General features: G+C 47.6%; 10 protein-coding genes, 2 long non-coding RNA genes and 4 other non-coding genes across 27 annotated transcripts in view; 10 read left to right on the forward strand and 6 right to left on the reverse strand.

The window, feature by feature from the left end:
• Window positions 1-2,672: 2,672 nt before the first annotated feature.
• Window positions 2,673-7,770, reverse strand: LOC131702905 (uncharacterized). The gene is made up of 5 exons (XM_059005439.1): window positions 6,981-7,770; window positions 6,749-6,809; window positions 6,330-6,467; window positions 4,907-5,550; window positions 2,673-4,071 (listed from the first exon to the last, which is right to left on the reverse strand). Exons 1-5 carry the CDS (start codon window positions 7,696-7,698, stop codon window positions 3,836-3,838), a joined length of 1,797 nt encoding a protein of 598 aa, XP_058861422.1. The 5' UTR covers window positions 7,699-7,770; the 3' UTR covers window positions 2,673-3,835.
• A 1,025-nt stretch (window positions 7,771-8,795) lies between these two features.
• Window positions 8,796-12,958, forward strand: LOC117421904 (N-terminal Xaa-Pro-Lys N-methyltransferase 1-like). Its single transcript, XM_034036385.3, has 4 exons — window positions 8,796-8,933; window positions 10,772-10,940; window positions 11,424-11,676; window positions 12,193-12,958. The coding sequence occupies exons 2-4, from the start codon at window positions 10,779-10,781 to the stop codon at window positions 12,447-12,449; spliced, it is 672 nt and encodes a 223-aa protein (XP_033892276.3). The 5' UTR covers window positions 8,796-8,933; window positions 10,772-10,778; the 3' UTR covers window positions 12,450-12,958.
• A 14-nt stretch (window positions 12,959-12,972) lies between these two features.
• Window positions 12,973-17,339, reverse strand: LOC117421903 (ankyrin repeat and SOCS box protein 6-like). Its single transcript, XM_034036384.3, has 7 exons — window positions 17,231-17,339; window positions 16,784-16,923; window positions 16,270-16,469; window positions 15,778-15,884; window positions 15,180-15,288; window positions 14,672-14,758; window positions 12,973-14,329 (listed from the first exon to the last, which is right to left on the reverse strand). Exons 2-7 carry the CDS (start codon window positions 16,888-16,890, stop codon window positions 13,611-13,613), a joined length of 1,329 nt encoding a protein of 442 aa, XP_033892275.3. The 5' UTR covers window positions 16,891-16,923; window positions 17,231-17,339; the 3' UTR covers window positions 12,973-13,610.
• A 108-nt stretch (window positions 17,340-17,447) lies between these two features.
• LOC131702906 (NADPH-dependent diflavin oxidoreductase 1-like) lies at window positions 17,448-23,686 on the reverse strand. 2 transcript variants are annotated; one of them, XM_059005440.1, is made up of 15 exons: window positions 23,537-23,685; window positions 22,806-22,941; window positions 22,530-22,607; window positions 22,198-22,295; window positions 21,834-21,932; window positions 21,553-21,654; window positions 21,177-21,386; window positions 20,817-20,938; window positions 20,343-20,560; window positions 19,892-19,999; window positions 19,635-19,749; window positions 19,235-19,381; window positions 18,618-18,736; window positions 18,254-18,348; window positions 17,448-18,133 (listed from the first exon to the last, which is right to left on the reverse strand). In XM_059005440.1, the coding sequence occupies exons 2-15, from the start codon at window positions 22,938-22,940 to the stop codon at window positions 17,989-17,991; spliced, it is 1,791 nt and encodes a 596-aa protein (XP_058861423.1). In that variant the 5' UTR covers window position 22,941; window positions 23,537-23,685; the 3' UTR covers window positions 17,448-17,988. The 2 variants fall into 2 exon arrangements, with proteins under 2 accessions (XP_058861423.1, XP_058861424.1); XM_059005441.1 differs by lacking the exon at window positions 18,618-18,736 and having other exon boundaries at window positions 23,537-23,686.
• A 241-nt stretch (window positions 23,687-23,927) lies between these two features.
• Window positions 23,928-38,230, forward strand: LOC131702904 (FK506-binding protein 15-like). Of its 6 annotated transcripts, none has more exons than XM_059005433.1 (30): window positions 23,928-24,174; window positions 25,879-25,985; window positions 26,101-26,179; window positions 26,698-26,767; window positions 27,047-27,121; window positions 27,416-27,514; window positions 27,768-27,917; window positions 28,135-28,203; window positions 28,365-28,508; window positions 28,844-29,007; window positions 29,167-29,215; window positions 29,641-29,763; window positions 29,869-29,956; window positions 30,073-30,206; window positions 30,829-30,916; window positions 32,062-32,171; window positions 32,286-32,384; window positions 32,692-32,786; window positions 32,888-32,990; window positions 33,483-33,515; window positions 33,677-33,848; window positions 34,006-34,142; window positions 34,236-34,391; window positions 34,571-34,723; window positions 34,817-34,909; window positions 35,171-35,293; window positions 35,413-35,520; window positions 35,711-36,420; window positions 36,894-36,990; window positions 37,199-38,230. In XM_059005433.1, the coding sequence occupies exons 1-30, from the start codon at window positions 24,125-24,127 to the stop codon at window positions 37,274-37,276; spliced, it is 3,756 nt and encodes a 1,251-aa protein (XP_058861416.1). In that variant the 5' UTR covers window positions 23,928-24,124; the 3' UTR covers window positions 37,277-38,230. The 6 variants fall into 6 exon arrangements, with proteins under 6 accessions (XP_058861416.1, XP_058861419.1, XP_058861418.1 ...); XM_059005436.1 differs by having other exon boundaries at window positions 30,094-30,206; XM_059005435.1 differs by having other exon boundaries at window positions 28,844-28,989.
• Window positions 38,231-38,345: 115 nt separating this feature from the next.
• On the reverse strand, window positions 38,346-50,401 carry LOC117396823 (E3 ubiquitin-protein ligase LRSAM1). Of its 3 annotated transcripts, XM_033995039.3 has the most exons (25): window positions 50,123-50,401; window positions 49,337-49,462; window positions 48,795-48,851; window positions 48,190-48,234; window positions 47,938-48,015; window positions 47,283-47,351; window positions 47,032-47,116; window positions 46,794-46,915; window positions 46,402-46,492; window positions 46,097-46,227; window positions 45,865-45,894; window positions 45,418-45,540; window positions 45,175-45,314; window positions 44,979-45,023; window positions 44,671-44,741; window positions 44,183-44,282; window positions 43,933-44,020; window positions 43,655-43,729; window positions 42,438-42,518; window positions 41,459-41,554; window positions 41,207-41,305; window positions 40,898-41,029; window positions 40,311-40,386; window positions 40,033-40,163; window positions 38,346-39,917 (listed from the first exon to the last, which is right to left on the reverse strand). In XM_033995039.3, the coding sequence occupies exons 2-25, from the start codon at window positions 49,406-49,408 to the stop codon at window positions 39,795-39,797; spliced, it is 2,160 nt and encodes a 719-aa protein (XP_033850930.3). In that variant the 5' UTR covers window positions 49,409-49,462; window positions 50,123-50,401; the 3' UTR covers window positions 38,346-39,794. The 3 variants fall into 3 exon arrangements, with proteins under 3 accessions (XP_033850930.3, XP_033850932.3, XP_033850934.3); XM_033995041.3 differs by lacking the exon at window positions 47,938-48,015; XM_033995043.3 differs by lacking the exons at window positions 47,938-48,015; window positions 48,190-48,234.
• A 77-nt stretch (window positions 50,402-50,478) lies between these two features.
• On the forward strand, window positions 50,479-54,351 carry LOC117396858 (large ribosomal subunit protein uL11). Of its 2 annotated transcripts, none has more exons than XM_033995109.3 (7): window positions 50,479-50,633; window positions 51,790-51,863; window positions 52,587-52,685; window positions 53,170-53,251; window positions 53,422-53,508; window positions 53,977-54,089; window positions 54,300-54,351. In XM_033995109.3, the coding sequence occupies exons 1-7, from the start codon at window positions 50,597-50,599 to the stop codon at window positions 54,303-54,305; spliced, it is 498 nt and encodes a 165-aa protein (XP_033851000.1). In that variant the 5' UTR covers window positions 50,479-50,596; the 3' UTR covers window positions 54,306-54,351. The 2 variants fall into 2 exon arrangements, with proteins under 2 accessions (XP_033851000.1, XP_058861425.1); XM_059005442.1 differs by lacking the exon at window positions 50,479-50,633 and adding an exon at window positions 50,637-50,744.
• LOC117397034 (small nucleolar RNA SNORA65) lies at window positions 51,586-51,714 on the forward strand. Its single transcript, XR_004543773.1, has one exon. It is a non-coding gene; the product is annotated as a small nucleolar RNA SNORA65 (small nucleolar RNA).
• Window positions 52,127-52,253, forward strand: LOC117397033 (small nucleolar RNA SNORA65). Its single transcript, XR_004543772.1, has one exon. It is a non-coding gene; the product is annotated as a small nucleolar RNA SNORA65 (small nucleolar RNA).
• LOC117397036 (small nucleolar RNA SNORA65) lies at window positions 52,987-53,113 on the forward strand. Its single transcript, XR_004543775.1, has one exon. It is a non-coding gene; the product is annotated as a small nucleolar RNA SNORA65 (small nucleolar RNA).
• LOC117397035 (small nucleolar RNA SNORA65) lies at window positions 53,653-53,779 on the forward strand. The gene has a single exon (XR_004543774.1). It is a non-coding gene; the product is annotated as a small nucleolar RNA SNORA65 (small nucleolar RNA).
• Window positions 54,352-55,167: 816 nt separating the features above from the next.
• On the reverse strand, window positions 55,168-58,662 carry LOC131702930 (DNA polymerase epsilon subunit 3). The gene is made up of 5 exons (XM_059005631.1): window positions 58,378-58,662; window positions 57,515-57,593; window positions 57,045-57,130; window positions 56,461-56,579; window positions 55,168-56,105 (listed from the first exon to the last, which is right to left on the reverse strand). Exons 2-5 carry the CDS (start codon window positions 57,578-57,580, stop codon window positions 55,927-55,929), a joined length of 450 nt encoding a protein of 149 aa, XP_058861614.1. The 5' UTR covers window positions 57,581-57,593; window positions 58,378-58,662; the 3' UTR covers window positions 55,168-55,926.
• A 14,033-nt stretch (window positions 58,663-72,695) lies between these two features.
• LOC131702936 (CCN family member 1-like) lies at window positions 72,696-76,932 on the forward strand. Its single transcript, XM_059005681.1, has 5 exons — window positions 72,696-72,946; window positions 73,798-74,011; window positions 74,225-74,557; window positions 74,926-75,128; window positions 75,258-76,932. The coding sequence occupies exons 1-5, from the start codon at window positions 72,878-72,880 to the stop codon at window positions 75,561-75,563; spliced, it is 1,125 nt and encodes a 374-aa protein (XP_058861664.1). The 5' UTR covers window positions 72,696-72,877; the 3' UTR covers window positions 75,564-76,932.
• A 14,141-nt stretch (window positions 76,933-91,073) lies between these two features.
• On the forward strand, window positions 91,074-92,701 carry LOC117964698 (uncharacterized). Its single transcript, XR_004661169.2, has 4 exons — window positions 91,074-91,105; window positions 91,695-91,742; window positions 92,138-92,215; window positions 92,489-92,701. It is a non-coding gene; the product is annotated as an uncharacterized LOC117964698 (long non-coding RNA).
• A 6,742-nt stretch (window positions 92,702-99,443) lies between these two features.
• On the forward strand, window positions 99,444-107,966 carry LOC117396850 (LIM domain transcription factor LMO4.1-like). 3 transcript variants are annotated; one of them, XM_033995094.3, is made up of 6 exons: window positions 99,444-99,809; window positions 101,247-101,419; window positions 103,795-104,041; window positions 106,015-106,111; window positions 106,470-106,647; window positions 107,061-107,966. In XM_033995094.3, exons 2-6 carry the CDS (start codon window positions 101,392-101,394, stop codon window positions 107,189-107,191), a joined length of 681 nt encoding a protein of 226 aa, XP_033850985.3. In that variant the 5' UTR covers window positions 99,444-99,809; window positions 101,247-101,391; the 3' UTR covers window positions 107,192-107,966. The 3 variants fall into 3 exon arrangements, with proteins under 3 accessions (XP_033850985.3, XP_033850987.3, XP_033850986.3); XM_033995096.3 differs by having other exon boundaries at window positions 99,451-99,809; window positions 106,470-106,628; window positions 107,061-107,193; XM_033995095.3 differs by lacking the exon at window positions 101,247-101,419 and having other exon boundaries at window positions 99,451-99,809.
• A 26,383-nt stretch (window positions 107,967-134,349) lies between these two features.
• LOC131702937 (uncharacterized) overlaps window positions 134,350-136,721 on the reverse strand; it is a 6,062-nt gene continuing 3,690 nt past the window's right edge. The window contains exon 2 of the long non-coding RNA XR_009309611.1: window positions 134,350-136,721. This exon is cut by the window's right edge and continues 188 nt beyond it. This is a non-coding gene — a long non-coding RNA (uncharacterized LOC131702937).

The raw sequence follows: 136,721 nt of genomic DNA on the forward strand, positions 1-136,721 counted from the left end.
GGAGTTTGAAAGCCCTGACGAGTACAGTGCTTGATGATAGCCCGCCCTTTTCAACACTCGAGATTGGTAAGTAGAAGTGAGGCTCTCCCAGCCCAGACCCCCACGGCAGCAGTGAAACACTGTGACAGCACACAGCACAACTGCAGCGGAATCACAGCTAACTGACAGGAGGCTCTCAGCATGCCTCTGGGTTTTTTTTTACACTGTGGGCAGCTTTTACATTAGAAGAATGACTGTCTTTACAGAGCAGCAGGGAGCACGCTGTCAAAGAGGTGGAGGCATCGCACGCTGACTAGCAACTGCTTAGTTACTCGAAGGAGCTGTGTGCAGCTCCTCCTCGCTGGTTCGATAGCGTTGCTCTATTCCTCCCTGAATATGTGGCTTTGCTTCAGAGCAGCACAGTTATGTATTGCTCTGTAGCCTATTGCATTATTATGAGTTTTTGTGTGTTTTATTTTAGGCAATGTTGCATTGTTATTGCAAAGGGAAGCACATGGTTCAGTTATTTTTTTTTAGCAGTGGTATATTAGTTGTCTTGAAAAACACACGATAACCCACAATTTCATTTTCTTTCAATAACCTGCCGTGCATATATCCTTGCTTCACATTATTATTATTTTTTTTAAATGGAAGATTGCATTTTTTACCACCTTTTTCTCACAGTTTTAGCTAGTATTATCCTTATATCCCCACAGTATTTGTGCCGTTTCCCATGTTTACTTGTGCATTTACCACAGTTCACTCGGCTTTGCCATGTTTTTTTAATATATATATATATATATATATACTTTACCATACCTCACTATTCTTTACAGTGCTTGCCTATGCTTCACCATGCTTTCACTGTCACTTTATCCCAATTTTTTACTGGGAGACTTCCATAAGGGTAAGGTGAGTCTGAAAACGACGTTTCCCTGGGAGGGCACCCATCAGTCCCAGCCAGAGGGATATTTTCCTCTGCAGTGTTGTGCTGGGAGGCAGGCAGCCTGCTTGTTGTGGAACGCATCACTTAAACAAATCTCTTTTATTTAAAAAAGGGTTTTAGAGCCTACCGAACAACAACAGCATCAATAATAACATCAACTGTACTTATGTGTACTGTCACAGTAACCCCCTTAAAACAGCCTCCCTCACACAGCTGCTCAGAGTTTCTACAGAGACCTCTCCCTTTCAGCCAAACCAGCCAGCAATGATGTGAAGGGTGACCCCCTTTACTTGTGAGAGTGTCTCGAAGTGGGGTCGCTTTAATTCAGTTGAATTGCCTCTGTGATTCTATGGATCGCTATAATACCCAACGTGCGCTTTTATGCTGTAAGAATGATGTCTCTGCTCGCGGCATATCGCTAATCTAACCTGGTTGAATGGTGGTTTTACATTTTAAAATGCATTTTAATGTATAGCACGCTCCACTCTACGTTGTCTAATTGTCCAGGGTCACGTAAAACTGCGCAAATAAAATCAGCGCTTGCAATACCGCAGTAATCCACTAGATGGAGTATAAGAGTTTTTTTTTTTTTTTTTTTTTTGCTTCAGCCACTGAACCCAGATTTCAGTATCCGTGCTAACCTTATAACCAAGCCTACTGACTGACTAACTCGCTATACCGACTGGAGTCAAAGTGCTCTCGACACAGCCGCTGCAAGCGAAGTCTCCACGTTACCCAAAACAAAATGTGGAAAACTGCGCTGTTAAAAAAAACCAAAACAAAAAAAAGACCGTTTTCTCCTCGACCGATTCTGGATTAGCGAGGAATATTGTGGTTGCGTCAAGAGAGTTATTTTTAGCTACAGCGCGTGGATTTCAGATATTACTGTTAAACGAAAGTACATTTCAAAGAGTTTTAAGATACACTAACAAAATGAAAAAAAAAATGGTTATGTTTAATTGGGCTTTTTAGTTCCCTTTTTCGATTAAGAATGTGAATTCAAAACACATTGGTTACACTAATTTGTATAAGGGGTGACGTCGTCATAATGCAATGTTCCGCAGGGTGGTGAAATGCACACTTGCACTACAAACGGTAGTAGTGCACAGCGCACAAGCGCTTGTTGCGCGCTCTCTGGTTTAGTTTCATAGCACCTGCTGTGTAAATACACAAACGAAAAACAGACTCAAGGGCTTGTTCACAAGCGGCTCTGAATGGAAAGCAGCTGTGATGCTGCGCTTCTCCGAATAGCACCAGCAGCACAACATTGCCACCTTGTGGTAGACCGGCTACATTACAGTAACTTCAGAAATGGGTACTTTTTATTGTTTAGCGGCGATGGGAAAGTATTGCAGAAACGTATTCCCTTCAAAAGCGTTGTATCTGCGACGTCTCTCAATATTACCATTTAATGTGATTCTGCTAAATGAATGGTAATATCTATCTCCTCTCGTATATATATATATATATGGCACCATTCTCCCCCATCAACCCCATGGCCGGGTAATTCAATATCTCCTAGCCACAATGGGTAAAAACGGTCAACTTGGTTAAAGGAGGCTCTTTCATAGCTCTCCTGAGAGAGAGAGAGAGAGAGAGAGAGATGGGCATGTTCAGCAGCAGTACAGATCCATAGATGTTTAGTATGCAAGACTGCAAAAGCACAGGACCAGAGAGAGAGAGAGAGAGAGAGAGAGAGAGAGAGAGAGAGAGAGAGAGAGAGAGAGAGAGAGAGAGAGAGAGAGAGAGAGAGAGAGAGAGAGAGAGAGAGAGATGGGAAGACTATTCCACACTATTACACAAAGTTGCATCCTGACACACTTAGACAAGACGGTTCCTGAGCTAACCTTGTATTGCAGTCTGAATTCCTCAGGGTACAAAACGCGGTAAAGAACGAAACAGTGACACAGACTAGCAAGCGAGCGAAAGAAAGAAAGAAAGAAAGAAAGAAAGAAAGAAAGAAAGAAAGAAAGTGGAAATGCAGAGACAAAAGTCAGTTGTGACTGTGCCCCTGAACAGAATTACAATAAGAAATGAAGGAGGGCGTGTCCGAAGCGGTCCTGACCGTGAAGGGCTGTGTGCAGCAGGAGACTCTGAATCTGCTGCTGCTGGGAGGAGATCCAGGTGGAATCCAGCCAGGCCCTCTACCTTTCCCCTGACACTCTGCAAACTGAGATTCAAATTCTTCACGGCCGCTCAAGCACACCCGCGCGGAGAGACACGCGGTAGCCGTGCGAGGGTTGCCTGGCAACGGGGCTAGGAAGCGGAGGTTATAAGGATCCAGGAAGTGGGGTCCCATTCTGGGGTAGATCAAAGCTGCATCTCCCATCTCCGTTTCAGTCAAGGGTTCTCTGTAGGTCGATTCTGTAGCATGATAATTTGGAAAGCAGTTGCAGTTCTTTTATTGTCCAGCAGGTGTCTGGAGGTAACTACAGAATGCAGGTGTAATGTGTTTAGTGATCAGTAGGTTTAGTGGAAGTAGGTAGAGAGATGTCTTCAGTAGCTGAGATCAAGGAGGGTCAGTGTAGAGTACAGGGGGTGATTTCCTCACACACAGTCCTGTGCAGGAGTTGAAATGGAGTGGAATGGCTCCTTACCTCCGCGAGGGCAGGCTCAGCACGATCAGCCGGCTGGAGTCTGCGTTGGCCCTCAGGAGCCTCCGTGGCAGACTGGCTCTCTGCCCGCCCCGCTGCACCCTCTCCCTGCTGCAGCAACACAACACCATGGAAACGGCTGCTACTTGGTGTATCTCAGTACACAGAGGTCTGCAAGAAGTCTCGGTCAAGTCTTTCATCTGGGTTTTAAACTAAAATGAAACCTTCCCCCAGCATGGGCGGTGCAGAACAGAGAAAGGTGGTGTAGTGCCATAAGAGACACGGCACGGAAAGGGTTCGGGTTCCACACAACTACTCACTGAACAGCAGGGGGCGCTCCTTCGGTCACGGCGTACAGCCGCTCCTTCTTACTCTGTGCAGAGCGCTGATTGGAGCTGCTCTCCACGGCCCCGCCTCTCTGGGTGTGGTCAATGTTGTCGAAGGGCGGGGCCTCCTCGTTGCTATTCTTTGGCCCCTGCATTCGCTTCACCCGGGTTTTCAGAGTCCTCTTCACCCTGGCGTACAGCCTAAGGAGGTCTGGGGCTTCCCTCGCTGCCAAGCATGGGGGTGTGGGTTAATATGGGCTGGGGTTTAATAACAGGACTGCTACAGCCAGAGTGGTGTCGTTCAAGACCAGGCAAACAGGCGTCTGATCAACAGCGGCTAACTGACTTTACTTTAAATGGGATTTAAAAGCACACGTCTGAGAATATTTAAGGGACAAGTTTACGGACACACTGCGAATTGAGTTATTGTCAGTGATTTAATGTGAGTCTGGCGCATGCATAAAAGGTCTAAATCTTTAACATGAAGAATAACATGTCTGCCCCTCTCACCTGTCTGCCCCTTCTCACCTGTCTGCCCCTCTCACCTGTCTGCCCCTCACCTGTCTGCCCCTCACCTGTCTGCCCCTCTCACCTGTCTGCCCCTTCTCACCTGTCTGCCCCTCTCACCTGTCTACTCCTCTCACCTGTCTGCCCCTCACCTGTCTGCCCCTCACCTGTCTGCCCCTCTCACCTGTCTGCTCCTCTCACCTGTCTGCCCCTCACCTGTCTGCCCCTCACCTGTCTGCTCCTCTCACCTGTCTGCCCCTCACCTGTCTGCTCCTCTCACCTGTCTGCTCCTCTCACCTGTCTGCCCCTCTCACCTGTCTGCTCCTCTCACCTTGTCTGCTCCTCTCACCTGTCTGCTCCTCTCACCTGTCTGCTCCTCTCACCTGTCTGCCCCTCTCACCTGTCTGCTCCTCTCACCTGTCTGCTCCTCTCACCTGTCTGCCCCTCTCACCTGTCTGCCCCTCTCACCTGTCTGCTCCTCTCACCTTGTCTGCTCCTCTCACCTGTCTGCCCCTCTCACCTGTCTGCCCCTCTCACCTGTCTGCCCCTCTCACCTGTGCTGTTCTTGCTCCGCTGTGGTTTCTCCGGTGACGGCTGAGTGCAGCACTGGCAGGTGATGACTCCCTGCTGGTGGCAGTCGAGCGACCGGCACCCTGACAGCCTCCCGGTGCGCTGAAGACTGGGGTGATTCAACGTCCCGCCCAACCCCGGAGCCTCCCTCCCTCCCCCTCTCAGAGGGCTTCCGTCCCCTGCTGGTCCTGGGCTGGGGATCCCAGGCTGGGGAAGACGCCTGGAGACCTCTGCTTGCTCCTCTGCCCCTGCTCCTGCCTCTTCCCTGGCTACTAGGCTTTTAGGATCTCGCTCCCACCTGGGCTCCACGCTCTCTGGGACAGTGGTGGCTCCTGTAGGAGGTTTCTCCAGACTGGTGCTGCTGTTACCCGCTGGTGCTGCCCAGCCCTTCCCTCCCGCCCCCCTGCTCAGCAGCAGCCGTTCCTGGTAGCGGGACTCCACTTCCACTGGGGACTCGTCCTGGAAGCGTACTCGGGAGGGGGTGGAGTCTCGGAATGCAGAGGAGCCAGTAGAAGGGGTGGGGCCTCTGAAGGGGGCGGGGCCCCTACAGGGGGAGGGGCCTCTCTTCTGTAGTAGGCTGGGCAGCGCTGGGGGGGGCAGGCTTAGTCGTCTCTGCTCAGGCTCCAGTCTGGAATTACAGAACCCAGAACACTAAAAACACACACACGCACGCACGCACTCACGCACGCACGCAGGCACACACACACACACATACATGTAGCTATAACACCTGCATCTTTCCATTTCCATTTACCAGCCAGCATGGAAGGTAGTGGGTTTTAAATGAGCTCAGGGCTAGCACCACTGCATGCTGCAGTGCACAGACTGGAAACTGCTGTGTGTGCGGTAGGACAGGCAAGGCTATCTGCAGCTCTTTGGCACCATCTGTGGGACCAAAGTGCAAGTGCATGTTGTTTCAGCTCTTTCATCCTCTGAACATGAAGACATTCTGAATCTCCAGCAGGTTTCACTAGATTTCTGCAGTCGAAGCCTGTGCTGTGCTGGGGGTACTGTCCTGTGAAACTCCAGCCCTGAAGCCCTGTAACCCTTATAGTTTTTAAAACACTTTGACAGATTTAAAGGGGTTACCTTAAGACCCTGAGTTGAAAGAATTAGTTTTGTGCAGTAGATAGATATTTTCCAATTCTATTGTATTCTGTTCCATTCCATTCCATTCTATTCTATTCTATTCTATTCCATTCTATCCAATTCCATTCCATGTCATTCCATTCCATTCCATTGTATTCTATTCAGTTTGCCTCTCAGAGTGACACACATGTAGTGGGCAAGCAAGTTTCAACAGAGTCTCTGCCGCTGAAACATGAAAGCAAGAAAGAGAGTGTAACAAACTGGACAGTCAATACAGGCTGCTTTGTAAAGAACCCCCCTGGCATCCCCTGTACTTACAGGGTGCTGTTGCGGGACAGGATGGCGATGGTGTGGTCTGCTTTCAGCGGTCCCGATCTGGGCTCTCTCTGATTGGCTAATCTCCCACTGCGGGGGGACAGACAGGTCGGGGGGTTGAGGGTGAAGGGGTCTTTTGGCCTGTCATGCAAACGTAAAAAAGAATCAAGTTTAAACGGTTTATCTGAACAGAGAAAATCTCAATACAAGTTTACTGGTAACCCTAATCCTTCAATTGAATGGAGCACAGAATCTAACTGGCTAGACCGTACTGTGGGTGTGTGTGTGTGTGTGTGTGTGTGTGTGTGTGAAGAGGAGCCCTGACAGACACGCAGGCCGGATAAGAAAAGGTTATTGATTAATCCCTCATGTGAAAGGTCAGCTACGCTTAGGGAAATGTCAGCCGGTCACCCCGGAGTTACCTGAAAGCCGGGAAGCCCAGTGAAATTCCCGAATCCCCGTCGCTGTCTGACATGGAGAGTCCTGCAGGCAAGCACAAAGGAGAGTCCTCACTGACCGCTTTCTCAGGAAAGCTTACAGGCCCATACTGGGGTAAAAGCATGGCAAGGCACACAGGGAACATAACCGTTATATATATTTATAACTCCAAAAAAGTCTCAGCTTACACGCCCAGTGCATGCTGGGAAGACTTACTGCTCTTTGCAGCCCGAGTGCGGAGCTCCAGTTTGGGCTTGTTGGGGAGCAGCAGCTCAGCCAGCGCGGAGCTCAGCACCCTCGGGCGGGGGGAGAGAGTCGGTGGCTTGACCTCGCTGCCAGACCCCACGTCTTCCGAGCGCTCACTGAAGGAATTCCAGCCACTGGGGGCTGTTTGGGCATGCTCAATGCCGCCCCCTCCTGGACAGCTCTGGCTTTGCAGCGCAGGGCCCCCTCCGGAGCTCAGGGCTCTGGGAGGGACCCAGTTGTTGAGGTGGTTTCTGAGCGCGGCTCGGTTCTGCTCGATCCGATTGCTCAGGGACGGCAGACTCAGTTGCTTCCCCGGGTTCAGGGCTTGCTCTCTGGCCGCGGGCACCACGACTCGGTTTCCCTTGACGATACGAGGCCTGCCACTTGACGGCCTCTTCTCCGCACTGCTCCTCTGCTCGCTCCTCTCGTTCTCCACCTTGAGGAGGAAAGCGTGGCTGGCCCGCCTGCCCAGGAGCGCTGGATTGTGGGCTAGGTTGTCAGGAAAGGCCTCAGGCTTTAGGATCGGCCGAGGCCCCAAGCTGGGCAGCTTTTTCGGGGCAGCGAGCTTGTCGTTGCCGAGGTCTCCTGCCAGGGTGAAGGCGCTGGGGTATTTCTTTCGCAGCTCAGTGTAGAAACCGTTGAAACGGCTGCGCCCGTCCTGTCCCGCTGGAGATTTATCCAGCATCATGAGGGCTCACCCGGTCCTTGAGTGTCAACGGGAGGATTAGTTCCTTCTGCTGCTTATCTTGGGCTCCGGTGGACCTGAAACACATTGAGAGGATCGTGCAGCACGTGTTCGAGAGAGTCTGAACAGGGAGGTATTTGATTATCAGCGAGTATGATTGATATTCCATATATATACTAGAACATACTAGAACTAGAAGTTAAAATGATTGAGCAACATGACACAGCACCACTGAGTGCTTAAATTAACGGGAAACAGAGGCTATTCGATCATTTAAAATAGCATTTCCCCGTTCAGGGAACAAATTTAGCCAGGGCTAGTTTGTATTGATCACATATTCCTGAGTCCCAATCTATAAAACCTGGAACTAAGGAGAGAGAGAGAGAGAGAGAGAGAGAGAGAGAGAGAGAGAGAGAGAGAGAGAGAGAGAGAGAGAGAGAGAGAGAGATGGTGGGGGTGGAGTGCAGGCAGAGACTGATGCTGAGTCAGGTTATACACGGGATATATAATTTTCAAATTTTGCTGCCACCCATACACAAAACCAATCTCTTTAGATTTCGTAATAATCATGTTACCTTCTTTAGCATTTGTAATTCCATCTTGTGAAATGTCAAATCGTTTTGTTTGTTTGTTTGTTTGTTCTTGTTTTGTTTTTAAATCGAACCCCTGGTCTGTTTCAGGGTTACCTCCACATTCTCTTCAGCTTCATTTGGGTTCACAAGTTTCTCCCGCAGTGATTAAACTTTTGAGTGACAGCGGGGCGGGGTTGGATTGTTGTCGCTCGGTGCCATGGTAACTACGCGGCAGGTACAAGTTCTTAAAGGGGCAGGCTCCTTATATTCAGTCAGCACTGCAGGTAAACAGTGAGATTTCCTAATGCTTTAACTATGATAATGACTTCTTTGAAAATGGATATAACATCTTTCCCAGTTATTATTATTATTATTATTATTATTATTATTATTATAAACAGCGCTTTTGTAAAATCAGGTTAGTAAACCTTTAAGAGATGAAACCGTAAACCCTTTCTGCTGCCCCCAGGCGGACGCGACGGGCTATGGCAACCCCCGCCCCAACCTGTTGCGTTTCCAAACCGGGGCATGCGCAAAGAGTTTAGGAAATGACGTTTCCTGAGAAGCATTCTGCACAGAAATGTGTGTTTGGGATTGCGAGGAGCGGAGTGTGTCAGAGCAGAGCGTTCACCGACGGGTCTAGGAAGAAGAGCATTGGGAAACTCGGTGAGTTTTCAAGATTATTATTATTATTTTAAACAAAGGCGACAAAATGCATCACAGACTGCAGACATAAAACCGATACAACGAACCAGCACAACGAATTGCCGGTGCCTGTGTGTGTGCGTGTCATTAACCCTGGTGCAGCACAGACAGTTAAATTACATTTTAAACACGTGTCTGTGTGTATTATATACACCACACGATTGACTGCTTCAAACTCGTATGAATAGGTCATATTTTACTGAGCACTGTGTATACGTTATACACGATTTCTGTACACTGTACAGCTTGCGCTTTCCTTTTAAGAACTCCTTGTGAACGGACGTCCAAATTAACTTGATTATTCGTAGCTGCGCATCGTCGATTCTCATCGATTTAAAAAAAATGGTGACATTTAATTTACACTGCAGGATTTTTGTCACGATGAGAAAAGTCACATGGTTTAATTTTAACAATAGCCTCAGCGGTATGTAATTCCAGCTATTTAAAACCCCGCAGGTTTTGGAATTTGTCAAACTTGTCAACTGCAACCACACGTGTCGCCTCTACTGCGACACAGAGAGATTGCTATTTTTAAATGACATTATGCACGTGCCTTTCACCTTGCTTGCGCTGTCAGTTTTGCAAAATAGTTTAGCCAAGATAACAAACTCGAGCCAGTTTCTTTGATAACTATGTTGTATGTATGTGTGCGTGGCGTGTGTGTTATTCCACGTTGCAGTTGAATGTTCCATCTATTTCCTTTTCCTGTGTGTGTGTGTTACAGTATCCCATCTTAACTATCAGACTGTGTTAACAGCACAGTTTGTTTAATTTGTAAAGGACGTTTTAGCTGTAGGGTTTTAGCAGAAGCCCCTCCCCCAAAACAGAAACCTCAAAACCCTGTCTAAACTAAAAAAAAAAGTGTTTTTGGAGGTTAAGCACACATTTCCAGACGGTGTGTGCAGAAACTCATGTTCTTAATTAAGAAATATTTATCGGCAGGTATTCAATAAATCCAATTCATTCACGTGTGGCTTTCTAAATGAGAAAAGCTGTCCTCGCCTCACGTTTACAATCGGGCACCAATCAATGGCATTTAACTGGTGCTTTTTCAAAGGGCAGTGCGTACCTTTTTAAGTGCATGCTTTCTTGAAGTCCAGCGCTAGTTTGCTTTCTGTCAGTATCTGCTTACAACAAGCAGGTTGCTCCTGTCCTGTGCTGCACGCTGACCTGCTTGTGTTGGAGAGATTGCTTTTTTAATCAGATTTAGCAGCCGCTCTCTCCCATTGAGGAAGGGAATGAGGTCCAGGAGCACCATATGTGGTGCATCAGCTAGCTGGGGTATTTTTGGAGCACTAGATTTTGGAGGGGGTGTTTTCTAAGGGGAATACAAATATTTTAAAAAAAAGTATACCTTTCCCAACTCTAACAAGGAAAGATGGAGGATCAAAAAAAATAAAAAATAAATGAAATGCAAAATGTAACCCATTTTATTAATACACACGAGTGCAAGCTGAAGTAGATTTGCGTCCGGCTGCCTCTATATTTATCCTGGCTGTCACGAGGTCTGTCTGATCGGGGATCCACTTACACACACCTCCCTGCCTTGCTGTGATGAAGCCATGGCATGCATCACAGTGCAGCCATGACTTCTGAAATGCTGCATATCGCTTGCATGTTTTGTGTTAGGAGGATTAGCACTTATCTAGCTGTCTCTGGAGTTCTCGCTGGGGGTGGAGAGCTTTCATCACAATGAAATATCGGGGCCGCGGTGTGACTTCCTAAGCTTGTAGTAAACCCTGGAGCGCCTCACTCCCTGCCCGATTGTGAGCGGTCTCGCCTCGTTCCCCCCCTCGCAGGGTCGGCATGGCGACGGAGGTCATAGGGGACGAGGCTGTCTTCTACTCCAAGGCTGAGAAGTACTGGAAGGACGTCCCTCCCACCGTGGACGGCATGCTGGGAGGCTACGGCAGCATCTCCAACATCGACATCCACGGGTCCAGCAAGTTTCTGCAGAGGTTCCTGGGGGTAGGTTCTCCTGTCAGAACCGGAGCGGGGCTCAGTTGGTTCTCTTCCAGTCCAGGAGCCAGTTCCAGCCGGGTCACTTGTGACTCTTCTCAGTCCAATCCTGAATCTTCCAACCAGGTTCTGTATTATTTAGTTCTGTATAGAAACCCAAACGTGAACCAAAGTTCATTCCAAATACAGAATAGAGACCTAATTCAAATCTGCTATTCGCTATACCATCGCAGGCACAAAAACGAGATTTTAATGATCAAAGCAGGGCAGTAGAATGTCCAAACCTTCCGGAACCAAATAATTATTACATTTCATAATTAACAAAAGACAAAAGTTATTGGCTAGGCTTAATGTTTCTATTTCACTTGGAACATGAGAATGTTCCTGACAGCTATAAAAATGAAAAGTCCCCACCAAGTCCTTAAGCTCTCATTGTGCGCAACTATTCTCTAACCTCCCTCTCCCTCTCCCTCTCTGTTGCTGCCCCTGCAGGACGGCTCTGGTAAGACAGGGACTCAGTGTGCTCTGGACTGCGGTGCTGGGATTGGCCGGATCACTAAGAGGCTCCTGCTGCCCCTCTTCAAGACCGTGGACATGGTGGACGTGACCAACGAGTTCCTGGTCAAGGCCAAGAGCTACCTGGGGGAAGACGGCCGTCGCGTGGACAACTACTTCTGCTGCGGCCTGCAGGACTTCCAGCCCCAGCCGGGCCGCTACGACCTCATCTGGATCCAGTGGGTGATAGGTGAGCGCTGCAGAGGGGCTGGGCAGAGCAGCACACAGCGGAACGTGCTGAAACGGAAACCATCCCTACCTCGTGAAACTATTAGCAATGCTCAAAGAAACAATGGCAAACGCCTCGACTACAAGAGCCTTTATGAAGGTCTAAAAACAAATGTGGTTTGGAAAAGTTTTTCGCTACTGTTAAAATACTTTGGTTCCACCAGCTGTGCTCAAAGTCTTCTCTAACCTTGCTTTTACATGTAAAAGCATGAGTTTACACTTATTAACTGTGCAAGATCAACAAAGTAGCCCGTACTTAATACAGGGATGGTAATAAGACTCCTATTGCATAGCAGTTTTACCCGTTCCAGGTTTTACTACGAGCTTGATTAGCCCCGGTGTGTATCGGTAACAAGCTCAGGTCTGTCTGATTTAAACACAGTAAAAGGTACTAGCAGTAGGGGAGTCTCTGTTTCCATCCCTGTAACACGACCCGAAGCGTTTCTAAAGTAACCCCCCCGCCTGTGTTTGCGCGCAGGTCACCTGACGGACGAGGCGCTGGTGGGGTTCCTGCGGCGCTGCAGGGCGGGGCTGCGCCCTCACGGGATGGTCTGCATCAAGGACAACGTGGCTCACGAGGGCGTGGTCATGGACGAGGTGGACAGCAGCGTGTGCCGTGACCTGCCCGCGCTGCGCCACGTCATCAGGCAGGCCGGCTTCAGCGTGGTGGCCGAGGAGAGGCAGGAGAACTTCCCTGAGGAGATCTTCCAGGTGCAGATGCTCGCCCTCCGATAGGACAGGCAGGACTGGGGCTGTGTTTCACCTCAGAGCAGCGAAGGCGGGCCGCACAGCATGCATCCCTTCGATCAGTATGCGTTTGGGGTATTAGGGGTTGGACAGTAAGTTTGAAGTGCCTGCCATAACAGTGTCAATAGGGTGAAGCCAGGACGGCACTGATTCTGTGACCTGGACTCAACACTCTCCTCTTTTGAAATATATGCAAGTGACCTGCAACGTGTTCTGGGAAATGTAGTTCTCTACGGCTGCCGATGGGTGTGTGGCTGCAAGTCTCTGTGATTGGATAGCCCCAGGGAGCATGCTCAGAATGGTAAGAGTTCATGGCTTCAGTGAACAGGTTGAAGCAGTCAAGAACACACACACACAGACTTGCAATAATTTGTGCGTATACGTATGTAACGTTTCGATGAATAGGTATTGAGAAAAAAAATAAGGTTTTAAAAGCATTTTAAGATGCCAAAGTTTGCTTTTTTTTCTGAATGTCCATTAAATAATTACAAAAACAACTCAGGCTCTTGTGTGTTTTTATCCTTTAAGAATATCAGTAATTGCAGGAGTTTAGGCAGACCGTTCTGTGCCTGACTGTCTGTATGAAGTGCTTTCTTACGAGCACGACATCTGCAATTGCTTTTAAGAAAAAAATCCATTCCCCCTCTCATACGAAGCATCAGCGAATCAGTCTCGGCAACGAGTCCATTTTTATGGCGTTTGTAACAAAAGAAAAATCTAGCTAGACAACAGAAAGGTCAAAGCTTAGGTATTGTTAAGAACACTGCCAGTGCACAGCAGTGTGATTAGAGTATGCTCTAATAAAAGCCCCATATTAAACTCTGCCATGACTCATACTGCTATGTGCTGGCGTTTCCACTGCAGAACCCATTACATTGTCCTTCACATAAACGGTCAACGGCACACAACAAACAAACCAGAACGTCATTTGTTTCCTGTTTTGCAACATCTAACAGTTTTATGTAACTTACACAGAAAAAAATGACAATAAAAATCGAGCAAACTGCATTCTGCTGTAAAGACATTGGTACTGGACAAGGTTTTTTTGGTCCTTTTTTCTCTATGATGCAAAAGATGGGTTGCATCGGCTCCATTCCCTTGTGCTTTGCAGCTATGTCTCCAACTTCACCGGCTCTCCAAACGCTTTCTTTAAATCAAGGTAGAGGAGTTCCTCGGGGGTTTAAAACAAGCCCCAGCCTCGTTTCCGTGACGATGCTCAATCAGCAGGTACCCTCGGAGTCTGTCTGGGAGAGGCAGCGCCTGCACCTTGCCCTCCAGGGGCCCAGGCAGCAGCCTGTGGCGGATGTGCGCCCTGCAGAGCTGCTTCAGGGGGACAGGGTTCTGCTCCAGCTCCTGGAGGTGCCTGTAGAGATCAAGGACCTTCTCCGCGTGGGCCCCGCACCCCTCCGTGGAGACCTCGAAGCCTGGCTGCAGCCTGACCGCTGGAGAAGCGGCTGCAGCCAGCTCCAGGATGCTCTCTGCCTGCTGCAGCAGCTCGGAGGCGGCCGTGCCGTCATCCCTGCGGTCCCTGAGCCCGGAGCAGAGGCGCTGGAAGATGAGACTGTAGCCCCACCAGCAGGGGGGGCTGTGCTGGGAGCAGCGGAAGCCAGCCCCGGACTGCAGCAGCAGCACAGCCAGCGGGAAGTGCAGGTCGAAGAGCTCCAGGCAGGCGCAGGTGAGCGGGGGCTCCTCGTCCGAGCAGCGGCTGGGGTCGGCACCGTGGGCCAGCAGGAGCCGCGTCGCCCCCAGGCAGAAGCTCCCGATCTGGGCCGCGTCCTCCCGGCTGCAGTCCAGCGCCTCCTTCACAAGGAAGACCAGCGAGGAGAGAGCGGTCTCCCCGTCGCGGGTCACCGCCTCCACGTCCGCACCTGTAGGAGGAAGGAGAAGCTTAAACATTTCTTTCCAGCGCTTACCGGTCGCTTATTATTCATTTAGTTTAGTACCGAGAACTCGGTGAAAGTAAAAGGGGCAGACAGACCTCTACCAACACGCTCTAATGCTTTAACTCTTTAGTTATCTACCATCACAGACCCTTTCAAAGTGAACGTATTAGAAATGAGGAGCTGATGATTAGAGGTGAAAGGGGAAAAAAGAAGGGATTTTAAAATGATCCGTTACTACACCTTTGAACATTCAAACAGAGCAGCCACGCATGCTTTAGGTGCATATCTGTAACAATACTGGCGCTGGCAGCGCTCAGAACGGCTCACCTCCCCTCAGCAGCAGCTGTATGTTATCGGTGTTGTGGACTGTAACTCCGTCGCTGCTGGCCAGGGCATGAAGCAGTGCGGTCTTTCCTGAAAACAAACAGAAACAAGGATACGACGCTGAGTTCACAGGCAACACATCCGGTGGCTCTGGGCTTTAACCAGTCTGCCGTCTCGGAGTGGAGTTATCTTTCCAGAATCAGGTCCAATTCCAATTCCAGCAGAACTGTCTGATGACATTGCAATTGTGCTGCAGTAATTACAATTAAAGGTAACATAACTACACATTAACATGCTTACTCTAAACAAAACCAAGCAATAGATCAGAAACACACAAACAAAATACCAATTCAAAACAAAAGGGGTTGACAATAAAATACTGACTGAATGAAAAATGCGTAAATCGAACTGCAATCAATGCCATGGTGTATAATCACCACTACAATGAGGCAGGTGTGCCCAGGTGTGTACCCTGGCATCGCAGTTGCCCCCAGGTGTGCTCTCTCCTCACCGTTCTTGTCAGCGGCGTTGACGTCAGCCCCCAGGTCCAGGAGTGTGCGCAGGCAGGGCAGCCTCTCCCTCTCCTCGCTCGCCAGATCCAACGGGCTGCTCTCATGAATCTGCTCACAGACACCGGGCATTACAATACAGTACAACACCTCTCACAGAATACAACACAACCCGAGCACCCTGTTACACAGAACAGAACCAGGGATAAGACTCCTATTGCATAGCACTTTGATCCAACCCAGGTTTAACAAGACACACCTGAGCGTGTTACCTGTACACACCGCGGCTAATGAAGCTCATAGTAAAACCTGGAATGGGTGAGACTGCTGTGCAATAGGAGTCTTATTTCCACCCCTTCCACCGTTAGTTTGTGCTTCACTTCCATAGCGTTTAAGCTTCAGTGTTAAACACATTTAAAAAGGGAAGGAATGTAATTAAACATCCATCAGCCAGCCCTCTGTGACTTTTTATAACACGGATTCCTGTGTTAGACTACGTGTCGACCGTTTCATTGTAAAGAAGTTTTGCACATGAAATAAACGAGCCTAGGGAGGTGAAATTGAGAAGGTTTCGACTCTGTCGGCGCCCCTCTCACCTACCCGATCCCTCTTGTTGATGTCGGCCCCGTGTCTCACTAGCGCTTCCACCATGGCAGGCTGGTTCCGCAGCACCGCGATGTGCAGGGGGTTGTAGTAGGAGACGGGATCTGAAACACACAGCAGAAGGAGTGGGGCTCGACGCCTGGGCACAACAGAGCAAGACAAGCCCAGAGAGGAAAGCCGTCATGACCAGCAAGCAAATATTTACTGCGCAAGCCACTGATCTGAAAAGCCATGGGAACCAAGAATCGATTTCAATGTAACAGAACTAGCAAGAAACAACCAAGGGACACGTGCTGTAGATTTATCTGAAGCTTTTGATCATCGTTTTGCTTTCTTTTTAGAAAGGAGAGAGAGAGACAGGTGTCAACTTAGCACAGGGGTACCTGCTTTATTGATATGACCCTTAAAACTCCCCTACAACACCCTGTATAGTTCAAATCGCCTCCTGACTGCCCCTGCTGGACCAGTAATCCGTGTGAAATTACAAACCTTCGAAGTTGAGGTCAGCCTGGTATCGGAGCAGGGTCTCCGCGGCGCTGACCAGTCCGGTCTCGGCTACTTTGAACAGGGAGTAGCTGACCCCCTCCAGGAAGAAGCTGGACTGGGACTCCATCTCCAGCAGCTCTTCCAGCGAGCCCCAGGGGGCGCTGTCCACCGCGCCCCAGGGGGCGCTGTCCACCGCAGGGGCACTGCCAGGGAAACACGAGAACAGGAAGTTAGTTCCTGAGAGGAAACTTTCCTTACCAGAGCTCAAGACTTCCAGTGAAGTGTTTGCTGAAACATGCGCTTATTCCAAACTGTGCATCGCAGACCTGTGTTGTCAATGAACGTGCATCACGCACACCTGACCGAAAGGTAGCTGTTTTCATGCATCGGGATCAACGTTGGGAAAGCGATCCTGGAGGTAGCACCCAGTAATGGAAATATCATAAAACAGCTGGCGTGCGATATTAGCTACACGGTTTGCAGTTTTAAGCTAGAAAGATTTCAAGGCAGCACTCACCTGCCCTGAGCCCCGGCCCCTTCCTCGATCCCCAGCACCCTCAGGATCTCATCCACCAGAGGCTGGTACTCGTAGATTATCCTGCGGAACCCGTGCAGGAACGGCATGCTCACTCCCTGCTTCCTCCTGTCCTTACAGCACTGCGCAACCCACAGAAACACGAAGCACACGACTTCATTTAGAGTCAAATGGGGAGCTGTACATGTAAGCAGAGGGTAGACGGAACCCAAGATAGCCCCTTAATATGTATAGCTTGCTCGCTGCAGGCGTGGTAGCAAAACTGGCCAAATACGCGGCGACCGTTTGATGGATACATGGGGTACAAAGGTTCAAGGACTAGGGCTCGTTACACAACATTTACATACGATACAAGATATTATTATCTATGCATGCAAGTAGGGGCACGCCATGTCCTCATAATAATTAATACAATCCTGTGCTACTTACCAACACATCGAACCTGAAGTTAGATTGAAGCGGTTTGTTGTTCAATGATGTTCACGTCTATATGAGCTCCGCCCGGAGCTTCCGGTCTCCCGCCTTCAGGAGGCTTCAGCTACCGCCCCTTGTGGTGCACTGTATGTATTGCTGTCAGTTATTCTAATATTGTATTCAGCTTTTTTTTTTTTTTTTTTTTTTTTTTTACACACACACATATTCAGAGTTTAGTTGTATTGTTCTTTATTTGAGAGATGTTTTATGAAACTGCTAAGGAATAGACAAGGTAGTTGCAGGGAACATTATCTTGGAAACGTAGTCTTGTTAATGCAACAGGAGCTCCCAGATATCACTGAAACATGTCTCTCTCCCTTCCCCTGACACTCACACACAGGCTTCATCCATCCCTGCACTGGGTAACACACACTGTACAATACAGTACAAATGCAGGGGTCAAACAGTCACCATAGTAATCAAACATTACGGATATTCATTATAATACAAATCAAATCAATGTTTTTGGCATACTGGTTGGTACAGAGGAACCCACTGGTATATTTTCCACATCTAGGAATTAACACTACTTTCCCTTGAAAAAAACACACCTAAAAGTGTTTAAGAAATGAAGTCTTCAATGTTCACATGCTGCTCACTCGGTTGCACTGACCCAGTCTCTCCAGTTCAGGACCAGGTCTCAGACTGGAAGCGGCCCAGTCTCTCCAGTTCAGGACCAGGTCTCAGACTGGAAGCGGCCCAGTCTCTCCAGTTCAGGACCAGGTCTCAGACTGGAAGCGGCCCAGTCTCTCCAGTTCAGCCAGCAGCTCCTCGGACTCCGCGGCTGAGAGCCGGCCCTCCGACTCAAACACAGACTTCAGGGCGTCCGTGACGGCAGCTGGCATCTGCTTTGCGTTGCTGAAACACACCAGGTCATCTTTTAATTGAATTTGCATTGCAAAGGAACGGATCGTGCTTTGTGTTTCCACAGACAGACGGCGGTGTGCTCTGCAGCGTGCGGGTGGATAGCAGACTCACCCTGCGATGTAGAAATGAGCCTTCTCGTTCACAATGAGGTCCCACAGCAGGCGTCCGTGCTCCCTGACGTGGTGCTGCACGTACACCTTGTCCTCCTGCAGTCAGGAGAGAGTCAATTACACACATTTCAAAAAAAGAAAAGCTGTCCTCCCTCACCTTTACAACGGAGTGCCTGTCAACGGCAATTAGCGACTGGAAGAGAACAGCGAGTACAGGGACCCCGTTCCTGCACACCCCTGACGTTGACCACGCTTGCTCTTTTTCAGCAGGATAAATGTGCTTTGCTTTTGCGTCTCTGATTAGATGTCTGGTTTATCTTTCTCTGGTTAGCCATGCGATTAGCGTTTTTCAGCGTCACACTGACCTGGTCCCTCGAGAACGCTGTGAAGAGAGTCAGAGACCCCGCCCTCACTAGCTTCTCCCACTCCGAGCGGCAACAGAAATCCATGGACTCCTGACGACACCCGAAGAACAGGTAGTTCCCTGAGAGAGAGAGAGACCAGCTCGCTTTACCTAACCATTGTACTGAGCTGTCACATGCAATACATGCGGCTTACGATTAAGCTCACATCTCCTTGTACAGTCAGGGATGTTGCATAGCAGTTTGATCCATTCCTGGTTTTACGAGGAGTTTAATAAGACACGCCTGAGCTTGTTACCTGTACAATAATCAAGCTCATATGAAAACCTGGAATGGTTGAAACTGCTATGCAATAGGAGTCTTACTTCCCATCCCTGTTACAAGTAGTAAGATGAATATGTTTGTTCTTTACGTGTAAAAGCAATAATGAAATAAGAAATTAAAACGAATTATATGAATTATATAATGTGATGTGATGAAAGGCCATGGATGGTGGAATTCATGTTCAAACATTCATTTTTCCTGCCCCCTAGATTACTGTGTTAATAAGCTTCTTTGCACAAACATGGCCGGTTTCTGGCATGCAGTAACGCAGTCGCTCTCGTTCTCCGCTGTCTCACCTCTCCTGCCCTGCGAAACCCGCTCTTGAATAGCTGCCCTGAAGGGGGCCACTCCAGTGCCGGGTCCCACCATGATAACGGGGGTGTCTTGGTCGGTGGGGAACTTCAGCCCTCCCTTCTTCACCCACAGAGGGACCCTCACCACACCTGCGCGTGGAACAGTCCGCGGTCAGGGAGGAAATGCACTGCCTGGCTCACACACAGAGCTGATACAGGACTCCTATCGCATAGCAGTTTCACCCGTTCCAGACTTTACTCCGAGCCTGATCAGCCACAGTGCGTGTCGGTAACAAGCCCAGGTGTGTAAAACCAGGAATGGAGCAAACTGCTGTGCAACGGGAGTCTCGTTTCCATCCCTGTGCATGTTAAATGATTGCACGGTTCCCGTGCCAGCCCTTACCCTGCTCTGGATCCTGGGAGGCTAGCCACGTGGAGCAGAGGCCCCGCCTCGGTCTGTGAATTCGTGTTTTAAACATCACGATGGCCAGCAGGATCTGTATGCGCCCCGGGTGGACCTGAAAGAGAACAGCGTGGCTCTGCAGTGATCTCAAATCGCGACCGCAGGCTTGTTTCACTGATCTCTCTGATCATAGACTGGTGCAATCACACTGGCTCAAACTCAAGGAGGGTCAGTGTGTATTTTCCCCCGGGTCTTACCTGCAGCGAGGAAGCAATGGAGAAGGACCGAGGCTTGATTTCAGGGAAAAGGTCCAGGAGATACTCTATCGACAGAGCTGTCGTGGTGTGAGGGAAATCACTGAGGACCTGCAAGGAAACACACACACACAACACCGTCACTGCAGAAGAGATCTCAAAACCTGGACCCTCTCTCTCTGTCCGTGCTCGTACTGAGACACAGACCCCAAACTCAGATCGCAAAATCAGAACCGAGGTACCCTAGAACCTTTAGACGCACTGGTCACTAGAACGTGTAGACACTCTAGAACCCATAACCTTAAAGCAGATGGCATCCTCATATGAGGTCAGCATGCATTCCATATGAAGACTAGATGGGAGTTATCTTTTTATCCGTCCCCATGCATGACAGGCTGAAACGTTTAAACTCTATAAACTGTTCACATCCCCATCTGCAGAGCCGGAGGCTCACCTCCAGGGCCGTGCGCCTGGGCCGGGTGCAGTAGCTGTGCAGATCCTCCTGGCCCTGCGCGGAGCTCAGCTCCCTCAGCTTCTCCCTCTCCAGCTCGTTGGTGGCGAAGCCCCCGAGCAGCTCGAAGAAGGAGCGCTTCGGCACGCTGGAGATATCCAGGAAACGCTCCAGCAGGAAGCGCACCGAGCAGGGCTGGGGCAGCCGGGCTGGGACCGGGGCTGGAGCAGAGAAGAGACGAGATTCACTGACACACACTGCACTGCACCTCACTCAACACTCACTCCCAGTGACCTGCACTGCAAGTCAATGCGTCCTGTGCAGGGGGTCTAATAAGAGACATCACAGGATAAGATGCACGGCCATGCTGTCAAATCCTTTACAATTACTGGTGGATTTTCTCATATGCGATGCGCTCAACAAGGCCAGGCACACAGACACTCACACTCACACTCTCACAGCTGGGAGCTGCTGTACCGTTGTCTCTGGGTGTGAGGGTGAAGAATCGATCTGGGTCGAGGTGCAGGAGCTGGCAGAACTGATCCACGTCCTCTGGGGAATTCTGGGGCTGAATCATCACCACGTCCCCCGCTGAGAACCTGCAACCCCGGAACACAGAACACGCGATCGGAACAGAATCGGAATGAGATCGGAACAGAATCGGAACACCATTCTGCTCTGTACTATACAGCGCCCTGTAAAATGCTCATTAAGCACACAGGAAACCAAATGAAAACGTTATTCGACTTGCTCTTTCAGCTCCGAGTCTGATCCAGCGCACTGTAAAACGCGGAGCGGCTCCGAGCGCTATCCATGGGAGTCCCGGGTGGCACCTACTGGATCTGGGAGCCGGTGATGTCAAAGTCTATGAGCCGCACGTCCTGAAAGTGAGAGGAGTGCGTCACTCTCTGATTGGACACCATCCGCGCCAGAAAAGGGTGGAGCTGAGAGGGCGGGGCTGAGAGGGGCGTGTCCCGGTCAGGTGGTTCCAGCGACAGCCCGTTTGTGACATCATCCAGGAAGTGAAGCTCGTACCTGGAGGGCAGTCTGTGGAGCAAAAACAAAAAGATAGAGAGAGATTCAGAGCGATGCTGGGTGCAAACCAGTAACTGGATCACAATCGTTTTTTTTGTTTCGAAATGCAGACGAACATTCCTCGTTTTTTTCATTTTCTAAAAGGTCCGACAGCCACGAAACATCTCCCAGTACTCACAGGACGTCCTCACTGAGCACGCTCACTCCGGGGGGCAAGGGGTAGAGCTCCAGGGACCTCTCCCAGAATGCACTGAGCCAGGGGTCAATCACAGCATCCTGTCTGGAGACACAGTCCCACAGGAATATAACTGGCGAGGTGATTGGTGAGCACACAGATACTGAAGAGTCTAGATACTGTGTATATATATATATACACAGTATATATGTTCATCTTTATGACTCTTTCAGGTCATTACAGTATTACCCCGTGTCTGGTGCCCCTCTGCCCCAGCTCTTTACCCCAGGTCATGCTGCTCGTCCCCCAGTCCCACTGGCAGCAGGGGGTTTGCTCCCAGCTGGATCAGACGCTTGTGGAGCTTCTTGGCCACAAAGTTAAACCTGAAATCCAAAAATAAATATATAAATAAAACACACAAACAAACACTGCAAATACACAGACAGGTATTTCTTTACTGGGGGTTTTCTGTACCCCGCATCGGGTTAAATGATACCCTTTTCAATTCTATAGGTGTTGACCCTGATCTCCCGGGGAGGGGTGTGTAGGTTTAGAACTCTATATAACCCTATATGTGTTAGTCCCAGCCTCTATACCCCTCCCTGCTACTGCCCCTGCTTAATAGCCCCATTGAAACTCTGCCCCTACCTGGGGTAGGAGGAGTCCCCCAGCCCCAGCACAGCGCAGTCCAGGCGACAGAGTGACCCGGCCGGGAGAGACTTCCGGAACAGGAACCGCCAGAAACTCTGCAGGGAACGGAATACAGAGCTGGGGATGGGGCTGGATACAGCACTGGGCACGCTCAGACAACACAGTGAACAGAACTGGGAAAGAAGGGAATAAGAGACACACGCAGAAAGGGCCCGATAGTGACGAGCCCAAACCGTGACAGCAATGGAAGGGGCTGATTGAAAGAATTAAGAACTGCATCTGAAAAGCCGCAGCCCGACCGCACTGTGGGTTTGCCTTCCCTGACGTACCTTCATGTTATCAGGAGGGTCCCCCTGGCCTGTGGTCGAGCAGACAAACACCACCAGGGGCTCGGAGATCAGGCTGACCTGCAGAGAGAGAGAGAGAGAGAGGGGGGTGAGGGCTGGACCGCTGAGGGTAACACGCACGCACGCACACACGCACACCGTGTTTAAACCCACACTGCCATCAGAGCTCTTTTGTATATCCATCAGCAGTACTGTAATTCATGGAAGTTATGATGATGGCTGCTTACAGTACTAGCGTAGCCCCACCCCAACACTGACCACATTGTAGCTGTCAAGAGCCTCAACCCTGACATGGAACCGCCTCCTCTGTGCCTGTCGTCCAATCCGCTCGGCCGTGTCCTGAGCTGTCCCGGTCTGACTGCCGAAGAGGACCAATAGGGTCGGAGCGGCCATCCTGAACAACGAATGGAGAGAGAGAGAGAGAGAGAGAGAGAGAGAGAGAGAGAGAGAGAGAGAGAGAGAGAGAGAGAGAGAGAGAGAGAGAGAGAGAGAGAGAGAGAGAGAGAGAGATGTTTGGAGTGTTTGGATGAAATCCAATCAGATAGCAGTACAGTGTGGCACAGAATTCCAGAATACACAAATACTGTTCCATTCTGTTAATAGTAGCATTTTTTAAATTTTACTCTTAGAATAAATTAGGTAGCACGACATATGCAATAGTTTCTGGTACTTTCACTGTCGATGCATTAAAAGACAGTGTAGCCCGAATGTCATTGTCACGGCTGACGTTATAATAAAGACAGATGTTACTACCAGTAGGTTTTTTACTGGCACTAAGGCAGCTGATTCCGACGCTGACTGTAGCTGCACAAAACATATTCCTAATATAACCACCCATTTCACTTTCTATACTAAAGTCAATACAGTAAGTATCTCTCTTTCTTCAGCCCTGATGGTGTTGCACTACTGGCAGCAGTGTTTATACTGGTAATAGGAAACCTCAGAAAGGATGCTGCCAGTAGATTTAACTGGAGACGTTATAAACCGACCTTATTATTCAGCGTGGGAGTTCCCACTCGTGAAGATAGATTCCGCGTCTTGCTTTATGCTGAATGCAATAGCAACACTGTTTCAAACTGACGTTACGATGGAACGTTTCGGCTGTAGTTACGTATCGCACGCACAGCTTGACAGCACGTCGGGGTGCCCTACGCTGTACGGCAGCAGGTTGGGTCTGTTTGGTCTATCCCAGTAGTTTTACGGTACAATATCGAGCCGCAGACCGAGGCCGGCAGTTTAGGTCGTTATAGCCGGGTTTTATTTTACACGAAGAAGAAGACGCTGGTGTTATAAATCACCAGTCGGGAAAATATTAATGGGGTACTGCACCCCCCTTCTCGATTTCGAGGGTTTACGACAGAAGGTCGGATCGCATTGTAAAGCCGAAGCCGTCTCTCTGTGTTTGCGACAGCAGGTGCTGGGTCAGCTGACCGCACAGAAACAGGAAGTGAAGTGAAGCTTGTGCTAAAATCTGGATTGGCACTAAGTACTAAGTAGGGCCGATCCGATCCGGGTCGGAACCGGTAAGCAGTATTGTAAATTCACTGGTACCATCGGAACTCGAGCGGCGAGGGATCATGTTTGGGGCTGACGAGGACGATGGCGATTTTCTGTCTCCCGCGGGGGGGTGAGTGTATTTATCTGTATGTATGTTTGTTTGTGTGTGTGTATGTAGCCTATGCATGTGCACACGCGTGCTTGTCATGTGTTCTGTACAGTACAGTCAGCCCTGACCGACCCAAGACTGGAAGGAAACCCTTCTTATTAAGCAGACAGGGTCGGGATCAATTTCTGCATTTCCAATTCACTTTTAAAATAAATTCCCCAAATGTATATTTTAGGGACATAACAGTTGTTGAGATTAGTTCAGCAGCTTTCACTTGAAGCCAGTTTAATCGACTGACACGGTGGATGCATTTTGAAGTAATCTGTGCTGGCACGGGGAGAGGCTCTTTTTAACACAACACTGCTAATGGCAGTTCTGGTCAGTGATGTGCTGGGAATTGATTAAAGGTGAATGGGGATCGATTGTTAAAGTGATTAGAATGAGAACGGACCCCACCCTGTCTGCAGTTGATACAAACTGTCTTCCTCAATGCCTTTCACAGGGAGAAGCGGATCTGCACAGTGCACTTTGATTCTTGGTTACATTTAACGATTTGATTTGTGGGACGTCACCAGCAGGTGGCAGCGTTTTTTTCATCAGTTTCTTTTTCAACTTCTTAAAATTCCTTGCGTTTTTTAATGTACTTTAATGAAGTCAAAAAGTATAAAGCATCTTCAGACCCAGATAAATCCTTCAACATGGAACTCGCTAACGCGATTGCATCCCTAGCCAAAAAACGATTTCCTGTCCAGAGCTCCGCTCTGCAGAGTATTCAGTTCCCCTGCTTCACCCGAGTTTAAGTAGCTCGGACAGGAGCCTTTTGTGGCTGCTCAGATAAGTGAATTATCCGATGGATAGACTGCGTATTGTCTGGGAGAGGAGGAGAAGGAGGGAGTCCTGTTTTAATTCCTCTCACATGCTAGCTGTTGCAGAGCTGGGCTGCTGTTTAGTCCGTGTGGCGGTGTGACTCTGGGTCCCTGTAGTGCACAGCTGAGGACAGCACAGACCCCCTGGGCTAGATTGGGAGCTCCTTGGCCAGGGTTTTCTTTTGTTTTGGTGCTGAATCTGCCAGGGAGGTGTGAGCTGGGTGCGGAGAGAGAGAGAGAGAGAGAGAGAGAGAGAGAGAGAGAGAGAGAGAGAGAGAGAGAGAGAGAGAGAGAGAGAGAGCATGTGGGAGCATGCTGGATAGACAGTTTCTCTCCTTCTTTCATCCCGGACGCTGAGAGGAGATCGGGGTGCTGCTAAGCCCACCATGTCAGCGGTGTGGGACCACGACTATCTGTGGCATGAAATCCACGGGTTGGTTTGTGTGTGTGTGTGTGTGTGAGAGAGAGAGAGAGAGAGAGAGAGAAGGTATGTTCCTTCTTATTGTAGGCCTGCAAAAGGGTTTGGTGGAAGGGGAGAAGTTGCAGACTTGTTGAAATATTATCGTAGTTAACCAGTCTGTTTCTTTTTGGATTAAAACTGTATTAGTTTCTAGGGATGGAAATAAAGATCCCGATTGCACAGCAGATTCACCCATTCCAGGTTTGAATGCCAGCTTGATTAGCCACAGAGAACTGCTCGCTATTCCCAATCACCAGCAGTTTAAAATGGGAGATGATTGGGATGGTTGTTAGCCCTGACGTAGTCCTGTAGTAGTTCATCTCGAGCTCCCCTTTCCTCTCCATTCCCGTGCCGCGCTGAGGCTGCCTGCTGACGCTCTCTGCTGTCCTGTGTTCGCAGGGCGAAGCTGGCCTCTCTCTTCGGACTGGACAAAGCGACCGCTCAGGGGAATGAGTCCTTCCAGTACACCGCTCCGAAACAGCCCAAGAAAGGGTCCGGCAGCGCAGGTGAGGCCAGGCTGGAATAGCCTGAGATCAGAGAGCTGGGGAAAGTGTCTCGGAGCTCTGAGGGAACCTCATGGCCCCTGAATTTTTTGTTTCTTTGTTTTTTTTTTTATATTAGGCCCGCCCTCCCAGAAGCCAGCCCCGCCTCCAGGTGTTCCTGCTGTCCTATTGGCCACCGCGGTCCACGCCTACCGATAGTGAGTATCAGCTTCCCTGCAGCGCGGCTGGGCGGGTTTGCAGGTGGAAAGTACTGTGCAGGTTATGACCATACTGGATACAGACACCTACGGCAGAGCTGTCCAGCATTTTTAAGCCATAGGCATTACCAGGTGACCAGACTGTAGCAGCCATACACAGACACCACCGCGGTAGTTTTCTGCTCAGTAAACCTGTTGCATGTTCAAAGCACAACATCGCTGTGCTGCATCTTGTAAACCTCACATGAGATACTAAAGGAGCCATATGGAGGATCTTAATCCATTGGACAGCTCTTCTCCAGAGTGAGAAGAACTCCCATTCCAGGTTTTCCTATGAGCTGGATTAGCCATAGGTAACAAGCTGAGGTGGGTCTTATTAGACTCCTAGTAAAACCAGGAATGGATCAGCCTGCTTATGCAATGTCCACCCCTGCCTTGCTTTTAAATGGTGTGGGCTTTGAATGGCAGGATGGATTGCCGGTGTGCCCCTGTCTCAGGTGTGCCTGTCTCTCCTGCAGTGTGAACGGACAGTACACGAAGCAGGGGAAGCTGGGAGCTGCAGTCCTGGGGAGTCACACATCGAGGGAGGTAATGACGGGATCCACTGCTAGCATACGGGTCTGGGGAGCGATAACAGTCTTGCTTTGTTTTATTTTTCATTTGATTAATATTTGATCAACCAGCGCCATCCAATCTACATGCATACGGACACAGAGAGTGGATGGGGCTGTCGCGTGATCTGAATTGAAGTCTATTCTCTGCCCGGCGCCTAGGATTCTCCATGCAAGCTCAAAGCACTGCTAAGTAAAGGCATATTAGGACAGAAATATTGTACCTAAGGATGACAGCCCTATCTGTGTGTTTCAGTACAAGATCCTGCTGTACGCGAGTCAACAGAAGCAGGTGACGACAGCCAGGATCCACCCAGGATTCCTTTTCACGGTGAGTGAGCTGGTGGGCTCACAGCGCATTGCAATACTGAGCAGAGAAACGTGGGAGCAGATCCTGAGCGAAGGGTTAAATAGCAAGAGAACGGGGAAACTCTGCAACTAGTGAACTGCTCGCTGAACGAGGAGCGTGGTGGTCTGTGCACTGCTGCCCTTCAAGTACAGATATCTAAAGGGCGGCCACGGCAAATCCTAAAACGCTTGGCTGAGATCAGCAGCCGCTGGGTGGGTTTTGGGGGAAGCTGTGGTTGGGCAGTTCTGACCTTGCTTTCTCTGACCTCTGACCCAGGTCCAGCCCAGTAACTATGGCACCTTCTACGATGACCAGCGCCAGAACTGGTCAGTCATGTTCGAGTCGGAGAAGGCAGCGGTGGATTTCTGTAAAGAGGTAAGATATTCTGTGTAATATTATGTCTGTGTGTAGTTGTTCTTTGCTTTGTTGTTACCACCACTTTTGATTCAGCACTGCAGAGTCCAGTCATTAGTGTGACTGTGTTCAGCGTGTGTGATTGTCCCCCTGGCTTGTGTTCCCTTGTGATTCTGTCTGGAGTCGTCTTGCAGGACCTGTTCCTGGAGGGGGGTGGGGCAGGCGGTGCAGAGCTGTGATTTATACCCCCCGGGGTTTGTTATCCTGTGTGCAGGTGTGCGTGGCGAAGGGGAACAGCGCCCCCTCTCTGGAGTCAGTGGTAACGCAGGACCTGGTGCTGGGGGAGGGTCAGGCTGTGGAGAGTGGGGACTCGCTGGAGGTGTCCTACACTGGCTGGCTGCTGCAGAACCACACCATTGGACAGGTAAGGCTGGTCAGATAGAGCTCCACTGGAATGGGGGGGAACACTGATAACGGGCCAGTACCACAGACTGCCCACGTTATGCCCGGCGCAGGTAAATCCACCCATACAAACTGGCAGGTATAATGCTGGCAGGTATTCGCCTCTGGGGCTGTGCACTGCAGTTTGACCCCTGCTCACTGATCCCTCCCTGCGTTGTCCTTGTTTTGGTTCCGCCCAGATGTTTGACTCCAACGTGAACAAAGAGAAGCTCTTACGACTCAAGCTGGGAGCTGGGAAAGTGATCAAGGTGAGTCAGCGATGATCTCTCCCCTCTCCCCTTGTCCCTCTCTGTATGGTCTTTTATATTATCATTGTACTAAACAGATTACTTTACAAGTTAGTTTTAATATTCGAATAGCTGTTCTAGTGCACTGCTCTGACTCTGTGACTGTGTCTCTCTCTCTGCAGGGCTGGGAAGAGGGCATGGTTGGGATGAGGAAGGGGGGCCGACGGCTTCTGGTGGTGCCCCCCAGCCTGGCGTATGGAGCCCAGGGGATTTCAAACCGCATCCCTGGGGACAGCACCCTCATCTTCGAGGCAGAGATCCGCAGGGTAGGGGCCAGGGCTGGGGGAGGGTCTGCAGTCAGTCCACTGTACTGGACAGCAGGAATGTTAATGGCTTTGTGTTTGTAGTGCTAAGGTTATCTCTTCAGTATTTGTCAGGGATGGAAATAAGACTCCTGTTGCAGTGTATAGGTAACAAGCGCAAGTGTGTCTTATTAAAGTCATAGTAAAACCAGGAATGGATCAAACTGCTATGCAATTTTTATTTCCATCCCTGGTCATTCAAAGTCTTTCCCTTATACACCAAAGTGTTATGCGCCATTTTGACTAGGAGTCTTTTTCATTGTCTTTTCAGTTTGTTTTCTCATTGTGTGTGTTTGCAGGTGAAGTTCGTGAAGGACGCCGGACTGGACCGGCTCAGTTTGGGCTCTCGGGACTCTGCAGCCTCCTCCCCTGCTCCGAGCATCGAGAGCCTGGGTTATGAACTGCCAGGACAGCCCCCTGCCAGCGCTGCACCTCTCAAACCCGGGTACGAGACACAGGGAGGGTATGCATGTTAAATCACATTTCATTACTTCCACTGTTCTCTTCCAGTTCATTTTAACTGTGTATGTTTCTGTACCCCTCCCGCTCTCACTCCCTCCTCTCTCTCTCACTCCCTCCTCTCTCTCTCTCTCTCTCTTTCTCTCTCTTTCTCTCCCCACAGGGATCCTCCTACCCGTGCAAAATCAAACTCCCTGAATGAGCAGCAAGCGGTGAGTATCCACTCCCAGACACTTGCACACTTCACTGTGATGCACAGGGCCAGAGTCTCAAAGCTGTGAATCCAAATCTGCATTTTTTCTGAAAGGAAACTTTCCACTACTGGGATGAAAATCAGACTCCTACTGCACAGCAGTTTCAGCCACTCCAGGTTTTGATACAAGCTTGATTAGCCGCAGGGTATAGGTAACAAGCTCAGGTGTGTCTGATTTAAACCAGGAACAGAGCAAACTGCTATGCAACAGGAGTGCTATTTCCATCCCTGGACCACTCCGATTGCTGCCTCACTGTAATTGAATAGACTTTTGTCTGTCGCCTGATCGCTGTGGGTTCATTTCATTTGAGGATTGTTTCTGCATTGAAGACTTTTCTTCTCCTTCCCTCTCTCCCTCTCTCTCGCTCTCGGACCCCTGCACAGCACAACCCGGACCACACTAAGGCTAAGCTGATCTCCCGCATGGCCAGGATGGGTCAGCCGATGCTCCCCTTCGTCACGGGGGCCCTGTCCTCCCAGCCGGACTCCAGTGACTCTGAGATAGAGGTGGGTGCTGCGGATCCACCAATGCACTGTTTTCAGCGTTTCAGTTTTTCAATGTGAATGTCAGATAGGCACTTCTCTATATCTGTGTGTTTTTGCTTCTTGAAGGACCCCAGTGTGACCAGAATGAGGGACCAGCCCCCTGCTGTAGCCCCCCAGCCTGTCCACATGGCAGCCCACCCGGTCGCCACGCAAGGTGAGCTAACCCCCTACCCCCCCCCCCCCCAATCCCCACTCCACTCCGCCTCTGAACACCCGCTCTGTGCATCCTTACAACTAATGCATTTCATCACTCTGCCCTCATATACTCAGGTCTGCCATTTCGCCCCATAGTGCCTCAGCAGCTCCAATCTGGGCTCCCAGCATCCTCTGTTGCCCTGCTGCCCGTTTCCATGACCACTGCACATCCCCAGCCAATCATGCCAGGCTCCGCCCACGCGTTCCAGGTGAGAGAATCTGTTGCCACAGCCAGAAATGCATGGGGGTTGAAAAAGCTAAGATATTCTGCAGCATATCCATTCAGTACAGTATGTGTGCTTGCAAGGGCTGTTTTGCACTCCCCTATAACCTTTCCGTGACCTTCCATCTTTTGCATGTAGGTCATGGGAATCTCTGATGAGTTGATACGTTGTGTGTAGGGTCTCTTTTGTGTAGCAGTTTCACCCACTCCAGGTTCTGCTGTAAGCTTGATTAGCCACAAACCCACATGTGTCGTATTAAACTCCTAGGAAAACCAGGACTGGATCCAACTGCTATGCAATAGGAGCCTTATTTCCATCCCTGATCTGTCCGAAGTGAACTCGGTTATAATGAGAGACAACCTCTGTATGAACTTAAAAAATAAGACTGTATTCAGGAACTGCAGTACCAAAAACTTTACAACATTACAAATGTAAAACATTACAAATGTAAAACGTTACAACTTTAGAAATGTAAAACGTTACAGTTTTACAAGTGTAAAACGTTACAGTGTTAGAGCTTCAGAACCTTGCTGTGTGTTCTGTGCGTGGGATGGCGTGTGTGCACATGTTACTGACATGTACCTGTTCCTCTGTGTTGTGTTCACAGCCTTACTCTTACCCGCAGTCCACTGCGTCCGCCTCCCAGCTGCAGCCGGTCGGACAGATGTACCCCGCTCAGCCGATGCCTTACCAAGGTACAGAGCTCTCATTCTCTCAGCGTCTCCGCTAATCAAGCCCACTGCGTCGTCGCTGGAGCCAGGGCTGGGGTCAATTCATGTTATTCAATTCTCATGACCTTTTAATCAATTCCAAAACATCACTGATCAAAATTGCAATCCGCAGCGTTCAGTTAAAATGGGCTTCTCACAGCGGCAACAAGACTTCAGTTGACTTCAAATGAAATTGAACAATCTCAACAATTATTAAAATATCAATTCTAATTCCTGTGAAGGAACTGGAATTGGGAAATGATTTTTTAAAAAGGAATTGGAAGTGAAAGTGGAATTGAAAACACAGGAATTGACCCAAACCCTGCCTGGAACTGTAACAATGTTTCATTGTTAACATCCTGACAACTGTTTTACACTTAGAACTTTAAAGTCTGTTTCAAAGCTGTTTTTGAAATGTCTGCTCCTGGCACGTCATGGATCAGTATTGCTGTGTTACCTGTTTGACAACGTGAGCAATAATCCTGACACTAGCAGTGCACTAGAGCGGACAGTTTCAGAACCCCGCTACTTAGTCTTTAAGTATCACAATCACAGGCTGCTTCCTAGGCATGATGTGTAAAAAGATAGAGCAGGTTTCACAGACCCGGATTTGTACTAATCTCATGTCGGACTGTCTGACGGTACCCTGGGTAAGGCGGTCCGGTCGGACGGTACCCTGGGTAAGGCGGTCCGGTCGGACGGTACCCTGGGTAAGGCGGTCCGGTCGGACGGTACCCTGGGTAAGGCGGTCCGGTCGGACGGTACCCTGGGTAAGTGGTCCGGTCGGACGGTACCCTGGGTAAGGCGGTCCGGTCGGACGGTACCCTGGGTAAGGCGGTCTGGTCGGACAGTACCCTGGGTAAGGCGGTCCGGTCGGACGGTACCCTGGGTAAGTGGTCCGGTTGGACGGTACCCTGGGTAAGTGGTCCGGTTGGACGGTACCCTGGGTAAGTGGTCCGGTCGGACGGTACCCTGGGTAAGGCGGTCCGGTTGGACGGTACCCTGGGTAAGGCAGTCCGGTCGGACGGTACCCTGGGTAAGGCGGTCCGGTCGGACGGTACCCTGGGTAAGGCAGTCCGAGCGGTGGCAGACGCTCACTGAAGTGCTGATCAGCTCTCTTGCATTGACAGCGTCCGGGGAAGTCACGTCCTTCCTGATGACCGAGGCGCGACAGCACAACACCGAGATCCGATTGGCTGTTGGAAAGGTTGCCGATAAGGTCGACCAGTTAGCTTCCAAGGTGAGAGGCTGTGTGAACATTTTGAGATGATAATGATAATAATAATAGTAATAATAATAAGATAATTGAACTTCTTTCTCTTGTGAATTACCTTTGACCTGGGTGTGTCTGCAGGTTGATGACCTGCAGAAGCAGGGAGGGGCCTCTCTGGGACTGTCCTCTGTCTCCATGGAAACAGCCATGATCATGCACAACATCCAGAGGATCATCCAGGTGTGTACCGTGTGCTGAGGGGCTGAGGACATAAAACATTCTCCTCGCCTTCCACAGATATGTGTGATACAGGGTGCTGGATCTCTCTCGGGTACCTTTTCACTGCCCTGGTCTAAGCGTTGTGAGTCATGTTGTTTGGGAGTTTTTAAAGAAAAAAGTAGTGCAACTATAGTACACAGTGAAAAGGATCACCCCACCTCGAAGACTTTATTCAAGAGAAAGCCTCTCTCTCTCTCTCTCGCTCTCTCTCTCTCTCTCTCTCGCTCTCGCTCTCGCTCTCGCTCTCGCTCTCGCTCTCTCGATCCAGGAGAACGAGCGTCTGAAGCAGGACGTGTTTGACAAGAGCTCCCGACTCGAGGAGCAGAATAAGAAGATCAGCGAGCTCATCAACCAGAACCAGAGGTGTGGTGCCGGGAGAAGGGGAGAGGGGGAGAGGGGAGCGCGGGGTAAATTAACCCTGAAACCGCCTTTATACCTACAGTGACCACTCCTGTGTCTCTCAGGTATGTGGAGCAGAGTAACCAGCTGATGGAGCAGAGGAACGACTCCCTGAAATCAACCGGCGAGCAGACCCAGGCCAGAGTGCTGCAGGCCGAGCAGGACAAGGTACAGAGCCTCGCTCAGAGGGGCAGGCACACACAGAGGGACGGGCATGCCGAGTGACACACACACAGAGGGACGGGCATGCCGAGTGACACACACACAGAGGGACGGGCATGCCGAGTGACACACACACAGAGGGACGGGCATGCCGAGTGACACACACACAGAGGGACGGGCATGCCGAGTGACACACACACACAGAGGGACGGGCATGCCGAGTGACACACACACACAGAGGCCCAAGCAAACCTTTCTACTTTACTCACAGTACACACATGCACTGGCGCCGACTCCCTCAAGCTAAAGCCTTTATCGTCTTCAGCTTCATCTTGTGGATTCCTTCTACACAGATTTGATCGAGCGCAACAGAAGTTACTTTTTCTTGGAATGCTGGATACTAACGCTGTCATCACCCCTAAAGCGCACTCTGCTGCTGTTAACCTGCCTGTTCGATTCCTCTGTGGGCTCCTATTACTGTCTGCTTTCTCTTCCCAGCATGCACTGCCACTGGAGAGGGGGTGGGACCAGGTGAGACTCTTCCTTTGCTCTCTCTCTCTCTCTCTCTCTGTATGTGTTGTCATGGCTGGTTTGTACTTTTCATAGCTACATGTATGTGTCAGACAGCACACAGAAATTGACAGTGCTGCTGAGGAGGGATGTGACTCTGAGCCCCATCTCTCCCGCCCCAGGTGAAGGTTGTGGAGGAGCTCTCTGCCTGCACGGCCCGGGTCTCCCAGCTGCAGCTCCAGGTGTCCGAGCATCAGAAGAAGGAGATGGAGCTGCGGACTCAACTGAGCGCAGCCCTGCAGGAGGCTGAGAGGCAGGGGAGCCAGACCAGCACCCTACAGGCTCAGCTCGCAGGTACACCTGGGGACAGGTAAAGGGACAGCTCGCAGGTACAGACCTGGGGAGGGGTGGGGGGGGGGGGGGCACAGGTACACCTGGGGACAGATGGAGGAAAGGGGAGGGTGATGAGGGAGGGGGAGCTGACTGTGCTGTCTGTGCTGTAACCCCTCAGAGCTGAGGGAGGTGTCGGAGCGTGCTCAGTCTCAGTACCGCGAGGAGAAGCAGAGTCGCAAGCAGCTGCAGCTCCGAGTGAGCGGACTGGAGGAGGAGCTGGGAGACCTGCGGACTGAGAAAGAGGGGCTGGAGAAGGTGAGTGCACACTCCCACTCCCACAAACGTATCGTTCTCCCGTACACTCTCGCCCCGGCGCTCGCGTGGCTGACGGCTGCTCTGTGTCCTCAGACCCTGGCGGACAGGAAGAGGAAGTGGGCCCTGGAGCGGCAGCGCTGTGAGGAGGAGGCAGAGGAGCTGCGCAGGTCCAGCCAGCAGGAGATGGAGAGCGTGAGAGCGCAGCTGAAGAGAGCCCGGAGCAGCACTGACCAGGCAGCCGCTGAGCAGGTACAGGAGAGCAGGGGGCGGGCAGGGAGCTTCGCTGGGCTCACCTAGATCAGCTTCAGGAAGGGGTAGCTGGGAGTGTGTCTAACCCCTTCCTCTCTTTGCTTGATTCAGTCTGATCGTCTAACCCTCTCTTCCATGCGTGTAGTGTTCCAGTTTTCTAACCCTCTGTCTCTCCTCAGCTGGCGCTGCTCCAGGCTGAGCTGGAGGCGGAGTGGCAGGGGAAGTGTGATCGCTCGCTGGCCGCAGCGAAGGAGCAGCACTCCCGGGAGCTGGCCGAGGTGACGGAGCAGAGAGACAGCCTGCAGGAGAGAGTGGCTCAGCTGCAGGGCAAGGTAGGGATCGGAGCCCCGCTGTGCAGCAGTCCAAGGGGGTGGGTTGGGCGAGGGTGTCTGGTGTGGCTCAACGATGTGGCTTTCTCTCTACAGCTGTCTGCGCTGAAGCAGTCCCGGGAAGCCGAGGAGCAGAGGCTGCTGCAGCATCAAGAGCAGGGAGAGGAGCTGCAGGCACTGAGGGGGCAGGTGAGGCAGTGTGGGGAAGTGGGGGGGACAGGAGAGTTGGGAAGTGGGGAGTAGGGGAAAAGCAGAGGTTTAGGTCATCCTGCCAGCTCCTCTCTCTCTCTCTCTCTCTCTCTCTCTCTCTCTCTCTCTCTCTCTCTCTCTCTCTCTCTCTCTCTCTCTCTCTCTCTCTCTCTCTCTCTCTCTCTCTCTCTCTCTCTCTCTCTCTCTCTCTCTCTCTCTCTCTCTCTCTCTCTCTCTCTCTCTCTCTCTCTCTCCTCTCAGTACTCTGCCCTGCAGCAGCGCGCAGGGCTGATGAAGCAGCAGTTGGAAGCCCGGGTTCGAGAGCTGGAGAGCAGGGAGGTGGAGCAGCCCAGCACTGGGGGGGATGAGGACACTGCCGGGGAGGTAGGTCCAGACACACCGTACCGCACGCACGCACGCACACACACACACCAGGGGAATGCTGTGATTGTGCTGGGAGATGTTTAGACAAGTAATATTCTGATCCCGTGCGTGTGTTGCAGGTGAAGCGGGTGATGAACGGGGTGTTCCAGTCTCTCCGAGGGGAGTTCGATCTGCAGCAGTCCTACACTGGGAAAGCGGTGCTGGCTGTCATTGTCAACACCATCAAGGTATGAACTTCAAGGTGAACAGGAACCTTTTATTTACTCCAAGCAAAACAGACACTGCCGCTGGCTTTAATCTCCATTGAACCCGCTGGGTTATTGGAGCCCCTTATTAAAAGCACTGATTACAATCCTACACAGTTTAAATGAAAGCTGTCCCGCACACTAAACACCAGCCCCCTGTCTGTCTGTCTAGACGGTGACGCTGCAGCTCCTGACTCAGCAGCAGGACTCGGGGAGGAGCGAGAGCGAGGAGGAGCAGGAAGAGGAAGAGGAGGAGCCAGAGCAGGAAGCAGCAGCGCAAGGGAATGGGCTGGAACTAGAAGTGCACCTGGAAGAGGAGGGGCTGAAACAGGAAGTGCAAGAGATTAAACAGGAAGTAAAGCCTGAGCAGGTGTCGAAGGAGGGTGAAGCCAAACGGGAAGTGCAAGTGAAGGAGGAAGAAAAGGAAGAGGCGGGGCCACAGCAGGAAGGGCAGCCAAAAGAGGAAGTGGAATCTGAAGAGGAGCCCCCTCAGCTTCCTGTTCCTGTGCTGAGCTCAGGGGGCGGGCTCGCTGAAGGGCAAGGCGCTGATAGGCTGGAGGAAGCCCAATCAGAGGAGGGAGTGACAGCCAGAGAGAGCCCAGGGGATGAAGTGGCCGAGTCTGGGGGGAAGACTGCAGTTTCACCCCCTACTGGTGAACCAGAACAAGCGGCCAGTCCTCTGTGGCAAGAGGGAGAGACGAAGAGAGCCTCCACTCCCCCCTCCCCGCTCGCCGTCACACAGGGCCCTCCTCGCAACCCACCACCACTGCCAAACCTCGACGAGTGTCCCGGGACAGAGGGGGGCAGCGCTGCACCCCAAACCAGCAGGGCGGGTGACCCACACTCTGCACCCAGCCCACAGCAGAGCAAGGACAGGCCCAGGTGGGTAGGGGTGGGGGGTAGCTCTGTAGGGATGGCAGTAAGACCCCCATTGCTGGTGATGCTGTGAGCTTCATTGGTGTCCCAATTTAAGCCAATTGAGCTTGCAGGAAAACGTGGGATGGGAACGCCAGGAAACAAAAGTCCTATTTCCATCCCTGTCAGCTTGTGTTTGCAATAGGCAAGCGCTGTTCTTCCACAAGGAGTTTTTAGTATGATCTCTTGTTAACTGGAACAGATAGACTCTTGAGTGTAACTGTTCTCTCCCTCTTGCTCTGTAGGAATTTCAAAAAAGGGTTTTATTGTCACAACACGATTATCCGTCAGGTTTTGCCAAAGCAGTTTGCAGTCAACTCCTGTTAACAAGCATGCATGCTGTAATGCAGAGTACATCAGATTGTATTGTATGAAGAAGGCAGCAGTAACAGACCACATCAGAACATGCAGTGTTTCTAAACTGTGTCCCCCTCTCCCAGGATTCCCGAGGGCCGCGGTGAGGGTGATGAAGACCTCTTCCGCAGGGCGGCCCCGACCAAGCCCCCCCCACCCCCCGAGGAGGAGGAAGACGAGCTGGTGAGGAAGGGCAGAGCCGACAGGGGGCGCTGCTGGAATCTGATGTTTTAATAAGTTGTTCCTCTCTTTTTATTTATCTGCCTGAACGACTCCTCTTAGTAAAGCTATTAGACTGTCGTGCACAGTCGCAAGTGGCTGGACTGGGTTTGAGCGTGATTGGGTGAAGTGGGCTGCGATTGGTCCCTGACCTGCCTCTCTTGTGTTTCAGAGTCTGAAGGGCCGCCCCCCTCCCGCTCCTCTCTTCGGGGAGGATGAGGACGACGACGATCTGGATTGGCTGGGCTGAGCCGACAGGAAGTGATGCAGCCGGCGTGGTCATGTGACTCCACCATGCGATTTTTAACAGCCATTTCCTGTTTCTGGAGTCATGTGATTTAATTAACAAGCAAGACAAACACCCACATGGGGGTCTAGACCTCCACATGCCTTTAAAATATAAGAGTCACATTTCTATTGCAGGCTTCCCACACAATACAGCAAGAGTGAGGAGTCGGTTCTGTCAGTCTCTACCTGGAACTGAACTGCTAGCTCCTCAGTGTGAGCTCTGCATGGGAGCCCTGCGCCATGCAAACCCACCTGCAGATCGATCTGAAACCAGCCTGCGCAAAGTGAACAGCGTGAAGTCTGGTGGAACCGGCTTGCTGTGGAAGTCAATGAGACTGGACATGTTTGCTTTTGAGATCTAAGATAAACCAGGTGACCAATCCACTGCACGTCCGGTCATCAACATGATTAACGCTAAATCCATTAAAAAATAAATATACATATGTATCTATTACACACACTAACTTGTCAGCTCTGCGCAGGGGGAAGGATGTTGTACTGAACCTCAGTTGGCTGGGTAGGATTCTAGTGTTTTAAGGTCAGTGTGTACCTGTGTCACGGCCAGCTTTCTTTTTTGTATTTTTCTGTTTCATTATAACAGCCCACCTTCGCCTGTGTGCAGATGGCATGTCTAATCGTCTCACAGCAGGGTTTGAGGAGCTGCGGTTCGGGTTTGGTCAGGGAGGGACGGGCTGCACAATGTGGTGCTGTGTTTTTCATTCAATCAGTAATCCTTTCTGTTCGTTCCCTGAAACAGCTGATGCTAAATATCTGTTGTTTTCAATGCTGCCCCCAGGGCATCCGCGGTTAAAAATGGTATTTTAAATGAGTGTGTTCATTCGAAGTATATTAAAGTCTAACGCTGCTTGAGTTGATTTGTTAAGAGAATGATAAAATAGAGCCCGCTTTCACCCTGTTCTGGGTTCACACAGTATGCGTCACATTTTGTTCCTCTTTCGGCCAGTTTGAAGTGGTGGGTCGTTGCTCGTTCTAGTGGGTGTGCCTCTGTTAATAAGAAGCTGCAGACAGCGTGATTCACAAAGCAGTTTATTTGGAGTGGTTCAGCGCTACACACAAAACTCAACCACGCAGCGCTTGAACAGAGTACATGTAACCCACACAGGCAGCACAAACCAAATCAAAACGAACAGCAATGCTTTAAATAACTGGATTTTTATACGTGCAGGTATATAAAACCAATTCATACAACACTTAAAGTATAAAAAAAATACAGGAAAAAAACAGAGTAGATATATGTGTTTGGACACAGGATCATTTCACAAGTTCGCTGGCAGATTTGTTCCGCTGAAGCTCCGTGATAGACCTTGAGAGAAGGATCATGAGATTCCAGGTCTACCCCACAGCCAGTGAGAGAGCTGCTGCTGCTCCTATTTTCAGAGTGCAGCGCAGCATTATGAGACACAGACTCAAAGACTGCATTGTTTAGAGATGGCTCTGACATTAAAAACAATGGATGCAAAGTAAAAAGAGAAAAAAAAATACATCCATTACATATAAAAACACCAGCCACAGTGCAGCTCCATATTTCACTGTGCGTCACTCGTAGGCTTCCCTCTCATGGACTCATAGCCTTTACATTAAAATAATGAAACGCAAAGCAGCCAGCTGGCTCTAGAAATCACCAGCACCCCTTATTTATCAGCAAATGGAGGGCAGGGGAGTGAATTCACGTAGGCTCATGCATCTAATACAGAACAGGCTGGGGCGATGCAGGGAGTGCAGGAGAATCTTAAGACACTTGCACCCAGTCCTGTCTTTCAGAAACACCCTCAATCGTTTCAGTTATCAGCAGGCAGGAGTTTGAGCCTCCCTGTTTAACACAGCTCCCCTCTAGCCGCATGAGCTGATAGCAAACCTACAGGTTTAGAGACTGATTCAGCAGGATCGTTTCAAGAATGGATCTAAAACAAGGGGGCTGGGTGCAGGTGTACTGTGAGTTTCTGACCCTGCTGATCATCAGCAGAAGAGCCCGAGTAACTCCACTGAGTTCCAGAGATCTGAGCTTGGCTCGAAGCAGCAGAAGTGGCGCAGTCCACAGACACACTGTGTGTCGGATACCGGACAGAGTCACTCCCACGAGCTGCACCTGCTCGTGTGAGCATGCGAGGATGTACATCAAGGAAACACGGGGGTCTGGCAAAGCGAGTTCACATTGCTTGAGCCTTAGCAACTATATTATATTCAGCTTTAAGAGCACTTGTATGGAAAGCTGGCTACACCTCATACATTAGAGTTAAAGGGAAATACAACCAGTTTAGGAAGACAGCCACTTCAACCGTTTATACAGGAGAGCCCCTCTTACCCAAGACCGCACTGCAGGACGTTCCATCACCAAATACCACCCCCCAGTCCCCCAGCCCAACGACTAGTTAAGACAGGAGAGGACCTCAAAAGATAACATCGGCGGCTTCATGCCGGCAGATATAAAGTGCAGTGTGTGTCCAGTGGTGTAGCACCCCCTAGTGCCTGTAGATGCGGATGCGCTGTGCGATGTCACCGCGGCACAGCGGGCAGCTCCGCAGGGCCTCGCTGCAGCTGGAGCAGCAACACGCGTGACCGCAGGCCAGGAAGATGATCTGGGACTGGAGGGGAAGGGACGAGATGCGTTAGCACTGCCGCTGAAGAACACAACTAACAGGATATCATTGGATTAACTGCGATCCACAACCTCCCTCCCCCCGCCCCGGTACTCCTTACCTCACGTTCCATGCAGACCACACACTCCGATTGCCCCCCTCCCTCCAGGGCGCTGGGGGGTGGGTGAGGGCTGGGTGGTGACTCCCTCTCCCCCTCCTGATCAACCTCCTTCTCCACTGCCTTCGAGGGCTCTGCAAGGACCGAAAACAAAGCTATATGATACGTGTCACCATACAATGGTGATGGTCCCAGTGGGCTCCTTGCATGACACACAGGAAGGTCAGCAGATGATGATGATGATGATGATGATGATGATGATGATGATGATATCGGTTTACCTGGCGGCGCTGTGGGCCCCTGCTCCTGGGCCCAGCTGAGCAGAGCCCGCTGCACCCCCACCTCGCTGATCCCCATCTGGACAGAGAGAGACACACACCCGTTAAGCTGCATTCACTACCACAGCATCCCCTGTCGTCTCATTCCAACAGTTCACTTTAATTAAAGCAGAGTATTGGCAGGCATGCTCGCCTGCACCCTACAGAAACATCAAACTGCTTTTATTTAGGAGCCCCTTAAAAACGAGATCTTGAATGCCATAGGGGAATATCCTGATGTGAAGATTTTAAATAAAGTTAAACCTGCAATACATACAGACTCTTAAAACATGAAGCAAAAAGAAACAGGAAGGCCCTCCGGCATGCTCTCACACATCAGGGATGTGTGTGCTATTGCACAGCAGTTTCACACCCATTCCAGGTTTTACAGCGAGCTTGATTAGCCCCAGTGTGTATAGGTAACAAGCTCAGGTGTTTCTTAATAAAACGTGTAGTAAAACCAGGAATGGGTCAAACTGCTATGCAATGGTAGCCTCACTGCCATCCCTGTACTCTCATGCACACACACGAAGGCAGCTGCAATCCCAAACCTGCTTGAGGTCAGCCGCACTCAGACCCCGCAGCGTCTCTGTGGAAACACGGTGGTGTGCCAGGATGGGCAGGTAGTGCTGAGCAGAGAGCCCAACGAGCAGATCAACCAAGCCCTGCTGCAGACCGGCTTCCTGGAGGGAGAGGGAGAGGTTTAAAGACACTGCGCTTTCTGTTTGGATCTGCCATTAGGAGTTGCTGTGACGCAGCAAGATTCCCTCCCTGACCCAACGGCCAATGCACTGGACAGCTGGGATTCAATCCAGCGAGCGCTGATCGCATGACTCTGAACCCCTGGGGATGAGAGGTACCTGCACTTGGAGGGACTGCGGCTTGGCGTCCAGCAGCCTCTGGTATTGGATCATCCAGTAATTCTCCTGACTGGCCTCGCTCTTCTGCTGCATCTCAACCTGGGGACACAGAGACAGCCAGCTCAGGGAGGTTGGTTTTTTTTCTCTCTCTCTCTCTCTCTCCCCCACCAATCCAATACGTTTCAGCTAACCCAGCGGTCTCAGGACCGAGGACACCCTCTCCAGCCCCCTCCCCCCCCACCAGCTCCTCACCAGGATGTCGCGGAGCTCCGTCTCGCGCTGGTCCTTCTGTTTGAGGAGCTGCTGCAGGAGGTCAGCGAGGGCGCTGCGCTGGTCGGACAGCACTTCCTGTCCGCACAGAGAGAGAGACACGTCAACAACACTGAGCAAGGAGTGGGACTTGGAGCAGAGCAAAAGAGACTGAGGGTGAGGGGGCAAATCTGTCAATGTCAAACCTGTCACTTTACATGAACACACAGTGGATAAAGGTCACGGCTGATCTTTTTTTTTTTATGGACATCTCTAATCTTGTATTTCCAGTGATGGCATGGGACGAATGCCACTGAAATGCCTTTTTATGAATATATTTATTTATTTAGATAACTGGGACCATTCTTGTTCCCAGTGGCATCCAGTGATGCAGCGAGCTGGGAGTGAGGCACGGTCTCAGCATGGTTAAGGCTGGTCGTGCAATTCCACTCCCTTCTAATCTCCAGACAGATTTTATTAAACCTCTGGGCAATAGTTCTTAGACTGCTGACCGCCAGAGTGGCGATTGGCTGGTTTCTGGGCAATAGCACAAGCTGTCTTATTGTAACAGTATGTCTGTGCATGGCAGGGCGATGAATGATGTGGTCGGGAGGGAAGGGGTAGAGTCAGGGTGTGTCCAAGGAGGTCATGGGGTAAAACACAACAGCAGCAAGCATGGGGGGCAGCGGGGGTGGGCACAGTAAATCAATCTGCAAATCTGCTTCTACCAACTAAAATTATGTACAGTGGTGTTTTTTTTTGTGGTGGTGAATTTTTAAGATGCTTACACCAGTCACCCAGCAGGCGTGTTAGTAATGTGAAAGTCTGGGGACTCGTGGGGAGTCTGATCGCCACCTCCTTGCTGTAATAAGCTAGATCCCTCTGGTAAAGGTGACGTGTTAGAACTTCAGACTCTAGAACTCTCGAGGTCACCCTTCCACTAGCCACGCCCCCTTCTCTGATTGGATAGGAATCCACATACCTGTAGGTTCTCAGTGTCCAGATCACGCCTCTTTACCTCCAGCTTTGTCAGCTGCATTAATTCAGCCTCTATTAACTTAATCTAAAAACATGAAAATAAATTCCATAAACTGCAAGAAGCAACAAGGGGGGGGACAAATCCTGTCCTAATTATTACTCATCATCATTATTATTATTATTATTAACGTCATTTATTTTCACGTAAGGTTAACAAAAATCACACAGGTACGTATCCCACCTTGACAGTAAGGCTGAGGGAACACTTGGAACTTGGTTTCAGCAGATTGAAGTTCCATGCCCCTGCACGGCACACCAGGGGAGACTTTGGGTTTGATAGAGCACAGTTGCCTCACACTAGCTCTCCTGGAACCAGGTTTCAAGCAGCTGTTCGCTTGTGTTCCCTCAGCTTTAGCATGCTGCTCCTCATGTAGAGAGGTGCATATGAACAGTCTCTACTAGGAAGGTGCAATACATTAAAACAAGCGACACTCACCATGGCATTACTACTGTCTTTGTGTTTCAATGGGATGATTCACAAAGCTTTACCTCAGGACAAAAATACATAATCACCTGTTCTCATGAATAAACCTTTGATAGAACGGTGAAACTGTTCTGGAATCATGAGTGAGAGCTTTGTGAATAGGGGCCACGTAGACTTTATAGAAAACAGTTCATAACACAGTTCATAACACACCAGATCCCTTCAATGAACATTTAGACCAGTCTTTCTCAATGTCTTTCCCCATCTGGGGTGCTCTACCGGACTTTGAAGGTGAAGCGAGTGTTCTGCTGGTGCGTTATCGCTGTAGCCAGCAGGGGGTGCCCTCTAAGCCCTGGAGAAACTCGTTCAAAAGGGACTGGCTGGTGGAATGGTCTGGGAAACGCCATTAGAAGCCAGTTTACGACAAAATAACAGAACCTAAGGAGCCGAATGTGAAGCAGCCAGCGAGTATGGTGCACGCGTGAACGTGTGTCAGGTTCTGTAGAGAGCCATGGCAGATGGATGATGAGAATGGATTACTTGTGTCTATGCAGTTCAACACAGGGATGGCAGACAATCTTTTATCAGTGTTACTGTCGCAATAGTAATAATACAGTAAAGCCTTTTTAAAACCATCTTTTACACACCCACTTCTCGCCTCAGGGTGCCGCCTACTACACCTCCCCAAGGCCAGCCCCCTGTCTCCTATTGGTGGGCTTTCCCCAGGCCACGCCTACCTGGTTCCGGATGTATCTGTGCATTCCGTCCTTCTGAAGCTGCATGGCTTCGAACGCTGCCTTCTGCATCTCCTCCTGCAGAGGGAGACGGAGAGCAAGGTGAGGGCAGCACTGAGGTTAGAGGTCTCTATAAAAGCAGTGGTACTTTCAATCCAGGACCTTATTCCATCCGTCTGACACCCAATCCAAGCTACTGCCAGTCACATGTGGACGGGGCTGGAATCGCACTGCATTTGAACTGAAAGGCTCCGACGTGCTCTTTGTGACGTTATCAGTACCTCCTGAAGGATGTGATGGAGGGCTTTGCTCTGATCCAGCTGCTGTAAAGACAGGACCTGCTCGAACATCCTGTCCATCTGGCCCAGACTGCAGAGAGAGAGGGAGAGGGATCAGAGACCTAACTGGGTAGAACATTACTTCACCACCTGAATCCGTACCTCTCACCACAGCAGCCCCTCTCCTCTCGCCATCCTCCACTCCATTCTCCTCCTTCTTCCCCTTCCCTCTCCCCCTCGCTGCTCCCCTCACCTGCTGCAGGTCTCCGAGACGAGGCTCTGCCTGCGGGAGTCGCACGCCTCCTGGATCAGTCTGATGGAGTAGCTCTCCGACAGCATCTGCTGCATAGCGGCTGGAGAGAACAGAGGCAATTAATCTCACCCCGATCTAGAAGGGCTGTGCTCATCTCTCTTTCTACAGCAACAAGCTTTTCAAAATGCGCTCCACGTTTTCTGAAAATAAAACGCAAGCTTTGAAAGTCTGGCCATGACTGCCTCATAAAACTCCACGGTTATACTATACATTGGTTTACCATGGTTCTTACTATTCTTTACTAGATCTCTCTGCACAATGCTTGCCTATGTTTTACCATGCTATCACTACACTTTACTATGGGAACATACTATGAAAACAACCACTTGTGGTTGGTTGATGTTTGTCTAGCCCACCTAAGCTTAACCTGGTCACCAAAATAAACCTCTAGACCATGACGTGGCCAACAGCCAATCACAGCGGCTCACCTGCCACCTCCTTCCTGCGCAGACGCTCCGCCTCTTCCTGTGTGATGGCGGTCAGTCGCTCCGTGCGCACTCTGGAAAGCAGGTTTATATCCACGTTACTGCACGGTGTCAGCTCTGTGGACAGCGATCAGCACCCCCCTCATCTTACACCAGGGAGAGCGGTTCTGTCTGGACCCAGCACACACTGCTGAAGCAAACGAACGAACCCCAGAGGACAGAGCGACACACAGAGGCTACAAAAAGATCTCTTAAGGGTTCTTTAGTCCCCTCCCTTGTGTGCGAGACAGTAAATCAGGACCCACACTCACCTCTCCTTCTCCAGGGTCTGCAGCAGCTCAGCACCCTTCTTCTGTCTGAAACACAGAGGATTGAGAAGTGTGAGAGCAGAGACAGGTGAGAGAGTGAAAGCAGGAGTGAGAGCGAGCAGGGGTGAGACAGCGAGCAGGGGTGAGACAGCGTTCATCTCTCCTTGAGCACCTCACGCTCAGGGGATCGGCTCCTCACCTCTGGTTCTGCATCAGCAGGCTCTTGATCCGCCCCGTGATGCTCTCCTCCACCACTTTCAATTGGTGCATCAGCCTGTGACGCTCCGCCTCCAGGACCCTCCGCTGATGGCATAGCCCCGCCTCCAGCCGCTGATGCTCCTGGGAACAGAAGGAGGGGCAAATCTTAGGGTCAGGGGCTTCTCTCCGCTCCCCTCCCAGTATACCCAGTGCTCCCTTCCCGGCGCCTGGGGGCAGTCCCTACCTGTTTGACGGAGTGCAGGACGTCCTCCTTGTGGGAGTTGTTTAGCTGGAGGAGCTGGGCATGTTCCCTCTGCTCCTCTCCCAGCCGACGCTCAAACTCCAGCTTCTCCAGATTCTTCTGCTCCTGAGAGGCCAGAGAGAGAGAGAGAGAGAGAGAGAGAGAGAGAGAGAGCGCGCGAGGAGGGGGCAAGAGCGAGGGAGGAGGCAGTCAGGGAGCAAAAGGACAGACAGGAGGAGCAGCAGACACAAGGAGACAAAAGGCTTGACTTTGTCATACAAGACATTTTTGTATTCAATTTTAATGACATACTGGTGAGGACGGACAGGTAATGTGGACTGACCCAGGAACCAATAGGGACACCAAAAAAAAAACACTACACAGGAATGGAAACGGACAAGACAGACAGACAGACAGACAGACAGACAGACAGACTCCCACAGCACTCACCTTTCTCTTGTCGTAGTCCTGGAACTTGTTCTGCAGAGAGTGGGATACAGAACGGACATCAGTTACAGTGATTAGGAAATAAAAAGCAACTTTATAACAGCATGCATCCAAGTGCACGTGTGTCTGCCTGAATGTGCTGGGGTCTCTCTGTCAGTGTATGTCGGGGGTTCCGGTCCGTGTGCTGGGGTCCCGCTCCGTGTGCTGGGGTCCCTGTTGGGTCTGGGTACTGTACCTGCCAGATCTCCTCCTCCTGCACTGGTGAGGAGCTCCCCCCATCCACACAGTCCTCCAGCGCAGCCCCCTGCTTCCTCTCCAGCACAGACAGCAGGTACTGAGAGGGAGGGCAGTACTCCACCCCCAGCTCTGAAACACACACACACAGCTGTTCAATTACTGCTGCCATGCAATGCTACTTTCACACAGATACAATTATCTAACCCTTCTAGTCTTTATAGGAGGGCGTATGGAAGATGCAAATGCATGACAGCCTTGTATAAAGCAATGGAAAAAAAATATATTACGTGAACAAAACTAGACCTGCGCAGAGGAACTGCTGGATGGCCTCGGTGCCTCCTGCACACACACTGGCCGGGGGGAAGGTCATGGCAGCAGCGTCCAGAGTCAGGGTCTGCAAAACCAGCACAGCACAGGGATGGAAACCAGACACCTGCTGCACAGCCGGGTCACACACTCCAGCTTTTACCATCGATTAGCCACAGTGTACAGGTAACAAGCTCAGGTGTGTCTCATTATTAAACTCCTAGGGAAACCAGGAATGGATCAAACTGCTATGCAATGGGAGTCTTACTTCCATCCCTGCAGTAGATTCATCAAACATACTGATTCATTGATACACCAACCACCTGCAACAAACAAACTACAGCCTCCCCCCTCTCCCTGTCCCTTTCCTCCCTCCCCCTCCCCCTCACCTCCAGTGTGCGGACGCTGGCCAGCTCGGTGGGCAGCTCCCTCACTTTGTTCTCGCTGAGGTCAAGGGTCCGCAGGCTCCTCATGCGCCCCAGGGAGGTGGGCAGCTCGGACAAACAGTTCCCTAAAAAAAAAAAGGAGGACAGGAGCGGCTGTCAACCCCACCGAGCTGAGACAATCATTAAACAAACCCTGCAGCTCTGCCCTCTGCAGCTCTGCCCTCTGCCCTCTGCCCCTCACCTCTCACACTGAGTGTCTGCAGCTGGGACAGTTCACCAATGGACTCTGGGAGACACTGCAGCTGGTTCCTCTCCACATTCAGCACCTGGACAAGAAGAGAGAACTGTAACTTTTTATTTGGTCCAAAAGTTCTTATTTATACTCTGCAGAATACGAGTTGCCGTGCAGGGATGGAAATGAGACTCCTATTGCACAGCAGTTTCACCCGTTTTGTAGCATGATATGAACTCCCTCGGCTGGGATCCCGTTACCTGCAGGGAGCGCAGCTGCCCCAGGTCAGCAGGAAGTGATGTCAGCTTGTTCTCATGAAGATCCAGCACCTGCAACCGAGAGGACAGGAAACAGAGGAGGGTGAGGGGATGGGGACGAGGAAGATGACTCTGTCAGTACAGCGTTCTTCCACCACAGGAAGTTCAGTCCATACAGACACCCCTGCAGCCTTCTCTTTATAACTCTGTAGCCTCGGATAGCCCTGTTCAACATAACATGACCCGTACTAATAATAATAATAATAATAATAATAATAATAATAATAATAACTTAGCCTTAGGCTTAGAATGATTGAAAAATCAGGCATGTGTTGGAAAGATGGGAAAGAAGAAATACGCTAAACAATGAACCACAGAAACCGTGTATGGTAGTTAATGGTTGGTTGCACCCGAGTGGAGCAGCAGCTGAATAACTCATGTATATTGTAATTCGTAAGATAAACGAAGCAAAGTGTAGTCACGTAAGATCTGAGCCTACTAGAGTATAAATACCAGGCATGAAGGCGACACAGACAGAGAAGCTTCCAATACCTCCAGGATCATCGTGGCCCATCTGTGCACCAGTCTGAGAGAGAGAGAGCCCTATAGGATCCCCTACAGCCCCCATGCCTCGGAACCCTATAGCCCTCATACGCACCTTTAGAGTGACCAGGCTGGTGATGCTGCAGGATTTGGGCACCAGAGATGTCAGCTGATTGTCATGAACAATAAACACCTGCGTGCGGAAAAACATCCAGTAATGCACTGAGCACCGCCGGCACCACTGTGTGTGGACAGACAGACAGACAGACAGACAGACAGGCTGGGGGGGGGGGGAGGCGAGGGCACTAACTGCGTCACACCGAGCCCCCACACACACTCACAAGAAACAGGGCTGAACCGTTCCTACCTTCTTCTGCAGCACCTTGCATGTCGAAAAGACACTGGCTGGGATCTGGGGGAGGCAAGGAAATGAAGACAAGACCTTCATTTCTGTTTCATTTTGGACATTGTGGAAATGATCGGGGGTCCCGTTTTCAAAGTGTTAAACATCTGTTCCTTTTCCAAACCAAGCCACCAAGTTATACAGTTCTGTCAAACGCGCTCAGGTTAGTTAGTTACTCTGCAGTTAACACTAACATTGAAAACACAGGAGTGAATTACTAAAGCAAGCGCTTTGAACATGTGCTTCTCTGCTTCTTAAACACTGAGGGAAAAGCCCTTTCAAAGGGTGTAAGGGATGATGGAGAAAGAGGTTGATACAGACAGCAAGTCAAAACAATGCAAGCTTATAAATACAATGGTATAAGCACTGTAAGTTTGAAATCATTTTGCACTTTTCACATGCCTTGCCAGATTTTTGTTTGTTTAAATTTGCTTTAGCATATTTCTCTGGGCTTTAAAATGCTTACCTATGCTTTACCACACTGTATAACAATTTGCTTTTACTATGGGGAAACTTTTAGAAGGGAGGGACTCCCGTTCTGCAGAATAAACTAGTGTTGCCCCTCTCACCTCTGACAGCTCGCACCCAGAGATATCCAGGACGTCATCGGCTCCAGCTTCCTTGGCCTGGAGACACGAGGAGAAAACGACAGTTACCTTGTGAACAGAGAAGCCCTGAGGGCCAGCAGCGAAGCGGCCAGCAGGGAGCCCGACAGGCTATTTCTGGGACAGCAATCTGCACACACTTAACATTCAACAGATACAGTGGGACGAACTCCGCAGGATCTTGCACCGTTCACAGATGAATGCAATCATCAAAGCCTCGGTCTGTCCGCTGTATGCAATACTACTAGCAGAGCTACTAAGGACCAATAACTATGAGATGGGAAGCTCTTTCCTGTCAAGACAGAATAGTGACACTAATTTGCACTCTCCAGATCGTATAAGATCTTGCACCAGCAATGGCATATATTCACCGGGCAGAAAAACCTGAATTCTAGCATCCCATGTTCTAGAGCTTCAAATCACCCAGCATGCAGATACCCGCACTACCACACACTGTGGCACAAAAGGGCATTTAATGCCATCCGCTGCGCCGAGCTGCGTCTCACCAGGCACAGCTGGTGTTCAAGCCTCTTCCTCGACTCCTCGCTGGGCTTCCTCTTCCTGAAGAAGAGCAGCATGCCTCCCGTCCGCTCGCTACCTCGGGGTCTCTTATCTGTTGTCTCGGAGTCGCCCTGGGAGTGAAGGAGACAGAGAGGGAGAGGGATGTAGAAGAGAAGAGGCACTGTTGTTTTGTTTGCAGGGTAACAGAGGAGCAGCAAGTGGGTGGGGCCACACTGGCAGGGAAACTGAAGCAGAGAGATAGACTGGCAGAGAGCATGAAGTTCCAAACACTAGGCTAGAGGGGCTCCCCTCAATACCAGCCCTAGAATATGACACAGGGTGGCGGTACGTTACAGCGTTATTATTAAATCGCCTACTAGCTCAGTCTAATGTTTACATTTATTTTTAATGACTGCAGCAGCACCGAGTCCCTCCCCGTCTGGTTTCACAACTGACACAATAATGTGTCCGGCAGAGAAGGCTGTATTTAACGTTTACAGTAAATAATATTATATTGGAAATACCGGCCGAGTTTGATGTACTGTCCAGGTATATATAACTTGACATAAAACAAAAACTGCATGTATATTCTACGTCACCTTCCACCAATTGCAATCTTAACTACCTCCGGGAAACGGTCACACCGCTGCTGGCGTTTAAGTCTCTATCACTCTCCCTGCTACAAAATCACAATAGTGCTGAAACGAGCTGTGTGGATTAGAACCCCTGGCAATTGATATAACCGATACTGAAACTGGACTAGTAGTAAAGTTGTGCTTGTTTCATCATACCTGCCTCTGTTTTCCAGTCTGTCAGCCAGCTCACACAGACCACACATCAACAACGCAAGAGCAGCACTCCTGCTGTTGACAAAACTCGCCTTTTCTTTGAACGTTTTGCTTTATACAGCTAAGTATATTAATATATATGGATACCTCCGTATCACTGCACGGCTAATACATGTACTAACAAAATGTCAATTCGGATATCCTTAAAAATCCAGTCTGTTTTGGGTATACCATGCCACACTGATCATGGTGGAACCGGAGTGGACCGTCGTCGTTGTGACAGGACACACTCTTAATGGCGGCCGTGGTTTGAAGGCGCTCTCGCGAGATCTCCAGCTCTATTTAAGCGAGCGCAGAGGCGCGGATCCTTCCCTTTCTCTTTCACGTTCAACGGTGAAGGTGCAACAGTTTCTCGGTCGTCCCGAATCCGGGTTCATCCGACACCAACACCGAAGTCAGCAGAACTGAACCGCGACCATGCCTCCCAAATTCGACCCCAGCGAAATTAAAGTTGGTACGTGTGTGTGTGTGAGAAAGAGAGAGAGATATCCACGGTAAATATGAGTCGTATACGCAGCCAGTAGGTGCAGCTGGCTTTGGAAAATAATACAGACTGAGCAGCAAGGTGAGGTGGTGAGACATTTGTTTAACTGTAAAAATATTTAATGAAAATAACACGGTAGTTTTTTTTTTTTCAATGTATTTCTGCGGTAAGAGAACTCTAGTCTAGGCCTCGTTAAAAGCCTGTCCTAAAGTAGCTGTTCCCAGCGTGTTTTTGTTTTGAACGCAACCCGCCCCCCCCCCCGCGGAGTTCAGTAGTCAAACGGATTTATGTTAACGTGTTTTTAAAACAATGTTTGTTTCTTAGGTAATCTCGATATAATGTTGCATTGGCGTTTGCGAGAGACCCGGCGGTAGTACCGCTTCCATTGCGCTGCCGGCGTGGTCTGGTACTAATACACGTGGCTTTGTTTCCGCCATCCCAATACAGGGATGTTGCTTTGTGTCGTTTAATAGTAATTAAACTATGTATTTGAAGTTATACTTAGCTGTATTTAAGTTCCGATTTTAAAGAACGCTTAATTTTACATAAACGTGCTTTTTTGTATTGCAGTAATTCTGAAAGCTTTTCTCTCTGGCCTTGCTACAGAGGGCGTGTTTTTTTATATATAAACAAACTGAGTGTTAATGTAACCCAGGCCGCGCCATCAAAGCCATGTTGAAGGAATACATTTATGGCTAACATTTAACACCATTAAGCGCTTAAAGTAATCTATATCCCAACTGGCACAAATTCAAATGGCCACAAAGATCACGTTTGCATATTGCTGTCGCTGCACTTAATGTTCAGCCCTGAGCTGCCTCTGTGTATGCGCTGAAGAAGGTATCCGTGCTGCATTTACCTGCTGTAAACTTTCAAAGCTGATCCAGTACACCTGTATCGCTGGACAGTGTCCCAACAGCCACCCGCCACTCTGCCTGTCTGTGTCTGTGACTGGTATAGTCCAGTGGTGGCTGAGAGTGACCTCCCAGCTCTAGGAAGCAGGGCTGCCCTGACCCATGGGCAACTCTGTGCCGAAAGACCTGGAACACACTTAACAAGGTAGGAGAAGTGGGGGTTGTGCAGGTTTTGGGGAGTGCTTACTGAAATCCGTCCTGTCTTTCTGCAGTGTACATGAGGTGCACAGGAGGAGAAGTTGGTGCCACTTCTGCTCTGGCCCCCAAAATCGGGCCCCTGGGTCTGGTAAGTATCCTTGGTTTTAAGGGGTGAGGGGTGTCTTGGAAAGGGGGTACAGCCTCTCCAGACTGTCTCTGTAATCACCAGTAAGAGAAAGCTCTTAAACTATAAGATCAGGGCTTCTAAAGACTTTTGAAGTTTTTTTTTTTGTGTATTGGTTTTAAATCTGTCGAGTTTACTGTAACCAAGGTTGCTTTCATCCAGAACCAAGAACGATAGTTGTCTGAAAAATAAGATGACCCTAATGTCTTGGTTCAGTCCACTAGCCCCCCGCCACTGTACCTGTCTGTCAGTGACTGGTATAGTCCAGTGGTGGCTGAGAGTGACCCCCCAGCTCTAGGAAGCAGGGCTGCCCTGACCCATGGGCAACTCTGTGCCGAAAGACCTGGAACACGCATGCTAGGATCTGGAATGGGTGTTTACCATAGCTGTTGTGTTTTTAGCCTATTGTATTGGAGTAATAAAATGCATTGTTAGGACCTGATTCTGAATGTATCTAGAAATTGAATTGGTTTATCAACACTTAATGTAATGAATTGCATTGATGGAATGGATATAGATTTCTTCCCCATGTACTGCTTCTAACTAAACCTCTTTAAACTGCGCTGAAATCGGCGGTTTAGACCTGCCAGAGCTGGTACAGGTGGCATTGCTCTCTGGCTCTGCTGGTTTTTCGGCTCCTATCCACTGTTCTGCAGTGCCAGTCTAACAGACTCCTTTCTCCTGCAGTCTCCCAAGAAAGTGGGTGACGACATCGCCAAGGCAACTGGCGACTGGAAGGGTCTGAGAATCACCGTCAAGCTGACCATCCAGAACAGGCAGGCGCAGGTACAGAATCCCCGCCCCTTCTGTCTGTCTTGCTTGTGTGCTTCACTGCAACCTGTGCCTTTCTGCCTCATGGCTCATGGACGAGTTCATATTCATGGGTGTTTTGATCTCCCCCCGCCCCCCCCCCCCCCCCCCCCCCAATAGAAGATAACCTGGACCTCCTAAAGTGTACATGTATTTGCTGGTCTGGGGGACCAGTGTTCTTCCCTATTTTCATCACTTTGTCTTGTTTAAATCCTTATTACCTTCCTGACTTTGTGGTCTGGCTTGTTTTGATCTCTGTCCCCTCTTTTTAAAGCCACCCGCCACTCTGCCTGTCTGTCAGTGACTGGTATAGTCCAGTGGTGGCTGAGAGTGACCCCCCAGCTCTAGGAAGCAGGGCTGCCCTGACCCATGGGCAACTCTGTGCCGAAAGACCTGGAACACACTTAACGAGGTAGGATGTTGGGCGTTTAAGGTGTGACCGTCCTGTCTCTGTTTTCAGATTGAGGTCGTCCCCTCTGCCTCGGCTCTGATCATCAAGGCGCTGAAAGAGCCGCCACGCGACCGGAAGAAGGTGAAGAACAGTGAGTGTGCTCCTCTTCTCGTTGCTGACATCACTGGGTGCCCTGGAATTGCATGCCTGGGCTAAGGGAGGGGATCCTTCTGTCGTAGACTGAGGGTGGGGTGGGTGAAATACTTTTGTGTTCTCCCGGACCAGCGACCTTGAGCTAACTGGTTTCCCTTTCCTTTCCAGTTAAACACAGCGGCAGCGTCACCTTCGATGAGATTGTGACTGTTGCCCGCCAGATGAGACCGCGCTCCATCGCCCGAGAGCTCTCTGGTAAGATTGTAACCCAGCATTTCACAGACTAATGGCTCTGGTTCACAGACTTGATTTTAGAATGAAGCTCTCCTACTGCGTTATCGTCCCATGGAAGAGTGAATCTGTATCCACTTTTAGTACTAATCCAACTTTTTAAAGCTACCCGCCACTCTGCCTGTCTGTCAGTGACTTGTATAGTCCAGTGGTGGCTGAGAGTGACCCCCCAGCTCTAGGAAGCAGGGCTGCTCTGAACCATGGGCAACTCTGTGCCGAAAGACCTGGAACAAATTAATCTGTCCTGGGCTAGTCTTGTACCTTGTATTGCTGTGTATTGTACTCAATGCATGAATGTAGTGGTGCATAGCAATTTGACTAATTTACTTAAACAAAATGTATGTAAAATGTGGAATTGCAGTAGGGAGTGATTTTATAAATGTCATTTTTAAAAAGGCTTGGTCTGAACCCTGCTCTGCTTTTCCCCCCCAGGAACAATCAAGGAGATCCTGGGAACAGCTCAGTCTGTGGGCTGCACCATCGATGGGCGCCCTCCCCATGATGTCATCGATGACATCAACAGCGGTAAAGTGGAGTGCCCTTCGGTGAGTTTAATTTGTCATGGATCAGATCTTTAACCAGTGTTTGAATATAAATTACACTTGCAAAATAAACACTTGTGTACCCTGTGCCCTCTCTGAATTGTAGTTTTTGTGCTCTTTTTTTTTTTTTTTTTTTTTTTTTTTTTTTTTTTTTTTTATAGCCAGAGCTTTGTCTGTGTGACTGACTTGCAACTTTTCATTCTTCTCTTCCAGGACTAAGATGGCTGCAATCAAAAGAAAACAAATAAAAGTTATTTGAAACAAATCTTTGCTTCTGTGTTTCTGTGGTCAAAACTGGTGTTATGAATTCAGGAATGGGTTCTTGTGGTCTGCCTGCACCAATGACTCGATTTGCTGATTTAAGATTTATTAACTGTCTACATAACCGGAGACCTCATTCATATTCCTGGTGTCTCCGATCCAGCCTCTAATTATTCAGTGTAATGGGAAGGGCCACGCTGTTTTTTCCATCGTGGTCTATTTGTTTTAAACATGACAAACCATCTGAAGCTTTGACTGCTTGGCCAAAAAATACTAGTATTTTAAAATCTCATGCGTCCAGCGGTCTGCTGTTGAGACGATGCTGTCATTTGTAAGTTTCACACACAGGTTGTAGAGGTTTTTAATGGGAAGGACTGGTTCCTCAATTGTGTATTTCAATAACAAAAAATATATATATTTTTTAGCAGATGCCCTTCTCCAGGGTGACTTACAATTGTTACAAGATATCACATTATTTTTTACATACAATTACCCATTTATACAGTTGGGTTTTTACTGGAGCAATCTAGGTAAAGTACCTTGCTCAAGGGTACAGCAGCAGTATCCCCCCCACCTGGGATTGAACCCATGCCCCTCCGGTCCAGAGCCCTAACCGCTACTCCACACTGCTGCCCCACAAAATTCAAAAGCATAAGAAAGCTGGTTAACAACAACAAAAAAACGACCTTGCAGCTCGTGTTTTGTTAATGAACTGGTTTCAGCTCTTTAGTTCATTATTCTTCAGCAATGAGCCGCACCTGCTACACAGTACTGCCCTCCACACGGGTAGTGCCATCGCGGAAAGAAATCACAGTGCAACTTCAATATACAAAAAAGTTTATTACAAAACATTTTGCACAGTATGATCACAGTTAGCACATGGATAAGTGCAGAACAACCTTTGTATTTGTCAGTCCAAACTAAATTACACCTATTACATTTATATAAAAAAAAAGAAACTGATTACAAGTTTGCGTTTTGGAGTGCTGCAGCACCCCAGTTGCACCATTTATCTCCCCTCACTCAAGTTTAAAGAGAGTTCTGTAAATGTTAATAAACCTGGTATTGATGTAACGTGCAGTCCAGCAGGTCTGCATTGACAGCTTGGTATTTCCTGGCACAGGTCAGTATTACAGAGACCTTGCCCTTTCTCCTTCTCACAAACCAGAACGCTCCTGTTCCAGCGTGGTTAATGGAAGTAATCTAATGAGAGCTCAATTTTGGAGGGGGAGGGGGGGAGGATTAAAATCTGCAATTACAACACAGTGCTCCCTCATTATTAGGACAGGTTGACAGCAATGCCACATTCACTGCCTGTGTAATTCACACTCATTAGACTGGTGGTTTCAGTGCATGTTGATCATGCTTAATTAAGGTAGTGTGGATGGGATAGTAATTCGCTGCCCTTGACACTGCAGTTTATTTTAAGTCAAAATTAGCACTACAGAGGGAGTTCTGTATCTGACCAGCAGGGGTCACCAAGTATTGGGATGAAAAATCAACAAAAAAGGATCTTATTTCTGCAACACGACTCGGCCTTATCCAATATATACAGGTGTCCCCCCCCACCGACTCTCGCTCAATCCTCCGCCTCCTCTTCCTCTCCCTCCTTCGTTTCCTCCTCCTCCATCCTCTCCTCCTCCTCCTCGTTCTCTTCTTCACGGCTCTTGTCGTTCTCCTCCGAGTCAGTTTTCTTGTCTTTCTCTTTGCGCTTCTGCTCCGACGCCTCCTTCTTGCCCTTCTGACCCTTTTTGTACGCTGAAAAAATAAATAAATAAATAAATAACTAAATTGAGAGTTTCAGACAATGCCTTCATCAGTGGACATGAGGATTTGGTTCCTATCGATGTCATATGAAGTAAGTACCATTCCCGTGGGGTCATACTGCTCCACGGTCAACATCATTAATAGATCCTATGGCAATCTCTCCCAGGATCACTTTTGAGATGGCCATTGAACAGCTGTGGACTGCATTATAGCACAAGATTATATCGTTTTGAGAAGACACAGAGGCTAACTCTAAGCTCCACAGCTGGTAGTAAAACCTGGACTGGCTCATCCTGCTATGCAATAGGAATCTTATTGCTGCCCGTCTCGCACACAGCGCTCTCACCCTCGAGCGAGTCTTTCAGCAGCGGGACGAACCGCTGGAACTCCATCTCCTCCATGGCTGACAGCACGTCCCCTGCATTCAGAGTCTTCCTCTTCCCCTTCATCGCAAAGTTATTGGCGCTGGAATCAAATGAAAACGCGCCGGGGGTTACAAACACACACACACACACAAGAGAGACGCAAACAAAGCCGGGACACGGTCAGCCAGGCCGTGCTATCAAGCAACTGCTTGATCCCCCTTGGACAGGATCAGCCTGTCATTAAAGAAGTATCCAGGGCTTCCTTTATTACAATGTTCCATCAACCCTGAGGAAGCGAGGTGTCGGGTTTCCTGTCTGTCTTGCTTATCTCATTAACGTTGATTCTAATGAATCTACAAAAGGTTGTTTTTTTTAAACTTGGGCAACAAATCCCCAAGATATAGCCTTCAAATTTGTTTGCCTACAGACGTCAGTTGCAAAAGCAGGTCACCTTGACTTCCCCCAAGGTGTAGCCAAAGCATGACATGGATATTTGCACGGCCACATTTAATCCCCTGGCGTTGGTTACCCCCCCCCAAGAAAAAAAAAGATGAGCTGCCCTTACCAGGATGTGGCGTAGAGCACAAACACACTCGCTGCTCGTGAGATGGCACTGCGGGCTTCTTTAGAGACATTCACTCCATCAGGGAGCTGGGAGGGAGAGAAGACACAATAATAATCACACTGCAACACCACTGCTGACCCATTCACAGGACCCAGCAAAGAATCCAAGGATGGAAATTAGCACAGCAGTTGCAATGGGAGTCTGATTTAACTCGCAGTAAAACCAGGAATGGATCAAACTGCTATGCAACAGGAGTCTTATTTCCATCCCTGTGGAATCGTATAGATTTCATTCCAGTGGCACTACTGAATCGAGATGGGTTAATGCACCTGTAGAAAACGTTTATTCTTATAATCCTCAGGTCTAATCTCACAGCACTGCAATCTGCTCACACTGCTATGCAGTGGGAGTCTTGTTTCCATCCTCCCTCCGCATGTAAACCTGTCTGATCAAACCCTGAGGACACTCACAGCCTCCTTGATGATGCGGGTGATGACCGCGTTCGGAAGATTCAAGTCCTCTGGTCTCTCTGCCATCTTCGACCGGGATCTGTGGAGAAACGCAGGAGGCGCGTGTGTGTCCAAGTCATCATAAGAGTCTGGTAGAATGTGCAATGAAAATAAAACACCATCTGGGGGAGCAATGGGTATTATCTGATGATCCGTTACCCCACCCTACCCTTTCCCACTCCCTCTCTCCTCCAGCACCATCACTGGGGATGAGGGAGGATTCGGAAGCAACGTCTCTCTCTACAGTGAAGTGCTCCTTCACTTTTGTGGCACTTGACCTTTGTGCGATTACAGGCCGCGGTGCCCCTCATAATTATTTATTTCTTAGCCGACACCCTTATCCAGGGTGTCTGCTAAGAAATACAATTGTTACAAGATATCACAGTATTTTTACAATTACCCATTTATACATTTGGGTTTTTACTGGAGCAATCTAGGTAAAGTACCTTGCTCAAGGGTACAGCAGCAGTGTCCCCCACCTGGGATTGAACCCACAACCCTCCGGTCAAGAGTCCAGAGCCCTCACCACTACTCCACACTGCTGCCCTGTAAGATGTATTCTACATTATAAGGGGCACCACACCGCGGACCATACACCCTGGCACAGTTTAAAATCTTCCACGTGAAATGTTAACTGAGGGCTACGCAGTGTATACTGTACCAGTCGAAAATAAATCATACAGAAAAACAATGACGTCACCACAACATTCTAGTCAGTACCAGAACCGCCTCTTGACTTTTTAAGCCACAAGCGCGTCCGCCTCTGTGTTTTTTTACCTTTATGTTGTATTTTTTTTTAGCCGTTTTGTTTTAACCACCCCTACCTCTGTTTCCGATTCGTTTCTAGCCTGTGTGTCTTTCCTCCGGTCCGGTTCTCGTCCTAATAATAATATGGACTCCGGTTCGACTCCTCGGTTCTGTTTTCAACCGCCCGCGTCAAACACCGCACGCTCTAACCTTTCACCCCTTCACCTCCAACCTCCCCGCCAAACTCAGGTTCCTATCTTAATTATTTAATGTGGCCGTTTAACTTTATTTCCGATATGTTCGTAAAAGTCAAGGAAAAAAAAAAATCTTTTTTTTTTGTTGTTTTTTTTTTCGAATGTTACATTACTTTCCTTGACGCGGCTGACGGGTAACGTTTCCCAGTTTGCATTGCGGCTGTCGCAACACGGAATAGTCAGAGCGTCCTGTTGCCTGGCAACTGCGATTTGATCCGCGCTAAAGTAGAAATAACTATTTATGTGATTATTTCTTTATTTGTTTGCACGCGTAAACCCTTCTACTGGGTGGGTATTATAATCTGTATGCCATGATTATTATTATTATTATTATTATTATTATTATTATTATTATTATTATTATTATTATTATTATTATTATTATTATTATTATTATTATTCGTTTAATAATGCAATTTTCCATTTGTATTTTATTCCGATGTTGCTATTGTTTATAGTTCTAGAAGGTGTGTTTATTTGTCCATTACAATCCACAGTGTGGCTGGCCCGCGTGTGCCCGTTCTCTAGAGATGAGGGCTGTCCACTGAAAACCTTATATAAAAGTCCCCTGCGGTAAACAGTACACCCATGGACACGGATGTAAAATCAGTGGAACTGTGGTAAAACCCGTGTTAAAGCACGGAAAAGCACAGTGAATTTAGTTTATGCATGGGGAGATTTAGCGTGATTAAATGTAAAATGACAAATATACATCGATGCCCTTTTATAAGGGAAGCGATAGCTCTTGTCTCATATATGCTCCATTCTGTCTCGTTTGAGGTGAAGGCTGGTTTGTTTTTGGTGGAAGCAGATTCGAATGCCAAAACGTGTATAGTATACGTGTGGAGTAGTGGTTAGGGCTCTGGTCTCTTGACCGGAGGGTCGTGGGTTCAATCCCAGGTGGGGGACACTGCTGCTGTACTCTTGAGCAAGGTACTTTACCTAGATTGCTCCAGTAAAAACCCAACTGGGTAATTGTATGTAAAAATAATGTGATATCTTGTAACAACTGTAAGTTGCCCTGAATAAGGGTGTCTGCTAATAAATAAATAATAATTATATATATATATATATATATATATATATATATATATATATATATTGTGTGCGGTCACAGTACAGACATGATAATTGATGATAAGCACACACATACGCTTCAGTCGGGTTAAACGCATTTGTTTTTTTTTGTGATTTAGAAATCATCGACATGGCTCAAGTTTTAGCCAAAAAGGCTGGACATCTGTGCCCCGGACAGCGCGCGCTCCACAGCCCGCAGGCCAGCGCGGTCCTGGACGAGACGTGCTGTTGTCGGATCATGTGCCAGCACCCCCTCTGCTGGGAGGCGCACCTGCGCTGTGCCAGGGGGGTCCCGCGATACACCACGACAAGGTCTGAACCCCCAGAGCCCCAGGAAGGTAAACTTAATCACGCCGCTGTTCCATGAGACCGAATCAGATTGTTCAGCTCTGTCTGTTTCTGTTCGGTCTACAAGCAGGCTGTAAAATGTAGGGGTGAGAGTTGGGAAACCATCTTACTAAGTGATTAAGTTATTGACGTGATCATTTGGCTCTGTGTTATACAGACGGATTGCCGACCCTAAAGATCCAGAACATTCCCGGCTGGAGTGATGATGACCCGGATGGCACAGTTCTGGGACCCTTTCCCAGAACCTTCAATAGCTCCGAACCGTCTCACCTTACAGCCGCCCATACGAAGGAGCGCAGTGTGATTGAGAGGTGAGCCTCTGCACAGGCTTCCATGAGTTGTGGGTTTTGTACTCAGTGCGTTCCTTTAGAAATGTGTTGGTTTTCTTTCTCTGTTTGTCAAGACTTCGGAGAGTGAACTCAACCGGGAGTCCTGGGTAATTATTCCTCCTGTGAAATCAATCCAGTGGATTCAGAAAACGGCAGAACAGGAGCCAGAGGGTAACTAATCGCACAATGATTTCAATTGGATCATAGTACATTGAACTGAGAACAGCCAGCATGAGCAATACTGCAGACGCAGTGCAGGCACATTGCTGTGAGGGTATAGCCCAGCCTGGAAGATCACGCACAATGCTATTGTTGAGAATATACAGCAGTCACGCTAGTGCTGATCAGCAGAATAACTAAAGTGGAGGTGTCCCAGGTCAGTGTTTTACCGTGTTAGGTTTGCACAGCAATGTACATACTATTCACCATGCATTTATAATAGTTTACGTACCTTTATATTAGATACCCTGCTTGCATATGCTCAACCTATGCTTATTACACTGTACTACACTATTGCAGTATTGTGCCTTTGCTGTGGGACAGTGTACCACAGTAAGGGGTGAGAGCACACATAGGATAATAACAACAAAGTAAAATCGAACAGCAGTGATGGTGTTAAAGCTTGCAAACCAATGCCTTAGGATTTGCTTGTTTAGTTTGTGAGGACTAATGGGGGCTGGGCTGGGTTGCAGGGAACCATTTCTTCATGGTTAGTTTAGGAACACATAGTTTGAACCCTTTACTTCTTCATCTCCCCCAAAGGCTTTGTGGAGGAAACCCCAGGGAGTGGAGTCCTCACCGGATCACAAACGCCACAGGAAAACGAGACGGGGAGAGAGGCAGAGACTGAGACAGCTGAAAAAGAGACTGAGAAACAGACTGAGACAGAGACAGAGGGAGGGAGAGGGGAGCAGGAGACTGTGGCAACCGAGCTGGAATCGAGCATTGAGGAGGAGACGCCGGCAGCACCCCCCTGCACCCCAAGATCTGAGCAGGACGGGGCAGAGGAGCTACCCCCACAGCCACCCCCCTCCACACAGACCCTGCCCTCCTCCCAACAGACCCTGCCCCCCTCCCCACAGACCCCACCCCTCTCCCTGCAGACACCTCCCTCCTCCCCACAGACCCTTCCTCCCTCCCCACAGCCACTCGCCTCCACACAGACCCCGCCCCCCTCCCCACAGTCCCCTCAGAACACAAACAGTGGCCCCAGTTCCCGGTAGAAAAGCCTGGCCTGACAGGGCAGTGTTCAGTGGATCCACTCTCTTCATTTTCGACATGCGGTTCACGAGACAGGGAATGCCAGGTGATTATGTCGTCTTCATGCTCCCTAACGTCTGTAAAATGGAAAAAAAAAAAAGTATCAAGGTTCATTTGCGTGTGCGTGTGTGTGTGTGCGTGTGTGTGCGTGTGTGGGAGGGGGGGCGGGTCTTTAACAGTGTCTTCCCCTCTGTGCGCACCAGGTGTCACTGCTGAGCTAGGCAATTATGAGTCCTGCATGGGCTGTCCTGGAATGCAGCCAGTAAAACTGGGAGCTTTGCAACACTGCACCAAACCAATGTGTCTCAGCCACCCTGTCCTGTAGGGACCACTGTTCCTGGAGGTCAAAGGGCAGTGCAGTTTCCATGCACATTTAAAAAACAGGTTCATTGTCTTTCTCTGTTTGTCAAGCCTTCGGACAGTGAATTTAGCCGGGAGTCCTGAGTAATTATTCCTCCATTGAATTCAATCCAGTTGATTTAGGAAACGGCAGAACAGGAGCCAGAGGGTAACTAATCACACACTGATTTCAACTGGATCATAGTACATTGAACTGAGAACAGCCAGCATGAGCAATACTGCAGACGCAGTGCAGGCACATTGCTGTGAGGGCATAGCCCAGCCTGGAAGATCACGCACAATGCTATTGTTGAGAATATACAGCAGTCTCGCTAGTGCTGATCAGCAGAATAACTAAAGTGGAGGTGTCCCAGGTAAAAGTTTACTGTGTCATTCAGAGAATTTGTATCAGCGAGCCCCGACGCAGGGTTGTTTGTCTTGCTATGATCGAGCTGCAGTGACGGCACTGCCCAGTGTGTGTCATGCACGCATGGCCAGGGGGGCAGTCGTAATTACGAGGTGCTGAGCGCTGTTTGGGTTTCCAGGCGTTCGGTTTCTTCACAAATACAAACCATTATTAACACATCAGCGATGAACGTCAGGACCTCGTCATACAGCTTATGCTGCGTAAGTGCAGGGCTGCCCTTCAGACCCTCCAGAAAAAGGAGGGAGGAGGGGCAATTGGGCCTACATAAGAAAAAAAATAAGAGTGCGCCAATCGACAAGTTCATTTCTGCAAACACACCTTTAAAGGGGAAACAACTTCCATAGAAAATATTTCTTTTTTAGCCGTCATTTGTACCCGTTTTTAGACCCTTGCCTTTTGAAAAATTACAAGAAAGTACGCAATCAGATTCCAAAGATTCAATTTTCTTTGTAAACTAACTTTGGTAACAGAAATCATATGACTAGACTTTTTTTGTCGTTTTTTTTTCCCCACAAAAATGTACCATGACTGCACCAACATCATCAGATACAAATCTTGATCTAATTAAGGCTGATGTGTCTTTGAAATAAGTTATTGGCTCCATTCCCTGTACACAGAAGTTCTGCATAGCCTGCGTATTAAAACGTTGCATTGCAATTGAGTTCTTGGAAATTGCCTGCGTCCAATTCCCAAAAGAATGAATCAGTTACACTGCTAAATCTCACACAGGGAGTCGGATGTAGCCGCTTGCGAGCGCGTTTCAAGCAATTGCATTGCTGAAGAAAAAAACAAATACACTTTGATCTGCAGTTCAGTTTGCAGATGCACTGTGTAGGAAACTACAAAGTGTTCACGACAGTGCTGCTTGAAAGACCCGGTGATCAATGCCGTCGAGCAGTCCTTTGATTAAGGCTTTAGGTATTTGAACTGTGTGCTGCGGATGTAAACAGCGTCAGCCCCAGCTTGAAGTTTCACAAACTGGTTCCATGGTGCCGATGAAAGCTCATTCATTTAAGCTCCTTCACATAAAGGCTCAAATCAGGAGGAAACAGTTTTCTGAGTCAAGGTTTTTATACTAGTGAGAGAGACAGATGTCTTGAGATCCTTAACTTATAACATGATGTAAGTGCTGTGGACTTCCGTGAACTTGAGTTTTAAAAAGTTATATTCCAAATTCGAGTTTCACGTCCACAGAATTAGCGACTCATCTGGAAGGATTTGAATCCCAGTGATAAGAGATTCCACTTGTCATGTAATTAAGAGATGGCTTTAGGGCTGCTTGAGTTCATAAAGAAATTAGCTGACTCCTGACTGGATAAACGCCAGAGAAATTGTCCAGGTTTGTTTATAGTGGCCAGGGAGGTGGTTACACGCAACCAGCCCTACAGTTGTAGCAATTATACGACAAGAGTTTTCACCACACCTTCAAGGATTAAATGTTGTTGACTCAGGATATGATTCGCGTCAGTGTCGGCGCCAGTCGGCATCGGAAACCATGACTCTTCAGTAAAACGCTGGTGCTTTTGAGTTTTAAATACAGAAAAGAAATTGCATGTCAACACAACACAGCCTGTTTTTTTTTTCAGGGTTTGATTTAGTATTTAAAAGAAAGACAGCTAGTCCAAAACTTGGGTACGGTCTCCCGGAATCCCTGTATAATCAGAGAAGCGCACACGCTGTGAAGGAGGTTTGGTGGGACTTTCACTAAAGAAAGGGTTAACATGCCTGGTGGCATTCGTTCTTCAGCTGACTGATTGTTTCATCTGCTCAATTACCTGATTAATTGAGACCCACCTGAGTCCCCAGGTGCAGCTGCAGGGACCTGCCATCAGGTAGAAGGAATGCCTGCGGGGGTTGGGGAGAGCAGGAGAAGGGGTCTGTGTTCTGGGGCTAGATGCCACTGAGATAGAATAGCAAACAGCTGTAACTGAACTGAAACTGCTTTAGAGGAGGGGGAGGAGGAGGAGGGTAGATGCCTGTCTATCCTTCTGTTTGAGACGAGAGGCTGATAACACTGGAGACTCTTGTCAACCCGTACAGTCAGGTATACCATTGTGGCTCCCCTAGTAAATGCACAGCCTCGTGGAGTGCAGGGGAAGTCGTGTGGTTCGAATCCCGTTGCTGACCATCTTGGCTGGGGACCCACATGCTGCACTGGCCTTTGAGCTCCTACCACATGGTTAAGGAAGAAAAAAATGTAAGTTAAATACCTTATTTCTCACATAAACAAGGATAATATTTACTGGAATTTTGTACCAAACCCTTAAGAGTGACTGGTTGATCTCTGTGTGATTTTTCTAACGCTGTTGTTAGGGTCTGGGAGTCCTGTGTCCTTCAGAACTCCTCTGTGTTATGTGAGAGCTCAGTGCTGTGCTGAAGCAGGGTCTGTGGTCAGACAGGCTCACACCACTCCTGCAATGGGCTTGCATTTCAGTTCTCACACCTTAGCTGGGCTCCAAACCTTCCCAACACAAAACACAAACATGAGCTGAAAGGAGAAACTTCATTTCACATCACAGCCGTAGCCAGCGTGGTGTCAATACAGCCCCCCCCCCCCCCCCCCCCCCCCCCTTACAGCAGAGGGATTGGATCATTCCAAACTCTCAGTAGATATTTCCAAGGCGCTGGCCAGAGGCTGCTGCTGGGAGGGCTCATGTAGGGAAGTCCTGGGGTGGGGGCTCATAGTCACAGTAATGGCTCGGATGGGGAATTAGTTGTGTCTGATTTTGATTTATTTTTTGCTCTCACTGCTGCGGTTGGAAGTCTTTCCAGAAATGGAATGGAAGTCTGATTTATGCAGCAGCGCAGTAACTGTAGAGCTGGCTTGACATCACTCTCTGGGCTTCTGTCCCAAACCTTTACCCTCCAGGGAGGCACTGCGAGGTAAACACCCCAGCTTCTCACTCTACTCTGGATTCAGATGCAGTTTCGACATCTTAGGGGCAGGGAAAGGGCATTTTAACAAGGAGGATTGTGTCAAAAACTGTACATTATAAATCGCGTATCAGTTGCCACTGCACTTTTGCTCCTGGGCCTAACACAACAAAGAGGAAGTGAGAAACCGACAACATGATCACAGGCAGCCACTGAACCCTCACACACACACAATACAGCACTGCGCTGGATACCAGTGTCTGAAAAGACTTTTCATGTGTTAATGGCTCACAGCATTATTATATTGATTATATTATATAGAAATATTACTCATTGCAGAACAGCGGAGGGGGATATTTTGTTCTGAATTTGATCCCCTCACATGTTTTCCTGAACCTGGGATGACGCTCAGTCCCATGCAGGTTTGCTCCGTCAGCCAGCGGATACCTCAGCACTGCAAGACATCTTACCGTGCCAGCTAAAGCAAGTGCTTTTTTTAATTGCAGAATTAACAAGCGGTGCTTAGTGTCACTACATTAATAGAGCTGTGTCTACGACAGTCTGGAAGCTCACCAGCTCACTCTGGCCTGACGTCACCAGCTGTGACTCATGTCAGCTGCGTTTCGGGGCCTCAGACATGGCTAGACTCCGTCCAGATCGTAAACCCAGTCCCCCTCCCAGCGTTTCCACGCCAACGAGTAAAACGAGGCCCTTCACGGGTCGTTATAGCGATGAGCGACCGACGTGGCACAGCCTTTAGCAGCGTTCGACAGAGCTGCGTGTGTTTTGCTGTTCTTGGAGAGCTCGGGTCTCGGTGGGATATGCTTTATGGCTCAGTCTGCAGAGCTCTGTGCTTCCACGCTCCCTGAGCCTCGAACGCCTCTCTGTAAAGTCAATAAAGAACTACCTGCGTCTCTGCCAGGTGTCCTATTAAAACTCAAATCCCTGCCGTGATGACAACACAGGTTTATGCCTCTTCATAGTCTCTTCTTGCATGATAAATAAATGCCTTTGTCAAGTAGTGTTTGCACCTAAATAAGAACTTTTCTTAAAATATACCTGTTTCTTTAGCTCTGAAGGCCTTGAAAGCTCGTAGTTTTACGTGACAGGTAATAAACCTTCAACTCTATTATTAAAATATATTGAAATGTTTTATTCAAATATATTATTTTGTCCAAAAATAGAGGTGCCTCCAGTCCAAAATTTTACATAGGCAGCACTTGTATTTTAAAATTTTCAAAGAGTATTTCAATGGTTCCATTTTAGAGGTAATTAGAATTCTTTAAGCTTCAGGCAAAAAAAAAAAAAAATACTTGGAATTATTAGTACGGATTCCTGAAATAATCTGTATTCCGGCATTCCTCTCCTCCGTGTGCCGCTCCGTTATCAGCTGCGAATGCTGTCGTTACTCGGGGAACAGCGATACCTTCAGCACACCTGCTACCACCATCCACACAATGGAGCGTTCATTGCCAATGGTTCTGCTGGAATTCCCTTGGGCTTTCATCGCTTTCCTAAGCAGAGCGGAGGAATGCGCTTGCCAGGGGTTTAATTAGCACAGTGACAGCTCAGACCTCTCTGCCTCCCCGCGCTCGCCAGGTGAATGGGCTCCTTTGTTCTCCGCGGGACAGGGGCGCACCTGGGGCCCTCCGAACAATGAGGTGTGAATTGTGGCTTACCTGTGCAGGTGTGGGAGGTATGAGGGGGGGAGCGAGCCCTTTCCAGTTTCCATGGGTCTCGGATCACTGCGTACCTGAACCCCGACACACATCATTTGGGTGTCTGGTTCCTCGGACCGTATTACCGGACGAATGTACCTTCTTATCCCCTAACTGAGCGATCTCTAATGGCACTGCAGGTGCGGCAGTACAATGGAAAGCCATGATTCACTGGTGGCAAAGGGCAGCTGATATGGCATGCCATTAGCAGAATGAGCCCTTCTAAAAGCTTTGCATAGTAAAGAATAACAAAGCATAGTGAAAGCCTGGTAAAAACATTCTAAAGCCCAGAGATATATACGGTAAAGCATATTAAAAAAAGCAGGGCAAATTGTAAACTATGGTAAGCACATGAGAAAACTGCAGATGTACTGTGGTACACTTTTACAAGGGGTGGGAACATTGTATTATTTCAATCCAGCTGTGACCTCTGTTTTAGCCACAGTACAGTACATGGTTTTGTAAAGCAATGCCAGTGAAAGGTGGTTCAGAACGGGTGCGTGGGTAACACCCCCATGAGGAATTCGGGTGACCTTGGACCCCAGGGAAAGGGTCATGTGTTTGGTCAAGGCCCGCTGGGTGTGATGTTTGTGTGAGTGGGACGGAGATGCAGCTGATTCCACAGCACATAAAAACTCATGCTCAGGGTCAAAGGTGACGGACTGCATGCCAGCATGGGAAGCATGGGCGCTGTGAACTCATCTCTGGTCTTGCAGGCGTATTCATCCCAAACCTTCATTATTGAAAACATTTCAAAGGTATGAAAAGCTTTTACTGGCACTGAGAGAGACACCCGTAAAGGTGGCCAGAAAAGTATGCATCTCCTAGAGTAGGGGAGGAGGATGCACATGAGGCAGATTTTCTGCCTCATGTGCAAAATGTGCTTTAAAACGTTGTTTTCAGACAATAACAACGCAGGCCCCCTTCCTTCCTGAGTCTCAAACAAACAGAACCGCCCTGCATGCACACACACACACACTCGCACCAACAATGGGGTCTGTTCAGAAACAGCAATATTGTGGCTAAAACTCCCTCCCCTTTAACCATTTTCTCCTTGCATGCCCATGTAGCATCTGAGATACAGTACTCAAAGCGTGAGGTTGCATTCAGTAAGTTACCCTTCAGTCCTTACACATAGTTCTTCCCAGAAGGAGGGTGTTCCAGCGTGCCCCGCCTCATCGCTCTCCTGCAGGCGCGTCGGGCTTCACGTTCCACCAGATTCAGAAGACCTCCACTCCTCAGTCCTGTGAGGAAACCTGCGTTCCTGTTTGTCAAGGTCGTACATCCGAAAACAAAACTTTGTTTTGTTCGTATACTGGTCAGTGCACAATGCACCAGCAATAACGGCAAGAAATCGAAACGAGGTCATGCCATCCATCGACTGTATTGAATTATGTTGTGGTGTCCAGCCAGAACATTTGGTCTGTCCAGACCGGGTTATAAAGGTTTATTATCCACAGCAGCCCCTCTCCACTGCGCACTATGAACCCAAACAATACCCTTCCGTCCTGCTCAGAGCGGGAGGCCGGGGGGGGTTCTGCCTCCCCAGGAATGTCTCACCTCAGCCTAGTGACGCTCTGCCTCAGACAGGAGGGCCTCAGCCAGGCTCCCAGGAGGGGTAAGAGGGGGGTCGGTATGATCCGGAGTCAGGCAACGTCACATGTGAGAGGCTGGGGCGCACACACCCACATCTGTCACATACCATAAAGGTTTTTGATTGTGGAATATTTTTTGGGGCCCTGCTATATATACATATACACATTTACTCCATGAAATGCAATGCGTAGATAACATATATATCCTGAATATATATTTTTTATTACAGATCTATTCTGATCTGCACAAAATACTGCACAAATACTGCAGTATTCTTCTGTAAGGATTGAATATGGCCATGAAATCCATTGCCACCAAACTCAGGCACAGGGGCGAGCAGTCCACTCAGTGGCCACCATCAGGATGCTTATACGATGCACACCCCAAAACTACAGTGCTGTGTTTGCTTATCTGTATTTAGCAAGAGTGCTTGAATAAGATGTTGGTAATTGAAAAGACAAGCGGCTGGGCTGAAGTGAGATGAACGCAGCAGTTTCCTGGTACTGGGCTCCTGAAATAGCATTGGGGTTGTCCAGTCCCTGGGGAACGGGTGCCCCTTGTCTGTGGGGGTCTGTTTGAGTGGAGTGCCAGAGGTGCAGCCATGGAGCTGGACAAAACACTGTGCAACCCAGGGGGGCCGGCCAGCCCTTTGTTTCTGTCTCCCCTGCCTGGGTCTCTGTTTACGAAGCTGTGTTCAGCTCCCACACACTGCCAGTAAACACTAACTAACTCTCTCTCTCTCTCTCTCTCTCTCTCTCTCTCTCTCTCTCTCTCTCTCTCTCTCTCTCTCTCTCTCTCAGTGATGGGGCTGGGTGTGATGTTGCATCCCCAGACTGCCAAGCCATACTCCCAGGGACACAGCCAGGGATGGCGTCACACTTTCCCTTGACAGAGACGCAGGGAGAGACACCGTCCAAGTGCGCAGGAGAGACGTCAGCCTGTCACGTCAAACCCAGACCCCAAACAAAGCATGCATTGTCATGCTATAGCTATGCTTTACCTCCCCCTGTGCTTTCATGTTATTGTATACAGTACTGCGTGTCTATTTCTGAACATTGCCCTTTTTCTTTTGCTCCCTGCTTTTGAATAATAAAGCGTTCCCAATGCCATCGGTTCCTGTCTATTAGAACCTGTTCGATATTCAGTGAGGAAGCTGGTGGCTGATTGCAACTCTACAAATACGGTAACGACACGCTGAGATGCTGCTTGTCCCGACTGTTTGTTTTCAAAACCATATAGGGGGTATAAATGCGATGGACAGGATTCCTCCTTTAGCCTGGCAACTGAACACACACCAGGGCAGCTCAAGAGAGAGATATGAGAGAAGAAGGAGACAGCTCTGTGATTCACAGTGAGTGTACTGGGGCACCAGCCACAAGGAATCTGACTCACCCAAGAAAAAACCACAGGAGACGAGAGACAAGGGTGGAAATAAACAGGGCTAGAGGCAGCAATCCATTTCCCCAATGATCTTCAAGGCCAGGCAATGCTTTGTGATGAGTCTTTGTGCAATAGCAGTGTTATTACATATTTATACTGGCTTCATTTAATTACAGAAATTCCACCAGTATGCAAATGAAAAATACCGTAATCATTTTGCCATCATCAGAGCAAGTTATCATGCTAACGAGAGACAAGGAAATGTATTTGAAATGAAAAAGCTCCAGCTCCCTGTTCCAGCCATGGCGAATGGTTACGCAGCTAACGAATCTCGTCCGAAAACCTTGAATCGTTTAAACGAGGGAAACTTGATGCCTCTCTCCAGGTACCTTTATTAATTGAGAACAGGAATGGAACAAAGGTTAGGGAGGCAGAATGGACAGGGACGGGCTCCTGGTGACCTCAGAGCGGACACCTGCAGGGCTGGCCTTCAGTTCCTGGGTGTGCTGAGGCAGTTGGCTTGGTTGCAGAAACATTTTCACTAGAAGTCTTTTCAAATGGAGTTTATTCGGAAAGACACTGAGAAAGGCTTCCAGTCAAAATATTTTACTATTATTGCTATCTGCTGTTGGGTGTTTTTTTTAATATGTTTTGTCCCACATTCCTAAGTCAAGGTCTGACTCACGTCAGCCGGTCCTGGAAATGTTTGTCCTGCTGGGTAACAATGGCTGGAAAGGGGCCACCAGTCTCCTCCATCAGTCCCATAGCGTGTTTGTGTGTGTGAGTGTGTGACAGTGTGTGTGTGTGTGTGTGTGTGTGTGTGTGTGTGTTTCCCAGGCTCTTCCTAGCTCTTCAGTGAAACACATCCTGTCTTTGTGCGCTGGCCTGGAATCTCAGGAATTTAGAGAACTGTTCCTAAAACAAGTGCTCTCAAATATCCAGCAGATATTTATTATTTTACCCCTTGTTTTTGCCTCTCATGATGAGTGTGTCTGCGTGTGTCATTCCTCCCCCCCCACCCCCAAAACCTGCAGCTGTCAGTCAGCCCCCTCAGCGGCTCTGCACAATAGACTTCCTAACAGCCAGCGCTGCCGTCCTAGATCTGAAGCTAGTGGAACGCCACTCCAACATTGATTCTCTTAACAAGAGTTCCAGCTGACCAGCAGTTTTCAGCAGGCCGTAGCCAGTTTATAAATACTAAATGAAACGTATTAAATTCAATGGCAAGCGCTTTGACTAGAAGTCTTCAAAGAGCCCAGCCTGCCGTCTTTCCTTGCTGTATTGTTTCAGACGGTGCATCACAGTCTGCACAGCAGTGAGAGTGTTAGTCAGTGCTGCTTGCTGGCTGTTAGCAGTTATCCTCACAAACATGTGCTAGAATACATTTCCTGTGTTTCATAGCTGTTTCAGCCAAGGCCTAACGCAAGGGGCTTCCTGTCCTTGTGCAGAAAACACTTTTTATTATGAAGCTAGATGTTGACATTGAGAATGTTTAGTCCTGCAAAAACAAACATGCCTGGTGAGGGAGGAACACACGTTTCCTGGAATGTGTCTGCGGGGGAAGAGTTTCAAGGAACACCACTAACCAACAGGAAGTGGCCTGAGACGTGTGTGACCCTGAAACCGAATCCCTACCCCCATCCAGACTCCCCCTGTCCCACTCCCCTCCATACACGATCCTTGGAGCTGCCCTTTTCATTATAATGTCATTCATTGTGATGTCACCATGGAAACCATGTCTGACCAGGGGGACCATGTCTTTACATTGAGGGTACAGTTATATCTCTCTATGCATCTATATGTCTACATGCACCTATATGGTAGGTATAAGGGAACATGTGATTTGTGTGCCACCTTATAAAGAGTATAAGTGCTAGTGTGATGGCATTATGGGACTCTATAGAGCCATGGCCATACTGTCTTCTAACCTGTTCCATGGCTAAAGGGCCATTGAGGTAGCATTGTGTATTCATAGGGTCATTCCAGTTCAAGTGGAGCAGGCAGGGCAGGCAGGGCTGCACGCTCTCTCACACGAGTGACTCACATCGCTTTTTGGAAACCCTTGAAATATGCTCTGAAGTGATAATAATGTTAATTGTCCAGTAACATGGAGGTCATCAATTTTTGTTTTCCATCTTCTGGCACTGACTCAACAGGTGGGGCACAAGTTACAGTTCTCAGTTCTTAATTCTCAGTTCTCAGTTCTCAATTCTCAGTTCTCAGTTCTCAGTTCTCAGTTCTCAGTTCTCAATTCTCAGTTCTCAGTTCTCAGTTCTCAGTTCTCAGTTCTCAGTTCTCAATTCTCAGTTCTCAGTTCTCAGTTCTCAGTTCTCAGTTCTCAGTTTTCAGTTCTCAATTATCAGTTCTCAATTCTCAGTTCCCTTTGTCCATGCACACAGCTCCTGCCCTGGCTCTGTGTTCACAATTACATGACGTGAATGCGTCTCCTTTAACCACAAATGGAGGTATGAGGCTAATTTAGTTTTCTTAAGCTGACCAAATAGTTTTGTGACTAACTGCAGATACTGCATGATCCTACGTGCCTAAATGAAATGCTACAATGCTGTAGTAATATAGTAGACACACTCTAATAGGGGTTTATGCAGAAATGGTGTTTATTAAGTTGTGTGTCTACAGGGCTGGTTTAAAAGCACAGAGCTTGAGTTACTCTCTCAGTGTAATACATTCTCCAGTCTCTAATCTCATGGGGCTTTGTGATGTCATAGGGGGCCGGCACACAGGCTCTATAAAACTGGGAGCTGCTGTGAATTTTCTCAATGAAGCTGAGCTGTGCAGCTGAGTGAGTGAGTGACAGACTGGTGTACAACTCAGTACACCCCCAGACACCCCTTCACAGGGCAATCGGAGACAGACGTCATCACTCATCACCACTGGATTCTTTTTTACTGTACTGATTTTTACGTTACTATACATATATATTTTTTTTAAGTGAAATTTTGCATATACTTTTTAAAATGTTTTTGAGAACTATGGAGTGTGCAAGTCTGCTGGTTTTGGTAATCCTGAGCTGTGCTACACTGCTGGTAAGAGAATAACTATAATGAGCTAACTATTTATATTCAGCATATTAGACTACATTTACTAAGCTTTTGCTCCACTGAGACCAGGATACAGCGCTAGCAGTCCACGCTGACCCTTGCACTGCAGTGAAACTACAGCAGAGCTCGGGCAACAGCTCTGACAATCCTGCTCTGGTTTTATTAACTCGGTGTGAAGAGGCAACAGTGTGGGCTATAGTGGGAAGAATCCTGTGGCTGCTGAACTGACAATAATGCACAATAGGAAAGGCTGACGAAAGTCTGTAGCTTTGTATTGCCATTAAAGGGTTAATGCAGTGAAACTCAGACCCGCTGTTGCCAGCCGTCGACCTCATAAAGCTTTACAACAGTGAGTTTACAATAAATATGATGGGCTTTTAATACTTTGATTGCCATGTTGTTACCACACCCCTGGCAGTGCTTTATCATGCAACAGCTTTACCACTGAATAGCGCTATAAACATTGTTGGCTTGTGCCCACCTACCTATCAGCTGGTCAGATGCAATGGTCTCCACACCCTTATTAAGACACACCATAAAAGGATCATAGTCATCCCAGAGACTAGAAAGAACAGCAAATGGGATTGCACCCACAAGAGCAATTATAGCAATTATCTGCTGTATAGATAGCACTGCCATAAGTCAAACTGAGCCTTATCCAGTAATATCTATCTGTCTTTTAATTCAGTTCATTCATCATTGAAGGCACTAGCCAAAGCTGGTAATCACACATGATTAACTCATTGCACGCAATTGTCATCATTTTTTTTTGCTGCTGCTGCTGCTGCAGTGTCTGATGGGATGGTGTAATCGACTCGCTTCTTTACCCCCTGCAGGTGGAGAGTAGCTGCCCGCTGGCGTGCTCCTGCCCCCCCTCGCCTCCCTCCTGCCCCCCGGGGGTCAGCCTGGTCCTGGACTCGTGTGGCTGCTGCAAGGTGTGCGCCCGACAGTTCAATGAGGACTGCAGTGTGACCCAGCCCTGCGACCACATCAAGGGGCTTCACTGTGACTTCGGAGCGGGGAGTGGAGCTCACAGGGGGCTCTGCAGAGGTAACCAACTCAACGTTACTGTGAGATACAATCTTGAACCCTCCCTAGCGTAGGGGACTGTTCACAGTATATGTTTAGCAATCCAGACGTGCATTGCAACATTGCAAAATTAAATGAGGCATCTATTTGTAGCCTGAATGGTACCATGTCTCTCGGTTATCCTGTCTTCATGACTGGATGAGTAACTCTGCTGTTCTTTCCCCACCCTGGCAGCGAAGGCAGACGGCCGCCCCTGCGAGTTTAACGGCCGGGTCTACCAGCACGGGGAGGACTTCCAGCCCAACTGCAAGCACCAGTGCAGCTGCATGGACGGGGTGGTGGGCTGCATGCCCCTGTGCCCCCAGGAGGTGCCGCTGCCGGTCTGGGACTGCCCCAACCCTCGGCTGGTCAAGGTGCCGGGTCACTGCTGTGAAGAGTGGTTCTGTGACGACAGCAACCACATCCGCGAGGACTCCGGAGACAGCCAGGGGTCACCAGAGCCAGAGCCAGAGCTGCTCACCAGCAACGAGCTGCTGGCAGCCCCGCAGGGCAACACAGCATACCCGGGTAGGGAGGGGTTAACTCTCCGAGGGGGGGGGGGGGGGGGGGGGGGGTGTAGCATTGAGGTACTGGGTTCTTATTCTGCTGGAGGAGTTACGGGGTTACTGAGATCAATATGAAAAAACGATAATGCTTTAAAATGCCTGTTAATTACACTAATTTAGATGGTAATTTACACTGACCTCTATGACGGTTACAATGCTTTACACACCTGTGAAATGCAATGGTCATGTAGGAGAACTAGTAACAACCTCTATAGCTCTGTCTCTCCCTCTCTCTCCCCCTCTCTCTCTTTCCAGACTTCATTTCAGTAGTCCCTGTCCTGGTTTAGTATCTCACTCACTCTCTCTCTCCTCTCTCTTCTTCCCCATCAGACTGGAATTCTCCTCCCCAGTCCCGCATGCCGGCCATCTCCAGATGCCTGGTCCAGACCACCGATTGGTCGGACTGCTCCAGAACATGCGGGATGGGAATCTCGAGCCGCGTCACCAACACCAACCCAGCGTGCCGCCTGACTCGAGAAACGCGCCTGTGCCAGATCAGAGCCTGTGAGCTCCCGCTCACCCCCAGCCTCAAGGTAAGGCAGCCGTCACACGGCACCCCAGAGAGGAGGCAGAACATTCACAATTTCAAAGAATGGCTAAATTATAGTAGACTTGTAAATGAAAACGCTCAATATGTTGCTATCCTTCTGTCTGCGTTTCAGAAGGGTAAGAAGTGCCAGAAGACGGTGCGTCCGCGGGAAGCCGTGCAGATCTCCTTCGCTGGCTGTGCCACGTCTCGCCGGTACCGGCCCCGCTCCTGCGGCTCCTGCTCGGACGGGCGCTGCTGCTCCCCCTCCCTGACCCACACGGCGAGTCTGCGCTTCCACTGCCCCGACGGAGAGAGCTTCACGCGCAGCGTCATGGTGATCCAGCGCTGTCGCTGCCGACCCGACTGCGACCGCCACAGCCAGGCCGGCTCCCTGCCTTCCTTCAGCCTCCACAACGACATCCACACCTTCACCCAGTGAGGTAGGGGGCTCTGCGTCCGAAGCCTTCCTTCGGCTAAAATCAACCGTTCCCATCCCTCCTACAGTCCTGCAGATTTCACGTACCCGGAAGGGGCAGGGGACCATTGTCTTCATCACGGAAGACGAATGCATGACTTTCAAAGAAGAAGCTACCTCTTTTAAAAGAGGACTAGAAGACTTTTTTTTTTGCAAGGGCAGGTCTTTGCCCTAACAGCTTTCCAGGAGAGAAGTGGCGACCCCCCCAGAGAAAATACTGGGGCAGATATCTCTTGACCTTAAAGTCCCAGCCACACATCTGTCGGGGAAGTACTTAACATTTCCATTCAGAAGGGAATCCCCACCCTGCAAATCTACCGGTCAAAAACCCCTAAACCTGGCAGCGAGAGCTCACAAGTCTCACTGTTTCCAGATGCCAAATAAAGGCAACAATCCTCATCTCAGGACCGACAATTGACGCAGTTTCCTACACCTGTTGGATAAAAACAAGGTCAAAGGAAATTGATAACTCTTCCTGGACATAACTTTCCTCTAACTTGGGAATGGAAGAACCCTCGAATCTGGCACAGCAAAGTGTTTGTCTTTGTTGACTGGGTTACGGTCGTAAAGACGATGGCCACCTGGGTTAAAATGAGCTTACTGTACATTAAACAACCACAAGGACTCAGCGTTTAAAGGTTAGCCGGCTTTTCCAGTCCCCGTTTCCTGGCGTAGGTGACGTGGCTCCGGATTGGCTCTCAAGTTTGCCAGGACCGGGACAATACAACAGACGAAGGTTCCTGATTGGATCCTAATTTAGAATGACTGAACGGTTTACTGATTGGTTTAGCAGACACTGAAGCAATTTGCTCTACAAATCTTTGTCTTGCTATTTTCAATGAAGGTAGGGCTAGTTTTCTACTGAACAACTCCACATTATTCCAGGGGGGCTCCTGCCTTAAAGGATGGGATATTTAAAATTCAGCAATGTTAACGAGCAGACATCTGAATGCATGCAAGCTTGTGAGCGTGTGTGTGCGTGAGTGTGTATATATGTGTGTGCGTGTGTACAGACTTCACACTGGTGGAGTGACTCTGTGTGTGCGTGTGCGTGTGTACAGACTTCACACTGGTGGAGTGACTCTGTGTGTGTGTACAGACTTCACGCTGGTGGAGTGACTCTGTGTGTGTGTGTGTGTGTGTGTGTGTGCGTGTGTACAGACTTCACGCTGGTGGAGTGACGTATTTAGACACCGCTTCGTTCTTGAGGCGAGCTCAGCGGCCTGTTTGAGGCTCTCTCGTATTGTAAAGACGATTTTATTTGTATATTTAAGACTTCTATTTTGTTAATATATTTCCTGAATGTCTGTCAGTATTAATAAAAGTTTTTATATATATAAAACTAAACGCTTGTCCTTGACTCCTTTATTTCAAAAGCCTCCAACCACATGGAATGTGTTTTAACCACATGCATACAAACTGCTCCCAGCACCCTAACACACTGAGTCTTTACATGGGGCAGATGGAAGACGCGAATGCATGAGGACCTCTATGAGGATGCCATAGTTCCCATATAAAGCTATGGAATTCTTTTTTTTTTTTAAATTAAAATGATTTTTTTTGTTTCCAAAACAAAATATTTTGGACATGAAAGAGTCACATTAATATAATTAATAAAATACATGTACATCAAAACCTCAGCCAAAAAATCAGACCTATTTTCGCAATTACATTGGGTTATGGTAGGGAGAGTTTTCAGTTCCAGCTGCTGGAGGAACTTCGTGTCACTTCGGCTGCTGTTACGTCACTTTTCAGCATTCCGTTCGGTTACCATAGCAACGTAATGTTTGGTGCATTTTCTGAATCGGATTGTTCCAAAAATCTGAAAATTCCTCTGATATGCAAAACCCTGTTCCTTTAAATTTGAAGACGACGGAGCAGTCTAGTGTTCTAATCTAATAAACAGAATGCAATCTTCAAAGCATGGGTGGTGCTGGTGCTGTACCATCTAACAACAAGTATCGAGCCACACAGAGGTGGTGAGTGGGGGAGAGGAGAGCGGGGGGACCGGCGGGGGGGGGGGGGGCTGGTATTTCCGGGTGTTTTTCCCACTGTCCCGGGACAGGTTTACTGCAAGTTCAGGTTCCCTCTCCCTTGTAAACACTCCCAGTCTTCAGAGAATCTGCACAGCAAACATCTCACCAGCCAGTCAAATTCCACACATCGCCCCTCTCTCAGAGCCCACGGCCCCCCAGCCCCAGCCAGCCCCGCCAGGCATCCAGAGAATCCCATCCTCCATGCTCCGGGAGCACAGCTGCTTATTCATCCCAGGACACAGGAACCTGTATTCCCATCGCTCCCCCTCCCCACACCCAGATCGGTCGCTCCGCCAGCCGCTGAAGAGACCGTATCTCACAGAATCGTTCTGTAAATCTTACCTGGTTTGCCCTTCTTAGCAACACAGGGCTGGAATGTGTGCTTTTCGAAATGTCATAGCTCACGTGTATTTTCATTTTAAAACTTGACAGCTGGTACTACCTTAGGCAGAAGAAAGTTCTCAGCTTCCATGCCTTGCTCTCAGGAAATGCGTTACGCTTCGTCAAAACATGTAACTGGCTGACAGCATGTCAGTCAAGAGGAGAGGCAGCTGGTTGGTTAATGACAGAGGGGGGTGGGGACAATTTTACCCTCCAAGTAAAATGACAGAGATTTGCTGGTCTAGTAACAGATTTAAAAAAATGTGTGTGTGTGTGCATGTGAGAGCGAGCATGTGTGTGTGTGCGTGCGTGTGTGTGTGTGTGTGTGTGTGTGAGTGTGTGTGAACCCAGGTCAGGTGACAGGTGCGCTGTGAGTTTCCTTGTTCTTGTTCTTACTCCCCAGCGAGAGAGGAAACAGAGCATCGGAAATCACCGCATATCCTCTTCGCACATCTGCCTGTACAGCTCTCCACCCTCAACAAAGCCAGGCGAAGCACCAGCTTGGTTGTAATAGTATATTTTCTATAATAATATAAAGGCTTTTATTTGTTGGCCGTTCTTCCAATAGAAGCGTTTGGCCGAAGCGGCTGGCCGAGGTTCAAGTGCAATGCTATGGAGAAAAGGCATCGAATGAGGGACGTGTTCAGCAGTCACTTTGACATGAATATTTAGTTGCACAGAAATGTCGTTTCTCCAGCCGGCCGGACCTTATTTGACCCCATTTATTCCAATCAGCAGCAGCTTCGCCAGTGGATGTGGCAGCGCTATCGTTCTGCATGCAGTCGCTAGCAGGCACTTAGGCAATGCTATACCCTAACATTACCAGGCCTGCTGTATCATACTGGGCAACACGACTCCTATTGCTGTTCAGAGTTCAGAGACTTCAGTGAATCTGGACTTCAAGGACTAAGTGTCTTGTTTGTTCAGCAGGATAATTAGGGACAGGCCGAGGCTGTTTGAATGATTTTTTTAAATTAATTTGTATTATTTATTTAACCTCCTTTATCAAGCTTGCTGGGCTTTGATGATTTTTTCAGTTTATTTTTCAAGCAGAAGCAAGTCCCCAGCTCAGAAGCGCTCTCTTTGCCCGTATGAGACTCTGGGCTGCAACAGTCACACTGCAGTTCATTGGGTCCCTGGAAATCCAATCAGCTGTGGTTTCTCTGGTATGCACCGGCACTCACAGGCCAGCATTTTCCACAAATTGCTCACAGTATAGCGTGATTGTTTCCCCTTAGGGAATGTGTGTTTTTTGGTTCACTAACACTTAAACTAAGCTAAGTTCACCTGCTCCTGCCAGCCGGCACACAACACACGAGTCACCGTGAATAATCAGACATCTGTTTTTAAGAGCAGCTCAGTATGACTCTGGGATATTCCAGTTATCTTACCTAGTGCATCTTTCTTTTTAATATCACGTTTGCGGTGCTTTGTTTTACTGATGTAACCCTTACATCCACTAAGGGGCAGAGCGTTGCAGGGGGACGGGTTAGCGGTTACACTCTGGTGTACCATGCGCACTTGCATGATGTCACAGGAGTTTTCTTGGCTTCCTGACCCCAAACAGCTGTGAAATGTAGATGCTAACGAATGGCCAGAGAAAAGTCAGTTTTAACAAAATAGTTGTACTAACCCTCTTGGATGCCGGAGTAATTTCACTGTGTTACCCTGAAAAACTCTATCTGAGCGGCTTCCATGAGCAGATGTATTAATACAAGATGAAAGCCTTTCTCAATGTCTTCACAGCATTGCGGGCCATGGCAAAACCTTATCATTCAAATACTGCACAGGGGTCCTGATAGGAGAGCACTGACCTGATAATGCTGGATGGATCACCAGCAGCGGGTACCATTGTAACAACATGTGAGATACCAACACTGCGGTACCCTGATACCAGTGGAAACCTCATAGCACTATAGACAGAACTAAACTACCATGCTTCCATTGCACTGCCACTGTCTACGTTGCCTTGTATTGTTTAACTGAATTGCCCCTTTTGTCAGCTTCGTAACTTCCCATATATGTCGCCTAGCAACCTTTCTAGATTTTGTTTGACAAACCCGGGATCTGTGATTTTCACCCTGGAACCAGGCCGCAGGCTGAGGCCTGCACGGGAGAGAGCATGTGAAGTGTTTCTCGGTCGCCATGGGGACAGGCCTGCTATCTGTCAGTAGAGATGCAGCTTATATATTTACACAACGTTTTTACAATTATTTCCACACTGAGAATGTGGTCCCTCTGTTTGCTGTCTGAGCCAGGAGGCTATTTTTTGATTTCTTGGGAATTGTTACCCTACCAGCCAGGTTTCCCGTGGTGACTCGGGATTCTGGGAAGGCCCAGTTTACCTGCCAGGAAAAAAGTTATCAGTTTGTACAAACCTCCCCCCTGTGTCTCTGCTACACAGAGAGGCGTTCTGGGAAGACTGGGTGGTAGCAGGGCTCTGATCCTGTAGAGAGGTGCAGATTCAGCGTGAGGCCGTGTCCTCTCTCACTCTCTGCCCAACCCCCTCTCGGAGTTGACATTGGCTGTGAAACGAGACAGGAAGCCCCTCTCAGAGCCAGGCCTCGCGGGGAGCTGTGAGTTTCGGCATGGGGCCAACGGCAGAAGGACATGTTTCGGAAACGCCAGGGCTGGTAGAGGGGGCCGGGGGGCAGAGAGAGAAAGGGGAACAAGAGGGGGGTGGGGGGGTGATGGTCCCTCTGTGAGCAATGGGATTGCTGGTCTCTGCAACGCACACAATGTGTGGCATTCTCCACTGTCAGGCTCTTAATTGACAAAGGTCTGGGACTGAGGGTAAGACGGGTCCTGGTCATGGGGGAGGTGGTCTCACCCCCTGCCTGACTCAATTCACAAAGTAGAAGTTACGAAAGGCTGCTGCGGGATCACAGCAGAGGGCTCAGGCTGACATCTATTGAGACCAGAGACAGGAACTACTTTCAGAATGGATTTCAATTTTAGAAGATACTGCACCCTTGAATAAAGCCTATGCTGCAAACCAGATGGCTGACTCCCTGTGGAATTAGTGGCCCCTTGTGGCTAAAATCCAGAACTGCGTGAGCTGTTTTTTTTATAGCCTCCTTTTTTGGAAAGTAGACCCACATCGCACTGCATTCTGGTACTTGTAGTCTTTCAAAAGCAGCAATACTAAGCAAGTAGTAACTCTAAGTGAGAGTCACAGGTTTTGCTACAATGCATGGCAGGTTTATTCGATGGGCGACGGCTTTAAGACTCTGAGGATCACAAAACAAAACACTGCTGAGATCTGCTGCTGGTTAAAATAAGTGTTTATTTATTTCTCAGGGCAAAACAGGCAGCAAGCGGCAAAAGCAATAAAAAGTCCAACACGTTGATTGCAGGTCTCAGGCAGTCCGGCACACCTGGGCACAGGTAGAGAAGGAGCTAGTTACCCACAGGATGAGCCACGTAACACTGCACAGCTTACCTATGCTTTACCATGCTTCATTACAATTTGCTATGCTTTTACTATGAGAAACTTTTATAACTTCTGCACCTTCTTGTGTCCTGGTAAGAGGCGAACAAGTCAGTCACTTACCGTTTTATTTTATATTCACTGTGAAAACACAAAGATACAACAGTAGATTAATCATTCCCCTATTTAATAGTTTAGCTATGTATAGACATGTTTATTTTTCAGCCCTGACCTAGCACACATTAAACACGCTCGCTAGCTGATCACGCTCTCTCTGGTGCTTTCTACATATTATATTAAGAATCCGGCATTTATGAAACATAACAGAAACATGTGCTGGGCGTGCTTGACTTGCTGGTTTTATGACACTGCAGAGGCAGCGTGTTTGAAAAGCCAGAAATAAAACACCTGGGGTCTAAAACAAAAAGTATGTCAAACATTTTAAAATGAATACATCACTTACCATAGTTGCAGATTTTATCAGCTGTAAAAATAAAAAAAATAAAAAAAATTACAAATAAAACATTTGCCCAAATTGACTGTAATAATAATAATAATAATAATAATAATAATAATAATAATAATAATAAAAGACCAAGTGAACGCATTTTATTTTCTGCATGCACACAAGGCTACACAGATAAATACCTCTGGTTGTATTGACCCCAGACGTTATGTCTGATACAAGATCAGTTCTAAAACAAAACAAACGTCTCAAAAGGTCTTATTTCCTGTTTCTAAGTTCGTGACCCCAACCTAGGAAAAGTCATGCAATATTATAGAGGGGAGAAAACATCTGAGCTCAATGGAAATTTGTGTTGGGTCAAATTGACTCGAAACATATACAGGAGGGTTTAAGTAAAAATGTTTTATTTACCTGATTTGCAGGTGGAATCTGTTGAGAAGAAGAATAAATCACAAGGTTAAACTCTGCCCGAGGGTACAGTGACTCTGCCCGAGGGTGCAGTGACGCTGCCCGAGGGTACAGTGACTCTGCCCGAGGGTACAGTGACTCTGCCCGAGGGTGCAGTGACTCTGCCCGAGGGTGCAGTGACTCTGCCCGAGGGTACAGTGACGCTGCCCGAGGGTACAGTGACGCTGCCCGAGGGTACAGTGACTCTGCCCGAGGGTACAGTGACGCTGCCCGAGGGTACAGTGACTCTGCCCGAGGGTACAGTGACTCTGCCCGAGGGTACAGTGACTCTGCCCGAGGGTACTAGGTGCACTGTACAATCAGAAACACTGGGTACAGCGCCACAAACACACGTCAAACTCTTCAAACTCCTTTTGTATCGGTAACGCTTTTGAAGTAACGCTACAGAAGAAAATGTGCCTAGTGCCAAACGACTTCCTGTGCTGTAGGTAAGTTTTACTCATTTCATCTAACAGCCGTGTGACCTGCAGCACAGGAAATGATCAGACAGCAGGAAGAAACATTTGAGAGAGCATAAAAAGAACCGCATTCACGCTCATAAGAGGTAAGAAAATGGACTGCAAAATAAACTCGCTCACAAGCAGCACCACCCATCAGAAAGTTGCAGGAAACGAGAAACGAATTGGTAACATCAGGGGAACCCTTACCGAGTTTCTTCACGACTCTCCCGATTTTCTTTCCTAGCCGCTTGAAAAACCCCCCTGAAATCAGCAGAAGGAGTTTGGTTTGTTTCCTGGGTAAGAGTTTGTTTCACTGTAACTACAATACCGTGTTTAGATACATAGCTAACATGCACAGGGCTCTATTATTTTCAGCAGTCACAGAAAGACATTATAATCACGCTTGATTTAATGACTGTAAATTATACATACAAAAGTATGGAAGTGTACTTACTTTTTGTTTGCACTGTAGAAAGGAATTGGAAACAAAAAAATCAAATGGTTAGTGACGTGCTGGAAGATATTCAGCATTAAATCAGAGGTCCGCTTTGTGGAGATACTCACTCCGATCCGCTGCGTCCAAACCCTGGTACGCATCTGAAACATAAGAAAAGCAGGAAGGAATATTGATCAGCACAAGAACGTTCGTGGCAGGCATGTGAGGTTTGGTTTTGAAATCCCAGTTAAACCCAACACCTTAATCTTTACCTTAAAGTCAATATCATTCTCTGTTTAACAGATGCTTGTCAAAGCGTGGCTGTAGCGACAGCCTGTGATTACAGCCCCAGCCCCCAAGGTAAACCCGCTCGCTACTCACCGATCTCTCTCTTCAGCTCCAGGAGTCCCTGGTGCAGATCCACAAACTCCTGCAGCCCAGCGTCAGCTGGGGAAAGGAAGCACATTGATGCAAGGGCAGTTCAAGGAAACACGGGTTCAAGACATCATTTTAGCAGAGAACAAAAGCAGTTGACACAAGTGTAATGGGCAGTGAAGCTCTAGAACCCCGAACACAAACGAAACCCGGATCCTTTGCATAGTGGTTGAGATGCTCGCTCGCGGTGTGCTGGGTTCGAGCCCAGCTTCTGCCCTGTTAAATAGGCACCGACTGCAAAGAGAGGTATCTTTAAATGTACTAATAGTAGGTGCTGCTGATTGATGGTTGGCATTGTGTAGGAGTTAGCCCAATGTCTGATAGCTGCGAGAGTTTTCTTGTCACTCAAGTGATCGTATTTAGCAGATGGATTTTGAGATTCCAGTCTGAAACGTCATCTAGCTTTACATTCTTTTCTGAGAGAAAAGGACTCACCCAGCTCTCGTTTACTGTCGGGGGAGATTTCAGTCAGGGCATCTTGGGAGTTCTTCGCCTCTTTTGAGAAATAAAACACGGGTGGTTAAGAAGCTGTTATTTCAATTCTTGTTCACCTATTCTGCCGTGTAACTCAGCCGATATCAAACTATTTCTTCCATGTCAGGTGCGACGTAAGGAGCTTGCAGGAAATAAGGGTGACATGATGGATCGCCCTTCTGTTTCAGTTCAGAGAGAACACACAATACGATTGTCCTATTACAGATTCAAATGCTATTGTTAGCCGTGCTATTCAAAGAGAAAGCGACTCACCCAGCTCCCGTTTATTTTCAGGACTGATTTCTGCCAAGGCATCTTGGGTATTTTTTGCTTCCACTGAAAAAGAAAAATCAAACAAACCTCAGTGATAAGCCAGTTGCCAGCAGCCCCCCAGTTTGCCGTTGTCATGGAACTTGTAGATTATGATGGGATCAAACAAGGCATGCAGGATGTGATAAAGATGTAACGCACAAACTGTGCATGGATGATACAAGAGTAAGGAAGGGTGGCATGCATGCCTAGCAAACACACAAAAAAATAGCAAGAAGGGTTATGCTTGGATGAGGCAAGGGAGGCACGGGTCAAACTGGCAAGATTTGAGAGAAAAAAAAAAAACATGACTGCAAAGTTCTCCTTATATCACCTTTGCAATGTTGTTACTTTGCTAATGGTCTTGAATGTGTTGCAAGAATGTGTTGAATGTGTATTAGTGGGGTAACGAAGACCAGCTGCATCTACTAACTCAAAAAATCAGAAACCAAACAAATGCGTTTCAGAGACTCTGAGTAACTCACCAGCAGTGTCTCCCTGGCTCCCCTGTAGCAGCAGCAGGACACAGGCAGATAGAAACAGAGCGATCTTCATCTTTCCTCTTCCTCCGGGCTGGCAGATACAAACTCCGAAACGATCTCCATACATTTATATCCCTCCTCCCACCTTCATTTCAATGCCAGACCCCAATCTGCCTTTTATCAGGCCAGTGCGGTTAACATGAGATCTGATCTCAGTGTCTGATATGCAGTATCTAAACGCAGCACAGTGGCTTCTTCATTTTAAACTCAAATGATACTTATGATATACAGCGATGGCCAAAAGTTCTGCATCACCCCATAGAATTAATTCATTGTGCTTCATAAAGTCCAGTGAAACCTGCTGAATAATGTTACGTTGACTTATTGAATTGCATATATATATTTATTTATTATGGCTCAATCTTAAAATTCTAGGTGATGCTAAACTTTTGGCCACAGCTGTATATTAATAAACGCCAGTGTTTTTACCTGCTAAGTCCTTGCTAACCTTCAAAGTGGAGTTGCCATGCTCCAGTATGCACAGGGCACACCACACCTGAGGGGTAACACATGTTCCAGCTGCTCTGTGTCTAAGAGGACTCTTGTGATCACGGTGTGTTCAAGGGCTCAGCTGAGCACATAACAACTCAGTACATTTACCACACTTTGTTATTCGATCATCATGGGATTCCTTAGCACCCTTTTAAAAGGGGACAATCACAAAATCCCTGCACAGCAGTATAGAGAACATGCATCTTACTGGAACGCTTATTAAAAATCACGAAGCCACTCTCAGCCAATCAAAACAGCCATTTCAAAACATTTCATTGCATCTTGTTTGGCCGCTAAACACTATTATGCATCTTTTTTTAAAATTTTTTATAAGCATTCTCATAGGTTAAAAATTGCTTCCAACCTTCTCTAAACCGAGACAGGTTTCATGATCTGCAAACATGACTCAATCAAACCAAACAGGTTTTAAAAGCATGTTCCTTCACAGCTTTGTGAATAGGACCAGTGTGTTCTAAATGAAGGGCGGTTTTCAACTCTGCTGTGCTCCATAGTTTCTCTTGCCCCTCAATGATGAGGACAGTAATAATAATTGTTAAAGTCCCGTGATGTCACTCCTGGTTACTGGAAGCTTCAGTGCAGTCTTTATCTGAGTGAGAAATCAGGAGTGTTACTGGAAACTGAAGACCTCAGATAGCACAAAATGATGCACCCAGTTTGCATGTGGGCTGTATTGGTGGAGTAACGTGTGAAGTCTTTGAGTTTCTTGGCATAGGGAACAGTCCTGTCTAAGCTGCAGCCACTGGAACGATCAGCAGGCGGTCACTGTTTCGGTCAGTAGGAGACGGTTTTGAATAGATTGGCGCTGGGTTCTTGTAAACGATTGCAAAGTACCGATACGGAATCTGCTATGCAAAGCAGCACATCGATCTGATTAAGGATGGCGGTCCGATTCCAGTAAAGAAAAGATCGCGCGGGAATGATCAACGGAGAACGGGAAGCACCTTTGCATAGGCAGTTTTATCTGTGATACTGTGGTTGATGCGTTTCGATTGGAACCCCTGCACAGTATTTTCCATGTGGGTTTCCAGTACTATGACCTGTGAAATGGCTCATTACTCCGATGTGGATGATTTGCTGGAAGTGACAGTCTTGCTTAGCGGGGACAGAGAGACCCTTTGTGTCCTGGATGGTGGATGATGGCTATCAGGGAGCAGGGTTGTGTATAAATGGTGATCGAGATCGGGCAACTCCAGTCCTCCTCCCTCACTGCTGTCTCACTGACTGACTGAGTGACTGGCTGTCTGCTCAAGATGAAGACCGCTTACCTCCTGCTGAGCTGTGCCCTCCTCCTGTCTGGCTGGAGCGAGGCGATGGGTGAGCAATCCAGACTAGATTCATTTGTGATCTCAGCTGGACCCTGTCCTCCTGAGACAAGACTGGCACCTCAGCTTAGAAGCCTGTGGTCTGCTAGGATTGTGTGCTGTGTGTTCAGCTCTGCTCTTTAGTGTCAGTGGAAATAGCTTTAAATATTCAGACCCCTAATCCTGTGTGTTTCTTCTCTAGCTGATCTGTCTAACGAGGATCCAAACTCAGGGCAGAAGAGAGAGCTGGGTAAGGCATTGGAGACGAAAGTGCCAACAAGTCTATTATCACCATTTTCTTTTTCCAGTTTAAAATGTCAGATCTAACGCTGCTTGTGTTTGCTATTCCAGAAGACTTGGAGCAGGCTGACGTTCTGGACGATGGCAATGCTGGTAGGTAACCTCCAAGATCTGCTCTCAAAGTGCAAATGATACGTCCCGGACTCGGGTGGATATATATATATATATATATATATATATATATAGGTTAGCCTGGCACTGGAGGTTGAACGTTAACACTCTCTACATTAGATGAGCTGTCGAGCGCAGATCTAGACTCGGAGCAGAAGAGAGAGTTAGGTAAGGCATAGGCAGTAACAAATTCAAATCTCCAAATCAAACGTCGAACACCTTTGAAATGCTGAGATCCAAGCTGTATATGATGGTAATTCCCTCCGTCTGTCTTTACGAACACCGCTGTGTTTTCTGTTTGGTATTCCAGAAGACATCGATGATCTAGAGCTCAGTGACTGTAGGTTACCGTCCACAATTAGACCCCATGGGGTCCCAGCTACTGTCAAGCCGTCCTGTTAACCCTTATAGGAAGTGGCTCCCTGCAGGGCTGGCCTATGGGTCACTCCGAATATCATAAACGCTTTGGCTAAGACCACTAGCTAGGGTGACCATACGACTCCATGTGGACGAGGACAGTTTGGGACAGTTCAGGCTTTTCAGCACACGTCGCAATGCATTCTGGTATGTTCTACCTGTCTCAGGTACCTTTCACAGCAGGACTACGCTTAGCAGAATGTGTGGGTTGAAAAGTCCGAACTGTCCTCGTGTATGTGGAGTCATATGGTAACCCTACCACTGGCGCTTGTGACTGTTTTTGATGTAAAGGGGATTGGATCTGATTGGATCTTTCTCCTCTCAGGAGAGCTGCTGGAGCTGGAGTCGACTCTTTCCCACCTGAAGAGGGAGCTGGGTAAGACCGTGCAGGGATGTGCGTTATACTGTGTTCTGTGCGTTTCACTCAAAGCGTCCACACTCACTTTCACTTTCCCTTTACAGAAAACTACGGCCAGTCTCTTGTGGACATTAGAGCAGGTAGGTAATCTAATTCATTCAGACCCTGCCCACCCAACCCCATTATCACAGCGCCCCCTGGAAGACAAACCCTATTAGCACGCAGAATGTGCTGTCATGGTTAGAACTAGGGTTAACCTGTTCATTCCAGCGTTATCTATTAGACGGTCATTGTAGCATTGATCAGTTTAGGGGTTTGGTATCCGTATTATATTGGACAAAATTGGAAACATCTGAAGGAAATGTTGTTCAAAACTATAAAACTAGCTGTGTGCTGATTCTCACAATTGATTTAAGAAAGCAGGTATTAAATAAATCCATTCGTTAGATTTCAAAACATGAAAAGCTGGTTCTGTACGGAGCAATGGTAGAATGGCGCACTGCATTCTGGGACTTGACAACTGAGTACCAGTCAATGGCAATTAACTTCTGTACTGTCTGAAAAGGCTATTGGAAGCGAATTTTCCTCTCCTCCCAGGCACTGACATTTTGGCTGCCGTACTATATTACTAATATTACGATTGTTAAGATGAATATTTGTAAATGCTTCATGATGGATGATTTACATTTTCTCACTGTTTTCCAGACAAGCGATGGCTTTCCTCAGTGTTGGAATTCAGTAAGGTTTTATGTATTTATTTATTGTATTTCATCTGTAAGAAAAAGTTGAATTCTGCTTATTATTCTGATTAAATCATTCATTTGTTCGTTCATTAATTTGGGTATTTTCATTACAGCTTCGAAGGCCTGTGGCACAGGTGAGCCCATTCCATTTTTTAAATATTATTTCTGTCATCCATCAATAACTATAACCGCTTCTGTCACAATTTTTCCATTTTTGTATTGAAAATTTTGAAATTATTTTCTGAAAATCTGGGGGGGGGGGACTTAAGTTGCTTATAGGCATTATGAAACATTTCCTAGATAGGAAAATGAACATGGATTAATTATAGAGGCAGAGACTGAGAGGGTTAAAAGACCATGTAGCAATACTTAAAGACATGTATTTGACTAAATGTTTTGACTAGCCACCACAAACTTCCTCTTTCACCTCCAGACTCCAAATTCTGACTGTTTTGCCAATTCTAACTCTACATTCTAATCCTAATTCTATTTTTTCTTTCTTACTTATAGCAAAGAAGACTTGCAGTTTTGGTATGTGAAACAAAGATGTAACAATTTGATGCATGATTGGGAAATGTATTTGTTTTGGGGTATTTTTTTAATTGGTTTATTTACAGTTTTGGGAGGGAGGGTATTATTTATTTACCCTGTTTTAATGTACTTCGATTAGCAACCTCTGGTGGTCAAAAGTTGAAATTGCAGCTTATTTACCTGAGACTTTAATTGAGATTTAGTGCCATCTAGTGGTGTGTCTGCCTGATTACTTTCCCTTTCTTTTCCTGTTTAGTGAAATACTGAGAAGCAAAGTTTTGTATACTGAGGTGGGTGACAAACAGCTATGACTATGTGTCGTTGTGGCTGTTGAAATACTACTACTACAACTAATAATAATAATAATAATAATAATAATAATAATAATAATAATAATAATATACTGTACTTTTAAAATCAGCCACCAAAAATAATAGTCTTGAAGACGCAGACCATGGTAATTACCATTTCTACAAACACCACACAGCTGAATCATTGATGTGTATGCAGGTACTGTTCTCACCGTGTGCTTTGTTTCCCTCAGGTCTGAGATTCAGGCGCACAGGGACCTGGCTGTGTGGGAGCATTTCCAGTCTGTTTGGCTAAGACCCCGCCTCTTCCTGTTCAAAGTGTTTATGTTTGCTGCTGTAGCTTTGTGCTTTGCTTATTAAAAAACTCAATAAAACTCCAACACACTGCAATGTGCTGTCAGCACTGGTTTTATTTGTGGGGGTGTCGGGGGAAACTACATTACCTACAAGGCAGGGAAGAAGAAAACTTGACAAAACCTACCCCATGAGGACATAAAACAATCTTTCAATACAGGACTATTTAGTTTAGCCCCAGTAACTTTCCTTATTGTGTTGATCCCCCATCAGGAGTTTAGAACTGTGAATCTCTGCTTTATGGGAGTCAATGCAAAGTCCTCATAAACAAACATGCATATGCGTATCAATGCCCCGGAAGCAGCTTATTACAGACGCTTCCATCCAAGCTTCTCTGGATTGAACCGTCGGCCCAAATGTTGATTAGAGCAAATGTTTCTTCATCCCTGCTGCAGTCTGGCTCCAGGTGTGTTTCAATCAACACAAATATGGCTAAACAGAATAAACAGAAACGTTCCTTGCGGAAGTGAAACATTCAGCAGGCGAAGCTGTTCGTTATTGAGTCATGAATTTTGCCTCCCTCAACCCGGGTCAAAGCGACCCCTGAGGTACGTGGTTTCACACTACGCGGGACTGTGACCCCGGTAGCCAGAACCCAGGTTCAGGACCCGGGTAGGAGTGCCAGTGTGATAGGGGCTGTACACTAGCACAGTTTGGGTTAGGTGTGTTTCACCTGTCTCAGGTACCTTTCACAGCAGGACTACACTTCCCAGAATGCATTGGGGTGTGAGGTGAACTTGGACAGAAAAATAACCATGGTTCAGTTACACATGCAGAGGCTGAAGGGATGAAACAGCACATACAATTCCACTGGGAAATACACAGCACACACCTTGTCAGGACAATCTGCAGAAAACACACTGGAATTGGCACAGAAAGGGCGCTGTGGCCCTGCTACAGCAGCACCCTGTCTGGCACTGAAAGGGTACACTGGTACTGTGACGGAACTGGTTCAGACCACTGCGCTACCATTAGTCATGGGCATGTGACAATCTACAAACATCATGGAGATAGCAGGTTCTTATTCAGGGCAGGGCGATTATTGTTATCACCTGATAGACATCATTCCCGGGAAGCCTGGCTGGCTGGCAGTGTCTCTCTGTCTCTCCGACGATGAACACGGGGTCCCTGTTCCCTGAAAGCACTGCAGGTAAGAGCAGCAATCATCCCAGCTAAGTGATGTGTGTTAACCCTCCGTCAGATACAACTTGCCCCCTTCTAGATTGATTCCGCTTGTCCGCCCAGGTAAGGTTGCTTCCCTGTCATTTGATTTCCCCGGTGTGGTTTGAAGTACCACGAGGACCAGGTTTTATATGAGTTTGTGATGATATGTGTGAGCCAGCGAAGAAATCTAGACCACGGAGAAACCGAGAATCTAACTAAGCGATGGAAAATTCCAATTGTATCAAATATGTTTTTTTTTTTTTTCAAGAAATAGGACTTTGAACAAAATATCTATTGATGTATTCATAATGATATGTATGCATGTATGTATGTATCAGGGATGGAAATAAGACTCCCACTGCATAGCAGTTTGATCCATTCCTGGTTTAACTAGGAGTTTAAACAGACACACCTGAGCGTGTTACCTAAACACCAGGGCTAATCAAGTTTGGAGTAAAAACTGGAATGGGTGAAACTGCTATGCAATAGGAGTCTTATTCCCATCCCTGATGTATGTATGTATGTATGTATGTATATATGTATGTATGTATTTATTTCTGTATGTATTTTTTTAGAAACGCAGGATGCCTTTTTGGATGTGGAAGCGTGGAGCTCTGAAGAGGGTAAGTGACCCAACAGCCCGTCCCGTGGTTCCGTACAGAGCAATGGTAGCAACGTTTTCGGAACTTGTCATTCAGTCGGTCAAACACTGGTATAGAAAACTGCGTTGCCCCAGCGGGTAAAACGAGACCTCCTGAGGCGAATATGTTTGCGTCATGAGATTTGTGATTAAATAATATTTTACTGCTTATGGTACATTCCTTATCAATGCACCGTGTTGACCGAATGCGTTTCCAGTTAATTCCGCGCACAGGTGCGCTCACAGTACAAATACGCAAAGCAGTTACGGGAGGAGCTTGACAACAGAGGCCCTTAGTGTGTCCATTTTATCTATGAAAACATTTACAACTGATAACTGAGCTGCTCTGACCCGTTAACGCCGTGACGATGTTTTCAGAGCGCAGACAGCGAGAAATCGTCTCCTTGGAAACCAACGCGAACACAGAAGGCGCTGAACTCCAGAAGAAGCGAACCTGTGAGTACACGTGGATTTGCTTAGTAACTACTGTATTATGAACTGTGTAAATGCACAGTAATTAGACACTTAATGTAAAGTTTTACCCTGAAAAAAAGTAAGTACCTGTACTTCAGTTCAATAATGATGTGATAAAAATGTCTTCAAACACTGATACTAACTTTGTGGACGCAATAATAATAATAATAATAATAATAATAATAATAATAATAATAATAATAATAATAATATATTCAGGACCACTGTGCATTGTAGTTTTAAATGTTTTTACAGCACTGTGGAAATTGATAAGAAAGGGAAGATAAGCGTGACTAACATGGAGCGCCAGGACTGAGAGCGCACCCTGCCGGAGACACACAGTACTACAGGGACTTCTGATCCCGGCGGCGTCTATTTTAACGATCTACATCACTTTGCTTCTTATGTTTTCGTTCAGAATTGTCAATGTTGAAGTGAGTTGCTGGCTTTCAACATTAAAGAAGTTTAAAACTGTTTCACAAGTGCACGCCTTCTCTGTTGTTTAAGGGTTGATTCAAATGCTAGGCTCCGCGTTTTTAATTCGGTTGCTGACACCAGCACGCTGAAGCGGAAGCGTCCGGTTTAATTAGGAGCACACCGCGTTGACTCTCTGCTGTCGTGACAGTAACCAGCTTAGCAATATCCATCGTGCCTCCTGTGTAGAACCTACACCCAGATATATAGCTTTTAATGCTCAGAGTTATGGTTCGGGTCATATTGATCCGGTGCAATTTCAAACTAATTTGAAACAACTCTTGAATTGATCAAATACGCGTTTCTTTGCCTATCTCTCGTTATAATAAATGTAGAGATATATTTAAGTGCATCATGGCGCTGTATGATCATTTTACTACACAGAAACCAGCATCGTATTGTACATTTATATTTAGAGAAGGGGATGAATTATGGTCTTCAGTTTGTGACACGTCCTCTTCCACTTCACTGTCTCTGTCAGGCGCTGATAAAATGTCTTTGTCTGATAACCACTTGCAGCCGCTCATTCGTGAACCTCTTTATCGGAGATGCTGTTAGTTGCAGAGAAAACGAGCCTCTTCTAACCTCTGCCTTGTCGAGATTTATATAAGCCTTGTTTATAAACATCTCTCCAGACAGCTGCAGCATTTCCAGACATCATAATACTGCGAATCATAATAAAAGTGAAAACATTTGATTTTCTGTGCGCACACAAAGCTGCACAGATAAATACCTCTGGTTGTATTGACCCCAGACGTTATGTCTGATATCAGTTCTAAAACAAAACAAACGTCTCAAAAGGTCTTATTTTCTGTTTATAAGTTTGTGACCCCAACCTAGGAAAAGGCCGGGAGAGATGAGAGCGGAGTCACGCTGCACTCAATTAAGAGCAGTGATGAAGTCCCTGTCCCGCGACAGGTGCCCCTGCTCTGAGGAAGTGAGCAGCTGTGTCCTCCCTGCCGGCCCTTTCTCATGCAGCATGCTGCAGGTCCTGCTCCCCTGGACTGGAGGGGTGGAGTTGGGAGGAAGGGGGACAGGCTCGAGCAGGGACCTCTGCAGGGACCCCTGCAGGCCTGTCACAGACCGGACGGGGGCACAATAGCCCTGCCTGCCCCCCACCTACCCCCATGCCTAATTAATAACAAGCACCCACGTGGGGGGGCAAAGGAAAGTGCAGGAAATAGGCAGAGACTGCAGCAGATTTGCCTGTTAATTGCACTCTAAATGGTGTGCATCCTTCATTGTGACTTTACTGGGCTATACTGAGGACTCCCTGTCGATGACTCATTTCTTAGATCGCCTGGTCATTGTTGTGTGAACTGTGACCTTTCTGATACGTTCTGGTATCTCTGTGTGGTAGTGTTAGAATGAAAATTTAATAAGTCAAGTTAAGATCACAAAATGTCACGGCAAGTTTTGCGTTAACCAAACTGTTGTGATTTTTGCTATACATACACAGAAGAAAACAATGAACACAGAGTTTTGAATGAACATTTTGACACTATATTGTTTGCACGCATTTTTTCCAGTCCTCTTTGAAATCCTATTTTGTTTTTAGTTTTTTTTGCTACTTTATTTAAAAAAAAAAAACAACTAGTAATTTACAGCTAATATACATTATTTGACCACAAGGTGGTGCCAACGTTCTAAAAACTAAACATCTTGCACTCATGACTTGAAAACATCAGCACCATACAGCACGCAAGGGATCTGGTGTTATGCAGCTAAAATACAGTATCCAGCAAGGAGGCTCCTGTGACAGTGCCCCTGTAATCTCTCAACAGCACTTCAAGGGCGGGGTATATTGTGGCAATCCAGGAGCCTGCCAACAGGTGGCAGCACTCAACTCTCCTATTAAAATCAATGCACTGTGGTTCTAGTGTGAGTTTAGCAGTGCAGAATGGTCAGTGTTAATAAGATAGAATTAAGATGTTTTGAGTACTACTGCGTTTTAATGATTTCTCTGTATAGAGTAGCCTCCTACAGCAGCCATTGGGAAGGGCCTCCTCTCTGGGGAGCGGTTTCATCTCTTTATAATAACGCAGCCTGGAGTGTTGATAGCTGCACGGATGTTTGCATAGGGAAACAAAACAATATCCACTCAGCCTTAATCCTCCAGACCAACTGAACTGTTGAGCTGGTTTTGCAATGTCAGGCTCCTCAACAAAGGCTGATCTCAGTGGAACAAAGACTGAAATCTACTCATTCTGGGAAACAGATTGCTTGTGAACTTTACTATTGAATTATAAAGGGGCGTGTGTATGTCTGGGTGTGTGTCTGGGTGTGTGTCTGTATGTCTGCGTGGGTGTCTGTCTGCGTCTTCCTGTGTGTCTGTGTGTAGATCTGACTGTCTGTGCACTGTGGGACTGGAGGAGCAGGGGCAGTTGGTGTCTGATCCCTCAGTCTCTCAATAAGGCTGTTTGTGGTTAAACCAGCTCCCTTTGTCTGGTGCATCTGATGGGATTTGATAGAAGGTAATCCCCTTTGAAATGTAGCTCCATTCTCTCCCCTCCTCCTTGCCAAAACAAAGACAGAGCCAAAGTATTGGGATTCTGCAGCCCTCTCAGATCTCCACAGGTGGGGTGTACAGCAATAGATCCGGCGCAGTGAAACCCTGCCCCCTCAGGTATGAAGCAGTACTGCCATCTGAAAAAAAAAATAGAATGATGGGAATACGTGTGAGCGCTCGCCTTTTGAGTGCTACACACAGTGCAATGGGGTCTCTGTTATATGAAGATATAAAGACGGGCCATGTTGGTATTCGGTCACAAAACTGAATTTATAAATGGCTGCGAGGTTCTCTCCTTTCTTTAATAGGTCACCTGTTGGCGTACCGGATTAATTTTAATTCCCAGAGATTTTTAATTTACTTTTTCTTCCATATTATGGTACGAATTATACTTTGGTCTTCCATCTTATTTGAAATGAAAGAATGTTATATTCATTCACACCCCACTGCAGCTTCAGATTAGAAACAGAGATAACGCTGTTTAAAATTACAATTGCAGCCTCGGAGCTTTATCGTTTGGGATATCTTGTTTAAACAACTTGCAAAGCTCTTAATTGTTTCTGAGACCACGAGATAAATGGTTTCAGGCGAACAGCGCTGGTTGGTAAGTACCTGAAGGTTTAAACACGGGTTGTTTTTATTTTGAGGGACATCAAAGAATTAAAAGTGCGATACCTATCAGACTTACATTTGTAGTCTGTATTGTTTAGTACATAGATATCTGTGCCTAAATTTACGTTTCGCATCGTTAGATTTGTCCAAAACGGCGCGGTGGTTACTGTACCAGCATATTACATTACCTACTGAGATTCACTATAAAAAATATACCGCCACAGAAGTCAAGTTAACTTCCTCGATGTGTTTGGAGATTAAATAGGGCACTTTGTGCACGACGATGTTTCGTTTCGACCGCAAGGCGTCGCTGTTACCTCGCCAGTGCGCTTTCATTTTTACACATTGGTAATTTCGTCCCGGTACCGTTTCTATTCATTCACCCCTATAAAAGGCCCAGAGCTCAGACACCAGAAAGACACGCGTCTGCCTGACCGGGTGTGCGGCTCCGGTGATCTCCGGTCAGGTGTTAATCTTCAAACCTGTTGAAACTACAAATTCAACGCAGGGAGGAGCGATGCATGGCTACAGCCGCACCTGTTCCATTAAACCACTTCTCATCCGTCATCAAAGGCGCTGGCTTCCCTAATTGCTTTTTGAAGGATCGATGCCCCCTACATAATTGAGTTGCAGCCTAACAGCGCACTCAGACAGCCCGCTTTGATTCTTGCATACACTAGGCTACACATTGTCCTGCACGGGGTATTTGGAGACCAAATGTGATTCTAACATTCTAACCTCGAGACCGCGTTCTCTTTGTATCTGCTATCTTGACATCACTGGATCAATAACAGTTCTATCATTTTGCAATCAGACCCCCCCCCCCCTCCCCCCCCCCCCCCGAGTTCGCTGGTAGCCCTACCCCAAATATAGTTATCAATGCACTAGCCTTATATATATTTGACAAACGTTTCCACTCGAGGTCTTTCACAATGCCTTGAACCCGACACTAACTTATTTTATATACAATAACCTATATTGCCGTGTTTTACTATAAGTGAGAGAGAGAGAGAGAGAGAGAGAGAGAGAGAGAGAGAGAGAGAGAGAGAGAGAGAGAGAGAGAGAGAGAGAGAGAGATGTATTGAGGGAACTTCAACGCTAATCCATTCCCATGAATCACGAGGTCCAGCGGGGCGTCCCCGGGGTCTGCTCCCTGTAATTTATGGTTGGTGTGAAACGTGAAGCCAGTGGGATCACGGTGATGTTAAGTGCGGTCTAATTGACAGATGCCCAGCCCATAAATGATATCCACGGCTCTGGTGTTTCTATATAGCTGCACAATGGCGCGGGGTCCCAAGCCGCTGGCAGGCAGACGGGTCCGGCTGACGCGAGTCTCAATAGGACACAAACGCCACCTTTGTGCGGTCTTTGTCCCGCGTCCTGTTTGAAGTTGCTTGTTAAAGCACGTTTCTGGGGAGCTGAATAGAGTTTCCTAGTGCTTTGAATCTGCTTACCAAAACATCCTCAAAACCCGGCTCCGGCCCGGGGCTCCTGCATATTTATAAATAATCAATTTAAAAGTTACCAAGTGTCAACATGTATCTCTAGCGAGGCCCCCGCCTTTCAGGACACACTCAGACCCCCCAGATCAGATTAAAACACAAAATCAATGACGTAATGGCAAAGGGGCCGGTGGGAACGCGAGGGGGAGCTGTATGCACCCCTGGAGTGACAGGGAGCCCCGACTTGGACACAGAAAAAAAAAAACCAAAAAAAAACCCACTAGTTGCATTTCTAAAATGAATAGACTACTAATCCGCGGTAGACTGCTCGCGCACACGCCAGGGAATTAAAACTTCAAGATGTGTCTTCCTGGTTTGGTAACTTTGCGATCTGAAAAAAAACAAACATGCTAAAATAACGACTCGGTATAAATAATCTCCGAGAATCGGGGCCAATAGAATATGCATTGCCCAATAGTCTTTACTGTTTCCCACGTCACACGTTACCAGTTTACCAATGTTATATGTCCACACCCTCGATTCATTTTTAATTATTACTTTCATCCTTAATAGCTAATAATAACAGGATAATAATAATAATAATAATAATAATAATAATAATAATAATAATAATAATAATAATAATAATTGCTTTAAATGAGTGTTACCCAATTTAATAATACCGGCCCAACCCGTTGTTTCAGGAGGCACGCGGTTTTTAAAAGCCTTTTCCAAGTGTTAGTTTAAGAGAGAGGGCTATCTAAAGGTGATGACAAGCAGGCCCTCAGGCCCCCTAACAAATCATTCTGATCGGCAGCCTGCGGTTGCGAAAGATGTGCTCCCCTCCGGGGCGCCGCGCACTGCAGAAGGAAGGACTTGTCCAACTGCTCTTAGTCCGATTGTTTTCACTAACCAGTTTGACCGTGATGTGTCTTTTGACTAACTCCCTCTAACTTGTTTTTATTTTTGAAAAGGAGCGTCTGGGATTAAATCATGTGGAAGCATTTTAACACCGGGCGTCTGAAATATTTGTAACGGTTTGATTTATTTATGTGTTTACATTGTGGGGTGATTGATATCCATTCTTGATTTGACTTTCGATAAATATTGCTAGTGTGGACAAGAATAAGGAACAAATAGTACAGTTTGATTTAATAGAGCCTATCTATAGCCATAACAGGAAATCAAATAATAAGTGGCATCATGCTTCACTGCTCAGACCAGTACGTCATGCAAATCCATTGTCATGCAAACGTGATAATGCTACACCTCCTGCACGTTGTTTAGTTTGATTTGGAGCATCCTATTTATCACTCTTGTGCGGGAGTCTATGGTATTTTGCCAGCGACATACATAGCTCTACAGTCTTTGAGAACTCAGTGCGGCAGTAAATACTCTATTGACGATACAGAATATCGCATGAGGCTAAACAGCATGGCTAATTCCAATGTGACATTATTTACAGGTGATACTGTTAAGCCACCTGACACCACACAGCATTGAAATGTGGCGAGGTGTGCACGGCGGATGGAATGGATTGACGTCACTTCTGTACAGCTGTTCGGATCCCTTGTCAGCTCGAGCGTGTGGCATGCCAACATTCCCTGTTGTCGAATAAAGCTCCGGTTTTACAGCCAGGTCGCCCGACAGCCGCTTTGCAAACTACTGAACCCAACCTTACAACCCACGCGCGCGTTCCTTATTGTTTTACGGCTGTGTTGCGCGCGCAGGGGCATCCAGTGACACGTACAAGTAAATGCATCTGTAATAAAGGGATACGCTACATAGTAATACTGTATATTCGAAAATAGATGAACGACTCATAGTTTGGTTAAAATGCAATTTTAAAAATAATGTATCTATATAAAATGTCACTTCGAGTGTATTATTATTATTATTATTTTTATTTTTTAAAAGGTGACAGTTTTGCTCTGGTGCAATCGCCTTTGAGCCCGCGGCGATTGCAATCTTGTAAACTAATGAAGCTATAATTGATCCTCGCTTCCTTTGGGAGTATCAGTACTGGCAAATGAATTGCTTTCCCGTCGCACTGAGAAACCACTCGTCGACAGTAATTACTGGAGCACTAATGAGGGCACGGGCGGACAATAGTTCTTTAAATAGCCATCCATCATCCTGTCAGGGGCCACGCCTCCTCACTCCTCAGTGGCTGTGGGGGCTGCACCTTCTTGACGTCACAAAGGAGGTATTTAATGCACTGTTCTGGTCTAAGCGGATTCAGATCCGAGTCCAACGCTCCTTATCTATAGGAGGAGAAAGTCTAGTGTTTAAAAACTAAAAAAAAAAAAATAGCAAGCTTACGTATATATTATTAAGGCGCATTTCTTTACAGCCCTATCGGACCCCTGAATAAAAACCCACACTACACAGACGGTCACCCGTGCTGGTCTGCTAACAGATTACAAAGCTGATTATATGTCACACTGAATTGAAGAAATTACACAAAGTCTGTCCGGGACTCGCTTTGGATATTTTAAACCACCTCTTGTGAAAAGACGCGTCTCCGCTCCAGAGCAAGGTAAGCATTTAAAAGGTTATCGTGTGCTGCTGTTCTTACATAGCCTACCCGATATAATAAACCACTCAAAAGAGACCACGCCGGATCAGCACAGTCGTTTTTAGGTCTGTGAATGAATACCCCCTCTTTAAAAGTTGTTCTGTAAATAACGCCGCGCCATGCCGCAGTTTTTCCGGCTGTGTTTATTGTAGCATAGGTCCTTGGGAGTGACTGACGTGCTACAAAGAGAGCATACAGTAATAGACGCACCTACACAGTACTGTACAGATCTACTTCATCTGAGCAGCTGTACCCATCCCGACCGGGCTCGCTTTGCTAGGGTGCTGGCTGCCCCTGTTATCAACCTCCCCCCTACCTTAAAAATCAAGCGGCCGGGTTCACTCCTCAGTGTAGGTTTCGGTGTGACAATTAAAAATCCTCGTTAAAAAGCTCGGCTCTGGAGTTGAACTCCCCAAGCGCGCTATTAGAGTCGGCGTGCCTCTGTGTTCGCTCGGAGAATTTGGGCAGACGCCAGTGTTCCGGTCATTCCTCTGTCGGCCCTGTGGCACAGTTTCTTTTGATGAGAGCTATTTATTTTAATTGGAAATAACCCCCCCCCCCCCCCCCCCCTTCCCCGTTCTCTCATTCTCGATTCATTTAGTCAGAACCAGTTCTTGGCAACCTGTGTTTTAAAAGTAGCTTACACTTCAAGTTAGCTGCCACGCAGTAAGTTATCAATAACAACTGTGTAAAGTCGTGTTTAATACAATAATCGCTGCCTGTTTGAAATAACCCCGATATGTGCTGGTTTACACCCTGCAGTTTTCTACGGGCGTTGTGTTTTTTGTTCAACACGGACAGTTTGCTTTAGTGATGGTGTGGCCGGTCAGCACAATCCATATTTCTTATTTAATTATCGCTCCGTGTCATCGATGCAGATTTTAACACGTTAACATGTTTTGCAGGTATTCACACACATTATGTTTTCAGTGTACTGGCTAAATTTTGTAATCATCTATTGGACATGCACACAAATGAAGCAATACACTTTTCCCAGCAAAGTCGTATTGGATTTCCCCTTCGTTACGCATCCGCTGTTGAACTCCAGACTCGAGTGATTCATGCTTTGATTCATGCCCAGCCCTTCGGTGTCCTTTCCCTGCAGTTCGGCGTGGTTTACTGGCGTTGTGTATTGTGCAAGAAGCTCTGGACTGGAAGGAAAGCTTGGCATGCACAGCGCTGGCATGCACAGTGTGGGTTGGTGCTTCTGCATCAGAGTTGAGCTGAGCAGGGGAGGGAGAGTGGACTGGAGGCGGAGAGACAATTTTAGGTGGAACATGCCTCTCCCTAACAGAAACTGTCTGGAGAAGCGAGACCTGCGCTCTTATGTTTTTTGCACTAGCGCAATCTCTATGCTGATTTTATAGCTCTGTGGTGTGTTTCTTTTTATTAACACAGCTACTGGTCTCCAGTTAATGAACCCAAGTCTCAAAGCGACCTGCTGGCAATCAGGCAGAGGAAACGTGGGCAAGTTTCATATCCGAGCAGAAGTGTTTGTACCCTGCCAGGGTCCATCAACACCAGCAAAACTAACCCCAGCTCCATGTGTGCAAATGCATGTGTACCAGGAGGTAGGAATCCGTCGCTTTTACAAGCAAGAGCATCACTTTAAAAAGCACCATCGAACCCAGTGCAAAAGCAAATCGCACTACGATGAAATGAATATAAAAGCAATATAATACTCGGAACAAGAGTAGACCTGTCCCTATCGGAGGAGTTTCGTGGCTGTTTATTTTTTTAATGACTGTTTTATTTGCAGTGTATTACTCCAGTAGTTGTTGCCCTTGAGCTTGCTTCACAATAGGAGCCGATTGGGTGTTTGTTTTTTTTTTGAATGCGAGTAAATATTTGGGCGCAGTAAAAGCCAGGTTAGCCCCTTCTCCTGGGTGGTGCTGGAAGCTCCTGTGCTCCGTGGGAGCGGGCCTGCTCTGTTGAAGCAGCATTAAGCCTGGGCCTGGCCTGCAGTTCCATCCGTTCCTCCACTCCCCAGGCTGGGAGCAGTTTGTTTCCAGGTTGGAAGTGTGGGCCCCGGGCCCCTGGGGTTCCCAGGCCTGGCCTGCAGGATCGATGTCAGGTTCCAGGGTGGCTGCTAATGCAAATGCACAAGGCAGTGCTGTGAGGCACATCCTGTTTGCAGCACAGCTCCCCCTGCAGTGATCCCCTCGCTCGCTCGCTCTCAACTCTTAAAGGGTCAGGCTCTTCAAAACCCACCATGCAGGTTCATAATAATTTAGATTTTATTTGCCAGGGACAGCTATAACATTGCCATGTAAAGGTGAGGTTTGTTCAATTTAGTCAAACACTGTATTACTGCCAGGCATGAAAACGTTCTTTTCTTAAAAATAAATACATGTATTCTGTCTTCACCATATTGCATACCGAATTGGACCAGATTAAATATTTAAGCGATACGTTGTCAGACTTCACGGCTTCTGTTTCCCTGATGTTAATTTATTCTCTTTTTTTCAGTGTGCGTTTGTTTTTTAAATTAAGCTTTTTTTTTTAGATGCCCAAAAAAAGATTCTCCGGGATATAAAAAATCAAGTAATAAAAGTTGTGGCTGAAGAGTGGTGGATTCTCTCTGGCTTTTCCAAAGAGGGGTGGTGTCGAGGCGTCCTGAGAACAGCACAGATCAAATAACAGCACAGATGGGAGTCGCAGTGCGTGCTGTTCCTCTATTACAGTGAACTGCACCCTGAGCTGGGGTACGGAAACACAAAATAAGTGCTAGTCTTCAGTGCTTACACGATAAACACCAATCAAACCAGAACCACGACAACCACCAGAAAGTCGTTCCTTATTAAACCCTCTGTTTGAGCCAAGTTTACTTTAAACACTCCACCGTAACGCGGCCAGCGAATCCTTTTGTACACCACGCAGTGCAGTTGTAAGAGATGGGAAAGAGCTTCATGCTTCAGTTCAGAGTGGAAAAACAAGCCTCACCCGGATTGCTGGCACGTGGGCAAAGCAGGGAAGTTCTGCAATTACAGGCTGGGCTTGGCAGGACGGTGCGGGGGTGGAGGTGGGTATCGGCGTGCGGACCCCCTCGGGTCTGGAGCGGCCGGCCGGGGCAGGGATCAGCCAATCGGAAAGCTCTAACCAGACTTTTCCCAGGCTGCCCTTGGCACGCTACCCGCTTCACACCATTAAACCCAGCTTGCCCTGGAGGACAGCCAGGAACACAGATCACTGTTGCGCGGAGAGTGTTTGTTATTCTTGTAGAGATGTGACGGCCATAGGGAGGGCTGTTTCAGTTAACCGTACGAAGAAGTTCACAGTTTTGCTTTCCTGCTGTACAGATGTTGCATAAAGCTCTGTAGCAGTTTAAAATATGACTGCTTCGGATTTACTTCCCTTTTGCCAAAAGCACAGATTCGTATAGAAATCGCTTGTGAGCACAGTTTCAAAGAGCTTCCAAAAAAAGTTGGAGCTTTTGAGGCTCGTTTACAAAATCTTAACGCAGGTTTTTAAATGACTGCGTTGCGCTAAATCTACAATTACTGTTCTGAACTCAGTCTATTTCAAGTCTGTAAGATCCCTGCACCCTCTGCCTAGTTTCTGGGTCTGAGAAAGGGTGCAGCTGGGGCTGGACTGAAGGGGTTAATGTGTTTTTGGAGTTTGGCGAGAGAGAGAGAGAATGGGGATCTAATTACAAATGATGGTTGATTGCTCTCCGCAGGCTCCCCAGGCTGTTTTTCTTTCTCTCCAATTCTTTTTAATAGGAACACTGAGTAAGTAATTACTCCAACGTGCCTGCTTGGGACAGAGAGGGAAAAGGTTATGTGAAAGAGTTTCTCTGTGCCTAGAAAGAAAACAAATGGGGGTGCTTATTATTTCTAGTGAGTGGGAGAGGAAAAAAAAACTAACATTTAGATGCTTAAAAAAAAGAGCGACTCAGTAAAATCGTAGTGGATCCACACTAACTCTCTCCCCTCTCTCCCTGCAGCCCGTGACATGGTGAATAATCGCTCCGCGGAGTCCCAGGCGGTGGCTGTGGCCGGCGGGGGCTCTCCCCCCAAGTCCTGCGCGGGCTGCGGGGGGAAGATCGCTGACCGCTTTCTGCTCTACTCCATGGAGCGCTACTGGCACACGCGCTGCCTCAAGTGCTCCTGCTGCCAGGCTCAGCTCGGCGAGATCGGCACCTCCTGCTACAGCAAGGGAGGCATGATCCTCTGCAGGAACGACTACATACGGTACGGGGGGGGGGGCACTAGCCTTTTTTACTAGCCTTTTATATTATTACAGTGACCTGATGCCAGGGGATTGAAGAATCGGGCCTCTGGTAAATCTGTTCTGATCTGATCGACACTTGTCAAGGCATGAGTAATTCACAGCAGAGTCTCCTTCGGGTTTACTAACAGGAGTCGTTCATGCAGCGATAAGTGTGGAACAGTTTATTTAACATCACGCTCCAGGCTCTTGGATCATTTAAATACGCTTAGTAGAGTTGTGGGGGAGGGGAGTGTGTGTGTGTCGCCACTTGCACACAGACAGACAGGGTGTGTCGGGCAGGGCTACAGTGTAGGCACAGGTGGGCGTCCCAATGGAGAGCTGCTGTTTGCTTGGGTGTGTTTGTTTCAGTGTCTGTGTATAAAGTGGGTGTGAGAGACGGAGGAAGCCAGGGGACTCGAATGAGAGATTGAGCAAGGCAGATAAGCAGTGATCTTGCAATGACTGCAGGACCACTGAACGCTCGAGACGTGTCTGTTTAAAAGCAGCCTCGAAGCGGCTGCGGTTCGATGCTTCGTTTGGATTGATTTGAATCTACTGCTTAAGTCAAGTGTGTGTGTGTATAGAAGAGTTTTTAAACAAAGGCAGATGTACTCCCCCTCGGAATGCATTTCAATGTCCCCGCCCCCTCTGTTCTAGTTAGTTTGAAAGCTCTGCAGTACAGACTATAGCGTCGAGCCGTTGAGGAGGTTTCGATGATCTCCACAGAGCTGGTGTGAACTGTACGTGGTCCACACCTGCTATATTAATACCCTGGAGATGGGGACGGTGAGGGGAGCACTGTGACACGGCCACAGCAGGGAAATTCATTTCGTTAGGTTGAAGTGTGTGGGACAGGCAAGAGTTCAAAGCCTCCGAAATATTATCTTTTTTTAAAGCACGGGGCGGGTTCTGGGCGAGGATCGGATGTCGGTTTGACAGATCTGTGTTTTATAACGGTAATTTTAACCAACCAGTCCCTTTTGAAGGCCACGTATCCAGCGTTCTCTAACAGTGCAAGTGTTGAAGATAGTACATCTCCAGGGGGAGGCCCTGCTCTGTCAATGCAGACGGCTGCTACCTTTTACTCCAGCCTCTGTGCAGCGTGTGTGCTGCTGAGGAGGTAAAAAGCCCTTTATATTTATTTAACCTTGCAGAGTGTGGGCAGCTGAACTCTGAGCACTGTCGTCTGTTTGTAGAGATGCAACAACACACGGATTGAATGGTGCTTGTTTTAATTGAGGCTTGCAAAGCCATGACGAGGAAGATTTGGATGAATTGCCCTGGCTGACTGTCTGAAACCTCACTTAGCAAGCTGCTAGACTAAAGCTGTTCTGTATTTGATCTGTGATGAGAAATCGCAGAATCTCTAATACATGTAATATATTGCTATGAGTAATAATAATCCCATACATGCTTTGAGTTTTATTTGAAGTCTGAAGATGCTTTGATTATCGCCAATAACCTGACCTGCAATCGATTTTAGGGAATAATTTGCATGTGTTGCTGCCTCTGTCTTCCAGGACCCCCTTGTAAATGCATTCTCATCTTGCTGGTGGAATTGAATTGCTCAAGCCCCAAGCTGTGTGTGTGTACATAGATCTAGTGTATATGTAAATGACTGTGTATTAAATATGTAGAATATATTTGATCAAAAGGGTACGGCTTCATTTTAAATTGCTCTCCGTTGACGTTTTTGAGTCGGATTAAAAGGACAAACATTAATTAGTGAGAACAGTGTTTCTCCTCTCTCTCTCTGGCGTCCGTTACTAAATTACTGTTTGAACTAAGATCACAATTTCATTACATTGAGAGACGGGTTTAAGAGAGGCAATTACCAGCCCCAGTAATAGCCAGCGTCCCCTTTATTGTATTGCAGTAAGACCTGTAATACTCCCTTCTTGTAACGGAGTGAGGGCGTGTGATGGAGAGTGACTCTCGTCCTGTTCCCCTACAGGTTATTCGGACACAGCGGAGCGTGCAGTGCTTGTGGTCAGTCCATCCCGGCCAGTGAGATGGTGATGAGGGCACAGGGCAACGTCTACCACCTCAAGGTCTGTCTCCCTACCTCTCTGCTGTTATTACTGCATGATAAAAAAAAACGAAGTTCCCAGATTAAAACCATCAAAGAATATGAAAGAACCCAATTGAGAGTACAGTATATACCTCTCTGTATAACCCTAGTGTGTACGTTTTTAAATAAAATACCTTTTATCAAAAGGGATTCCTGATCCATATGGTTAATGTTATTCAACTTCTGATATTGTATATTCTATTAAATCAATAATAAGATTTTAAATGGGTTCCAGCTGTGTTGTGAGCACCCAGCTTTTGAGGTGCTGCAGATCACAGCGTGGCCCGATCCCCAGCGTCCAGGGTAACGCAGTGTCCCGTCCCCGCTCTGTCCCACAGTGTTTCATGTGCGCCACGTGCAGGAACAGGCTGGTCCCAGGGGACCGGTTCCACTACGTCAACGGAACCATCTTCTGTGAGCACGATCGGCCCAGTGCAGCCCTGCTGAACAGCCACCTCCCACCACCGCAGAGCAACACCATGCTGCCCGACCAGAAGGTACCCAGAGAGAGAGAGAGTGAGTGCGAGCGGGCTCGTTCACCGTTCTTCCAGGAGGGGGGTGCGAGACCTGGTTTATAGTGCTGACAGGATTTATGTTAAGCACTTCCATTTTCCCTTCTGATGTTTTGGAATAGTGAGTCTGCACCATGTGGGAGGTCCATGCAGAGTCCTCAAACACTGAAGGCTCTGTGTGTGTGTGTGTGTGTGTGTGTGTGTGTGTGTGTCTATGTAGCGTCTCTGTTACAATGCTGCTCCAGCGCTTTGCTAGCTGATGAGAACGTGTAACACTTTAAAACTCATCTTGTAGGAGGAGAAGTACAGTCATTTACAATCTGTTCTGACTGCTGTCTTAGCTTTGACTTCCCAGGTCGGTGGACTAATCCACTGGAAAGGAGCCGAGTGGTAAATGTGTTTCATTTGTTTTTGCAGGTGTGTTGAAGAGCTGGAGAGGTCTGTGCCTTTGTGCCTTTTTGTCCCCCTGTGTCAAGTCTCTCTCTCTCTCTCTCCTCTTTTTTTTTTTTTTCTTGTCGTTCTCTCATCACTTTATTTTTGAAATTTAAAAAAAAAAAGACAAACTAAAAAATATATATGAATCAGCTTGAAAGAAATACTTGCTTCACAGTTTTGGGGAGAAACACCAGCTCCCCAGAAGAGGAATCCTCTTTGGAAACGCAGGACAGTGATCTCGCAGCAGGAAGGGAGGGGTGACGGGCTGGGCTGGTCCACACCTGTTCACACCGCCAGTCCGACGGCCGGTCTGGATCCCGCTGCTTCGGACAGTGACCTGAACTCTGACAGACCCTGAGCTCCTTCTCCTGGAACGCGCCCTGCCCAGCATAACGACTCCCCTGCTGTCAGTCCTGCGTGTTCATTTCAAGCTGCTCCCCGTCTCCTCCCAGCAGCAGCTCATTTCATTCAAGCAGGTGTGAAGTCATGTAAGATGCGTGGTCTACTCTCACTGCTGTGCTGTTCCTCCATCACCCTGATAGTGGAGGGATGAACACACGAGAGCCAGGGCGGGTGCAGGGGTTCCCCAAACTCTCTTTATTCCCCCCCACATCTGCGGTCTCCGTTAAACCCATCCTGCCCCTGTAACGCTCCATGCAAAACTGTGCCTGGGGGAAAAAAAAAAAAAGCATAAACACTTGGGTGTTCTCTGTGTGTTAAGAGCAAATTTTAAAAGAAAAAAAATATTTCTGTAAATATTTTTTAAAGTATTGTGCATTCTATTGTAGAATTTTATTGTCATCGTGTAGAATCCGTTTTCCAAGTGGAACTGAAATAATAATAAAAAATGTTACTTTATTAAAGTGAAAACATTATTATTGCAAAAAGCGTGGCCTGTGCAAGTATTCCTGGTCCTCACTCCTAGCTGCTCCCAGGATAGAAATATTTGTATTAAGATGGACAAGAAGAGTGAAACGCTATCTTCTGCAAGTCGTCAAGGCTGGTTTCACAGAACTACTTACTGCTCCCTTCAGAAAGGCTGGCCAGGATTAGCGCTGTCTTTGCAGAAGTGCCTGGTGCTGAAAAGGTTTAAGCGTTCGGACGCTCACTGTCTCAAACTAAGAAAAGTTTCCATTGCAAAATAAAGCAATGCCATCTCTTCACCCTGAGAGACACATGCTGGCAGCTCTGAAAGAGTTTTACATTCTTCCATTCCAGTTGCTAACAGTCAAGTTTATTTTAGTACTGGCAGAAAAAGTTCAACTAGTGTATGTGTATGTGTATATATATATATATGTAATGTATGGATACTGTAACCCTGTGCAAGCCCAGAATAAGTGACAGACAGAGCCACGTTGATTAAGGTTTCTATGTATATCAATGTGTCATACAAAAAACATGAGCTGTCATGCTTTAGATAACTAAAATCAGGCAGGAAGCACAATAAAACAAAGTACCACCACAAGGCAGAACTCTGTGAGACTGAGCTGTTCTGCACTGCTTCATTGAAGCGGGTCATCTTACTGTGTTAAAACAGAACTCCAGTCAGCATTAGAGATCTGGATCAGCGCAATGTCATTTGATGAAACCTCATGCAAGAGCATGGACCAGGTTTTTACCAGACTGAAAATCCTGCACCCTAACTTCAAAAAAAAAAAAAAAAAAAAAAAAGCATTATAACAGATTCACAGATAGGACACTTAACCTGGTACAATTAAACACACAGCGACTGAAGGGGAGAGATATATAGATTTAACACAACAGCGTTCACCTGGACGTGCTCCCGCGTGAAGAGGCGTTTGTTCAGATAGGTGTTACATTTCCCTCAATTATTCCACATTTAACATTTAGAAAAGTACTGGGCACACTCATTAACGAATGCAAATGATCATTATTGCAATTATCTTCATATCTTGATAAGCATTTTTTTTTTTTTTTTTTACAACCCGAATCCCATAGCCCTGCATGTTACACTTCGCATTCGAAACCAATCAAAGCCTCATCTGCATATTGCTAATTAGCTGAGCATATTCAATTGCCAATTAGCGGGGTCTCACAAATGGATTCTCAGCTACAGGCTTCATAGCTCGATCAAAAAGTTTACAGTTACATCCATCCACAGCTCCTGTCACGGAATATTTGATGCTCCCTAATTAATCAAATTAACACATGCAAATGAGTGCAACTGCCTCAGGCTCCCTTACCTCACGCCGTGTGAAGGAAAGGGATATTTTTAACACTGCCCCTCCCCTGCTGCACCCTTCAACCCACTCCGTCCTGGGACACCCTGTGGGTGTCAGCTATACCAACACACAGCATTTCAGGAAACAAAAAGTTCAAGCCAGGTTACGATTATGATGAGGTTGCACAATGCGCTGGTGAGACCGCACTCTTGGGTGCTTACAGAAAAGAGCATTGCCGCTCTGGAGAGAGTCTAGCGAGGAGCAACACCCAGACTGGTCTCAGGACTGAAAGGTAGGTGTTAGACAGAGCAGGGAGGTAGGTGGACAGGCTGAAGGAACTGCATCTATTTAGCTTGCAACAAGGAAGGGTTAAGGCAGATTTTAAAAAAAAGCACGGTTTCAACCGCAGAGACCAGGCCCACAGGACACAGCTGGAAATTGAGTGGAGGCAGACTCAGGGCAGAGGGGAGAAGGTGATGTTTTTTTGCACAGTGTTGGCGAGTGCATGGGACGAGTTTCCAAGCCACGTTGTTGCTGCCGAGTCACTGGGATCCTTCGAGAGCCGGCCGGATGAAGTTCTGGGATCAATCAGCAAAAGCGGGCTGCTTGGCCTCCTCTCGTTCGTAACTTTTCTTCGGTTTAAGGAACAGTTTTGCCACACCACCAGTTGGTGCAGCACTACCGGAGATGATTCTGAGATATGTTCCAGCATCTCATGACTATGACCCTGACGCGTGTTTGCATGGAACACACTCACTTTGCAGTCGCCAGCACAGCTCGCTCGCTAGGCTCCTACAGCTGGGTCTGTGCTAGACGTCTGCTCCAGGCTGCACCACCTTAATACGAGGTCTGGGTCTCCTTCCACAGCTGCTCTTTTACAAGGGCTTTCAATTAATGCGCAGTCTTCAGTAATGAAACCCATTCTGCAGGCACCTGGTCTTTGAAAACAGGTGGCATCTGACAAGTTGAGCGCGTTCCGGGGAACTGTGCAAAATACAATACAGAACTAGAAATCCCCTGTTGCCATGGCTGTAAATATAAAATCAAAGCTATCGGTATCATGGAAACCCGCATTCACTGACAGACGGCCAGATTCCACCATGCAGCCCACATTCCGAAACTCTCAATAACTTTTGGGTAGAGAAATGTCCTGACCAAGTTTCCATCGCCGTTGAGAAAGTGGTAAGTGAGGTCAATGTAAAAGTGCGGCATAGATATGGGCGCCTCCACTCTATCCCCATAAATGACATGCTTTTAACTGTATGGGTTCATCATAAGGCTTCCTGTCTGTCACATCAGTCCCTACCGTGCCTCTCTCCACCTGCTCAACTTCTGCAATCCTTTACAAGCCGATACAATCCCCAGGACTGTGGAGCCAACAGCATTTCAAATGGTTCCCCTCCTGTGATCACCTTGCTGACTAAAGCATGCTGACCGATTTCGGCATCACATCATGGTGCAATTTCACAAAAGTGGGCAGCCCTGAAAGCCTCCTCTTCTGCTATTTCGAGTTAGCCAGGGACTGTACCAGTCTGGGAATTCTGGCTACAGTGACCTGACAAAGCAGTGCCTCGAACCTGAGTCACACTGCCAAACAACACCAAAGCGTTTCCTCCAGCCATTTTTTTTTTTTTTAAGTTTCTCTAAAAGTTCAACAAAACAGGTTCCAAAACTTGAAATCCTCGCCCTGGATTCACGTGGGTTTTAAAAAGTTATACTGGCATCCTGCACGACTCCTCCTGGCCTTGGGCCTTCTTATCGTCATGACGTTTCGATTCCAGATTTTTCCCAGCCAGTCCTCTGAGACACAGAACACAGCTCTTCATCATCTACTGGAAAGACAGCCCAGTCGAATCCTCCAAGTCTAGACTCAAGACGTACTTGTTTCAGTGGGGTTTTTTTCTGGTTAGAACTGATTTTAAACACAACCTCATTAGTGATCTTGACAACACCAGAAGCCGTAGTTAATCTGTAAGCAAGGAAGAGGGATAGCATGTTTGTTTCTAAACCCTAATGTCCTGACCTTGATTCGCTGTGGTTGTTGAGAGAGCTCGTTTTTGTTGGCTTTTGAGAGGCAATCATTTTTTTATTTTTTTATTTTCCTACTCCTAAGTGTCACATCCTCAAATATATCGTCACAACTCGCTTTTGCCATTCAATTCATTGTCTATGTTATGTAGACAAAGTTATTTTTTGTAACAAATTTTTATTTTTTTTTGTCCGGCACAAAGGAGCCCCCCCCCCCCCCCCCCCACAGATACCATGCACAAGAGAGGCAGCAGTTCATCTCATATGGCGGGTGGACAATATGAAAGATAAGTGCATCTGCAGTGCACGGCTGTGGCTGGTTATACTGCACATGCTATTAACCCCGCAATGCCCATTTGAAATTGCAACATGCCACCCAAGACCTGTATCTTGTTTATTTGAAATCCAGCCTCAACACGTTCTGATTTTCATATGCAAAGCATTACTTGCTGTCGGGCAGATCTGCAACTTCGAGGCACTGAACATGAATGCTGTTGGTGTAACTGGGCATTGCAGGGATGAAGTACAGGCTTTGCAAACGAACCAAACCAATTCTAGTGGACGGCCAGCATGCGCATTCATCATGGTCATAGAATGACGCACAGAGAAGGAGCAGCATTGGGAGAAATCAGTTATAGAAGATCATTAAAATGGGTTCGCTCAGTAAAAGATCCAGACTTCTTATGCACGAACAGCAAGATTTTTCCTAGAATTGTTATGGAAAAAAAATAAATTGTAAAATCGACCTCCCAAAGATATAGGAGTCTTAGGTTTAAGCATTTATCTTTTTCTCTTTTGTGTTTTTAATTGATCACTTGCAAACATCACATTGACCTGAACTGGAATCCAAACAAACAGAGGCGGACAAACAGACAGAGACAGACAGACAGAGCAGAAAACAAATCGAGAACCAGCCATCTAAATGACAGGAGAGAGAGAGAGAGAGAGAGAGAGAGAGAGAGAGAGAGAGAGAGAGAGAGAGAGAGAGAGAGAGAGAGCGAGCGAGAGAGAGACAGAGAGAGAGAGAGAGAGAGAAACCGCACGACTGAACTAGTAAAAAAAAACAAAAAAAAACCAAACAACCTCCCTACCCAATCAGAACGCTTTGAATAATTAAACTGATCAGCTTAATTAGCTTAATTAAGTTAATTCGACCACGGAACACGGCCATATGGCGAGAGGAAACAAAAGAGGGGGGAACTAATTAAAAGTAAAATAATGAGGATTTTAATTAACTAGTTCCCCAGACGTCAGCATGTAGGGATCTGGTGCCCAGGACCATAATTAAAAAGTGCTGTAACGCTGGCAACAAATTTTCTTTTTAATAACTGCAAGGGCTCCATCCATCTAATTAAATCTGTAAATGAATTAGCAACATTGAGAGTTTCTGGCTTGACTTTGCGCCTCTCATATCCACCCCCCCCTCCCCCCTCCCCCCTCCCCCCTCCAATCTCACAATAACCACACACACCTCTCTCTGCTTCCAACAGCCCTGGCGCTCTAATGAAATTAATTAGTGCAGATCTTGTGTGCCAGCCTGGGGTCTGCACCCCCCCACTGGAAATCGGGGGTTACGAAAGACAAAAAGCTACAAGAGAATCGGTGGTCAGACGGGACTGCGATAGGATCAGCCACAGTGCTTTCTTTCAGGATGCACAGGGCTGTGTGAGCCCTGCTCCAGAAGCATTGCTGTGCTGGTATGACCACTGTACTGTAGTTCTGTGCTGCCATTTCACAACCATAGCTGCAGTGCGTTACCATGAGGAAGCCAGGCTAGCAGATCACGACGATGGCAGTGGGTTCGGAGCACTGCACCCCGCCCCATAACGGTAGCACCCCACTGTCTGTCTGGCAGCGATATGGCAGCCTGCCACTGCAGTGTGCTGGCTGGTCAATTGCGATACCGTTGGTATGTCACATCCAAGAGTAGCACTCATAAAAGCTGACCAGAGTATAGCAAAGTGCAATCAAGTTTTGAAGACAGTGAAAGGGGCTTCCAGTGGAAACTTGTCATGGAATTTTTGTTTCTTTTAGCATTTCCTAAAGCGTAATGCGGCACGGGGAGCGAATGGTAAAGCACAGGGTAAGCTCTGTGAAAAATGAGGAAGGATATTAAACTGCAAAACCGTGGGAAGCTACAGGAAATGCATAGTTTTCATGGGAAAAACCGCGACATTACCATACGATACTAAACACATCATTCGGATTCCCTGTAGAACCTGTAAACTCTGTAGAAAACCCAGCAATGCAGACTGCAGCTGATTATCTAACTGACTTTTTCACAGCACCCCCGCATTTGAGACCAGAATCCCTCCCCACTCTCAGGCAACACGTTTTTAATTAAAAATACATTCACATTGACAACACTCCAATTTGCATATTAAATTAACAGCCACTTAAGTTAGGGCAATTATACGTGTCGCATCTTTTTTTTATTTATTTTTCAAACAGATTCCAGATTTTTTTTTTTTTTTTTCCGTAATTACAGCAAAAAACAGGAAATTATGTGGAGGGAAAGAGCAGCCAAAGCTGTCACAAGCAAAACGAAAACTCGATCCATCACCAAGAGACTTGCAACCTGTCCCCAAAACACAGAGAAACTGACCTGGAGAGTGATACACGCCAACCGCACATTACAACAGGCACTCGGAAAAGGTACACGCACACGCACACGCGCACGCACTCATTTCTGTGTGTCTACACTCAAGACGAGGGAACACGAAGCCACTTTGTAGCTTGGAACTTGGTTTCAGGAGACTGTAGGTTTCAGGCCACTGCACGGCACACCAGGGGCTCTTGGGGTTTGATACAGCAACCTCAAACTAGGTCTCCTGGAGCCAGGTTTCAAGCCGCTGTTCCTGAAAAAGTCGCACAAAAACTGACACAGCAACAAACTACCCCACTGACACACAGACACAAAGCCCAGGGAACACAAAGCCACTTTTTCAGGAACAGTGGTTTGAAATCTGGTTCCAGGAGACCTAGTTTGAAGCAGCTTTGCTGTATCAAGCTTGGCTGAAATGGCACCACAAGTCTCCCCTGGTGTGTCGTGCAATGACCTGAAACCCGGTCTCCTGAAACTTCCACTCCGTGTTCCCAGGGCTAGACGCACCAACACATGCACACACATTGACATACACAGAAACACTGTATGCACGCAGAGTCCCAGACACACGGACACACTGACAGGTATGGGTCTCCTGGAGCAGAACCCTATGATCCAGCACGCGGGCAGTGAGAAGGTCAGAGAAGGTCAGGGGGGTTTGCTCACCAGCCCTTTAAAAAGAGCATTTGTCTCTTTCGACATGTTGTGTTTTGGTTCAGGGTGTAAATCTCAACAATTAAAGGAGGTGTTAGGCTGCCCATCCTGCTCCCTCCCTCCCTGCCTGACAGACAGGCTGTGCTGGACCCAGGGAGCTAATTAAAACTGATAAGAGCTGTGATGACCGGAGCGCTAGATCAAAGTGAGGGGTGTTTGCTGAGCTATGGGCTCCTGTTTGCACAGGTTACTGGCTGCAACAGGGGAGGGGCTGCAGGTGTGGGGCTGACCTGCACAACACACAGGGCATTCTGAGGACACTCGTTGACATTAAAAGAAGGTATTTTGTCACCCCTCACTCCAGGTTCATCAGATATCAGAAATGACTCGGGTTTGCTAACTTCTGCAAAGAGCTGTGTAGAGCAGGGGTCCAATAAGACAAGATGCAGCAGGGCAATCCTGCCTCTAATGCATCCCAGTGTGCCTGTCTTTTACAAGGTGCTGACAGTGCATTGACTCATCCATTGTGCTGAAGGTGAATTTGAAGCATTGCTATCCCGTGTTTGCGTATGCTGATATTTTGCTCTCTGTATATCCAGACAGAGCAGGGCTGGCTCTGCCCCTCGGCAGGCTCCAACGGGAGGTAATTATCTGGCTAATCTGGGCTAATCCGCTCTAATTAAACCTGCTGCTCGGAGAGACCAGGCCAGGAGCCGCGAGACGGGGACCTCAGGCACTGAGCTACAGCTGAACTATCTGCCAACCGGAGCTGTGACATCACCGAGCTGGAGCCACAGAGCACCATGACATCACAAAACACAGAGTGTCACTGATGACGTCATCAAAATAGGAAATTAAGCAACATCCTGGAACCTGGCAATATAGCACAAGAAACTTCAGGATTGTGACATCATAAAACGGGGAACAAATTAGGACTGTGACACAACTGAACAATGATGATGTCACAGAGAACTGTTAAATGTGCGATCGTTCTAGTCTGTCCTGTAAAGCGAAATAATTTTCTGTAGTCACTGCACTTGAATAATAGTTCATATTTAAACGAATGCCTGCGTTTGTTTGGCCTTTAGAATTTCAGTTTTTTTTTTTTTTTAATTTTTGTTTTATTGTAAGTAAAGCAAACACCATGCAGCCAATACACAGGGGGCAAGTATGCACACGTCTAAGTCCCACAGAATCTCTATTAAATTTGATGCGTCTGTGTGTGCAGGTTACTGCGAGTTCAACAACAAGCTCAGGCTCCAGAACTCTGGTGTCAGTTCTACACCCCCACCCCCCCACACCCCCCGCCCCCCGCCCCGCCGCGGCTGCCAAGTCCTGTCTCAGCGGAGAGCAGAGGAACACGTGCCTTCATTAGCACCTCTTAATTAGGAACAGATGTCATTTTCAACACAAGCTTTCTAACAAGCTGCACAGGCGAGCCTTTGGAAGGAATTCCTGTCTCCATTTTCAAATTTCTCTCCTCCTCCTCCTCCTCCTCTTCTCTCTCCTTGTTAACGAGTTGCACTCTTAATGAAGTGTTTTTCAAACATCCAATTAAAATCGGCAGAATCTTGTTTGTTTTTTTTTACCCGTGATCCGACAATCCTTGTTTTTACGAGTTTTAACTTAACTTACTTTCCTTCTCCCCCTCTCCTTCCTTCCTTACTTCCTTCCTTCCTTCCTTGTATTTCCTCCATCACGTGTTTTCTTTCTCTCATATCAGCTCTCTCTCCCTTCACAGGCCTCTCACACTTTCCCCTCCTTAATTAATTCTACTTATTGCCTCTTCTTTCGTCTCCCCTCTCCCTTTCACTCAAAACTTCTGCCTCTCTCCCTTTCTCTCTCTCCACCCCCCTTCCCTGGTTTCCTCTCCTTCCTCACCCCCTCTCTATTCCTCCCTCCCTCCCTGCCCCTCTCACCCTTTCCGAATCTGTCCTCTTCGCTTGAACCCCTCTCCTCTCCCTCGTCTTAACCCCCTTCCTGGAAAGAGAAGGGGGTGCAAGGGTCCATTTTTATATTTCGCTCTGCCGCAAAAAATTCCTTCGGGAAATGGAAGGAAATTCCAAGGATTTTTATCTGGGAAAAGGTTACACAAAACAGAGAGGCTGCAGGGAAGCGCGAAAACGAAAACAGCAAAAAAAATCCTGGGACAGAAAAACAAAACGACTAACAGAAATCGAACCTGCACGGCCACGCTTGTTCAGATTCTGCAGTTTTAATTGAAAACCTGAATTAAAAAAATTTAATAAATGAAAAAAACATTGCATCTCATCTCTCTGGTGCAGCGTGCCCAGTAAAACAATGCAGTCAAAAATCACAGGAGGATTGTCCTTGAAACTCGTCCAATGAGCACAAAAGCCTGGAGCCGCTGCTATCCCAATCACAAACCCTGTGTTCCCATTCTGGCATCAACTGAAAACTGCAGTGAACAGGCAGTAGCACAGTTAGACTGCAGCTGGCCCTGTAATAATTGCAAAGCAGGTACCTTTCCCTGCCCCCTTACCTTTTTATGATGTTCACGAAGGTTGGCAATGGTTCTTATTACAATGTTTTTAAAGTCTGTTCTAGGATACATGGATTATGAGTTCAAGGAGCTGCTCTTCAGTTCTAGCTGCATGCTGTAGACAAATATAACATAGATTATATCTGCAAAAGTCTTTACAGAAGAAAGAGCCGGCGTCATCTAGTGAGCTGCCACTGGCTCAAATTGAGCTACTTGCCCTTTAAATTAAATAAAAACCCTTCAGCCCATCTCTAAAGCCGAGAGGAGAGAGAGAGAGAGGAGAGAGGAGACGCGAGGCGGTGTAGCGTGGGTTTGTTTTTGTTTTTCTCTCTCGTTTGGGAACCTGGGCCCAAGCCTGCACCCCACCGCCAGTTCCCATGCAGCCCAGACACAAGATCACTAATTGCCTATTAAAGTTTCTGCGTGTCGTTGGGGCCAGGGCCTCTAATTAGCCAGTAAAAACAGCCTTTTATGAGGACGCGGTGGGGTTGGGTAGTGTGATGCAATCTCTAATTACCCCAGAGCCATGCTGTTACCGGGTGCACACAATGACTAGCCTATATGAAGGGCAGGACTAGGCACAGGCATGCACTCCAGTCTCTCTCTCTCTCGCTCTCTCTCTCCAGCAGCTGTATCGCGGGCTGGCAGGGCAGGCTATCTGAGAGAATGCAGCACCGGGGGAAAGCAGTTCAGTAGGGTGCGATTTGTTTGTTGTTGTGTGTTTTTTTTGTATTATTATTCTCCTGGGGTTTGCACTTGGTGATTAGCACCACCTGGTGGCACAAGTACCAAACTGCGCCATCGTTACCGCGTAACAGAAATTCTGCATTTTGTAGGATATTTTGCAGCAGAAACCTGTTTCTTGTTTATTTCAGGAAAAACAAAGAATCACTTTACTTTGTACACTAAACTGTTGGACACATTTACACTTGCCAGAAATTATAGATATATAGTTTATTTTTTAAATGTATATTTTCAAATAGAACTAGAAAACAAACAGAGTTTTGTGTACTGCAGTCAAAACAAACCCCAGCAGACGCACCTAAATACAGACGTATCTACTTAAAATGAGACTGCTTAAGGTCACAGCCACTAAATGAATATAAATAAATAAAATCAATGGCCGTGGGCTTGACACCCCCCCCCCTTTTCCTGTTTCCTCTGCGTATCTATCTGCCTCTCGTTCTCTCTATCCGCTGAGCTCGTTTTATAAAGTTCAGTTCAGCAGCCGTGAGAGGCTGAGACGCAACAGGATGCTGGCTCTCTGCTCTCCACCACCTGCACCACGCTATGTTCCCTATCTCTGAGAAACCACTCTATCATAACCCAGTGCCCCCGCACAGAGAGAGAGAGAGGGGGGGGGGGGCTGTGGGACTGCAGGTACAGCCTGACTGACTGGAGGACGGGCTGGTGGAAGGGAATTAAACTGCATGAAGATGGAAGTGGCATACACAAGTACTGCTGAGTTTGATACAGCATCCACAGCATTTGAGGGGCAGGGAGTAGATGATGGGATGGATAACGAAGCCAGGGTTCGTCTCTGAGCCTCTTAGAACCCCAGCCAAGCTTTACATCAAATATACCCCTGGAGTAAGCTTCTGTTAAAGAGCTACAAACCGTTACTGTTTGAAGCATGCAGTGCTTCTGCCTCTCAAAAACAGGAAACAGGCGAGGGATGAGCCTGCTTCAGCTGCCGTCACACAGACAAAAGAGCTTCAACCTCACGAGCACTCAGGCAAACCCAATGCCTTTAACAGGCCATGCAATTCACTTCAAATAGCAAGAGGAACACACAGCCACACACGGCAAAAAAGCTTCTAAAGACTCTTTTAGAAGTTGTTTAAGATGCTTAAATAAAGCACAAAGCGCTCTAACATTTTCACACAGGAGTGCCTGGCGTTTCTATATCACGGATTACAGACTGAAAATTGAAATTCTCACAGCCAGAGGTTTTCCTGCAGGCAGGTATATAAAGGATATAAATGACACATCTTGAGGTGTTCTGATACACACTGCTGTGTAGATAGATTCCCCCCCCCCCTGCCCATCCTGAGGCTATTGTCTGTGTCTGCAGCTGTGGGGGGCTGATAGCAGAGCAAGGGGCAGCTCTGAAAGGTTTCTGGCTGATCCTGCCCTGGCTCTTGCCCTGACATTTCCTGCTTGCTGCTGCGTTGTCAGGGAAGGTTACAGGACCACCACTTATCATGTGCTGTAGCAGCAGAGAGCAGCGAGAGAGACAGACAGCAGGGGGGTCAGGACGGGGCGCACACACACACACACGCATGCACGGACACACGCACACACACGCAGGGGCCCGGGGATCACGGCCTCTCTTTACGGAACAGGAATATCAGCGGCTGCCTCTGTCGCGTATACGATTCTGCGTTCAGCACCTGTCCTGACCTCGTTTAAATGTTATCGTTTGTGCGTCCTGATTGCAAATGCCACCATGTTTGTTCTTGCAATGGATTTTATCCCAGCCTCACGCACCGAATGTCCGTGGCTGGCTGACGCAGGACGAAATTTAGCAGATTTTCTTTTTAATATACCCTTTTCATGTACAGTGCTATATACATACAGGACGGCTATAAAAACCAACGACAGGACCCTGCCCTAGCCGTAACCAAGAGATCCTCAGTGGCAATGCACACAGTGGCACTACGATGGCAATGCACACAGTGACACTACGATGGCAATGCACACAGTGGCACTACGATGGCAATGCACACAGTGGCACTACGATGGCAATGCACTGGTTCTGTACTAAGGGACAGTAGTAACACAATGACAGGTACAATGGCATGAGGTTGCACCAGCACTACATATTGACCTTATCACTGCGGTATCTGCACACACAATACACACTGCTGTACCACCAGACTCACAGAGTGCTACCGCGCTGTGTTGCCCCTGCTATTGGCTTTGCTGGTGTTTATTCAGGGCTGGATTATAATGCGAGTGCGATGGTATCCTGGCTTATCTGGAAGTGTGCAGTATTAAGCCTCCGCATGTTATACTGTACGTCACTAAGCTGTACGCTCTCTTGCTGGTGTGCTAAGACAACGTGGGTTTAAGACACGCTGCCAGAGCGGACAGGGGAAGCGGCCAGCCCAGGGCACGCAGGGTTCGTTAGGACTGGAATTTATATTCCTCTCTTTAACTTCCAGCCAGGAAAATGATCCCCATTAAATATCATTTTACACCCCTCCCCTCTCCAATCCAAAACTCAATCTCAGGTTTATTCTAAACCAGGACCCCCTTTAAAAGCGATCTGCCTCGAACCCTCTTCGTGGAGTAGTGTTTAGGGCTCTGGACTCTTGACTGGAGGGTCGTGGGTTCAATCCCAGGTGGGGGACACTGCTGCTGTACCCTTGAGCAAGGTACTTTACCTAGATTGCTCCAGTAAAAACCCAACTGTATAAATGGGGAATTGTATGTAAAAAATAATGTGATATCTTGTAACTATTGTAAGCCTCCCTGGATAAGGGCGTCTGCTAAGAAATAAATAATAATAATAATGAAACCAAGCGCCGGATTCTCAAAGCTATTTACTCAAAATTCTGAAACGAAAGATAAACAAATGAAAAGATGACGTACGAGTTCCTAAGTTACAAGTTGTTTATATATCTGGATTGGTAACTTTATTGGGCGTTTATCCTCTCTGAAAAAATTTGCTTGGAGCTTTAAGAATTTATCCCAAAATCTTTCACATGTACTCCCTTAAAACAGCCTAAATTTAATCATTCATTTCACAATTCTAAAGGAAAAGATGTTTGTTTTTTACCTTTCTAACTTCACTGAATTTCTCTGTAATATTTTGGTATTTGACCACAAGTACACGTTGTGTGTCACGCTGTAGATCTGCTGTTCTGTGAGGGGGCCCCCCCAGGTGTGGTCTGCTCCCCTGCATGTCGAGCCTTGAACCCGGCAGATAGCCCACACAGGCCGGCTATCTGCCGTGTGTGATTCTGAAACGAGTGAGTGAGCAAACGAGAGCGCTGATAAGCAGCGTGGAGCCAGAGAGCAGAGACTAAACAGGCAGGCTGGAGATTGAGGGGCAGATAGAGACAGAGAGAGAGAGAGAGAGAGAGAGAGAGAGAGAGAGAGAGAGAGAGAGAGAGAGAGAGAGAGAGAGAGAGAGAGAGAGAGAGAGAGAGAGAGAGAGAGAGAGAGAGAGAGAGAGAGATGGCCAACCACATACATACATACATACATACATACATACAATCACAGTCTCACACATACACACACTCTCGCTCTCACACACACACATTCTCATTTCACATTATATATATATATAGATATATTTTGTCGCTGGTTCTATCATTTGTGTTACATCTACTAGTAATCCCAGACTGAGATCTTGTTTTCCAAAAAAGGGAGGTTTCCAGGATTTCCCCAGGGACCTCTTTGAGCAACCTGTGGGGATCCCAAAGCAGTAGAGACCCGGACTGGGAGACAGGATCGCTCACAGCTCTCTCAAACACATTTCACATTCTCAAATACCAAGAGAACAGGCATGCGGAACACACGGCAACGAGAGAGAGAGAGAGATAACGCAGAACACAAACACCAGGCTGTATAAAACAGGGAACACGAGGGGAAACATCAACACGCCGCGGGCACGGAAACACAGACACGCATTGCAAACGCACGTACGCAAAAGAGACACATACATTATAGAGGCACGAGGTTCTAGCACCCTGATAATACTGCCCCCATCTGGTAGCACGAGGCAATGCAGTGTAAATGCCGTCTACTCGCTATACAAACTGGTCTGATGCTTTGGTACAGAACGGGTTTTGGAAAGCGAGCCTAGCACTGCTGTATTCACAAACGAGAAAATAAAGACTGCTGGTTGAAGTCCAATAGATGGAGGCTTCTCGGGGAGGAATGGGTTAACAGCGACAGCGCGGGGGGGTGTCTGCCTGACTGCCAGTGAATTATAATAATAGCACTCCTAATAATACCCTCTCGGCACATACACGGAGTCTCCCATCCAAGCATCCACTTACTTCAACGCAATTAAACTATTTGCTCATTCTGCAATAATTGGGCACCACTTTGGAACACAGAGACAGCCGGACCCCACTGCACTGCGATAGGGGTCTAAATTGTTGATTGGTGATCGCTAGTGGAGTGCTGCAATAAAATGACCACTCCAGATACAAACGACCAAGACTTTTAACTTAGAAACTTGCAAGTAGTCTTGTGTGGTTTCTTATTCATTTTAGAATTGTAATTCTAAAATTATCTTAGGTTAAACACTGCTTATTCGTAAACTGTCCTTGCATGTTTGTGAACACAGAGTCAATATAGTCAAGCATGGAGCATGGGGGTGCCGGGCTGTGTCTGTTTAAGAATACCCTGGTCACCTGTTCCATCTCCTAGCTATTTTTATAGTTTAGTAAAGTTTAGCAAAACTTTGTTTAGCCTGGTTTAGTTGTAACCTGCCACTTCTGTCACCATCACAAAGGTACTTGGCAGCGTATTTACTATTTACGTATTTACTATTTAAAGATATTTCTCCACGGAGCAACATCTTGTTTATAAGGATGTCAGGCTCAGACAGGACTTGTTTGAGAGTTTGCCAGCCTGGTTTTACTGCCACCTTAAAAAGAGTGGGGTGTTATCTGTAAAGTGGTTGTTTGGGGGTTCACGCCACCCCTATTTACCAGCAATCCGCCCCTCCCCATTCTAAATGCGAGCCATCTGGAACAGGGATCTCTCCGGGAGCCGCGGCTGGATTGCGTTCTCAATTCCCAGCGCTCGTTGCAACACGAAGATTGCCTCGTCTTTCTGCTCTAGTAGGGATGGCATGCGCTGATCAGCATTGCAGGGGCAATTAGATGCCATTTGAATGAAGTGCACTGAAATTAAACTGTGCCATCATTATCAGCAGAGCGTCGGGGGCACCGAGCGGAAAATTGAAATGAAAGGAGAGGAAAAAAAACTGGAGAGAGAAAGTAAAAAAAAACAACCCCCCCCTCCTCCCCACACAAAGAGTTACAGATCTCTCAAACACATCAATTACTTCCCTTTACCTGACTGTCTAAAGCTCAGCATAACAGATTACAATGTAGCTTTCATAAGCCTTAGCATCCTTTTAAACGGGGACTTGTCAATAAAGTCTCCTGATGCCACCTTACCTGTTTCACGGTCTCTGTTTCTTGTCCAGATAGTTCCTCTGCTGTGGCAGCTGGTTCCCTATTCCTTTAGCAGGAAGCCACACCGTTTCCAAGGTGCAGCCTGGAGTTTACAGCTTGGTGGGGCACCATTAACTGTAACACAGGAAGTGAACACAGAGTCTTTAGCAGGACAGGTGTCAGAGTAACCCTGGTGTCTTCGAAGCATGGTAATTATATCTTTAAAAGAGGCCAGCCAAGGTCTTTCCTATTACAGCAATGTCATCATTGGCCACTCTTATTGCATTGAAGATCTCTTGGTTTCTAACCATGTGTGGCCTACAGCAAAGGTGCCAGGATGCAGCAGTTTATCTACGTGCTGTATCTGAACTTTATGCCAAATGATTCTCAGCATAATAATAATAATGTTACTCTAGTAAGAGATTAGCATTATTATTCGTCAGCACGCCTTTAAGATAATTAAATACGGGAACGGTCCAGTCAGAACCAAATGCAAGTTGCAACGTGCGCTGGGCACCCACCCCGTGGAGACTCCCTGCTAATTCACAACCAATTCAATTAGATTTCTCTTTCCCGGATAGGAACCCCAGAGACTGCAGATTTCCGAGGGGGAGTAGAGTAGGAGGTGTGGAAGGGGCAGCAACTCGAGATAGCAGCTGTTACAATTAGCTTGCACGGGTTCACTCATCCACAGGAAACAATACAGCAGATTAAGGCAGCTCAGAAAGACCGTGCAGGAAAGGCAAGGATTAATAGGCAAGGGTTCAAATCGTGTTCCAGACAAAAGATTGAGACCCCACCCCAGGGCACAGTGCCTTAAAATAGGATCCAGACAATCCACCTTAAAATAGGATTCCGATGAAATCCACCTTAAATAGGATTCCGACCCCAACTTACTTGACCAGTGAAGGATGGCTCTCTTGGTTTTATGTTACAGAACCCCTTGATGATGCATGATTCTCTATTGTTACTGCTGCTAGATTTCTTATGCTGACTAACTATTCCAGAACAGCCTCCTCACGGCTCACAGGGTAGCTGGGTAACTGATGTGCCCGGGACAGTCAAAGGAAAGCAACCTTTCAAAGCTTTTTCTTAACAGCTTGTCCCAGGTTTCTGCTTTACAGGGACCAGTGCAATCCCGTACCGTACAGTTTTTGCTTGGAGAGGCGTTCACAGGTATATTTTTTGACATACAGGTTATGCGAGAGCTGACAGAGATTGGAATACTGGTACCTGAAGCACACAGGTGTCTGTGGGGCGAGGCTGTATCTGCACCAGGTGAAACAAACCATCACAGAGCGAGAGATTATTCACCTCGGTTAATACTGGCAACATGAAGAAAGCAAGGAGAGGACAGTGCCGAGATGTCAGTGTAACTGGAGCACGTTGTACAGGCAAGGATGATCTCTGTGCTTTCTATCGAGGGAAGGTAGGGGGAGCAAAAGAGCAGATGGTTTTGATTAGGAACAAAAACCAAATCTGAAAGGATTCAGTGAATTATGGACGTACGCTCGCACACACTCCTCCTTCACGAGCCTGTCCCAAACTGGAATGGCACATCAGACATTACTGCTAATCCCCAAATTTCCTGCAACATTCCAACACAGCGTCGTATCCCCCTTTTACACTCGCTCGCACCCCGCCTCCCCCTGTTCTGTCTGTCTGATCAAGGGTGCAATGCATTCCCCTCCCCCTCTTCCACGTCTGAATATTATCAAGTGTTTGCAATCACTCTGGAGGGCTGTTTTATTGGATTTTCTTTCTTGATTCGTTTCTGTTAAAGTGACTGCGAGATCAGGAGCTGCTATCATCAGTTCATCTGCCATCTTGCGACCTGCCACTTTGGATCACGTTTCGTTTTTGTTTCGCTGGCGCTTTTGCTGCTGCGCACTAGATGGCGCTGTCCAATACGAAGATGCTTTGGCTGACCATCTAGCCTACATTACACATATCTATGGCAGGGAGTGAAGACCAGCTTCTACACTCACAGTCAAAGCAACACAGATTATCTATCTATATATATTATACATCTTTGTAGGTAAAAGGTGTTGCTGTCTATTAATAACAGCGTACTGCATAGCAGTCTGTACACCTGTGTGCATCACTAATGCAGTGCTGTATACCCTCCCTGCAATGCGTCTCCTCTCTGGGAGCGTGTGTGTGTGTGTGTGTGTGTCAAGACCTCTCCAGCCCAGTCTCGCAGCATTAGGCTTCCCATCTGGGAGAGAATGAGTTGCTTGCTTGCAGAACGCTCCCTGTGTCATGCAATGCAGAGCTGGAGGTTTTAATAAAAGATTTAATTGTGCAGGTGAGGCTCTACTTACAGAGCCGCGGCTAATTGGCTGTAAATTAGTCCATCTGGTTTCATTCCACCGGCCGCAGGGAGCCAACGCAGTTAACCCTCGCAGCACCGGCCCAGACAACGGGAGAGGCAGGGAGTGTTAACCCCTGACTGACCACAGGGACACCCCCACTAGCTCTCCGCTGCACAGGGGGTAAAGATTCCCCCCCCCCCCCCCAAAGAAAACCTTTTGTGGCTCATTTAACATGCTTCCACCACCACTGGTACACAATGAATAAATAGATTTCAAAATGACAGGCAGACAGGTTGCTCCCCATCTACCCCCATAATAACCTGTGCTGAAGAATGTCCGTACCAAGTTTTGGCTAAGCATTTCTCTCTGTTTAAGTAAATATGTCAGTGTGACGTTTCAAAAGGACAATCTAAATGAACGATAAACTGTGGGAGTAAGTCACTGAGATGAGATTGTGAACACAAGTAGAATTACACGTACCTGTCTGTCTCTTGTATGCAGTATTCTGCCTTTGCTTTATCCTATTCATTAAAGAATTAAAACACAGTACAGAAAAAGCACAAATCCCGAACCGAAGCTGAACATTTATTCAAAATCAATCTGTCATGAATCGTTTCAAAGTGCAGCAAATCTTAACCCAGCATGCAAGAATCCCAAACTGAGCGTTTATTCCAAATCATCCTGACATGAAAACTTCATCACATCCTCAAGTTTTTTTCTTTAAATAATTTTCCTTTGCACATCTATCTATATTCACCACAGAGACATGCCTGCGTTACTCCTTTTTTAAAACAATCAATTCCGTTTCCAGCTTTGTTGCAACATAAAATGATTTTCATTCCAGAAGCATAGTTACACAGCGCACACTTAAGACTTTTTAAGACAAAATAGTTGACTTCAATGCGGAGGTGGCAGACCGGGATGCTAACAGTGTGTGTTTACATTAACTTTTTTTTCTGTTTGTTATAGCCGAAGGTTCGTTTTAATGAAGGCCGTTATAGTGAGGGTGTTCTGTATGTTGAGATCATATTCAATGAACCTCCTACCATTTTTACCAAAGGCTGTTCTCTGATGCCAATGCTACTTACAACACTTGACCACCAGGTGGTGCCAAATACAATTAAAAATAAACAATAACACCTTGAAAGGGATGTGAATTTAGCCTCAATATTGCTTTTTTCATGCTCTCCCCTCTGTCCCGCTTAAAGGAGGTGACTCAGCCCCCTTGTCTTAGAGCTCTCTACCCAGCAGGGAGGAGGAGATCTGCCCTTAAAAAACAATTTCCTCCCAGCTAACCAGAGGCAGCTGTGCAGCACTGTCAGCCAGGCCAAAACAAACCTGCCTGCCCAGAGACAGACAGAGAGCCGGGGCTGGAAACATCTCTATCAGAGAGAGGGGGGAGAGGGGGAGAAAAAAAGACAGAGGAGAAGAGTGCAAAAGAAAGCAAGGGGATAGAGAGAGAGAGCGAGTGATAAAGGAGGGTCAGGAGGTAGAGAGACAGGAAGGAGGCAGAAATAGGAAATGTCAGCCAATGAGACTGTTTACTCATCTTCCACTCCAAGGACCCCCTAAAAACACGCCCAAGACCACCCAGCGCTGTCAGCCCACTGCGGGGAACCTGAGTCAAGAGAGAGGGAAGAAGAGAGAGAGAGAGAGAGAGAGAGAGAGGGGGACGGAGGGGGGGAGAGAGAGACAGAGAGAGAGAGACGGAGGAAGAGGGAGAGACAGAGGGGAAGAGGGAGAGATGGAGGGAGGAAGAGAAAGAGAGAGGAAAGGAGGAAGAAAAAGAGAGAGAAAGGAAGAGAAAGAGAGAAGACTATACTGTTGAAAATGACCTTGAGTGTGAGACTAAACAGCATGGGGGGGGGGGGGACGACAGATTTCAGGTTTTCAATGTAAGAATCCCCCCCCCCCCCCCTTCACTGTCAATGGTCATCTTATCTGTTAGAAATAACAGCCACTTCCTCTGCCATTATATCTATTGTGTGGCTGGCCCTGTCTCAGTTAAACCCCACAGGGAGCCCTGCTATGCGATTCACCATGCTGGGCTCCAATCACCAGATCAGAGAGGACCATTTCCAGCTCTCGCACCTCCATCCTGCACCGAGCTCCACAGGGGCCGGACACAACATTACACACACCTGCCACAAGCAGCACATCCTTTTTCTGCACGCACACATATCCTGCCTTAGAGCAAAGCTGCATCTCCCTGTTCCAAAGCAGTTCCCATGATCCTTCTACAGAAGCATCCAGCCTGGGAAGTAACTGATATTCCCCTATAGTCTCCATAAAAAGCTGCTCCCCCCCCCCTCCGTTAGTGTTTCTATTTAAAAAACTTTAGCTGATGTCAGCACTTAAAACCCTGATCAACAAAGGATGGTAACTGAAGTTCTCCAGGATATGACAGAGAGAGAGAGAGAGAGAGAGAACCAAAAAGAAATAAATAAAAAGCTGAATTTTTTATTGTAATTAAGTCTGTAATTAAGTGATGCTGGCTCCCATTACACACTCCACGCTCCGAGTATCTCTGCACAGCCCAATTCAATTTGTACTTCATTACCAGAAGCCAAGGCTATGGGTCTGAGTGTGTGTGTGTGGGGGGGGGGGGGGGGTGAGGATGAGGCTGGGGGGTTACAATCGGGGGGCGCAGGTCTTGAAACCTTAATGCCTGCGGAGGCTCGTTTTCAGGGCGTTCCCCCCCCCCCTCCTCTAAATGAGCACGGCTTGCTTTGCATAATTAACGTCTGCTCCAGTATAACGAGCGAGGGATTATTAGAAGGGTACAGAAGGTAATTGCTGGCTGACACACAGCTGATCTCTCTGCTCCTCTCTGTCTGGAGATCAGGAGATCCAGGGTTAGGGTTAGGGTTAGGGTGAGATCCAGGAGACAGGGCGAGGGAGACACACACACACACACAGACACACACTTATCAGCTCAGCAGTTTATTCAGTTATCTCCAGCACACTGTGCCTCCGTTACCAGAAATACAATCTTTTTTTGTTTAAAACACAAAAAAGGGAAAACATTTTTTGTTGCCATCCTCAAACCGTTTAAGACTTGCTGTGAAAAAAAAGTGGGAAAGAAAATGAAAGAGAGAGAGATCGATGATGGCTTTCTATGCATCTCGTCCCCCCCTCCCTTACTCTCTCTTTCTTTCTTTCTCTCCAAACTGCCCCCCCCCTGCTGGGGGTAAAGAGAAAGTAGACTGGCATCTTCATTCAATGGCTTCAATTGTGTTTGAGACACACACAAAAAAAAAGGTATAGAGGACTACTTCAATCCAGGGCTGTAATTGGGGCTCAATTGTTCATTTCAATTGGGGACAGGAATGGGGGAGGATTGAAAGAGGGGCAAGAGGAACAAAGGACTCGGTGCTACAGCTAGGGGAGGGAGGGGTGCACCAGGAGGGGGGGCACGGCAGGTATTTTCAATTACCAGCAAATTCTGAGCAATTTCATCCCCTCGCTCGCACAGCCTCACGCTGGGAGCGTAATAGAGGCAGCAAACTAGCTCTGCAGCACCACGGCACGGTGCAGCTTGCCAGCTCTCACTATTGTAGAGCCGGGGGGCGGGTGCTGACTGTCTCTCTTTCAGAAAATAAGAGACAACAGACACCAACCACTGCTTCTGATAAACACCGTCCAAATTGACGATCAATTTTATTTTTAACCTCGGACTCACACTGTCCCTTTCAAAAGGAGGGGAGGGGGCGGGGTTAACATTTTGAACAGCCCAGTTTCAAAATCTCTTTGGATAAACGTCGAGGTCAGAATTGAAAGCAGGTGAAACATTTTGGAATCTAAAGCAAGCAACGAACGAAATGATAGCTGATGAGATAATTGCAGGGAGATTGTTGATTGCCTCATTGGCTTGCATGGGCTAAAGCAACCATTATGTTTCTGGTCTGTTTGACCCGACACTGGTTTCCATTGAGCTCAGATGTTTTCTCCCCTCTATAATATTGAACGACTTTTCCTAGGTTGGGGTACCGAACTTCTAAACAGAAAACAAGAGCTTTGAGATGTTTATTTTAGAACTGATCTTGTATTATAATAATAATTGTATTATTAACAAGGTTGCTACAGATCTCAAGTAACAGCATCTCTCTGATAGAGGTTCAAAAATGAGCAGCTGAAGAACAGAGGCAGTGAAGTGGAAGAGGACGTGTCTGAAACTGCAGACAGGAATGATGCTGATCCGGAGTCAAAGGAATCCTGAGTCCCAGGAAGATGCCCACTCTGAACATGCCGTGGTTTCTCACTCAACCTCAAAAGGGAAGAGGTGGAAAAAATCAAACTCTCCCCACCAGCCCATTGCTTCTCAAGTCAAACGATGGGAATATAACAAGGGCAGCATCTCCACGCATGAATCAAGGTCGGCTGTCAGATTCCAGTGTCATCACAGTGGGTCCTGGGACCACAGATATGCAGATCCGTTCATACCACCAGCAACTGAAAATGCAGCACTGGAAACAGGCAACTGGGTTACTTTAGTTAGCTGGAGGGTACGGATCCCAAGAGTACTGATCCAAACTGATATTCAGGACTGCAATGTGCAATATGAGCTGAAACATAACAGAGGTCCCTACATTGTGAATATAACAGGAGGGTTAAACAGCTATGCAGCCCAGAGGTACAGTACAGTTATAGAGGCGCTAAGCCCCCTTGCAAGGCTAGCGGAACAGCGAGGAAGCAGATGTACATGAAATACCTCCTGCTGCAGCTGGCTGTGTGCTGCTTTGATTGGAGGGGGAGAGCACTCTGATTTATATCAAACACATAGAATAGCCTTCGGTTAGACCGGCAGGACCCTCCCTCCCCAGTCTGGTCTCTGATCTGTCAACCTCTCTGCTTCAATCAGTCGGCTACACACCTCCCTGTCTCTCTGTGCCACTCTCTGAAATGCACACCATCCGTTCATCCGTATGTCTGTCTGTCTGTCCACAGGCCAGGTGCAGCACAACAGCAAGCTGTCTGTCACAGGACAGGGATTTGTCTAAACTGGGGAACAGAGCTCTCTGTCAGCCTGAGAGGTCAACTTCAATCCAGCACTGCCCAGCTTCAACTAGAGGTCTTGCTTCTATTATCATAGCAAGTCTGATGTCATATTGTGGGTGTGTGTGTGCGTGTGATTGTGTGCGAGTGTGTGTGCGAGTCTGTGTGTGTGTGCGTGAGTGTGTGTGTGCATGCATGCATGTGTGTGCGTGTCTGTCTGTGTGTGGTTGTGTGTATGTGTTTGTGTGTGTGTGTGTTTGTGTTATGCTGTATTACTCGCTATCATTGCTTCTGATTAAGTCATTTTTTTCATTACGAGATAAGAAACTCCAGTTATATTTACTGCCGTCCAGGACAGACCCGTTGATATCTTTTACTTCCTTGTAAAGGGACGGTCGGGTCCCTTGCCTCCCCTCGCTCTCTCAGTGTGGTTAATGACGCCCCCCCCCCCTCCCTGCCCCCTGTGCCGTGCAGCGCAGTCTGGCCTGCAGATCCAGGAGGTCCTGTAGTTACAGCGCTATAACTGTCACCCCACGCAGCTTTATACTCTCCCCGGGACTGTAAAACAAACAACTGTGATCTTTATGGGCTCCGTCCTGCCTAATGAGCCTTACGACAACATTCGAGCACTGTAAATTCACTCTGTTTACCCAGCACTGCTGTGAGAGAGGGAGGGAGGGGGAGAGAGAGGGAGAGACAGCAAGCAAACACAGGAGAGAAACTCATGTACAGCAATGGACAAAAGTTTTGCACAGTGGCCCTGATTCGGTTGCACACTGAAAATGATGCTGTATCACGCAGCTATGGGCAAAAGTTTTGTATCACCCTACAGAATTCATTCATTGTGCTTCATAGTCAAATGAAACCTGCTGAATAATGTTAAGTTTCATATTGAATTACATACCGCTTTGTAGTTTTCCCATATACTGACAAAATGTGACATGTCAAAATCTAACATGAAACACTGTACTACTATTATGGCTTCCGGTAGACTTTTACGATATCATTTTGTAGTATTATTATTTTTTGATTACATGATGTCTGTCTGATCTTCCGTAGGGCTGCCTTCACTGTACAGGCATCCTCCCCTATTAAAACACAGACAAGCGCTGAATTCAGAAACCCTAAAAGAAACTCGACAAACCTCTGGAGCAGAAGGCAGTTTGGAGAGCTTTGAAGACACTGAAAAAGACTTCTAGTCCAAACGTCCGTCACTGAATTTGTTAGGTTCCTTTTAGCATTTCTAGATTACGATTCACGCACTTAATATGCCATTAAAATGCAGGGTCATTTCTTTTAAGAGCGAGACTGCTAGTGAGAATTAACATTTCTGCAGATGGGAGGATATGTATTGCTGAATAAATTCAGAAGTTACAGAGACCGGCAAAGCTTGTCCACTTTGTCCAGTGACTTCTGAATCCATGAGCCTCCAGTGGCCAGCCTTCAACGTTCAGAAGGAAACTGAGCGATCGCAGTTTCCACAGCTCCATGCTGCGGTACAAGCTGTACCTATCAGGCAAGGAGGTCAGTGCGGCTGAGTGACAGCACTTTGAACAAGCAAGGGGAGGGAGGGGGTGGGACAAAAACGCTAGTGGCGACAATCAAAGAGAGATTGAACAGCCTCTAAAACCTGTAATTTCAAAAGATTCCCTGATCAAATCTTTCATGCTCAATTGGTGGCGGTGCCCAGGAGACGTTTACAGATAAACTGACATTTCCTAAATTTCACCATCTCTGGCTCAGCAGGACTTTAACAGAAAAAAAAACTATATTACCGCCTTCCCTGACTTTAAAAACGCTCTGTGGAGGAAAGGGAGATTTAAAAAACAGAATCGCTCACGGGTTTGAAAGCTGACTGCTGGGGGTCTGCTTTGCCCCTAAGCTCGTAAGTGGACAGCAAGCTGGCGGAACTGCACGACCAGCGGTTTTGTTTTTTTGTGAAGTCGGGATGGGCGAGAGGCGTTGGCTCTGGTTCCGGGCAGACGTCAGGAGAGCTTCCCCTCACAGCTCTGCAAGGGAGAGGAGAGAGCGTGCCTCGGTTTTGAAAACCCTATTTTGAAGTGTAAAGCACAATTATCTAAGAGGCATGTAAAACCAGAAATCACCCTGCAGGGACAGATCAGGTGCGGGAACATTTTATAATGTTAAAAAAAAAACTGCCTTAGATTTAGCATTTGCTTCAAAATAGGCAGATTGGAAAAACGGTGGCACCAAATCTTAGCACATTTTTCGCAAAGGTAGTTTACAAGAAAGACATCACCGCCCCTGCCACAGTGGAAGCAGCTTTGTCTCTGGAACACTTGGCCCTGCTGGCTCTATAACCCAGGGGCACGGGGGCTGTGCTGGAGTCCTGGCCTGTCTCTCTGACTGACCAGTGGAATCTCTACGGCTGGATAAATGAAGCGCGTATTCAAATCCCACGTGACGGGGGCGCTGGTTCAGTCGATCTCTCTGCACAGCGCGGCTCGCTTGCCAAACCTCTTCTTTTTTTTTTGTCTTTTATGACAGGAAATTAAAAACATGAAAAAAGATATATTTCTAAACCGCAGGGGCTTGGAGTGAAGGGTGGGGACTGCAAGGGACTCGCGGCTCGGCTTCTCTGGCGTTACTGCGATCTCAGCAAAATACAACTGCAGCCAGCTGAAAGTGCGGGGGAGAGAGGAGGGGGTGGAGCGGACCGCAGGCTTCCCCACAGTCTGTGTCTCTAAATGATTACTGTGCATGCCCTGCAGGGAAACGCACCACACAGAACTCAGTACTGAAAGTATGTGAGCAAAGAAAACTGAATACAGTAAAATACAGAGAACTCAGTGCTGAGGATCTGAGAGCCAGCACATTCAATACAGTACAGTATAGAGAACTCAGTACTGGGGACCTGATAGCCAGCACATTCAATACAGTACAGTATAGAGAATTCAGTGCACAGTAGGGACTCACAGTGGGTTAATAGTCCATCTGGATGTGTGCATACAGGCTGGCTCTCTGGTTGCTGTCGCTGCCCGGGTCTGTTCAGGAAATGTAGGGATTTGTTCTGCGGAGCGCTGCTGCGGAGTGCTGGAACTTAGCGACTGCAAGATTTCTTTAATTTCGGAGGAAATTTAATTAAATGAAAATAGTGTCGGAGCCCGCTGCATTCCCCGCTGGCTGACACACAGAGCCGGCTCTGTTCTCTCCCAGCACAGGCTTGCTCCCCTTTCACATCCTGAAAGCAGTGCCAGCCGAGCTTGGAAAATCCATTTACTGACCATAAACTGCCCCCCTCCACGACCCACCTCTGCCTGTATTTCACACGTCCACCTGTAATATGCAGAGACTTCAAACTACAGACAAAACTACATAGATAAACAGTTCCTACTGCTGCCCAGGGTGTCTACTTTATTATTATTATTATTATTATTATTAACGTCATTTATTTTCACGTAAGGTTAACAAAAATCACACAGGTACGTATCGCACCTTGACAGTAAGGCTGAGGGAACGCTTGGAACTTGGTTTCAGCAGATTGAAGTTCCATGCCCCTGCACGGCACACCAGGGGAGACTTGGGGTTTGAGAGAGCACAGCTGCCTTACACTAGCTCTCCTGGAACCAGGTTTCAAGCAGCTGTTCCTGAAAAAGGTTCAAGTCACATGGCTGCAGCTGGACCACTGGAGTGATACTATTGAACTACATCATGCAAAGTGACTGTAGCAGGAAGCAGTTGCAGCAACATTACAACTATTAAAATATACTGAGCATCAAAAGAAACAGATCACTTATATTTGAGCATCAAAAGAAACTTATCACTTATATTTGAATAAAATTCACTAGATGTGATTGAAAAATGACACACTCTGTTTTAGATCAGGTACAGTGACTTTTTATTGTGCTGATTAACAATTGACATCATGAAGATGCTGCAAAATGATCTGTCGATCTCGGGCAGGTGTTGTGACTCTTGGTCTCCCGGTTCGTGGCCTGTCATTGACAGAGTGTGTTTGGTTATACCGTCTCACCAGGTTTGAAATTGCTGGCTGTGAGCTCCCAAGACGGCGAGCCACAGCACGCTGCCCTAGTCCAGCCTCCAACATGCCGATCGCACGAAGGCGCTGCTCTCTTGACAGACGTGGCATATTGTTTTTTTTCTGTGTTTTTCTTTATTGCTTTTATTCAAGCTTGTAATTCAACAGCTGAAATCATATCCAGAGTCCAATCAACTGTCTCACTAATTAGGTGATTAAGTGCATATGCTTCAGTCATAGTCACTCAAGCGCGTCATGGTCAAGGATGAATGATCGAGTGATTAAAAAGAAACCAAAAACATTTCGTCAAAGTCCATCATTTATATACCTTATTTTTTTTCAAAAAATAAATATGTTTTAATAGTGATAAGTTTCTTTTGATGCTCGGTATATATGCCAGTATAAAATACAAAGAACCGAAAGATCCCAGGGGGAACCAGTGATAACATTGCTATTACTAGCAGGAGGTATAAAAATGGATTGAATCCAGATTCCTCCACTCTTATGTTCTTTCTCCTCTATTGTTAATAACACGGGCTCACATGCACACTGCAGCAGTGTTCAGTGCCTGACCGCTTGTCTCAGAAAAGCTGCTTTTGTTTACTCAGCTGCTCTGTAAGCACCAGCCCCGCTACAGACGACACTTTCAGGATTTTGGAGTCCTGCGCTGTCAGCGCCCCTGGAATCAATAAAACCGAAAGCTGGGATTACAGCTGTAGGAGATCAATCACACTCTCCTCTCCTCTCCTCTTTAAACAGATTAAACCTGTTATTTGTATTCTTTTAAAAACAGAAAAAGTTCAAATCATTCTAAGGTGTTTAAGCATTCCTTCCAGCACTGACTGACTACAGAGCAAGGTAACCAATTACAGGAAATGGGTTCAGCTGCCTTATACTCAAAAGAACACGATATCGGGGCCACATCCCAGACGCACTGCAGGGTGAGCTTTACCAGACTGTGATAGACGCCTGGCAGGTGGAGGTAACTGTCCTATACACCTGTCTGTGGCTTTGAAAGAATGAAAAAAAGTAACATACATTTACAAGTATGTGATTGTAGCGGGGAATTCAATTGGCCAACACTGCCACCTTGAGGTGGAGAATAGTTAGCACCACCTTTGGTCAAGTTGTGTCTGTTTCCCTGGTACTGCTGAGAGAGAGCGAGAGAGACACACACACCATGTGGACAAGTGAAGCGTAGGGCACATGACAAACGATTTCATGTTTAAAACCATCTATTAAATTGATCGAAGCAGTGACTGATCTTTGTGCCATCCCCGAACCATTCAAAAAGTAAATCGCTCATAACAAGTGAAGCCTCCAACTGTTCAAGAAAAGTGAATTATTCCCTTTTCTCTGTCTCTCGATCTCTCATACGTGACATGTTATCCCAGTGTTCTCTCCCCTCCTGCCTGTGCTCCAGCAGCGGGGGTCCCTGCACGCTCTCTCGGGGACAGCTGGCGTGTTCCAGCACAGCACCCCCTCCCTGCAGGAAGCTGAGTGACAGGGGCAGCGAGGGAGAGACTCCAACGTGACACGCTTCCCGATGGAGGCTCGTGAGGAACTGACAGGGAGGGAGAGGGGCGAGGGGAGAGGAGGAGGGGTGCTGGTGGAGGGAGGGAGGCTGACAGTTACTGGCGTGCTTGGTTTTGTTCAAGTTTCCAAACCTCTCCCCTAGCCCCCGTTCTGATGGAAACCCAATCAGGGCAGAGGAGAACCGGGCTGGGTGACTCTTGCAATCGAAAACTCCAAGTATCTTGTACATTCCGAAAGCTCAGGAACTTAAGAGATCTTTTTTTTTTTCTGTTCCAAGTTCCAAGTTCCAAGCCGACATTCCGGAGGTGCCTGGCTGCAGCCCTGTGATTGTCTGTGCGAGGCGTGGGAACGAGGCTAGCGCTCGGGTGTGGAGCTGTCCTTTCCTTCCCTGATGTGGTGGTCAGACCCTGCCTTCAGGATCCCTCAGTGCGGCAGGGCTGAGAACAGCTCTCCTCTTCCAAACACTGTACCTGCCTGCTACATTCCCCGGGACCACTCAGACACATCGCAGCCCGCTGCCACATTCCCCCTGGGCCCGGCAGCAGCTCGGGAGAAAGCTGTGTTTGTGCACATGGGGATTGGAGTGTTACAGCAGGCTTACGTTTAGTATAGAAAGTGTCGTTCATATGGACCCACTGCGTCAATCTTCAACACAATTTGGTGTTACCTCTGCACACT

Source organism: Acipenser ruthenus, chromosome 31 (genome assembly GCF_902713425.1).
Source record: "Acipenser ruthenus chromosome 31, fAciRut3.2 maternal haplotype, whole genome shotgun sequence".
Taxonomy (NCBI): domain Eukaryota; kingdom Metazoa; phylum Chordata; class Actinopteri; order Acipenseriformes; family Acipenseridae; genus Acipenser; species Acipenser ruthenus.

Excerpts from the sequence above, each read along its gene's own strand:
- LOC131702905 (XM_059005439.1), bottom strand. The coding sequence starts at position 7,698 with ATGATGCTGGATAAATCTCCAGCGGGACAGGACGGGCGCAGCCGTTTC. Across the intron at positions 5,551-6,329 it reads CTGTCCCGCAACAGCACCCT|ACTGGAGCCTGAGCAGAGAC; the intron begins GTAAGTACAGGG and ends CTGTAATTCCAG. Across the intron at positions 4,072-4,906 it reads GCGGAGCAAGAACAGCACAG|CGAGGGAAGCCCCAGACCTC; the intron begins GTGAGAGGGGCA and ends CATGCTTGGCAG.
- LOC117421904 (XM_034036385.3), top strand. The coding sequence starts at position 10,779 with ATGGCGACGGAGGTCATAGGGGACGAGGCTGTCTTCTACTCCAAGGCT. Across the intron at positions 10,941-11,423 it reads TTCTGCAGAGGTTCCTGGGG|GACGGCTCTGGTAAGACAGG; the intron begins GTAGGTTCTCCT and ends CTGCCCCTGCAG. Across the intron at positions 11,677-12,192 it reads CTGGATCCAGTGGGTGATAG|GTCACCTGACGGACGAGGCG; the intron begins GTGAGCGCTGCA and ends GTTTGCGCGCAG.
- LOC117421903 (XM_034036384.3), bottom strand. The coding sequence starts at position 16,890 with ATGCCGTTCCTGCACGGGTTCCGCAGGATAATCTACGAGTACCAGCCT. Across the intron at positions 15,885-16,269 it reads GGCTGACCTCAACTTCGAAG|ATCCCGTCTCCTACTACAAC; the intron begins GTTTGTAATTTC and ends TGTGTGTTTCAG. Across the intron at positions 14,330-14,671 it reads ACAGCTGCTGCTGAGGGGAG|GTGCGGACGTGGAGGCGGTG; the intron begins GTGAGCCGTTCT and ends TTCCTCCTACAG.
- LOC131702906 (XM_059005440.1), bottom strand. The coding sequence starts at position 22,940 with ATGGCCGCTCCGACCCTATTGGTCCTCTTCGGCAGTCAGACCGGGACA. Across the intron at positions 22,608-22,805 it reads CTCTTGACAGCTACAATGTG|GTCAGCCTGATCTCCGAGCC; the intron begins GTCAGTGTTGGG and ends CTCTCTCTGCAG. Across the intron at positions 20,939-21,176 it reads ATCACCGGCTCCCAGATCCA|GTTCTCAGCGGGGGACGTGG; the intron begins GTAGGTGCCACC and ends CCGGGGTTGCAG.
- LOC131702904 (XM_059005433.1), top strand. The coding sequence starts at position 24,125 with ATGTTTGGGGCTGACGAGGACGATGGCGATTTTCTGTCTCCCGCGGGG. Across the intron at positions 29,764-29,868 it reads CCAGTGACTCTGAGATAGAG|GACCCCAGTGTGACCAGAAT; the intron begins GTGGGTGCTGCG and ends TGCTTCTTGAAG. Across the intron at positions 32,991-33,482 it reads TGCAGGCCGAGCAGGACAAG|CATGCACTGCCACTGGAGAG; the intron begins GTACAGAGCCTC and ends TTCTCTTCCCAG.
- LOC117396823 (XM_033995039.3), bottom strand. The coding sequence starts at position 49,408 with ATGCTGCTCTTCTTCAGGAAGAGGAAGCCCAGCGAGGAGTCGAGGAAG. Across the intron at positions 48,852-49,336 it reads TTGAACACCAGCTGTGCCTG|GCCAAGGAAGCTGGAGCCGA; the intron begins GTGAGACGCAGC and ends TCGTGTCTCCAG. Across the intron at positions 47,117-47,282 it reads GGCAGCTGCGCTCCCTGCAG|GTGCTGAATGTGGAGAGGAA; the intron begins GTAACGGGATCC and ends CTTCTTGTCCAG.
- LOC117396858 (XM_033995109.3), top strand. The coding sequence starts at position 50,597 with ATGCCTCCCAAATTCGACCCCAGCGAAATTAAAGTTG. Across the intron at positions 53,252-53,421 it reads CCGGAAGAAGGTGAAGAACA|TTAAACACAGCGGCAGCGTC; the intron begins GTGAGTGTGCTC and ends TTTCCTTTCCAG. Across the intron at positions 53,509-53,976 it reads CATCGCCCGAGAGCTCTCTG|GAACAATCAAGGAGATCCTG; the intron begins GTAAGATTGTAA and ends TTTCCCCCCCAG.
- LOC131702930 (XM_059005631.1), bottom strand. The coding sequence starts at position 57,580 with ATGGCAGAGAGACCAGAGGACTTGAATCTTCCGAACGCGGTCATCACC. Across the intron at positions 56,580-57,044 it reads GTGCTCTACGCCACATCCTG|CGCCAATAACTTTGCGATGA; the intron begins GTAAGGGCAGCT and ends ATTTGATTCCAG. Across the intron at positions 56,106-56,460 it reads GCTGAAAGACTCGCTCGAGG|CGTACAAAAAGGGTCAGAAG; the intron begins GTGAGAGCGCTG and ends TTATTTTTTCAG.
- LOC131702936 (XM_059005681.1), top strand. The coding sequence starts at position 72,878 with ATGTTTTTGAGAACTATGGAGTGTGCAAGTCTGCTGGTTTTGGTAATC. Across the intron at positions 74,012-74,224 it reads TCACAGGGGGCTCTGCAGAG|CGAAGGCAGACGGCCGCCCC; the intron begins GTAACCAACTCA and ends CCACCCTGGCAG. Across the intron at positions 75,129-75,257 it reads CGCTCACCCCCAGCCTCAAG|AAGGGTAAGAAGTGCCAGAA; the intron begins GTAAGGCAGCCG and ends TCTGCGTTTCAG.
- LOC117396850 (XM_033995094.3), top strand. The coding sequence starts at position 101,392 with ATGTGTGCAAATGCATGTGTACCAGGAG. Across the intron at positions 101,420-103,794 it reads AAATGCATGTGTACCAGGAG|CCCGTGACATGGTGAATAAT; the intron begins GTAGGAATCCGT and ends CTCTCCCTGCAG. Across the intron at positions 106,112-106,469 it reads GCAACGTCTACCACCTCAAG|TGTTTCATGTGCGCCACGTG; the intron begins GTCTGTCTCCCT and ends TCTGTCCCACAG.